General features: G+C 39.9%; 2 protein-coding genes across 4 annotated transcripts; both read left to right on the forward strand.

Annotated features, from left to right (window-relative positions):
- Window positions 1-27,974: 27,974 nt before the first annotated feature.
- LOC138368670 (cytochrome P450 9e2-like) lies at window positions 27,975-121,599 on the forward strand. Of its 3 annotated transcripts, none has more exons than XM_069331403.1 (7): window positions 27,975-28,132; window positions 61,215-61,395; window positions 61,588-62,467; window positions 94,143-94,361; window positions 106,528-106,588; window positions 118,757-118,947; window positions 120,055-121,599. In XM_069331403.1, exons 2-7 carry the CDS (start codon window positions 61,216-61,218, stop codon window positions 120,234-120,236), a joined length of 1,713 nt encoding a protein of 570 aa, XP_069187504.1. In that variant the 5' UTR covers window positions 27,975-28,132; window position 61,215; the 3' UTR covers window positions 120,237-121,599. The 3 variants fall into 3 exon arrangements, with proteins under 3 accessions (XP_069187504.1, XP_069187503.1, XP_069187505.1); XM_069331402.1 differs by lacking the exons at window positions 118,757-118,947; window positions 120,055-121,599 and adding exons at window positions 115,949-116,169; window positions 116,461-117,472; XM_069331404.1 differs by lacking the exons at window positions 118,757-118,947; window positions 120,055-121,599 and adding an exon at window positions 116,461-116,623.
- On the forward strand, window positions 29,917-41,885 carry LOC138368595 (serine-rich adhesin for platelets-like). The gene is made up of 5 exons (XM_069331123.1): window positions 29,917-29,974; window positions 30,243-30,436; window positions 33,026-33,861; window positions 40,020-40,542; window positions 41,514-41,885. Exons 1-5 carry the CDS (start codon window positions 29,917-29,919, stop codon window positions 41,883-41,885), a joined length of 1,983 nt encoding a protein of 660 aa, XP_069187224.1.
- Window positions 121,600-126,955: the final 5,356 nt, after the last annotated feature.

Below are 126,955 nucleotides of genomic sequence, written 5' to 3' on the forward strand. Positions count from 1 at the left end.
GGTTAAATACCCCAGAATTCCTACCTCTCTTATGGCTTTGAAGTATAGCGTAGTGGATACAGCATGCAACTGCCACCTTGTTGGCCAGTGTTCGAGTCCCCTGGTGGGTTGAGTGTCTAAAAAGTTATAAACTTCAGCTACTGGAATAGGGTAGTCTGTGCATTAAGCATTTGGCACTGAGTTTTCCCATATAACAGGAACCGATGAAAGAGCATCCGAGGTCCCACACTATCTCATCGCCTGGGAGAGGATTGGAATTCTGGTTGGTTAAATACCCCAGAATTCCTACCTCTCTTATGGCTTTGAAGTATAGCGTAGTGGATACAGCATGCAACTGCCACCTTGTTGGCCAGTGTTCGAGTCCCCTGGTGGGTTGAGTGTCTAAAAAGTTATAAACTTCAGCTACTGGAATAGGGTAGTCTGTGCATTAAGCATTTGGCACTGAGTTTTCCCATATAACAGGAACCGATGAAAGAGCATCCGAGGTCCCACACTATCTCATCGCCTGGGAGAGGATTGGAATTCTGGTTGGTTAAATACCCCAGAATTCCTACCTCTCTTATGGCTTTGAAGTATAGCGTAGTGGATACAGCATGCAACTGCCACCTTGTTGGCCAGTGTTCGAGTCCCCTGGTGGGTTGAGTGTCTAAAAAGTTATAAACTTCAGCTACTGGAATAGGGTAGTCTGTGCATTAAGCATTTGGCACTGAGTTTTCCCATATAACAGGAACCGATGAAAGAGCATCCGAGGTCCCACACTATCTCATCGCCTGGGAGAGGATTGGAATTCTGGTTGGTTAAATACCCCAGAATTCCTACCTCTCTTATGGCTTTGAAGTATAGCGTAGTGGATACAGCATGCAACTGCCACCTTGTTGGCCAGTGTTCGAGTCCCCTGGTGGGTTGAGTGTCTAAAAAGTTATAAACTTCAGCTACTGGAATAGGGTAGTCTGTGCATTAAGCATTTGGCACTGAGTTTTCCCATATAACAGGAACCGATGAAAGAGCATCCGAGGTCCCACACTATCTCATCGCCTGGGAGAGGATTGGAATTCTGGTTGGTTAAATACCCCAGAATTCCTACCTCTCTTATGGCTTTGAAGTATAGCGTAGTGGATACAGCATGCAACTGCCACCTTGTTGGCCAGTGTTCGAGTCCCCTGGTGGGTTGAGTGTCTAAAAAGTTATAAACTTCAGCTACTGGAATAGGGTAGTCTGTGCATTAAGCATTTGGCACTGAGTTTTCCCATATAACAGGAACCGATGAAAGAGCATCCGAGGTCCCACACTATCTCATCGCCTGGGAGAGGATTGGAATTCTGGTTGGTTAAATACCCCAGAATTCCTACCTCTCTTATGGCTTTGAAGTATAGCGTAGTGGATACAGCATGCAACTGCCACCTTGTTGGCCAGTGTTCGAGTCCCCTGGTGGGTTGAGTGTCTAAAAAGTTATAAACTTCAGCTACTGGAATAGGGTAGTCTGTGCATTAAGCATTTGGCACTGAGTTTTCCCATATAACAGGAACCGATGAAAGAGCATCCGAGGTCCCACACTATCTCATCGCCTGGGAGAGGATTGGAATTCTGGTTGGTTAAATACCCCAGAATTCCTACCTCTCTTATGGCTTTGAAGTATAGCGTAGTGGATACAGCATGCAACTGCCACCTTGTTGGCCAGTGTTCGAGTCCCCTGGTGGGTTGAGTGTCTAAAAAGTTATAAACTTCAGCTACTGGAATAGGGTAGTCTGTGCATTAAGCATTTGGCACTGAGTTTTCCCATATAACAGGAACCGATGAAAGAGCATCCGAGGTCCCACACTATCTCATCGCCTGGGAGAGGATTGGAATTCTGGTTGGTTAAATACCCCAGAATTCCTACCTCTCTTATGGCTTTGAAGTATAGCGTAGTGGATACAGCATGCAACTGCCACCTTGTTGGCCAGTGTTCGAGTCCCCTGGTGGGTTGAGTGTCTAAAAAGTTATAAACTTCAGCTACTGGAATAGGGTAGTCTGTGCATTAAGCATTTGGCACTGAGTTTTCCCATATAACAGGAACCGATGAAAGAGCATCCGAGGTCCCACACTATCTCATCGCCTGGGAGAGGATTGGAATTCTGGTTGGTTAAATACCCCAGAATTCCTACCTCTCTTATGGCTTTGAAGTATAGCGTAGTGGATACAGCATGCAACTGCCACCTTGTTGGCCAGTGTTCGAGTCCCCTGGTGGGTTGAGTGTCTAAAAAGTTATAAACTTCAGCTACTGGAATAGGGTAGTCTGTGCATTAAGCATTTGGCACTGAGTTTTCCCATATAACAGGAACCGATGAAAGAGCATCCGAGGTCCCACACTATCTCATCGCCTGGGAGAGGATTGGAATTCTGGTTGGTTAAATACCCCAGAATTCCTACCTCTCTTATGGCTTTGAAGTATAGCGTAGTGGATACAGCATGCAACTGCCACTTTGTTGGCCAGTGTTCGAGTCCCCTGGTGGGTTGAGTGTCTAAAAAGTTATAAACTTCAGCTACTGGAATAGGGTAGTCTGTGCATTAAGCATTTGGCACTGAGTTTTCCCATATAACAGGAACCGATGAAAGAGCATCCGAGGTCCCACACTATCTCATCGCCTGGGAGAGGATTGGAATTCTGGTTGGTTAAATACCCCAGAATTCCTACCTCTCTTATGGCTTTGAAGTATAGCGTAGTGGATACAGCATGCAACTGCCACCTTGTTGGCCAGTGTTCGAGTCCCCTGGTGGGTTGAGTGTCTAAAAAGTTATAAACTTCAGCTACTGGAATAGGGTAGTCTGTGCATTAAGCATTTGGCACTGAGTTTTCCCATATAACAGGAACCGATGAAAGAGCATCCGAGGTCCCACACTATCTCATCGCCTGGGAGAGGATTGGAATTCTGGTTGGTTAAATACCCCAGAATTCCTACCTCTCTTATGGCTTTGAAGTATAGCGTAGTGGATACAGCATGCAACTGCCACCTTGGTGGCCAGTGTTCGAGTCCCCTGGTGGGTTGAGTGTCTAAAAAGTTATAAACTTCAGCTACTGGAATAGGGTAGTCTGTGCATATATATACATATATATATATATATATATATATATATATATATATATATATATATATATATATATATATATATATATATATATATATATATATATGTCGTACCTAGTAGCCAGAACTCACTTTTTGGCCTACTATTCAAGGCCCGATTTGCCTAATAAGCCAAGTTTTCCTGAATTAATATATTTTTTCTAATTTTTTTCTTATGAAATGATAAAGCTACCCATTTCATTATGTATGAGGTCAATTTTTTTTTTATTGGAGTTAAAATTAACGTAGATATATGACCGAACCTAACCAACCCTACCTAACCTAACCTAACCTATCTTTATAGGTTAGGTTTGGTTAGGTAGCCGAAAAAGTTAGGTTAGGTTAGGTTAGGTAGGTTAGGTAGTCGAAAAACAATTAATTCATGAAAACTTGGCTTATTAGGCAAATCGGGCCTTGCATAGTAGGTCACCCCAGAAGTGACTAATTACTTCTCATTATTACTTAGATTACTATCCTAGTGCCGGCGGTGGGGTGGTTCAAATAACCTCGGCTATCACCTCATTTTGTCCGGTCGTGATGGTCAAGTGGATTAAGGTGTCTTGTACATACCAGTTGCGTTGCTCCTGAGAGTATGGGTTCGAGTCACTTCTGGGGTGTGAGTTTTCAGTTGCATATTGTCCTGGGGACCATTCAGGCTTGTTCGCATTTGTGTTCCTCACGTGTGCCCCAAAGAATGAGGTGATTTGGTAAAATGCTATGCCCAAGATTACTATCCGAGTGCCGGCGGTGGGGTGGTTCAAATAGCCTCGGCTATCACCTCATTTTGTCCGGTCGTGATGGTCAAGTGGATTAAGGCGTCTTGTACATACCAGTTGCGTTGCTCCTGGGAGTATGGGTTCGAGTCACTTCTGGGGTGTGAGTTTTCAGTTGCATATTGTCCTGGGGACCATTCAGGCTTGTTCGCATTTGTGTTCCTCACGTGTGCCCCAAAGAATGAGGTGATTTGGTAAAATGCTATGCCCAAGATTACTATCCGAGTGCTGGCGGTGGGATGGTTCAAATAGCCTCGGCTATCACCTCATTTTGTCCGGTCGTGATGGTCAAGTGGATTAAGGCGTCTTGTACATACCAGTTGCGTTGCTCCTGGGAGTATGGGTTCGAGTCACTTCTGGGGTGTGAGTTTTCAGTTGCATATTGTCCTGGGGACCATTCAGGCTTGTTCGCATTTGTGTTCCTCACGTGTGCCCCAAAGAATGAGGTGATTTGGTAAAATGCTATGCCCAAGATTACTATCCGAGTGCCGGCGGTGGGGTGGTTCAAATAGCCTCGGCTATCACCTCATTTTGTCCGGTCGTGATGGTCAAGTGGATTAAGGCGTCTTGTACATACCAGTTGCGTTGCTCCTAGGAGTATGGGTTCGAGTCACTTCTGGGGTGTGAGTTTTCAGTTGCATATTGTCCTGGGGACCATTCAGGCTTGTTCGCATTTGTGTTCCTCACGTGTGCCCCAAAGAATGAGTTGATTTGGTAAAATGCTATGCCCAAGATTACTATCCGAGTGCCGGCGGTGGGGTGGTTCAAATAGCCTCGGCTATCACCTCATTTTGTCCAGTCGTGATGGTCAAGTGGATTAAGGCGTCTTGTACATACCAGTTGCGTTGCTCCTGGGAGTATGGGTTCGAGTCACTTCTGGGGTGTGAGTTTTCAGTTATATATATATATATATATATATATATATATATATATATATATATATATATATATATATATATATATATATATGTCGTACCTAGTAGCCAGAACGCACTTCTCAGCCTATTATGCAAGGCCCGTATGGCCTAATAAGCCAAGTTTTCCTGAATTAATAAATTTTCTTTAATTTTTTTCTTATGAAATGATAAAGCTACCCATTTCATTATGTTTGAGGTCAATTTCTTTTTATTGGAGTTAAAATTAACGTAGATATATGACCAAACCTAACCAACCCTACCTAACCTAACCTATCTTTATAGGTTAGGTTGGTTTAGGTAGCCGAAAAAGTTAGGTTAGGTTAGGTTAGGTAGGTTAGGTAGTCGAAAAACAATTATTTCATGAAATCTTGGCTTATTAGGCAAATCGGGCCTTGCATAGTAGGCTGAGAAGTGCGCTCTGGCTACTAGGTACGACACACACACACACACATATATATATATATATATATATATATATATATATATTGTTATGATCCCAGGTAGCCGAGAAACGAGTCTCCCCTTTGAGAATTATTCTATCAAGCCTGACCTAACCAGAAGGTCTAAGAAATATAGAGGTGATAACACATATGTAAAATAGCTGGTTGTATATGATGAACAATTTAAGATTATAGGCAGTGAAGAAGAAAACAAATAAATGACTGGCTAGGAGATGTGGACATTTTGTTCGAGGCGTGAGGCTCGCTTCTGGAGGGCTTTGACCTCACTTGAGGCTAGACATCGCAGGGGGAAAGCCGCGCTCCGTTTAGCTCTCGTCAGAAGGGAACCCCAGTAGTGAAATGTACGCCTAGAACCGTCCCAAACCCGAGGAGAACCTCAGGGATTGCAATCGGTCATAGTCAAAAGTGGTGTGGGAGTCCGTAGAATGGGATGGGTTGCGTCGTGGGGGACGTTGTGGGTCACAGGGGTAAAATGTAAGGGATGTTGTGGGTCTTGTAGGTAAGAGGGGAGGATAAGTATGTGGGCATGTGTACATCATCTCAAAGGTTTCCCCGGATGTTATGACGCACGGCGTCCGGCCAGGCATCGCTTGAGAGAGTCATGTTGGGTAGGGGCTGGAAGCTAAGTGGATGGTATGCAGTCATGTAGGGAGGAGGAAGAGGAGGAGTATGTAGGTTATGTTGTGTAGGGAGAGGGGAGCCCCCATACCTGAGAGGATAACATTGACGTCCATTAGCTTCCCCCTACAGGAAGCCATAAGTGTTGAGAGGGGTATGAGAGAGCAGCCTCTTGCGGATGTGGTCCATTGCTTTAATGGCTTTTCGATGTCTTCAGAGTTGTCTGGAGATGTTCACCCCAGCATGGCTCTCCCTCCACTGTGGATTCGTTAAGGAGGGGCGAGGTTCATACTCACACCAGCAGGCACTCACCAGCCAACCATCAATCACTCCTACCCCTCATCCCCCTCCTCTCCCATACCATCAGGGGGCCCCCTCTCCATCCCCTCCATTACCTTCTAGAGTGGGGCACCCCTCTCCCCAGTACCTTCTAGAGTGGTACGGTCCAGGATCACATACTGTCACATCGACCTGAGAAGTGTCACCACATGGCACATCACTTAGTAAACTCAGTCAAAGTCAGTAGGTTAGCGTTTACTAAAAGAGGGAAACATTTCTCATAGTCACGGAGATGCGATCTCTACCTTCAAATTGTTCTTGTTAACTGTGATCATTGAAATGTATGCATGTTTACTCAATCTCCATCACCTCTTCTTCCTACAGCCATTACTGCTGTGCAAATCTTGTAACACACAACGGCGTTATCATAGCAAGACAATGTCACAGAATGTTCATGACTCTTGAATGAATGAAACAGCAATCCGTCTCGTTAAGGTCTAACCTTCGCGGCGGTTTGAGACGTTGTGAGATGGACAAGGTAGTGGGATGGCCTTACCCTCTCCCCATCCACCCCCACCAAACCCCTACCCCCCTCCCACCCCCTTCCAAGCCCAAACCATCAAGCATCACTACACCCTTCCCAGACCGGATGTTCTGAGCAAAGCCTTTAGTATTATTTCTGATCATATGTGTAACCTTGTATCGCAATGTGACCAACATGGTATCATCATTCTTTGCTCAAAAAGCATTTTTTTAAGAATATCCAGTCATAAGCCGGTCTTCAATCTTATTATTATAACAAATCATAATTTGTTGTAAACACAACTGCATGGGATATACATAGCAGTCAGTGGTTTCTCTCTCTCTCTCTCTCTCTCTCCAGATCATTTAATAGTTGGGGAAAGTAACATCAATTCCTTTCTCCTGCCGCCGCTGTTCATGTATCTTTTTTCATTTCACTTAGACTGACAGCGCACCAGAGGTTGGACGACTAATGTCAATTTTTGAGCCCCCATCACTCTCACCCTTATAACCTTGTAAGGTAACACGACCAACATGATGACATTGTTCTTTGCCCAAATATCATTTTAAGAGTAACGAGCAACTTTCTGTCCGATGTCTGAATAATGAAATGTAAACCATGTTTAGCCATTACATCCAAACACAATAAAAGATTACCACAACCTTGTTTAGTTCTTGTATCACATAACGTAACGTAACGTTTATTCAACAACTGGTAGACATAACATAATGTAGCTTCATATTCACTGTGGTAAAACAAACAAACATACACATCACGGTCAGTCCTCGTTATAGCTCAAACGCGTCCTTCATTCTCACTCCCTTAGGTGAGCAATGTTTCACTCATACAAATTCCAAGCAAAGTAAACATATGTAAGACAATGTGGAAAAACATAGTCTTGATACTATTATTAAATTGACTTGTTCATTATCCCCGAGTTCAAGGCTGTCTCTTAAGACCTACATCATCCAAATGTAAACACCAATCGATGAGAATAAGACCGGATGAGTCGATAGTGAAATAGCTCTGGGCTATGTCTATTTTCAGTTCTTGTAATACAGTCAATGTAGCGTAATGGGGAAAACAGACTTTCTACTGCCTACATAAATAGCATTTGAAAATGTATGCAAGTCTAGACAATCTCCTATAGCCCTTACATTCTAAACACAAATAAAATATTAGCACACGCTTGCATCGCCTTATATCATCACTAAGTAACGTGGAAAACTTCTTTCTGTCTGATGATCAAATATCATTTTTTAATAAATAACCTCAGCTTGATCTTATGCCATTAGGACTGTATTACACTGTGCGCAACAGTAGACTTGTAATATCATAGCAAGACAATGTCGCAGAATGTTCAACGTTCAATACTGAAGATGTGAGCGAGACACTTAGTAACGTAACGTGGAGATCAACTTTCTGGCTGTTTTCCGAATATCATTATTGAAATGTGAACCCCATTTACCCAAACACAATATCTCCATTACATCTCATACCATATAAATATTACGGTCTGCAAGTTTTAGCCCTCTGTAACACAATGTAACGTAATGTAACATAACGCAAATCAACTTTTTGCAGTCCAAAATGTCATTTTGAAATGAAAAGTGAGGCTTAGTCCATCTCCATTACATCTCTTACCATATAAATATTGGTGTCTACCAGTTTTAGACCCTGTAACACATTGCAACGTAACGTGGAAATCATCAAATTTCTACAGACCAAATAACATTTGTAAATGAAAGTATGACTTAGTCCATCTCCATTTCATCTCTTACCATATAAATATTGGTGTCTACCAGTTTTAGACCCTGTAACACATTGTAACGTAATGTGGAAATCATCAAATTTCTAAAGACCAAATAACATTTTTAAATGAAAGTATGACTTAGTCCATCTCCATTACATCTCTTACCATATAAATATTGGTGTCTACCAGTTTTAGACCCTGTAACACATTGTAACGTAACGTGGAAATCATCAAATTTCTACAGACCAAATAACATTTTTAAATGAAAGTATGACTTAGTCCATCTCCATTACATCTCTTATTATATAAATATTGGTGTCTACCAGTTTTAGACCCTGTAACACATTGTAACGTAACGTGGAAATCATCAAATTCCTACAGACCAAATAACATTTTTAAATGAAAGTATGACTTAGCCCATCTCCTTTACATCTCATACCATATGAATAGCCCATCTCCATTACATCTCCTACCATATGAATATTACGGTCTACCAGTTTTAGCCTCTGTAACACATTGTAACGTAACGCGGAAATCAATTTTCTATAGACCAAAACAACATTTTTAAATGAAAGTATGACTTACTCCATATCCATTACATCTCCTACCATATGAATATTACGGTCTACCAGTTTTAGCCTCTGTAACACATTGTAACGTAACGCGGAAATCAACTTTCTATCTGATGACCAAATAACATTATTGAAAATGTAAACCATGTTTAGCCATTACATCCAAACACAAATAAAATATTACCGCAAGCCTGTTTAGTTCTTGTAACACATTATATCGTTACGTAACGCAACGTGGAAATCGTCTTTCTATCTGATGACCAAATATCATTTTTTTTTGTAAATGTGAAGCTTTGTAGATTTAATTTTAAACAAAGGTGGGTTACTAGTCTACAAACTAAGAGTGGTGAGTCAGGAAGAATGACTTTGTGAAATATGCACAGAAGAGTTTGGGGAGACGTGATCACTGTCTGCAAATTCTAATATTTTTTGTTAACTGTATGATCACGACATACACCTCTTGGTCTCTTATTCCGCCTCTCACTAGTCAATAAACACAATTTTGTATAATTTCTCGACTAAAATAGCACTCTGAAACATCTTTGCACTTTATTTCTTCATTGACACGTGCACAGTCATATAAGGGAATCTCACTACTGTATGGATGTCTTGTGTGTGTGTGTGTGTGTGTGTGTTAAATATACTAACCTTACCTAGCTTATCATTTTCTTTGAGAAACTTATATGTGGTGATCATATCTTCCGAGTCCACACAAAATAACCCACATCCATATTGAGAAAGAGAGAGAAGGCAAACATAGCTTGGTTATTGCATCTAATTTTAAAAAGGGGTAAGAATAAGAAGAGTCATATTCCATAAAAAATACTTTACAGCATCCATTATTTATGTGCAGTTAGAGGGAAACAGGATCCGCACATACAATTTCCAAGCATTACAACGCTATCGAGGTAAACATAACATAAAGACAATAATGTAGTAGTAGTATGCTATTAATCAGCTAGTCAAAACTTAAAATAACAGATATGATTTCACAGAGTTTTTAACCTTTGCAAGTTTTTCAATGTTTTCTCTTCACTTGTGCTAAGTGAGTCAGACAAAATGTGACATTTCATTATTAGCCACCGCTTTTCTTGAGAAACTTATATGTGGAGATCATATCTCCAGAGTCCACACAAATAACCCACACCAACCCACTTCCATATTGAGAAAGAGAGAGAAGGCAAACATAGCTTGCAGCTAGTCAAAACTTAACATAACAGATATGATTTCACAGAGTTTTTACCTTTGCCAGTTTTTCAATGTTTACTCTTCACTTGTGCTAAGTGAGTCAGACAAAATGTGACATTTCATTATTAGCCAGGCAATACGCTATTAGCTAGATAGTCAAAACATATAACAAGCATTATTTCACAGAAATTTTTTCTAGCAAATATGCTTCCTTTTAGCAGTTCAACACATCAAACACCAGCAGTCCGCGAAATTCCCTTTAGTCAATAATCATCTTTTACAGTATTTCTTGACTAAAATAGCACTCCAAAACATAAGTGGTCATTTTTATTCTCACTGACGCACTATAGTCAATAATTTGTTTCGCTGAGTGACAAGTTATGCCTAGTGACGAGATTTCACGGTGAGCATGGTTTAAGAGAGTTCACACTGTATTAATTATGGTCATGGATATGTTATGTTATGTTTATGAAGATCATTACTTCTTATTTTTAACATTTTTCTTGCCCACAGCTTTTCAGTCTTCTCATATTCTTTTCAAATAAAGTTTGCTTACTGTTTTCCAGTAGATTGGCTTCACATTACATATATTAATCAATTTTCAAATTCAGTTCAGTTTCTTTTCAATATCACAGCTTTGTTGTCCCCCTGCCAGTATCTAGTTCAAGACCTCTTATTATCAATGTCATTAATACTGCTATCATCAACCATGTATTGGATGTCTCAGACATTCAGTTAACAACTTAGTAAGTGTTTAATGAACGTGAGAATCACTTCATGTGCGCTCATTTTAGTTTAGTTTAAAGTTTTCCATCTTGAATTAATACTACTATCACCAACTATGTATTGGATAGCTCAGGCATTCAGTTAACAACTCAGTAAGTGAAAATCACTTCATGTGAGCTCATTTTTAGTTTAGGATAAGGTTTTTCCATCGTGAAATACTATTATCATTAACCAGGTATTGGGTGGCTCTACCATTCAGTTTACAACTCAGTAACTGTTTACTGAACATTGATGTCCCTCCATGCGACCTCATTTTTTAGTTTAAAGTTTCTCCATCGTAAAAAAATAAAATATTACTATCACCAACCATGTATTGGGTGGCTCAACCATTCAGTTTACAACTCAGTAACAGTTTACTGAACATAGATATCCCTCCATGCGACCTCATTTTTTAGTTTAAAGTTTCTCCATCGTAAATAAAAAATAAAATTTTACTATCACAAACCATGTATTGGGTGGCTCAACCATTCAGTTTACAACTCAGTGAGTGTTAACTGAACGTGGAAATTATCACATGTGTGAGCATTTAGTTTAGTTTTAAGTTTCACAATCTTAAATTAAATACTATCATCATCCCCGTGTTGGGCTCTCGGGCATTCAGTTATCCACTCGGTAAGTGTTTACTGAACGTCGAAATCATTTCCTGTGTGCCCATTTTTTACTTGAACCCGTCTCCACTCCAAACCGGACCTTCGGTCCGAGTCGGGACCCTAGGTCCTGACTGGTTTGGAGTGGAGACGGGTTAAAATGTGTATATAATGTGTTACAAGATATAAAGTGTTACAAGAACTAAACAGGCTTACGGTAATATTTTATTTGTGTTTGGATGTAATGGCTAAACATGATTTACATTTTCAATAATGTTATTTGGTCATCAGATAGAAAGTTGATTTCCGCGTTACGTTACAATGTGTTACAGAGGCTAAAACTGGTAGACCGTAATATTCATATGGTAGGAGATGTAATGGAGATGGAGTAAGTCATACTTTCATTTAAAAATGTTGTTTTGGTCTGAAGAAAATTGATTTCCGCGTTACGTTACAATGTGTTACAGAGGCTAAAACTGGTAGACCGTAATATTCATATGGTAGGAGATGTAATGGAGATGGAGTAAGTCATACTTTCATTTAAAAATGTTGTTTTGGTCTGAAGAAAATTGATTTCCGCGTTACGTTACAATGTGTTACAGAGGCTAAAACTGGTAGACCGTAATATTCATATGGTAGGAGATGTAATGGAGATGGAGTAAGTCATACTTTCATTTAAAAATGTTGTTTTGGTCTGAAGAAAATTGATTTCCGCGTTACGTTACAATGTGTTACAGAGGCTAAAACTGGTAGACCGTAATATTCATATGGTAGGAGATGTAATGGAGATGGGCTATTCATATAGTATGAGATGTAAAGGAGATGGGCTAAGTCATACTTTCATTTAAAAATGTTATTTGGTCTGTAGGAATTTGATGATTTCCACGTTACGTTACAATGTGTTACAGGGTCTAAAACTGGTAGACACCAATATTTATATGGTAAGAGATGTAATGGAGATGGACTAAGTCATACTTTCATTTAAAAATGTTATTTGGTCTGTAGAAATTTGATGATTTCCACATTACGTTACAATGTGTTACAGGGTCTAAAACTGGTAGACACCAATATTTATATGGTAAGAGATGTAATGGAGATGGACTAAGTCATACTTTCATTTAAAAATGTTATTTGGTCTGTAGAAATTTGATGATTTCCACGTTACGTTGCAATGTGTTACAGGGTCTAAAACTGGTAGACACCAATATTTATATGGTAAGAGATGTAATGGAGATGGACTAAGCCTCACTTTTCATTTCAAAATGACATTTTGGACTGCAAAAAGTTGATTTGCGTTATGTTACATTACGTTACATTGTGTTACAGAGGGCTAAAACTTGCAGACCGTAATATTTATATGGTTTGAGACGTAATGGAGATATTGTGTTTGGCTAAATGGGGTTCACATTTCAATAATGATATTCGGACAACAGCCAGAAAGTTGATCTCAACGTTACGTTACTAAGTGTCTCGCTCACATCTTCAGTATTGAAAGTTGAACATTCTGCGACATTGTCTTGCTATGATATTACAAGTCTACTGTTGCGCACAGTGTAATACAGTCCTAATGGCATAAGATCAAGCTGAGGTTATTTATTAAAAAATGATATTTGATCATCAGACAGAAAGAAGTTTTCCACATTACTTAATGATGATATAATGCGATGCAAGCATGTGCTAATATTTTATTTGTGTTTAGAATGTAAGGGCTATAGGAGATTGTCTAGACTTGCATACATTTTCAAATGCTATTTATGTAGGCAGTAGAAAGTATGTTTTCCCCATTACGCTACATTGACTGTGTTACAAGAACTGAAAATAGACATAGCCCAGAGCTATTTCACTATCGACTCATCCGGTCTTATTCTCATCGATTGGTGTTTACATTTGGATGATGTAGGTCTTAAGAGACAGCCTTGAACTCGGGGATAATGAACAAGTCAATTTAATAATAGTATCAAGACTATGTTTTTCCACATTGTCTTATATATGTTTACTTTGCTTGGAATTTATATGAGTGGAACATTGCTCACCTAAGGGAGTGAGAATGAAGGACGCGTTTGAGCTATAGCGAGGACTGACCGTGATGTGTATGTTTGTTTGTTTTACCACAGTGAATATGAAGCTACATTATGTTATGTCTACCAGTTGTTGAATAAACGTTACGTTATGTGATACAAGAACTAAACAAGGTTGTGGTAATCTTTTATTGTGTTTGGATGTAATGGCTAAACATGGTTTACATTTCATTATTCAGACATCGGACAGAAAGTTGCTCATTACTCTTAAAATGATATTTGGGCAAAGAACGATGTCATCATGTTGGTCGTGTTACCTTACAAGGTTATAAGGGTGAGAGTGATGGGGGCTCGAAAATTGACATTAGTCATCCATCCTCTGGTGCGCTGTCAGTCTAAGTGAAATGAAAAAAGATACGTGAACAGCGGCGGCAGGAGAAAGGAATTGATGTTACTTTCCCCAACTATTAAATGATCTGGAGAGAGAGAGAGAGAGAGAGAAACCACTGACTGCTATGTATATCCCATGCAGTTGTGTTTACAACAAATTATGATTTGTTATAATAATAAGATTGAAGACCGGCTTATGACTGGATATTCTTAAAAAATGCTATTTGAGCAAAGAATGATGATACCATGTTGGTCACATTGCGATACAAGGTTACACATATGATCAGAAATAATACTAAAGGCTTTGCTCAGAACATCCGGTCTGGGAAGAGTGTAGTGATGCTTGATGGTATGGGCTTGGAAGGGGGTGGGAGGGGGGTAGGGGTTTGGTGGGGGTGGATGGGGAGAGGGTAAGGCCATCCCACTACCTTGTCCATCTCACAACGTCTCAAACCGCCGCGAAGGTTAGACCTTAACGAGACGGATTGCTGTTTCATTCATTCAAGAGTCATGAACATTCTGTGATATTGTCTTGCTATGATAACGCCGTTGTGTGTTACAAGGTTTGCACAGCAGTAATGGCTGTAGGAAGAAGAGGTGATGGAGATTGAGTAAACATGCATACATTTCAATGATCACAGTTAACAAGAACAATTTGTAGGTAGAGATCGCGTCTCCGTGACTATGAGAAATGTTTCCCTCTTTTAGTAAACGCTAACCTACTGACTTTGACTGGGTTTACTAAGTGATGTGCCATGTGGTGACACTTCTCAGGTCGATGTGACGGTATGTGATCCTGGACCGTACCACTCTAGAAGGTACTGGGGAGAGGGGTGCCCCACTCTAGAAGGTAATGGAGGGGATTGAGAGGGGCCCCCTGATGGTATGGGAGAGGAGGGGGATGAGGGGTAGGAGTGATTGATGGTTGGCAGGTGAGGGCCTGCTGGTGTGAGTATGAACCTCGCCCCTCCTTAACGAATCCACAGTGGAGGGAGAGCCATGCTGGGGTGAACATCTCCAGACAACTCTGAAGACATCGAAAAGCCATTAAAGCAATGGACCACATCCGCAAGAGGCTGCTCTCTCATACCCCCCTCAGCACTTATGGCTTCCTGTAGGGGGAAGCTAATGGATGTCAATGTTATCCTCTCAGGTATGGGGGCTCCCCTCTCCCTACACAACATAACCTACATACTCCTCCTCTTCCTCCTCCTCCTCCCTACATGACTGCATACCATCCACTTGGCTTCCAGCCCCTACCCAACATGACTCTCTCAAGCGATGCCTGGCCGGACGCCGTGCATCATAACATCCGGGGAAACCTTTGAGATGATGTACACATGCCCACATACTTATCCTCCCCTCTTACCTACATGACTTACAACATCCCTTACATTTTACCCCTGTGACCCACAACGTCCCCCACGACGCAACCCGTCCCATTCTACGGACTCCCACACCACTTTTGACTATGACCGAGTGCAATCCCTGAGGTTCTCCTCGGGTTTGGGACGGTTCTAGGCGCACATTTCACTACTAACCCCTAGTGATATATCTCCAAGAGAAGAGAAGTGTGTAGACGTGCCAGCTGTGGAACTGAGCTGGGAACGTTGTGGTCTCAAGTCCTGGTCGAAGAGGAGGGTATTAAACCGCCCAGAGGCATTACTGGGGGCCGTGGCAGCGCCCTAACCAAACTTCGTCAGAGGGAGGAGCGCCCTCGAGCAGATAATTTGTGGTAAGCACGATATACGCCAGTTCATAGTGATTGCTTGTAGTTGGTCGTGTGCCCAGCGACAGTAGCAATGTTTATTGATAAGTTAGACATGTTTTGGTGAGGCAGAAAGCCTAAAATAAGAGAGTGGAGAGGGAGGAACACGGAGCGACGTCCGTCCCCTCTGAGCGCTGGCAGGTGACTGAGAGCTCCCGACGGCGAAGGCCCCTCCCGGAGTGAGTGAGGCCCACCGGTCGAGTTGGAGTATGGACCCGCCCAAAATGGGGGAGTCCACTCGCACTGTATGTAGAGGACAGATAGAGGTTTGAGGCAAACATATTGTGTGATTATTTTTGTTTATGTGTTAAAGGGGAAACATTTTTATTGGAGTGTCGATGGGTTGCAGGTTTGTCTTTGGGGAAGAAGTTGCTGAGAACTTCGAAGCCAGCACAGATGAAGTAGTTGATGAGACTCCAAGGTAGTGGAGGCGAGGACCTCGAGCTGTGAGGAGAAACAGTGAAGAGGAGTGTCACGTGCTTCTGTAGAGGTGGTGAAGCACCATAGTTGCTCGAGGAAACTTCATGTTGTAGCAGCCAAGAGAGCTGTGGAGGACCCTAGCAGAAGGGTGAAGCACCGTAGTTGCTCAAGGAAACTTCATGATAGCAGCCTAGAGGAGCTGCAGAGGATCCTGGTAGTTAAGCCCAGAAGAACCTGAAGATATCAGGGTAGCGAACTTCCAGATGTGGAAGGGAGGTTCTAAATGATTACTTGTAGGGAGGTAATCGAGTGTTTGGTTGTCATTAACGTGCACGACGCAGTGAGAGGTGAGTGATTGTTTGCATCCTTATGTCAAGGAGTGTTTTATACTGAAGTTTAGAGTTACAGTCGTAGGCTGGATTACCTACAGATGTATGTGTTCTAGGACTAATAGGGTGATCGATTGATCATTTTTGTGTATCAAGGAACATTTATACTGATATATGTTATTGCATTCACATGCTGATTTGCCTTGTACTCGTTTATATATATATATATATATATATATATATATATATATATATATATATATATATATATGTATATATATATATATATTCTCTTGCTGATAGTGCAACAGTGTATGTAGACTTGATCTACTTGAGGAGGTTGATAGTATCAGGTGGTGAATCAGAAGATAAGATACCACTTGGTAAACTGATAATAGAGTTCTGATGGTGTTAGAGTGCAACCTGATTGTAATAGTATAGAGTATAGGATTCATTATTATTATATGTATATATGTATTGTGTATGTGCTCTGTCCAGTAAATGTATTCAAATTTGCTGGTATTTGACCTTGTCCTAGTGAGGCTTCCCATGAAATAGTACAGAAGGAGAGAGAGAGAGAGGGAAAGAACCAAGAACCACTGCTGTGGACAGGGTAGAAGGTAATACTAATAAGTCAAAGGGGGATTGAGGAGATCATATCACCTAAGGAGAGAGTGGGGGGTCACAGCGGCTCGAGTGGGTGTGTGCACGTGACAACGAGGCTAAGTGTTGGAGCCGCATCCCCTAAATGTGTGACGTTGAGCCCCTCTCCAAGAGCCAGAAGCGCCTAGTGTGATCTCCTAGCGAAGTAAAAGCACTCTACCGAGTTGTGGGTTGGGTTGTCTGCAAAGGAGGAACAACACGACAACACCACCAACACATAATCTATAATATATATATATATATATATATATATATATATATATATATATATATATATATATATATATATATATATATATATATATATATATATATATATATATATATATATATATATAATTCTATATATATATATATATAGATATATATATATATATATATATAGATATATATATATATATATATATATATATATATATATATATATATATATATATATATATATATATATATATGTCGTACCTAGTAGCCAGAACTCACTTCTCAGCCTACTATGCAAGGCCTGATTTGCTTAATAAGCCACGTTTTCATGAATTAATTGTTTTTCGACTACCTAACCTACCTAACCTAACCTAACCTAACTTTTTCGGCTACCTAACCTAACCTAACCTATAAAGATAGGTTAGGTTAGGTTAGGTAGGGTTGGTTAGGTTCGGTCATATATCTATTTTAATTTTATCTTCAATGAAAAACAATTGACCTCATACATAATGAAATGGGTATCTTTATCATTTCATAAGAAAAAAAATAGAAAAAATATATTAATTCAGGAAAACTTGGCTTATTAGGGAAATCGGGCCTTGCATAGTAGGCCAAAAAGTGCGTTCTGGCTACTAGGTACGACATATATATATATATATATATATATATATATATATATATATATATATATATATATATATATATATATATATATATATATATATATATATATATATATATATATGTCGTACCTAGTAGCCAGAACTCACTTCTCAGCCTACTATGCAAGGCCCGATTTGCCTAATAAGCCAAGTTTTCCTGAATTAATATATTTTCTCTATTTTTTTTCTTATGAAATGATAAAGCTACCCATTTCATTGTGTATGAAGTCAATTTTTTTTATTGGAGTTAAAATTAACGTAGATATATGACCGAACCTAACCAACCCTACCTAACCTAAACTAACCTATCTTAATAGGTTAGGTTAGGTTAGGTGGCCGAAAAAGTTAGGTTAGGTTAGGTTAGGTAGGTTAGGTAGTCGAAAAACAATTAACTCATGAAAACTTAGCTTATTAGGCAAATCGGGCCTTGAATAGTAGGCAGAGAAGTGCGTTCTGGCTACTAGGTACGACATATATATATATATATATATATATATATATATATATATATATATATATATATATATATATATATATATATATATATATATATATATATATATATATATATATATATATATATATATATATATATATATATATATATATATATATATGTGTGTGTATATCACGAAAATAAACACGTGATTAAGAATGTGACAATGTCAGACCACGGAGGAAAAATGAAACAGGAAATTTCCTTAAGTACTTTCGTATATTAAATATCATCTTCAGACCTTCTGAAGATGTATTTAATATACGAAAGTACTTAAGGAAATTTCCTGTTTCATTTTTCCTCCGTGGTCTGACATTGTCATATATATATATATATATATATATATATATATATATATATATATATATATATATATATATATATATATATATGTCGTACCTAGTAGCCAGAACTCACTTCTCAGCCTACTATGCAAGGCCCGATTTGCCTAATAAGCCAAGTTTTCATGAATTAATGTTTTTTTGTCTACCTAACCTACCTAACCTAACCTAACCTAGCTTTGTTTGGCTACCTAACCTAACCTTACCTATATATATAGGTTAGGTTAGGTTAGGTAGGGTTGGTTAGGTTCGGTCATATATCTACGTTAATTTTAACTCCAATAAAAAAAAATTGACCTCATACATAGTGAAAAGGGTAGCTTTATCATTTCATAAGAAAAAAATTATAGTAAATATATTAATTCATGAAAACTTGGCTTATTAGGCAACTCGGGCCTTGAATAGTAGGCTGAGAAGTGAGTTCTGGCTACTAGGTACGACCTATATATATATATACATATATATATATATATATATATATATATATATATATATGTGTCGTACCTAGTAGCCAGAACGCTCTTCTCAGCCTACTATGCAAGGCCCGATTTGCCTAATAAGCCAAGTTTTCCTGAATTAATATATTTTCTCTAATTTTTTTCTTATGAAATGATAAAGCTACCCATTTCATTATGTATGAGGTCAAATTTTTTTTATTGGAGTTAAAATTAACGTAGATATATGACCGAACCAAACCAACCCTACCTAACCTAACCTAACCTATCTTTATAGGTTAGGTTAGGTTAGGTAGCCAAAAAACTTAGGTTAGGTTAGGTTAGGTAGGTTAGGTAGTTGAAAAACAATTAATTCATGAAAACTTGGCTTATTAGGCAAATCGGGCCTTGCATAGTAGGCCGAGAAGTGCGTTCTGGCTACTAGGTATATATATATACATATATATATATATATATATATATATATATATATATATATATATATATATATATATATATATAATATATATATATATATATATATATATTATATATATATATATATATATATATAATATATATATATATATTATATATAATATATATAATATATATATATATATATATATATATATATATATATATATATATATATATATATATATATATATATATATATGCAACAATGATCACAAAAACACTGATCCTGATCATACATTTGATATGTACAAGTTGGATCCCTATTTAAGCCTCAATATAGCACGTCAAAACAATATAGCAATCATTTAACACGTATGGCACTTGGAGATATTAATAGAAGCTGCCTCGTATGGACCAATAGGCCTTCTGCAGTTACCTTCTTTCTTATAATTCCTTTCCTCCACTTATTTTTGGTGGTCAGGTGATCTGCCCAGGCGGATATAAAGGTCTGATCAGCAATCTTATCTTCATTCTACTTTGCTCTGATGAAGGCGAATTAGCCGAAAATGCGTTAAGCATTTTCTATTTTTCATATGTGGTTATTCTGCATATATATATATATATATATATATATATATATATATATATATATATATATATATATATATATATATATATATATATATATATATATATATATATATATATATATATATATATATATATATATATATATATATATATATATTTATATTTATATATATATATATATATTTATATATATATATATATATATATATATATATATATATATATTTTTATATATATATATATATATATATATATATATATATATATATATATGTATATATATATATATATATATATATATATATATATATATATATATATATATATATATATATATGTGTGTGTGTGTGTGTGTGTGTGTAAATTGTTGCAAGTCGAGCAACAAATATTTTACATTGAACAACAAATGAGATTGGAAAAGCAGTATTGCCACCTCTGCTATACCGAAAAAAATAGACCCCAAACACCCAGACACACCCTGTGGGTAGTAAAGGACCCCCATACCGACACCATGAGGGGTTGTGGACCCCATAATAACACTATGGGCGGTAGTGGACACTATATAAACACTATGGGCGGTAGTTGACTTCATAGCGACCCTGTGGGCGGTAGTGGACCCCCTGCCGACCCTGTGGGCGGCGCTGGACCCCCTACCGACCCTGTGGGCGGCAGTGGACCCCCTACCTACCCTGTGGGCGGCAGTGGACCTTATATACTAATCCTGTGGGCGATACATATATTTCTCCATTCTACAGCAACACCACCAGACATATATCTTCATCCCACAGCAATATTACCTGCCAAATATATATATATCCTACAGCAACACCCCCTGGCATATCTCTATCCCAAAGCAACACCAACAGCAATATATCTCCATCCGACAGAAACACCACCAGAAATATCTCCATCCCTCAGCAACACCACCAGCCATATATCTTCATCCCACAGCAACATCCCCCCCCAGACATAAATCTCCATCCCACAGTAACACTACCAGCCAAATATCTCCATCCTACGGCAAAATCATCAGCCATATATCTCCATCCGACAGCAACACCACCAGCCATATATCTACATCGGACTGCAACACCATCAGCAATATATCTCATCCACCAACAACACCTCTAGGCATGTCTCCATCCTACAGCTACACCATCAGCCCTATATATCTCCATCCGACAGTAACACCATCAGGCATTTCTCCATCTCACAGCAACACCGCCAGGAAGAAATCTCCATCACTACAGCAACACCACCAGGAAGAAATCTCCATCACTACAGCAACACCACTAGGCATATCTCCATCTAACAGCAACACCACCAGTTAAATATTTCCATCCCACACCAACACCACCAGCTATATATTTCAATCTCACAGCAACACCACCAGGCATGTTTCCGTCCCACAGCAACACCAAAAGTCAAATATCTCCGCCCGACAGCAACACCCCTAGACATATATCTCCATTTCACATCAACACCAAAAGCCATATATATATCTCCATCCCACAGCAACACCACCAGGCATGTTTCCATCCCACAGCAACAACACCATCCATATATCTCTATCCCACACCAACACCCCAGCCATTTTTATTCAACCCACAGAAACACCACCATATACATTTCGTCATCCTACAGCACCACCACAAGCCATATATCTCCATCAGACAGCAACACCAACAGGCATATTTCCATCCCATAGCAACATTAACAAATATATCTCCATCACACAGCAACATCACTTGTGGGAATATCCCAACAAGTACTTCTTTTATATTGCTAATAAATAAAGTGGAATGCATGATTAATTTCTGTACCTGTCGGGTGTTACCACTTACAAAATGTTTAGGGGGTTGATTTATAATGCTAAGTCTACTGTATACTTTAAATATTCATGAGTAAAGATTCATGGATTAATATTCATGAGTTAATAATCATAGTATTAATATGTTATATCAGGTTAGTAGACTAACTACAATTATCATAGAATAAAAAGTTTTCCGTTGTTCATATCACTGGATCAAAGACTTTCTAAGCTAAAGCACAAATACAGAGTACTGTATACGTGACGTGACTTTTATTCCAACCGGGAATCGGCTGGTCATGGATGTGGAGAATTCACCTTGGGATGGAGGTATATTTTATTCAAATTAAATTAAATAAATTTCCAATCTAAATTACAACGCAAATAAAGCAGACTTTAGACTGGGTTTAATTAGATTTCAATAAAGAATTCGTCCCCATGTGAGGTGCGGCAGCAGACGCAACAGCAGCCATGAATAGTAGGAAACTTTTGGCTTTCCCGCACTAGGAATTAATAGTGTTGGTAAATTTCCTTTCATAACACAATACTTTTATCTTGCTGTGCTAGGGGTTAGTATATGGGGTGTCGGAAATTTCCGACACCAACAAGCATATCTCCATCCCACAGCACACCGCCAGCCATACATATATATCTATCCCACAGCAATACCACTAGCCATATATCTCCATCCCCCAGCCATATATTTCCATCATACAGTAACACCACGAGCCTAAATCTCCATCACACACAAAAACACCTGTCATATATCTCAGTTCCACAGCAACACCACCAGTAAAGTATTTGTATCCCACAGTTACACCACCAGCCAAATATTTCAATCCCTCAGCAACACCACCACCCATATTTTCTAATTCCACAGCTAAGACACAGCCATATATCTCCATCCCACAGCAACACGACTAGCAATACATCTCTATCCTACAGCAACATTTTCAGATAAATGTTTTCATCCCTCAGATGATCATCCTTTCACCAGCCATATTTTTAAATCCCACATCAACAACACCAGCCATGTTTATCCATCCCACAGCAAAAGCACCACCTGTATATCTCCATCTCACAGCAAACCGCCAGCCAAATTATTTTGTTCCCACTGCAACACCACCAGCCATATTTCTCCATCTCACAGCAACACTATGAGCCTTCGTCTAATGGAACGGATAATAACAGATCATTACACAGATAAAGATGCAGAACGGGTAAAAATTTGAATAATACAGTAAAAAAAACTCAGAAATTAAATGAAATAAAGTGGACGTGATTGGGGTGAGATGCGTGGGGAGTAGTGGGTGAGTGTGCGTGAGATTAGGGCGAGGGGGCTGGGGGGGGGGGGGGGTTGAGAGAGAGTAGATAAGGGTTTGAGGACTGGGGGTAAGATATGAGATGAGAGAGAGCAGACGGATGAGGGGGATATAAATGAGGGGGGGGGAGGCAGGTGTGGTGGGGGTTAGAGGGAAATGCAGGGAGAGGGAGAGAAATCATTATTAAATTGGCGAGTGATGACAATTATTTCAATGATTAGCTTGTTATGGTCAGTTATCCCCTACCTGTGTTTGTATTTACATAGTTAATAAACACGAGTGTTGAATGAAAGGTTATCAGTCATGTTTACCTAAAATGATATGTATGGACATTTAATCTGGGATGAATGTTTACTTTGATAAATATGAAGGTTGATCTAACTTGTTCCGAAATAACTGTGTTGAACATTGAACTGATATGGGTCCATGAGCTAGAGCTTGGTAACCACTTCATTTGTTTTTAATATGTCCGAAATATCTAAATTTTAATACTTAAGGAAACTTAAACTGCTAATAGCGAAAACACGAGTGAACAAAGGCAGTGTTGAGGTGTTTCAGGAGCTGAAACTTGGTAGCACTGTTTTCTTGTTTTTACTAAGTTTGAAATTCACTTGTTTTAAATTTCACAGAGTTTGAACTATTAACAAAAAGTTAGAGAGCAAACTAAGACGGAGGACAGGAGTCAGAGCTCGTTACCTACCTTGATCTTATTTATGACAGTTGAAATATGACTGTATATGAAATTCGAAATATGATTGATATGAAAATTGGGGGGAATTGGGTAGATAATAACGAAATTACATGAGTAAACTATTGCGGAAGACAGGAGCAGGACCTCGGTAACTAACTTTATCTTACTCTGCGTCCGAAATAACTATGTTTTAAATCTCGAGAAAATTGATCTGTTAAAAGCGAAACTATTAGAGTAAATTAAGTCGAAGGACAGTGCTGGAGTTTGTAACTGAATTGTTTCATTTAACTGCATTGTGGATAAATATATTAAAATCCCGAGGAAATTGAACTATTAATTGCGAAATTACATGAGTGAACTAAGGTGGGGGTCAAAAGTTAAAGCATGGTAACTGTTTGTTCTATTTTACTAAGACATAGGTAACTATGTTTTAAATCTGGAGGAAATTGATTTAGTAAACAAAGGCAGGAGACAAGAGCCGGACCTCGGTAACTATTATTTAATTTCATACTACGTCTGAAATATTACTTTTTTAAAATTTCAGGGATATTGGGCTAATAATAGTATTCGGTGGACAAAAGGTGGAACTCAGTAGCTCTACTTTTTTCTTACTACATCTTAAATAGGATTATTTAAAAATTACCGAAATATGGACTATCATTAGCGAAGATATAAGAAAGAATGTATAGAGCCAGGTCTAAGAACATTTGACACTGTGAATTACTTAACAAACTCCTAATGAATATATTTTCTGAAAGTGGACTTCCTCCAACCTCTACTTTACTCTTGAACAGGTATATAATAGACTGTATATTTTTTATATAACAATTACATAACAAACTTCTAATGAAACTATTATCTTCAAATGGACTTAATTTGATTATAAAAAAGGGAACTTTGCAAAAAATAAACAAAAATAGGTGATAGCGTTGTCGGAAAATCCGACACCATTTAATAATCATACAGATAATAGCTGTATTACCAACAAGTTACCCATAGAAAACGTAACTTGTAGTGGAATTACCGTCTAAAGAAAACGGGATATCATCACCACATACTATTATAATTCACCAGCTATTCTGCTGGGAATTATTCTTAAATACATTAGTCTTTGGACTTTACCATCATAAAACATCTTATATAAATTAACTTAATTATCAATATTAAAGTAGAGTAAATGTGACCCTTCTATCACCTTTGGACATCTGGACAATGTAAGCCAGGCGTCAGGGGGAAGGAGGGCAGCCATGTTTGTACTAGACCAGAGGCTCACACGGGAGCAAATTCGGCTCCTGTTAAATTTACTTGGACGTAGTGTTATGGAAACCAAAGGTGTACCATTTTCAACACGCTGTCTACAAATTCAAGTTAAGTGTCTATCCGAAACCCGTTTATCATTCATTTATGGCCATTAATGTCAGGATATAGGGTGACCCGGTTAGATCACGTGGAAGCCTCAAACTAAAGGTAATTAAGCCAGGTCTTTATTGTTCCATGTACTGTATAGTGTTTTCTCTGATATACTTGTCATATATAGGTATCTGGCTTTACAGCTAGCGCCCTTTTGACAGGTCAAGACGAGGAAGAGTTTGTGCACCAGTTACTGGGTGACGGAAGCTACCTCAAAGAGGATAATTTGGTGTCTACACCCTAGTTATACCTGGTGGACTAACCTGCTGTACTATAAGATAAGGAACCTCTTCAATGTATGTAGTTAATTTTGTAGTTTGATTGGCTGCATATATATATTAATTTAATAACCCCCCCTAATGTGTAGAGGATCGATTTGTGAGATTGAGATTATTGCAGAAATACAGTCCACTTAACATTATACAAATTGCTATCGAAGTATATAAATTAACGTAAATATAAATTCATATAAATTAAATAAATATAAATCTCACAGGTCGGTTCCCACAAGCGTAGAGTCAAATATTTCTAGGATACGCCCTCTACCCATTATAATTAAAGGTGACAGCTTGGTGACAAATTGGGTTCGAAATCAAAATTTGCAGCTAGGCCTTCATTCACACAGCCAAATTTTTCCAGCCCACAGCAACACCGGCAGCCAAATATTCCCATCCCAAAGCAACACCACCAGGCATATCTCCATACCACAGCAACACCACCAGGCATATATCTCTATCCCAAAGAAACACCATCTGCTAAATATTTCCACCCAACATCAGAAACACCAGCCATATATCTCCATCCATCAGCAACACCGCTAGCTATATTTCTCCAACCCACATCAACACCGCCAGCCATATATCTCTATCCCAAAGCAACTTCACCAACCATATATTTCCATCTCATAGCAACACAACCAACCATGTATCTCCATCACACAGCAACACAACCAGCCATATATCTCCATCCTACAGCAACACAACTAGCCATATATCTCCATCCCATAGCAACACAACCAGCCATATATCTCCATCACTCAGCAACACAACCAGCCATATATCTCCATCACTCAGCAACACAACCAGCCATATATCTCCATCACTCAGCAACACAACCAGCCATATATCTCCATCACTCAGCAACACAACCAGCCATATATCTCCATCACTCAGCAACACAACCAGCCATATATCTCCATTCCAGACCAACACCACCAGCCATATCTACATACCATGTAGATATGTATGTAGTGGAGGCTGACTCCATACACAGTTTCAAGTGTAGATATGATAGAGCCCAATAGGCTCAGGAACCTGTACACCTGTTGATTGACGGTTGAGAGGCGGGACCAAAGAGCCAGAGCTCAACCCCTGCAAGCACAACTAGGTGAGTACAACTAGGTGAGTATCAAAGCAACACAACCAACCATGTATCTCCATCCCTCAGCAACACAACCAACCATATATCTCCATCACTCAGCAACACCACCAACCATATATCTCTATTACACAGCAACACCACCGCGCATATCTCCATCCCACAGCAATACCACCAGCCATATGAACATCCCACAGCAAAACCACCAGCTATAAATCCCTTTCCTACAGCAACACTACCAGTTAAATATTTCAATCCCACAACAACACCACTAGGCATATCTCCATCCCACAGCAACACCACCAGCAAATATTTCCATCCCACAGCGACACCACAAGCATATATTTCCATCCCACAGCAACACCACTAGACATATCTCCATCCCACAGAAACACCACCATCCAGATTTCGTCTTCCAACAGCACCACCACCAGTAATATATCTCCATCCGATAGCAACACCAAGAGGCATATATCTCCATCAGACAGTAACACCACCATACATATATCACCATCCCACCTCAACCCCACCTGGCATATATCTTCATCCCACAGCAACACCACCAGCAACATCTCTCTCTCCCTCTACAACCCTACCAACTACACCCCTGTCCAACAACAACACCAGTTGCCACGTCCCACACTTTCACAAATACTCCACCAGGCTGTATCTCCTCTCCAGCAACACCACCGGACACATCCCTCGTCCCAAAACTATACCGCCAGCCACATACCGACAACAGCAAGATCACGAGCCTCGTCACTTACTCTCACAGCAACAACCCTCCCTGCCAAAACACCCCCCACCCATCCCACAGTGGGCCGCACCATAGTATGAGCAATACTGCTGTAACATCGTGACTGGCACTCTAGCCGCCAGTTCTTCCTCAACGTCCTTGATATTTTCTAAGACTGTTAGCTGTCACGTGCCAAGATTTACATTGACACATGAATTATGTCCTTAGCATGCATATTTGTATATCTGTGTGTGTCAGAATGTGTTCCAGACGCCTCTCTTTTATACGACATACAACATACTTGTACATCGACAGACGACATACTTTTTAGAGTATATAGAGACTAATATGCGCCGTGGAGAAGTGCACACGGAGACACGTACAGTAAATGTGGTGCATGAGGAAGGGATGCATTAATTATCAGTTGGTGAAGAGCCCTGGCTGAGAGTGGACGCACGCGCAGCTGTCGAACTTGTGGTTACACTTTACAAGGTAAAATTGACTTAGTAGGGATTACTGGAGTGCGTGAAAGACTTGTGATGCTGTCTACGAGACTAGCTTTAATCTCAAAGGGAAATTGGTGTGACTATTGGCGATCAACAGGCCTTATAAAACGTAGTTTTGAGTTTCAAGAGAACCTTGGTAGTACAGTTGGATTCGCTAGTCTCACAGTCGTGAATTTCGGGTTCATATCTCGTGCGGGAGAGAAACGGTTGGGCGCATATCCTATCACTTAATAATCCTGTTGACATAACAGTAAATTTGTACCTAAGAGTTTGACAGGTTGTTGCGGGGGGTTGCATACTATGATGGGTCAGTCATTTGACCTTGGGTGGGATCTAGAATTGTTTGACATGTTTATATACCCTGGCTACCTTTCCCCGACACAATGAATTATTAGTTTTATGGACTAACGGCTAAAAGTCAAGGAATAATGGTTTATCTGTCCTCTTTCAAATTACGTATGAATTTGGCCGTTTGCCTGTATGACCGAAAATGGACGTAATATGAAAATGAAAAACAATTGAAGATAACTGTTGATTTTTTTTTCCAAAACAGCATATCTTGAGGTTATCTTGAGATGATTTCGGGGCTTTAGTGTCCCCGCGGCCCGGTCCTCGACCAGGCCTCCACCCCCAGGAAGCAGCCCGTGACAGCTGACTAACACCCAGGTACCTATTTTACTGCTAGGTAACAGGGGCATAGGATGAAAGAAACTCTGCCCATTGTTTCTCGCCGGCGCCTGGGATCGAACCCAGGACCACAGGATCACAAGTCCAGCGTGCTGTCCGCTCGGCCGACCGGCTCCCCATATGACCAGCATGTTTAGGGTCCTGTGGTAGGTTAGGAGGGCAGGAAGTTCTCCTAAGGTTTCGAAACGTCATGAAAACCGTTAATTGAATGTTTCCTCTCCTAATTTAACCAAGTAAACCGGAGAACTCAAAACAGAAAACGGGACAGTACACCACTTTCGTGAGCCGATTTCATTTCAAATTACGTCAATTTTTGGCAAAGCGTGCATAGGAGCGAAAGGCGACTTAATTTTAAGAGGACGGGTTGGATAATCAATACTAAATGATGAGACCAATAACTGAGGGAAGGAGTGATTGAGTGAGAGTGGGTGCTTGGTGTGTGGCAGAGAAGGGCTTACTGGGTGAAAGTCAAATATTAAATTGTTGTATATGAACGTAAAGTTCCTGTGTGTGTCAGAGGTGACATTCAGGGACGAAGTAGGTTAAATGAAGGATGAAGGACATCAGTTATAAGTGGGTCCCTATTCTCTTTCCCAGTCCCTTACCCTAGCCTATTCTTCAATTACTTCCCAATCCCTACACCGCCACCCTTCCCCTGCCCCTTCAGCAACCTCTTCCCCAACACCTTACACCACACCTTCCCCCTACCCCTTGAAAATTCCCATTTCTCCTTTCACCAAGCCACTTCACATGGCCCTGTCACCCATCCCCTTCCCATTGCCACTGTCACCCCACCCCCCGCCCATTCCCATAGCTCTTTCCCCCCTTCCCTCCGCCCTTTCCCTCTGCACCTTTCCCCTCCACTCACCATAGCCCTTAACCCCCAACTCTACCACAACGATTCCCTCTGCCCTTCCACAACCCCTTTCTTTAGCCCCTTTCCCCGTCCCTTTACCTTGCCATTCACCCCACGACCTTTCCCCAACCCCTTTCCCCGCAGTTTCAGTAGCCTATTCTCCAGACTCTTCTCAGTGCCCCTTCCACCCATGCTCCTTTCCCGTCACATTCCCCCCTGTGTGCATGATGTTGTTGTTATTGGTGGTGGGTGGAGGAGATGGTAGTGGTGGCGATGGTGAAGATGGTGGGTGGAGGCAGAAATGGAGGTGATTTGGGGCAGAGATGGTACATAGAGTGGGTGGTGGTTTCAGGTAGAGATATGTAGGGAGGGATATGAGGGAGGTCATGATGGGGGAGTATAACACAGCTGTATATGGACCACCTTGACACAGCTGTATATGACCACCATAACACAGCTGTATATGACCACCATAACACAGCTGAATATGACCACCATAACACAGCTGTATATGACCACCATAACACAGCTGTATATGACCTCCATAACACAGCTGAATATGACCACCATAACACAGCTGTATATGACTACTATAACAGAGCTGAATATGACCACCATAACACAGCTGTATATGACTACTATAACAGAGCTGAATATGACCATCATAACACAGTTGTATATGACCATCATAACACAGCTGTATATGACCATCATAACACAGCTGTATATGACCAACATAACACAGCTGTATATGATCACCATAACACAGTTGTATATGACCATCATAACACAGCTGTATATGACCACCTTAACACAGCTGTATATGACCATCATAACACAGCTGTATATGACCACCTTAACACAGCTGTATATGACCACCTTAATACAGCTGTATATGACCACCTTAATACAGCTGTATATGACCACCTTAACACAGCTGTATATGACCACCATAACACAGCTGTATATGACCACCTTAACACAGCTGTATATGACCACCATAACACAGCTGTATATGACCTCCATAACACAGCTGTATATGACCACCATAACACAGCTGTATATGACCACCATAACACAGCTGTATATGACCATCATAACACAGCTGTATATGACCACCATAACACAGCTGTATATGACCACCATAACACAGCTGTATATGACCACCATAACACAGCTGTATATGACCATCATAACACAGCTGTATATGACCACCATAACACAGCTGTATATGACCTCCATAACACAACTGTATATGACCACCATAACACAGCTGTATATGACCACCATAACACAGCTGTATATGACCACCATAACACAGCTGTATATGACCACCATAACGCAGCTGTATATGACCTCCATAACACAACTGTATATGACCATCATAACACAACTGTATATGACCATCATAACACAACTGTATATGACCACCATATATTCCGGGAGCTGGCCGGCCGAGCGGACAGCACGCTGGGCACGTGATCCTGTGGTCCCGGGTTCGATCCCGGTCGCCGGCGAGAAACGATGGTCAGAGTTTCTTTCACCCTATACCCCTGTTACCTAGCAGTATATAGGCACCTGGGAGTTAGTCAGCTGTCAAGGACTGCTTCCTAGGGGTGGAGGCCTGGTCGAGGACTGGGCCGCGGGGACTCTAAAGCCTCGAAATCAACTCAAGATAGATCCTTTTCCCCGTCCTTCCCCTGCCCCTTCCATAATCACTTACCTTACCCATTTCCTTAGTCCCGTATCCCCACACCTTACCTCGCCACTTCCCCCCTGCACCTTCTCCTGCCCCTTTCACCTCCCTTCCCATCCCTTACTTGTACCCATTCCCAGCCCTTTTCCCGAACCATTACTGGTCCTCTTCTCCCTGTCCCTTCCCCCCGCCTCTTCTTCCCCTCTCACCCTCACCCAATCCCAGTCCCCCAACACTTTTCCTCCAACCCCGTCCTTTCCTCCACCCCCTTACCCCATCCCGGAGCCTGTCGGCCGAGCGAACAGCATACTGGACTCCTGTGGTCCTGGATCTTGTCCAGCACACTGGACAAGATCCTGTGGTCCCAGGTTCGATCCCGGGCGCCGGCAAGAAACAATGGGCAGAGTTTCTTTCACCCTATGCTCCTGTTACCTAGCAGTAAAATAGGTACCTGGGTGTTAGTCAGCTGTTACGGGCTGCTTCCTGGGGGCGGAGGCCTGGTCGAGGACTGGGCCGCGGGGTCACTAAAGCCCCGAAATCATCTCAAGATAACCTCAAGATAACCCCTTTTAATCTTTCCACAACCCCTCATCGTGTTACTAATTAAAAAAAATGTAATTTACGGAGCAAAAATTTTCTTGAGCTTTTGGAATTTTCTACAGGAGGTGCCATAAATATTTTAAATCATTCATTATCAATAACTAATTTATTTTTTCATATTTATGAGATAAACTCATACTGATTTTGATTGAATTACATTTGCTTCAAACCGGATTGATCCTGCACCTTCGACCATATCTAGTGCTAAAGTGTTTAGATTAAGGGGGTGACCTCTGGTGTGTTCGTCAACATGACGATAAGAACTTGCTTCTCTATCTACGCTTCGAGGAGCACACCAGCGTATGAGCACACTTCCCACAGTTAATGAATTTTACTCCAGTTGTGACTGTAGCAGTAACACACTTTCGTTTAGCAGTAACAGTAACACACTAGAGTGTGCCAGTAGCAGTAACATACTAGCATGTGACAATATCATTAACACACTACCTGGTAACCTTAGCAGTAACACACTTGCTGGTGACAGTAGCAGTAACACACTAGCATGTGACAGTAGCAGTAACATACTATTAGTTGAGAGTAGCAGTAACACACTAGTGGGTAACAGTAACACACTAGTGGGTAACAGTAACACACTAGTGGGTAACAGTAACACACTAGTGGGTAACAGTAACACACTAGTGGGTAACAGTAACACACTAGTGGGTAACAGTAACACACTAGTGGGTAACAGTAACACACTAGTGGGTAACAGTAACACACTAGTGGGTAACAGTAACACACTAGTGGGTAACAGTAACACACTAGTGGGTAACAGTAACACACTAGTGGGTAACAGTAACACACTAGTGGGTAAAAGTAACACACTAGTGGGTAACAGTAACACACTAGCGGGTGAGGGAAGCAGTAACAACTAGTGAGTGACAGTAGCAGTAACAAACTTGCAAGTGACATTAGCAGTAACTCACTAGCATGTGACAGTAGCAGTAACATACTACTGTGAGGTAGTAAAAATAACACACTAGCTGGAGGCTTTAGCAGAAACACATCATCGAGTGGCAGTAGCTGTAATACACTAGCAGGTGGCACTAGCTGGTGACATTAGCAGTAACACTCTAGTGTGTGATAGAAGCAGTAACACACTAGTGTGTGATAGAAGCAGTAACACACTAGCATGTGACAGTAGCACTAACTCACTACAGGTGACCGTTGTAGTAACACCTGCGGGAGACAGTAGCAATAACACACTGGTTGGTGACAGAAGCAGTAACACACCAGCGGGTGATAGTAACAGTAATACACTAGAGTGTAACAGTAGCAGTAACACACAAGTGGATGACGGTATCAGTAACACACTAGTCGGAGACAATAGCAGTATCACACTAGTGAGTTTCAAAATCAGTAACACCCTAATGGATGACAGTATCAGTAACACACTAGTCAGTGACAGTAGGAGTAACACATTTGTGGGTGACAGAAGCAGTAACACACTAGTATGTGAGAGAAGCGTTAACATATTAGTAGGTGACAGTAGCAGTAACACACTAGATGGTGAGAGTAGCATTAACATACAAGTGAGCGTCAGTTACAGCAACACACTAGCATGTGACAGTAGCAGTTACGTATTAATAGGTGACAGTAGCAGTTACAGATTAATAGGTGACAGTAGCAGTAACACACTTGTGAGTAGCAGAAAAACACTAGCTTGTGAGAGTAGCAGTAACATACATGTGATTGACAGAAGCAATAACACACTATTGGGTGACAAAAGCAGTAACAAATTAGCATGTGACAGTAGCAGTAACATACTAGCAGGAGACAGTAACATATACACACTAGTTGGTGACAGAAGCAGTAACACAATAGTGAGTGACCGTAGTAGTAAAACACTAGGAGGGACAGTCTTACCTGGGACGCGGTCGGGTCAAGATACCTGCTCCGCACCTTCCCCCCCCCCTCCCCCCATGCTGGGTACTGAGATGGAGACTCAGTCACCAGAAGACATGGCTACTTCTCACGGCGTTATTAACATGGACCCTGAAAGCAGCCAGTCAGACGAGGAGGGCGAGTATCTAGAAGTTCTGACAAGGAATAAGAAGAAACGAAGAAGACAGGAGGCAAGGCGTAGTGTGGACAGTAATACACTTAACGGAAACGATAAAAGAATGAAGAACGACGCCGAGACTGATGCAGACAAACGGACGGAACGATGTCAGGAAGGTGAGGATCAGCGGAGATGGAGGCTTCTCTTCCCTGCCTCATGCACGTTGGCCTATCATCAGAAGCTGCTGTGGACCGTCAAACTCGGAAGAGAACATCGCAAGTTCGAGCCCCTGCTGAAGGAAGGTGTAAACAGACCTTACTTAACGGTAGGTTCTAGGGAGGCAGTGACGTTTCTTAGCCAGCAAGGATATGATGGAATTCTTATGGAAATACCGGAGGGGAACGAGAAGCTGACGAAGGTAATTATCTATAAATACCCTCAGATTCTGGACCCCGAGTTTATACTCGACGACCAACGATTTGTGTGGGCCAAGCGTCACCTTATTAAAGGTGAAGCTAGGAGTCAGGTGGTGGCTCTAGTGAGAGGTGACGTACCCGAAAAAGTGTTCATCACCGGGGCTGGCTACAGGCATGTAGCAAAGTACGTGGAAGAGCCCATAATATGCCTGAAATGCTGCAGATGGGGGCATAAATCCTGGAGCTGTCAAAATGATCCACGATGTCGTTTCTGCGGAAAGTCTCACCTCTCTACTGTGTGTAGAAACAGACTGAATCTGGGTGAGAAAATAGTTCCCAGATGCTGCAACTGTGGAGGTGTTCACAATGCGAGCTCGGCTGTGTGTAGCAAGAGGCCGAGTATGGCTGTTCTCCGGCCGGTGAATGTTACAGAGCAAGCAAGAGCTCTTACCCAGACACCGGGAGCACAGCAAAACAGTCTGCCCCAAACAGTGCCAGTGAACCGGACGAATGCGTGGGTAAAGGAGTCACCTTTACTTAGGCAGGCTCCAGCAACAAGCAGCCACGCCACCACTCAGGACTCCGGCAGTGACAGTGTAACGGTGAGTGAAGTGGCTACTGTGGCTCAGAGAGAGGGTCATAATAATATGGTCAAGGAAGTGTGGGCTGAATTTAAAAAAGTTGGTGAGTTCCTCCAAAATCTGGGGCAGAGAATCGAGTCCATCGAGGCTAAATTAAACGTTCAGGAGGTCAAGGAAAATCACAAAACGGTGAAGGATAGTCAGGATATAGTGGTTGAGGACAAAAATGAAATATTGAGTGATGAAATGAAGGAAAGTGAAGTGTGTGTGAATGATGGTAGTCGTAGTGAAAGGAAGAACCCTATAATTACACATGAAATGAAGGAATCATTTGGGCCAATAATGGACATCTCAGGGCTGAAAAAATCTCTTGAGAATCGCAATGTCGCTTTTACTGGTGAACTTGGGAGGAGGTGGGAGATGTTATACAAGGTATGGCTATCATTTAGTGAACTTATTGGGGATGACTTAGGCAATGAATTGATTAATAATGGATCACCCTAGACTGAAAGTGTTGTCATGGAATGTTAATGGTTTGAGAAACAGGGTTACAGATGTTCATTGTTATGTGATGGGAAATGATATTGATGTTGTAGCTCTCCAGGAGACAGGGGATAGGAATGAAGGATTATTGAAATTAAATGGCTATAAAGGGTTTCACCTCTTCGCTGCAAATAACATCAGAGGCACGTCGATTTATGTTAAGAACTCCATACCAGCAGAGTTAGTAGAACCGCCATCAAAAACGCAAGGTATAGAGAGTGTCTGTGTTAAATTATCATTAAGGGAAGGGGAATTTATTGTAGTTAATTTGTATGTATCCAGGAACTGCTTCGACGCTAACTATTTACCTGACTGCATTTATACTAATCCTTCACTGGTCATTGGGGACCTTAATGCTCGGCACACAAGCCTTGGGACAGTGGGTAGTATTAATGCTAATGGGGTCAAGTGGTTACAGTTTCTACAAGATCATCCAGATACCTGTCTATTGGGAAACAATGAACCAACTCACATCAGGGGAGGACGGCTTGACTATGCCTGCGTTTTAAACTCTCAGGGGATTATGGGGGAGGCTCGGGTTGTTCGGGAACTACTTAGTGACCACTTTGCCTTGAACGTTGAATTACCACTGGGGAAAAAACAAGTCCACTTTCAAAGGAAAAGGCTAAATATTAAGAAAGATATGAAAAATTATTTTATTCAAAATATGGGAGATTGGTATCAACATTACACGCCGCTCTGCGTTGATAGTTTTTACGAGGATATGGTCGAGAACATAGAGAAATTAGTACAGAGGGAAAATAACGGGGGCAGGGGAAGCAAGACGCACGGACCTAAGAAATTTAAATATTCCAATGATCAGCAAGTCAAGGGATGGGAGAGAATGCTACGGGGTGCGCATAAAGCATGGTTAAAAAATGGAATGAGGGATGAAGAGAAAAATACAATGTTGGAAGTGGCTAGGGAATGCAGTCAGGTGAGGAAGGAGGCGCGGGACAGATACTGGCAAGACTTTGCTCAGGCCATTGGTAATACTAAGAACCTTAAAGACATATGGAGAGCAGTAAATAAAGTCAGGGGTTGTAAGACCAAATTCATTGCTCACTCAGATCCAGGGAAAGTTGCTAATGAGTTAGTAGATAAATGGGCAAGTGCTGCTGGTATGGAGTCCTTACCTGCAGACACGAGAGTCACCATTGAGTCATGGGAAAATATTAGAAATGGAGTAACTTTATGTGCCCTAAATACAAGATCTATAGCATGCACTGAGATAACCCACGATGAGCTACTGGATGCTATAAAAAGTGGCAGCTCTACTGCTCCGGGAAAAGATGGAGTAACGTATGACATACTTAATTATTTAGCCGGTATGAAACCTAATCCCTTACTTGATTTGTTTAATATGAGTTATAGAGAGGGAAAGTTACCAAGAAAATGGAAAGAGGCTGTCATCATTCCTATCCCTAAGTCAAACGGAGGCTACAGACCTGTCTCCTTAATATCCTGCTTTTGTAAAATGATGGAAAGGATTTTGTTAAATAGGCTACTCTACCTTGTAGGTGATAACATGTCCAATAATCTCTTTGGTTTTATCAAAGGCAAAAGTACTGCGGATTGTCTCTTAAAGTGTTTGTCTAATGTGGATGACAATTGTAGAGTTTTTGTTGATCTACAAGGAGCGTTTGATAAAGCCAATGGGGAAGTAATCTTATACGAATTAGCCAATCTGGGAATAACAGGGAGATTGCTACACTGGATAAGGGATTACCTGCAAGGCAGAAAAGGTCAGGTGTATTACCAGGGATACATGTCTGAGGAACGGAGGTTTCAGTTAGGTACCCCACAAGGGGGAGTATTAAGTCCCACCTTATTCAATGTATTAATGAACAGATTAGCATCAGAGATGTATCCTCCAGGGGTCACGACGATCATATATGCTGATGACATTCTTATACAAGGCACTTCTGGGAACAAAATTCAAGATGCTCTTAACATACTTGGTACAACCTGTCACAAGTTAGGCTTAGTTATAAATGCAGATAAAACCAAATACGAGTATAGGAAACGAAGAAATATAACACTTACTCTAAATGGTGTGGAACTGAGCCGTGTACAGAAGTACAAGTATCTGGGCATGTATGTTGGATACACATGTGAGAGTAAAAATGCTGAAATAAATCATATCAGCACCTTATGTAAAGCCCGTCTGCATCCTCTGAAAGCACTGGCTTTTTCTGGTAAAGGTGTTGGGGTACCTATCTTGCGGATGTTATACATAAGCACTGTTCGATCCCTGATAGACTACGCAGCACCCGTATTGTCTTACACAGGCCAAGGCAGAATTCAAAAAATAGAGCTGATACAGAACGAGGCTATGAGGATTATTCTTGGATGTCAAAGAAATGCAATGATTGAAATAATGAGAATGGAATTAAATTTACAGAGTGTGTGTGATAGAGTCCGTGACATTAACACTAGAGTATCTATTCGTTTCATGCGGAGAAAAGGAGGGGATAAGCTGTTTGAGAGCGTTCAGACCTGCTTGAGTGACGTACACACTTCCAGGAAACTGAGGGAGACACGCTATACGAAAGGATTAGCTCATGACCTCAGGGAATACGACGTACTTGACTGCTGTAAACCCTCTCGAAAGTGTAATATGTCTGCTCCCTGGAAAGTACAGAAAATAGACGTCGAAATTGTACCCCTTAAGGTGAAAAAGATTCATCATGAACCGGGACAATTACGGTGTTTGTATGGAAGCATGATATCTCGGTTACCAAGAGGCAACAGTTTACATGTATATTGCGACGGGTCGGTGGCGGAGGATGGCAGGGCAGGGTGTGGTGTCCTAATAAGGGATTATACGGAGTTTGGGACTGTGGACAGGATAATTGAACTCCGGCTTAGTAATTATATATCATCCACACAAGCTGAACTGCAGGCCATTCTGGCGTGTTTGGAGGAAGTACGTCATGACGACAAAAATGTTTTTGTATTTGTCGATAGCCGAGGAGCACTGGAGTCCTTAAACAGTCGAAACCCAGTCTTCATGTCTATAGTGGAGGACTGTAAGAGAAGAATAACTGAGATACAGCTGAAAGGTTATAGTGTGAAATTCATGTGGATTCCATCTCATGTTGGAATAGTGCTCAACGAGGTGGCGGATGACTTGGCCAAACGTGCCACATCAAAACCACAAGTTGACATTGAATGTGAATTCACAATGAGACAAATAAGAAGCAAAATCAGAAATATTCAGGCACAGGCGGGAGTGGAGAGGAGAGAGATAATGTATGAGAGTAGTCAAACCATGCAACACTACATGTATGTGAGTCAAAACACCCATTTCACTTATGGTAAAAGGAGAAATGCTTGGAGTGACTCTGTGTACATGCGGCTCAGGCTTGGGTACAAATATTACTGGGAATATGGGATAGATGTTCATGGTAATGACACGAAGTGTAAACTATGTGGTATGTTAAGGTCTCACACCCTTGCCCATTATATTCTTGATTGTCCGTTGATTAGTGTATATAGAAACACTGAGATAAGGACTGTTCCTGAACAAATAGCCTGGATGTGTCACAACGGAAAGGTTGATGATATTCTTGAGAGATATAAGAATTTTGCACCAAGATTGTAATATTTTGTTGAATTATCTGCAGGTGTCTTGCAAATTGTCTATACAGTATCCCTAGGTCATAAAAGTATTTGTGTGTACGTCTGATAACATACTACTTGTGAAGGAGGAAATGTATATTTTTACCTCTCAAAATGTTTGGTAATGTGTTTATTTGTGATGTGTGTCTATGTATATATTAACACGTTGTACTGAATGGGGTGAGAATAGCTTGAGCTACCTCATCCCTTTGTGTGTATTTTACCTCAATAAACTTATTTCAATTTCAATTTCAATTTCAACACTAGGAGGGGGGGGGGGGCGATAAGCAGTAACCCTAGTGGGTGACTGTAGCAGTAACACACTAGTATGAGACAGTAGCAGTAACATATTCGTAGTTGACTGTCGCAGTAAAACGCTAGTGACCATAGCAGTAATACAAGTAGTAATATAAGTAGCAGAAACACACTTGCACATGACAGTAGCACTAACACCTTAGCGGGTATCAGTAGCAGTAACACATTAGTGGGAGTGAATAACAATAACACTAGCATGTGACAGTAGCAGTAAGATGCTACCGGGTGACAGTAGCAGCAACACACTTCAGGTAAGAATATCAGTATCACACTTGCGGGTGACAGTAGCAGTAACATACTAGTGGGTTTGAGTATCAATAACACACTAGCGGGTGGCAGATGCAGAAACACACTAGAGGGTGACAGTAGCAGTAACAAACTTCCGAGTGACAGTAACAGTAACACACTAGCGGGTAACTATAGCAGAAACACACTAATGGTGACAGTAGCAGTAACACAGTTGCATGTGATAGTAGCAGGAACTTTCTTGTCGGTGACAGTAACAGTACCTCACTACCATGTGACAGTAGCAGTAACATACTGCGGTTAACAGTTGCAGTAACACACTACTGGGTTTGAGTATCAATAACACACTAGGAAGTGACAGTAGCAGTAACACATTGGCAGTTGACAGTAGCAGTAACACATTGGCAGTTGACAGTAGCAGTAACACATTGGCAGTTGACAGTAGCAGTAACACATTGGCAGTTGACAGTAGCAGTAACACATTGGCAGTTGACAGTAGCAGTAACACATTGGCAGTTGACAGTAGCAGTAACACATTGGCAGTTGACAGTAGCAGTAACACATTGGCAGTTGACAGTAGCAGTAACACATTGGCAGTTGACAGTAGCAGTAACACATTGGCAGTTGACAGTAGCAATAACACATTGGCAGTTGACAGTAGCAATAACACATTGACAGTTGACAGTAGCAGTAACACACTGGCAGTTGACAGTAGCAGTAACACATTGGCAGTTGACAGTACCAGTAACACATTGGCAGTTGACAGTACCAGTAGCACATTGGCAGTTGACAGTAGCTGTAACAAACTAGCGATAGTAGACAAAATGACAGTAACACGTTCTGGACTGAAGCATTAACACAAGAGCGGGTGACATAAGCAGTAACACATTAGTAGGTGATAGTAGCAGTAACATACTACCTGGTGCCAATGACAGTAACACACTGGCAATTTACATTAGCAGTAAAACACTATCGGGTGAGAGTAGCAGTTACACTATTGCATGTAACATTAACAATAACGCACTTGCTGGTTATTTTAACACACATACTAGCGAGTGACAGTTGCAGTATAATACTACAGGGAAACTGTAGCAGTAACACACTAGCTGGTGACAGCAGCAGTAACACAGGGGGCCTCGTAGCCTCTAAGGGGCCTCGTAGCCTGGTGGATAGCACGCAGGATTCGTAATTCTGTGGCGCGGGTTCGATTCCCGCACGAGGTAGAAACAAATGGGCAAAGTTTCTTTCACCCTGAATGCCCCTGTTACCTAGCAGTAAATAGGTACCTGGGAGTTAGTCAGCTGTCACGGGCTGCTTCCTGGGGTGTGTGTGTGTGTGTGTGTGTGTGTGGTGTGGAAAAAAAAAAAAAAAAAAAAAAAAAAGTAGTTAGTAAACAGTTGATTCACAGTTGAGAGGCGGGCCGAAAGAGCAAAGCTCAACCCCCGTAAAAACACAACTAGTAAACACTAGCTGGTGACAGTAGCAGTAACACACTAGCTGGTGACAGTAGTAGTAACACACTAGCTGGATACAGTAGCAGTAACACACTTGCATGTGACTAGCGATAACATTCTAGTAGGTGACAGTAGCAGAAACACACTTGTGGGTATCAGTAGCAGCAGCACACTAGTTGGAATGAGTAATAATATCATACTAGCATGTGACATTAGCAGTAAAATGCTACGGGTGACAGTAGCAGTAACACACTGTCAAGTGAGATTATCAGCAACACACTAGCGGGTGACAGTAGCAGTAACACAGATGTGGGTGAAAGTTACATTATTACAAACGTTGGTGACAGTACAGTAACAAACGAGCATGTGACAGTAGCCATAACGCACTAACGGGTGGCATAAGCAGTAATACACTAGCTGGGGACGGTAGCAGTAATGCACTAATATGTGTCATTACAAGTAACACACTAGCGGTTGACAGTAGCAACAACACACTAGCGGTTGACAGTAGCAACAACACACTAGCGGTTGACAGTAGCAACAACACACTAGCGGTTGACAGTAGCAACAACACACTAGCGGTTGACAGTAGCAACAACACACTAGCGGTTGACAGTAGCAACAACACACTAGCGGTTGACAGTAGCAACAACACAGTAGCGGGTGACAGTAGCAACAACAGATTAGCGGGTGACAGTAGCAGTTACACAATAGTTTGACAAAAGTAATACTCCCGTAGTGGAAGACAGTAGCAGAAACACACTAGCGGATGTGAGTAGCAGTAACACATTAGCGGAGGAAACATCTAACAACATCACTAACATCAGAACAGCTTTCAGGAACCTGTGCAAGGAATCATTCAGAACCCTGTATACCACATATGTAAGACCAATCCTGGAGTATGCGGTCCCAGCATGGAACCCGTACCTTGTTAAGCACAAGACGAAGCTTGAAAAAGTTCAGAGGTATGCCACTAGGCTAGTCACAGAACTAAGAGGCATGAGTTACGAGAAAAAGGCTGCGGGAAATTCATCTCACGACACTGGAAGACAGAAGAGTAAGGGGAGACATGATCACTACCTACAAAATTCTCAGGGGAACTGACAGGGTCGATAAGGATAAACTGTTTAACACGGGTGGTATGCGAACAAGGGGACACAGGTGGAAACTGAGTACCCAAATGAGCCACAGGGACGTTAGAAAGAACTTTTTCAGTGTCAGATTAGTTAATAGGAGGAATGCATTAGGCAGTGATATGGTGGAGGCTGACTCCATACACAGCTTCAAGTGTAGATATAATAAAGCCTAGTAGACTCAGGAACTTGTACATCAGTTGATTGACTGTTGAGAGGCGGGACCAAAGAGCCAGAGCTCAACCCCCGCAAGCACAAATAGGTGAGTACTTGTGGGTGACAGTAGCAGAATCGCACTAGTGAGTTTCAGTATCAGTAGCACCCAAATAGATGACAGTATCAGAAACACACTTGTCAGTGACAGTAGCAGTAACACATTAGTGGGTGGCAGAAGCAGTAACACACTAGTATGTGAGAGAAGCAGTAAACATCAGGAAGAAACAAAGGAGGTGACCAGTGTTAAAAAGACCTCGCCTTAGCAAGTTGTAAAGGGCAGGGGTCTTAAGAAGACCTTGGCAAAACCGACACCTAATAGCCTAAGGGCTTCTAACGCATTTAATGTGTTAGAGGACGAGTGCTGTGGTGAACCTGTAGTTCAACGAGGAGGCAAAGGCAAAGCAACGAGGAACATTGAAGCGCAGGTCCCTCAAAGTGCCCTAAAGGAAAAGCGAATTTTGGTTGTGGGAGATTCCCAGGTGAGGTATTTAGACAGAACGTTTTGTGCCAGAGATAAAAGAAACAGGTTAAGGGTTTGCTATCCGGGAGCTGGTATTGGTGATATTGTTGGAAACATGAAAGATATTATGACGGGAAATGGGAACAAACCCATTATTTGTATTAGTGCAGCGGGTAATGATGTTGGGCGAGTTAGGAGTGAGGAACTAATACAGACATTCAAGAATGCAATAGAATTAGTTAGGAACAAGGGAGGAATCCCGATCATATGTGGCATTCTTCCAAGAAAGGGAGTGGGAAATGAATGGATGTCAAGGGCACTTGGTTTCAATTGCAGGCTGGAGAGATATTGGAAATCTAATGCAATATCTTTCATAGACAACTGGGAATACTTCTATGGAAGAAATGAAATGTATGCTCGGGATGAGGTTCATCTATCGAGGGCTGGGGTTGTTGCTGTTGCGAACTCGTTGGAACCAGTGGTTACAGGTGTTTGTTTGGGTTTAAACTGTTAGCAGATAGTGGAATGGGAATTGATTTGGAGGAAGGAGATAATAAAAGTATGTGTTTGGGGGAGAAAGGAATTGGTAAAATAATCAGGGAAATTAAAGGGCCTCAAAATAACAATTCACTTAAGGTATATTACACTAACAGTAGAAGTCTAAGAAATAAAATAAACGAATTAAATGCTCTTGTCTGCACAGAAAAAATAGATATTATCGCACTTACCGAAACGTGGATGAATGTAGAAAATAGAGAACTATTAGCTGAATATCAAGTAAATAGATTTAAACTATTTCTCACAGATAGATATATTTGTGGGACATTTGGGGCTTGACTCTATATATTTAAATATTAATGTAATAAAATCAATTACGAAGGACCACCTGCTTTTATAGTAAAGAGGGAAACTAAGAAAATATGATCATTAGAAAATTCCTAGATGAACCAGTAACTATGGATAAAATACTAGAGAATATGATCACTGAAATAATTAATGGGCTGTATAATTAAATGAATCAAAGCCTCAAACACCTACATTGGGGGGGTATTACTGGAACTCAGTACGTCCAGGAACTAGTGTGGTTCGTTCACCAGTCCAATGTATAATAATCTAATCCTATGAACATTATAGAATCATTATCGTTATCATCAAAGAGAACATAGATTATGAACATGAATAATAATACTCATAATAAACACATGTTAATCCAATTAATAGAGTTCTGCATGTAAAAGAGTACAGATAATGGAAATCGAGGAATACAAAAAGGAATCTTAGCTTAAAGACGATTTCCAAGAAGTTAGTTACGATTCATCCTCTGATTCTCTTGGACTCGTCATGGAACACTGGGAGTTGATTAACATGGGAAATGACAGCTCGGAGAATTCTTCACACACGCTGTAAATCAAATTGTTTTCAGTAGCAACAGATTATGTTACTAGATATCTATGTTCAAAAAATTTATATTAATAATAAGAGAAAATAATGACCTGTAGTTTTTTATTGTTGCACGGCGTCACGACAAGCTACCCAGCTATAAACCCACCCCCTATATGATGCATCAAATAAGGATAAGGTACTTAGCTAATATGGGCACTGTGTAAGTTAAGGCTTGCCGAAGTTCGCGTCCTAGGTTCCGGTCTAGCCTATCCTAGATAGGCTAGATCATCATGTTTGCTTAAATTGGGTGTAAAGTTATTTGCTCTTAGTTAAGAACTATAATAGGCTTGTAGTTTCCCTTAGTGGAAACATGTATTAAATATTGAAACATTAAATGATTAAGTTATCGGTAATCAGGAACCCTCTAAAGCTCACAATAAACTCAACAACTAGGGTCGCAGTGACATGTAATGGTGTATTACGTAGCTGCTGAATCGTAGGCAAACTCAGAAAAAAGTTCCTAAGAACTGATACCACTATTGTATTGGGCCATTTAAGATCAAGGAGACTATGCCATTACAGTAAGGACACTGTCTAGGGTCGCTGTGACTTGTAACTATTGAGTTACTAGACAATAACATCACGCAGCATCATGATCACCCCAAATTCAAATGAGGAAATTGAATTTAATGTGCACTGCCGTGCAGTAGTCATTCTGACTGATGGTACAACTAATTTGCTAACTAGCTAAAATAATAGAAAAGTAGAGAACTGAAAAGTTTATTCATTAAAATCAAGGAAAATTCTGAGTCGACAGTGAGATTAGTAGCCTAGTCATTCTGACTTATGAGCTAATTGAATGGTAGCTCATAGGCTTGACACTGTAAACTTGTTAATACGAAATCAACCTTTACATGAAATTGAGTTTATTAAATCAGTCTCTATAAGTATAGTCAACTGTAATTAATGGTGAGTACAGATTAGGCTAGTACTCAGTTGACACTAACTAAAGTCCCTAAACCTACCTAAATAAATGGTTTAAATTTCTAACCTACCTAAGTAAGGGACTAAGCTAATTGTGAGCAAAAATGTACTACAAAAAATGTACTATACAAAAATGTATAGCTCCGAATTAACATTGGGAGCTATATTGAGCTCATTAAGCATGTTAATAAGGTGAGTTATAGTAAACCCGTCAACAGTGTTGACAGGGTGAGCTGCAGTGAGCTCGTTAACAGTGTTAACAGGGTGAGTTATATTGAACTCGTCAACAGTGTTGACAGGGTGAGCTGTAGTGAGCTCGTTAACAGTTAACAGGGTGAGTTATATTGAACTCGTCAACAGTGTTGACAGGGTGAGCTACAGTGAGCTCGTTAACAGTGTTAACAGGGTGAGTTATATTGAACTCGTCAACAGTGTTGACAGGGTGAGCTACAGTGAGCTCGTTAACAGTGTTAACAGGGTGAGTTATATTGAACTCGTCAACAGTGTTGACAGGGTGAGCTGTAGTGAGCTCGTTAACAGTTAACAGGGTGAGTTATATTGAACTCGTCAACAGTGTTGACAGGGTGAGCTGCAGTGAGCTCGTTAACAGTTAACAGGGTGAGCTACAGTGAGCTCGAATTAACGAGGTGGAGTATTGCATCATTCAATTATCATGGTGAGCAGTGCTCGTGGCATGGGGAACATTAAAGCGTTCGATTGTCATGGCGAGCAATATTGAGCTCGTATGCGCATGGGGAACAAGAAGCACTCAATTATTACGTTAATTCTAAGGTGAGCTATATTAAGCTCATGAAGCATGTTAATTAACAATGCTGATGTTTAACGATAATGCATTAAACAAAGAGAAAGCTAAGATTGCTGGAAATTAAATTACTGCTACGATTAATCCTATTCAAGATAATTTGTAACATTTTCCCAACCTAAACGTTTCACGGGTTATTAGTTCTCTGTAAATTCACTTACGTATTGGTAAGTTTGCAAGTTTGTTCGGGCTGCGCTCCTACACCTATTAAGCAGAAACGAAAGAAAAACAACTCAAACAAATTGATGCAAGTATTTATCACTAACTCTTAGTGCAGAAAACATGGTATTAAGAAGGTTTTCTTGGCAAACCTTTAAGCGCAAGTATAGTGGACCAGTGGTCCTATGGGTTCCTCGATTTATCATGAACCCTGACAAGTTTAATTTTACCTGTCCTATTGGTTGCAAATTAAGTGCCTCTGCTGCCCTTTGAGTAATGAAAGTTCTCTGGGAACCTTGATCAAATAGTCCACGTGTGGTGATCTTGGCTCCTCTGTTCTTCACTTGAAGTTGGGCAGTAGGCAAGGCAGCATCCACTTGAGATGCTTGTGAGGTTACGCTGTACACATCTCGCACCTTGCAGCACTGTACTGGTGTAGATTCTCTACCTCCTATTCTAGGATTGACATAATTTGTCCTAACTAATTTGCACAGTGCAGCATGATGCTTGCCCCTTCTACACCTATTGCAGGTGTTCAGTGGGGTGTCACAGCTATTAACATTGTGTGATTTGAGACACCTAGTACATTTGTGTAACTGTTTGAGTCGTCTGACTCTTGTGTCTCTATTAGGATAATTAGTACATTTGTACAGAGAATGTTTTTGATTGCAAAACAAGCACATTCCCCATCCTACAGCTCGTTTAGGGGTTACCGGTTTAGGTAAAACAGTACCTGCAGGTTGTGATGGTTTTGCTGCTTGCATTTGCTTGTTATTTATTCTCTTGTGAGTACTTGGTGTACTCTGGGGAACCATTAATAGGTTCTTGGGAGTGCTCTTTGGACTATTAGGTCTCTTAGGAGCACCTGTGGAGTCATTGGGGGTGCTCTTTGGACTATTAGGTCTCTTAGGAGCACCTGTGGGGCTCTTAGGCCTTACTGATGAATCAGTGTTTGACTGATTGTTACTACATTGATTATTAGCACCTTTGTTACCTAGTGACAGTGTCACTTTAGGAGTTTCAGGTAAGGAAACTGATGTAGGTACAGTTTTGGTGCATTCAGATTTAGCATTAAGTGCCTGGTCTGCTGTATGATTGCTCATATTGCGCAAACCTGTAAATATATCCTGCATTGACAGGATATTACCATTCTGGTATACATATAATTTATTAAGTGTGTCACCAGACAATTTTCTCTGGATGATAATTTTAGTCATCCACTCAGTAGTTGGGTGATCCACCTCTTTACTGAAAGAATTCATCAGTGACTCAAGCTGGAAACTAAAGGCTAGTAAAGAGTCAACTGATTGTTCTGGTGAAGATAAATTTAATAATTGGTGCACAAGGTTTATAATAGTCTTCTCATTGTTAGCACTTACTTTAGAAGGCTGTTGGGAGTAATTGTGACCATTACTTGTGTTGCTTAAGGCTTCTTGCTTGGCCTCAGCTTTGATTACAGCTTCGACTGCTGCTGCAGCATTAGCTTTATCATTTTCTGGTTCAGATTCACTGATTATTGCAGCTTCACTTGTTTCATCTGCAGCTTCACTTGTTTCTCTGGGTTCTTGTGATAAGCTAGTTAATTCAGTAGCTTTATGTATTGAACTTATAGAATCCAGGGAACATGGAGAAGAGTGGTCTGAAAATTGGTCAGACTCTGTAAACAAATCATCACAGGAAGCTGTATTAGATGAGAGGTTAGAAAATGAAGGTTGAACTTCAGTTGTGGATCCTCTGTAGTGATCAGTATTGATTAGAGGATTCTCCTCATCTTGAGGTAGCTCAAGTATTTCATCTGAGCTGAGTGCTGGCTCGGGTGTAGGTCTATTAATGATCTGTTCTATCCACTCCGGAATATCTTGTCTCGCAAGCACCTCCTTATATCGGTCTAACCTGGTTTGAACGTTATGTTCATAGTTATCAAGATCAGATTCTGTTAGACTGTAAGTTGTCTGAGACAGTATGACCGACTTGGAGTAAATTCCTGTGGGACTCGATTATAGTCTTTATATGATCATAATTTTGGTTAGCGTTCCTTATGGAACTTGCTAGTCTGTAGACGTCACCTGGGTCAGTTTCTACACAGTGATGACATCTGATAAGCAGTTCTCCTAGGCGAACTTGAAGAGTGCTCAAGAATCTTGCATTCCTTTCTAGAGGATTCATTCTTGCGGTAAATTGAGCCTGATAGGGCTTATGTAGCTATTTGTATAGCTATGGTGTCTGCTCCTTGATGTAGAGCAGGTATAATTATTGACAGCCTGATATTTTCTTGAGGCTGGTTGTAATTTACCTCATTTAGAGGTTAGCTACCTACCTAATAATAAGCAACTAAGATTTGAATGGTACCTTGGTCTCACTACAGGTGTTCCTCAGCTTAGCTCTTCTAAATCAGCCTCGGATGGGTAGTGGACTTACAGTAACACTCAAAGACATACATAGAAATATGCAATAAAATATAATTACACAATAAATGGTTAATCCCACCCTTGATAGGGTCAGCACAAAAATGAATAATATATGTGTCACTAACTAGCTCAAGCCTAGTAGTGAGAATTTCTACTTAAGAAACTACAACTTATTTAGTCTATGCTTGTGCCAAATTCAACACAATCACAGCCTAAATTGCTACCTAATAAAGGTTGGCAAAGATTATATTGTGGTGCAATAATGTGCAAATAATTGTGCTGTGTTTTTGTTTTTTTTGGATTTTATAGTTTATATACACTTGTATAATTATGTATATAAGAAATTAAATGAACACAAGAGAATTAATTGTGTTTGGCAAGTATTCTACTGCCGTAAATATTATCTAACTCCTGAATGTACTCCTAATTGTGGAATAAAATGTTATCAGGGTTAGTAATGATTAACTAGTATGAGATCAGTAATTTATATTAGTATACTGGATCCCTAAATGTTAATGATCCACTGACTTGAGTGAATCAGTAACTATAACATGGATTCAGGCTATAATGGACAGTCTGCTGACAGCCATATATTGAAACACTTGTATAGCCCAAATGGTTAACACATAATTGGTGTTAGTGATTAATATAAGTTATGAGCTGTTGCTCCTGGTGACCTAAAGATTCTAACTTCAGTATGAAGTGTAGGCCTAAGTGTTGTGGGCAATAAACTGTCCCACGAGTGCTACCTTATACATAAGGTATACGTAGCAATGAATTGGTGTGACTTAGGCTAACCTATTTGTTACGTTGTTAGTAGACACAATTAATTAAAAGGGTTAGTCTTGATTACATCACACAAGGATTAGTTATTATTAATTAGTATTTGTAATTATAATTTATGTTCATCCGGTTCGAAGGACCATAATGTGGGACATTTGGGGCTTGACTCTATATATTTAAATATTAATGTAATAAAATCAATTACGAAGGACCACCCGCTTTTATAGTAAAGAGGGAAACTAAGAAAATATGATCATTAGAAAATTCCTAGATGAACCAGTAACTATGGATAAAATACTAGAGAATATGATCACTGAAATAATTAATGGGCTGTATAATTAAATGAATCAAAGCCTCAAACACCTACATTGGGGGGGTATTACTGGAACTCAGTACGTCCAGGAACTAGTGTGGTTTGTTTACCAGTACAATGTATAATAATCTAATCCTATGAACTTTATAGAATCATTATCGTTATCATCAATGAGAACATAGATTATGAACATGAATAATAATAATCATAATAAACACATGTTAATCCAATGAATAGAGTTCTGCATGTAAAAGAGTACAGATAATGGAAATCGAAGAATACAAAAAGGAATCTTAGCTTAAAGACGATTTCCAAGAAGTTAGTTACGACTCATCCTCTGATTCTCCTGGACTCGTCATGGAACACTGGGAGTTGATTAACATGGGAAATGACAGCTCGGAGAATTCTTCACACACGCTGTAAATCAAATTGTTTTCAGTAGCAACAGATTAAGTTACTAGATATCTATGTTAAAAAAATTGATATTAATTAATAAGAGAAAATAATGACCTGTAGTTTTTTATTGTCGCACGGCGTCACGACAAGCTACCCAGCTATAAACCCACCCCCTATATGATGCATCAAATAAGGATAAGGTACTTAGCTAATATGGGCACTGTGTAAGTTAAGGCTTGCCGAAGTTCGCGTTCCTAGGTTCCGGTCAAGCCCATCCTAGATACTGACGCGCTTCACTGGCCGGTCACGTGGTATTACATAGAACCAAATTTAACAGGTTCTGGCCGAATATCAAATTAATCTCTTGACCATTCGACTTGTTATGTAAATGACACTGACACCAGTGAAGTTAAGGTTCTGCAAAGGTTCTTCACACCTCACAGTGGCGACTTTCTTCTAGAGATCTTGATGGCGTCTACCCTGGTGGCTGGGGTAATGGAGTCTCGTCGTGAGCGCGTTGCCTCGTGTACTGGCGTCTCCTCCACCCCGCCCCACGTCCCGCGTTTGTTACCCAAATTATTTATTACGGATATTATCATTTCTCAGCAGTAGTGATTGAAATGCTCGGGTTAGGACGGGTTTATTATTTAGAGGAGTTAAATATTATTATTTGCCTGTTTTATGATAGTAAACGAACAATGGAGATGAATTAAAGTCTCTCCAGGGCATTCACGCGTGATGGTAAATTTACTACTAGATAACAGTTATAACTATAAACGCTCTATTTGGCTTTAGTTGGGGATCAGTTTATCTGTAATTAATTATCACACAGAACACCGTTGTTTATAGAGAATCAAATTCAATTCTCAGACACATTGGACATAAATGTGTTTATTACAATGGAATCTGACGCAATACTGGCGTCGGGTGACGTAAGAATTCTAGCCTTATTGTACAGATGTAATTATTAGTACATGTGAACTCTACGCTTGGTTAATTTTAATCACTACAATGATTAGTAGAATTAGTAATAATTAATGAGAATACAACAGTGTTGTATTTAGTGTTGGAAATTTCCAACAATATTAGATGAGGAGGGGGAGTAGCCATATACGTTAGGGACAATTTGAAATGTAGTCTCAAAGAGGGAATCAAGTCTGAGCCACACACAGAAACTATTTGGATAGAATTAAACGAAAAAGCAAATAATATTATAATAGGAGGTATATATAGGCCACCAAATTTAGACAGAATGGAAGCAAAGCATCTATGGGATGAAATATCTAGAGCATCTAGATCTAACAGTATTTATGTCATGGGTGACTTTAATTTTAGTGGAATAAACTGGTTGAACAAAACAGGGAATAATGAAGCAGAAGATTTTCTAGAATTAATTGACGATTGCTTTCTTACGCAACACATTAAGGAACCAACGCGGGAAAATAATATTTTAGATTTAGTGTTAACTAACAGGGAAACACAAATTAAGGACATCGGAATAGGGAATGAGCTAGGGAACAGTGATCATAAAGAAATCAGATTTAGCATTGAATGGAATAGATCTGTAGGAGAAAATTCTGTTAAAGTACCTGATTTTCGAAAAGCTAATTTCAGTAACCTAAGAAATTTATTGGGTCAAATTGATTGGAAAGTCTTGGGTATGGGGTGTGGGCCGGTCTTAGAGCTAGACGTGAACCCAGCGATAGGTGACGTAAAAGGGGTTTTCGATGTGGACTCAAAATATAACCTATTTAAAAATATTCTAAGCGAAGCCCAGGAATGTAGTATACCATATAAATTGAATAGATCGAATACTAATGATCCAAAGTGGATAACAAAGGATCTGAAGAACCTTATTGGTAAAAAGAAAGCGTGGTACAAAAGGATTAAGAATGGGGAAGTCAGTTTAGAACAGGAATTCGTTCAACTGGTTAGAAATACTAAAAAAGAGATAAGGAAAGCAAAAAGAAACTATGAAGTTCGCATAGCAGAGCAAGCAAAGACAAATCCTAAAGGGTTTTTCCAGTTATACCGAACAAAGATTAGGGAGAGGATAGGTCCATTAAAAACTGAGACAGGTCAAATAACAGATAATGATGAAGAGATGAGTAGTATTTTTAATAAATAATTTATATCTGTATTTACTAAAGAAGAACTTAACAATATGCCTTTAGCCGAACAAGTATATGTTGGTGGGGACGAGGACAGGTTGACTAGTTTAGCAGTTACCAGGGAGGATGTAATTAAACAAATAGTTAAACTCAAACCAAACAAATCCCCAGGGCCGGATGAAGTGTTTGCCAGGGTGCTTAAAGAATGCAAAGAGGAACTTTGCGACCCACTGTCTATCATATTTAATAAATCAATAGAGTTAGGCAGAGTGCCAGACTTATGGAAAGTTGCTAATGTGATACCAATTTTGAAGAAAGGAGATAGATCACTTGCGTCAAACTATCGACCAATTAGCCTAACGTCTATTGTGGGAAAGTTACTTGAATCGATAATTGCAAATAAAATTCGTCTTCATCTTGAAAAACACAAATTAATAAATGAGTCGCAACATGGTTTTACAAATGGCCGTTCATGTTTAACAAATTTGCTATCTTTTTATTCCAGCATAGTTGAGGCAGTTGATAGTGATAAGGATTGTGATGTCGTGTACCTTGACTTTTAGCAAAGCTTTTGATACGGTGCCACATGAAAGACTGATTAAAAAAATAGAGGCTCATGGTATTGGAGGTGCTATATTAAGTTGGATTAGGGCATGGCTATTCCAAAGGAAACAGAGAGTTAGTATAAATGGGGTTAAGTCAGGGTGGGAAAATGTTGTAAGTGGAGTGCCTCAGGGCTCTGTCCTGGGACCTCTGTTGTTTATAATATATATCAATGATTTAGATTCAGGTTTGAGTAGCAACATTTCCAAATTTGCCGATGATACAAAAATCGGTAGGGAAATTAACACGGAAGAAGACTCACTATCACTTCAAGTTGATCTAAATAGAGTTTTGAAATGGTAAAAGGATTGGCAGATGCAGTTTAATGCTGATAAATGTAAAGTTTTGAGGCTAGATAATGATGATATAGTTACAAGATACGAGCTAGATGGTGTTGAGATTGCGAAGTCGAACTGCGAAAGGGATCTGGGAGTTATGATTAGTAAGAATTTAAAACAAAAGGATCAATGCATGAATGTTCGTAATAAGGCAAATAGGACACTGGGGTTTATTAATCAAAGCGTTAGTAACAAGACACCTGGTGTGGTTCTTCAGCTAATTCTTGCTCTGGTTAGGCCCCATTTAGATTATGCAGTTCAGTTTTGTGGTCGCCGTACTATAGAATAGATATAAATTCACTTGAACGTGTCCAGCGTAGGAATGACTAAGTTAATTCCCCAAATTAGAAATCTTTCATATGAAGAAAGATTAACAAAGCTTAAATTGCATTCACTGGAAAGGCGAAGAATTAGGGGTGACATGATAGAGGTTTACAAGTGGATGAATGGACATAACAAAGGAGATATTAATAGGGTATTAAAAGTATCACGACAAGACAGAACACGAAACAATGGGTATAAATTGGATAAGTTTAGATTTAGGAAAGACTTGGGTAAATACTGGTTCGGTAACAGGGTTGTTGATTTGTGGAACCAATTACCGCGTAACGTGGTGGAGGTGGGATCCCTCGATTGTTTCAACCGCGGGTTGGACAAGTATATGAGTGGGATTGGGTGGTTATAGATAGGAGCTGCCTCGTATGGGCCGGTGGGCCTTCTGCGGTTGCCTTTGTTATTGTGTTCTTGTGTTCATACTAGTAGGTGACAGTAGCAGTAACACACTAGTGGGTAACAGTAGCAGTAACACACTAGTGGGTAACAGTAGCAGTAACACACTAGTGGGTAACAGTAGCAGTAACACACTAGTGGGTAACAGTAACACACTAGATGGTGAGAGTAGCATTAACATACAAGTGAGTGCCAGTAGCAGCAACACACTAGCATGTGACAGTAACAGTAACATATTAGTAGGTGAAAGTAGCAGTAACACACTTATGGGTAACATAAAAACACTAGCGGGTGAGAGTAGGAGTAACATATAAGTGAGTGACAAAAGCAATAACACACTAAAAGGTGACATTAGCATTGACTCACTAGCAGGTGACATTAGCATTGACTCACTAGCAGGTGACAGTAGCAGTAACATACTACTGTGTGACAGTAGAAGTAACACACTAGCATGTGACAGTAGCAGTAACACACTAGCATGTGACAGTAGCAGTAACACACTAGCATGTGACAGTAGCAGTAACGCACTAGCATGTGACAGTAGCAGTAACGCACTAGCATGTGACAGTAGCAGTAACGCACTAGCAGTCGACAGTATCCGTAATACACTAGCGGGTGACCGTAGCAACAACATACAATTAGGTGACATTAACAGTAACACACTAGTGGGTGACAATAGCAGTAACAAACTAGCGGGTGACAGTAGCAGTAACACTACTGCTTGTGACAGTTGCAGGAACACTGTCATTTTACAGTATTAGTAACTTACTGTTGGGTCATAGTTGCAGTAAGACACCAGCTGGTATCAGTAACACACTAGCGTGTGACAGTAGCATTAACACGCTAGCGGGTGACAGTTGCAGTGACACACTAGTTGTTGAGAGTAACAGTAATATACTAGCAGGAGGCAGTAACAGTAACACACTAGCATATGATAGGAGCAGTAACACACTAACGGGTAACAGTTGTATTAATACACTTGTGGTTGATAGCAGCAGTTACACAATAGTGGAGGACAGTATCAGTAACAAACCAGTGGGTGAGAGTAGCAGTAACACACTAGTGGGTGAGAGTAGCAGTAATACACTAGTGGGTGACTGTAGCAGTAACACACTAGTGGGTGAAAGTAGCAGTAGCACATTAGTGGGTGACAGTAGCGGTAACTCACTAGTGAGTGACAGTAGCAATAACACACTTCTGGTTGATAGTAGCAGTATCAAAATTGTGGGTGACAGTAGTTATTGGGGACCTGTGTCATTTCACAAATTCAGTTAGAGATAAACAGAATATACTAAAGGGGCACACAAAGTAATATTATGAAGAATCTCATAGATTCGACCAACAAGGTGCTTTGAGTTTCGAAAAGTGTGAGTTCATAACAAAGGAGTTGAAGTCCAGCATGAAAGATCAATGTTTGAAGTTCAATAAAGGTATTAAAATTAAGGAAAGTACTAGGACAATTAATACCGGAGCTAATGTCTTGAGAGTGTTAACCCAGTTCATTCGCCACTAACACTGGATATGTAACAATGAAACTACAATGAAGGACTGCCGCAATATCTGGAAAAAATTACCTATAAACTTATGGTTTTCACATAGGCATGAGAAAGTTGGGTGTCAACAGTCATGGATAAAGATGTAGGACTTCTAACTCTCCCGTTCAGGTTTGTGGATGCCCACATGGACCAACATACTCGCCTTTCATAACAGAATTCGTGGTTTGGGCGTTTCCTGCATTATTGACATCAGTGCGTTTCCAAAGCTGCACGCTTGCATTATAAAGCCCGAGTACAATCCGAATTCCATCACGGAACACACTTCCACATGCCACTGGAGGCATAGGGAGGGACAGACTGGAAGAAAGCGTTGAATAAGTTGTCTTGAAAGAGATGGAAGAAGAAGATCAGATTTGCAGGAAAGAACAGCATGCCCTGTGAAAAGATTTCAGTGCATTTAATCAAACCACCACTGCTGGAAAGAGAAAGGAGGGATACGAAGATTGGGAAATTGTCATTGATATAGAGGTCCTCAATATCTCACCACGTCTGATCAATAAAAATGGAAGTGAAGTAGAGCAGAGAAAACAATCAGTAAGATGGAACCTAAAGAACAATAATAACACTAACAGTATCAATAAAACAAAAATACAAAAGTTAGAACACAGAGCGATCCTTGGGGGATTAAAACAAATAAATAAACAATGTCAGTCATAAATAAAGTACGTCACAATTTAAATTACTCAATTCAGAAAAGGAACAATCCAATTGCACAGTACAAGAGCATAACAGGTAAATTACATATAAATCATAAACAAGCAACAAAATTCAAATGAATATGGAAATGAAGACAACAGAGGACATCTACGCATGAAATGATTCCTACGGCACACTCCTAAAAACAACTCCGATTCCTTAAGAAACCTTCCTCCGAAATGTGGCCTCGAATTCTTCTGAAGCGTTACCTTTAACGACCCAGGGCCGACAGTACTAGTTTCCCCATCCACCAGTGATGCGTGGATATGCATAACATTAGGGAAGACTCTCACCATCATACTCCCGAGCAATTGCAACCGGGGCATCACCAGACTCCTCCCCTACAACCACCTCAGTGGGAGGATGACATGACACAGCTAAGACCACAGCTCCATCTTCGCCACCCCCATCCACAGATGGAGCCGATTCAACACCAGGTTAATTTGTAGCCACCTCGTCGGTTGCGTCCTATATGACATCATCAGAACTCTCAGCGTCATACTTCACCCTCTGACGCTTTTTCACTCCCTGAGGCCTAGTTATCTGGGCGGGTTTGTTCTGGAACCGACACACACCCTCGCGTGCACGACTCTGACCCTAGCTTCCCCACGAAGGCTTGCGAAGGGCAACCACCTACCGTCCCACCCACCAGAGGCCGGAAATCTACATCCACCACCACTTGCTGCATTGTCACACACACAGTCGCCCTCGCATCTTGCACCGAGTACCACACCTACCGCAGCTGTTGCCATTCAGTCAGTCCCTGAATTGAAGCCAGCACCAATGTGAACTGCGACACCTCACCCGCAATGGAGGGAAGTCCGCGTCATGCAAGATATTCAGGCCAGGTCAACAGTCAGCCAGGTCAACGTCCGGCGGCCAAATACCAGGACACCTACATTTATAACACGTTCTGGGCTGCCCTGTTTGGAAGAAATGCACTATATACCCCACAAGCATCACAGAGGGACGTCCTGTTTAATGAGCATTTTGACGTTCTGGGTGCCACTTAGTAGACCCATCGTCCTACCAAACGAATACTGGTTCTGACAAATACTTTACACTTTACTAAACCAATCCAAGACATGAAGGATGAGAACATACGACATTTCTAAAGGAGTATTCTTCACTTCTACATGCGAAACAGTCTTACTCATGTCAACCACACAGACTGTGTCACAGCCATTCTTCAGTTGTGTTACCTTTCCCTCCTAACACACCATGAACTCCCGGAAGATCATAACACATGCAAACTTCATCACAGCACGGTCCTCTTGAAGTACTTGAAAACCAACAAGATTCTCACTATTTACTCCCAAACCTCGAAGACTGTAGCACTCAAGGTAGCAATATCCACCTTGCACAAAAATCTCAAACCAGCCAACTCAGATCATAGCAGCGGGTCTATGTATGTGGGCGAGAACTACCCCATACTGACCGCAAAGCTATACTAGCAGTGGAGACAAACAACAGGCAGGAGGAATCAGGAGTCCACCAATTGTTGCTGTTAGCACATTCACACACCTAAGGAAAAACAATAATATTAATCTGAAAACAATATAAATCAGTCAAATTTTTACTGTAGTATAGTATAAAAAAGACATGATGGAGACCAGTATCATAAGCAAAAGCGAAATTAACAACTTCCATAACATCCCCAACATGCGCCACCAATTTCTCTTCTAGTTTTATTTATTACCATCCATTGAGCACGAATATTAAATTTACAATTTATATACGATCTCTGTCATACAATAATATTAAAAGAAAACGCTTATGTGTTAATTTAATAAAACATTCCCGTGCTCAAAGAAACCCCTAAAAAAGTACAGTGCTAAAATACATAAATAATTTAACTATTCGGGTTAATTACACAAATTTAACACCATCCACCTGTTTTTCATATACAGAGTAAACATAATACAGCATTAGTAGAACAATTGACTAGTACAATAATAAACAATAACAAATTACAAAATTATGTGATATACAATAATCAGAGGAGACACAATATCTCTTGAACAGTAATGAGATTAGCACAAGTGAGGACACAAAGACAATAGTTACAAACATAAAGAACATGTCGTACACTTAACTACACACAAAACTTCTAACAATTACACATTTTATTGAGTGACACAATTTAAAGGTCAATAGTCAACACACGGCAACTACGATGTCTCAGATTAATAACGGAGAGCACTTCACACTCCCAAGCAGTGAACAACATTAAACTGGAAACATTATTAAACACATAATCATTATTATATTATAGTCGTATTGCCATAGCACTTTCTCCTGATATTTACCTAATATAGTACCGAAACTCATCACTAAAACCAGTATTGTAACCAGTGGCAAATAAAACCAACAAAGCAAATAGGAACACACACACTCACCACCACTCGGTAAACTACACCGAATGCCAGTACTCAGTTCCCTTGGAAAAAAAACACTCCTAATCCACCACAAAATATAATAGACTCCCTTCCAAGAACCCTAACAGCCTCCGCAGTGGTATTTCTCTTAAGTCGACCTCTTAAGTCATTATGCAATACAAAAATGTGACAAAATTACAATTAACGTATTCCGTGTTTTACAGTCAAAACCAAGGAAGGAAAACAATAAAATTTCAAATATTCAGTCGAATATCAACACCAGAAACGTCAACTCTACGTCTCCTTAACCAATCGACAAACATCACAGAATGATGAAAAAATCCAATACATGCATCTGTGATTTCACTTCTCCATAATGTTTCCATGCATCCAAATCTTCAGTCCACAAAAATGAAGGCAAGAATTCGTCGGGAGAGACTGAGGTAAATATCGAAACATAAATTTACACAAAGTAGACTGCAAATACCGAATATAAAGGCCTGGCCACACTGTACTCCAATCAAACACAGTGAGCAGCTCATCCACCCTGTGTACCACTCGACCCTTCAACACCCTACAAACAACTCTACTCGACATCGTATCAAAACCAGCAACACTACACGTTTTGCGATGGATAGCAATTAAACTTCACAGAATCAATATCACAGAACCATGTCGCCGGCCAAGAGCGACGTGTAGCCTAACACTAAATTCGATCAAACAGGTCTTCTCTTGACTTCACTATAGTACCAGTTGCATCCTCAATACCTTGCAATATCTCCTTAACACACACACCCATACACGGGTACACCAACTCTTCAAGAAATCGCAGAGAGCTCTATTAATTTGATAAAACAATTTCTGGAAAACATGAACTCATCAAAAGGAGAACACTCTCTTGAACTTTTGCATTGGCAAAACCCGACCTAAAAGCTTTCCTTTACTCTATTTGCCCAAGCGCTACTTCTAGTCTCGGTACAATAAACGAATCCGATTCACAAAAAAACAAATATCCTCCCTATCATAGTCACTGGAGATCCAATATCACACATCTTGTATGTATGTACTTTTACCAGAATAAACGTTTGATTTGAATTCATTTGAATTGATTTTACTTAATTTCCAAGTCCTATGTAATTCTCCTTATTCATATAATCATGGTATTTCCCCCACACACAGAGACAAATATTACTTTTCCAATTACTAAGCAATTTGCACACATGATTGAATAGTAATATTATAACAAAATAATAAAGGAAACTGCAGAAGAAATTTAGGTCCATACAAACCATCTCTTTATTATACTTGACCAAACTCATTCATATATGAACAAATCCACTATTATAATTTCTGTGTGTAATGAAGTAAGGGCGAAGAGGTAGAACGGCCTATTGACATAGCTCGAGTGCATGGGGGAATTGTGTAAAATCCTGGTTTGTGTCTCGGAAAGGCTGCAGGATCCAAGTAAATTCAGTAGAATTTCTGGTTGCAATTCTTATACCATGTCAATGCTCAGTCGATTAAGGCAGCGTCTGGGATGCTCTCGGACGTAGGTTCGAATCCTCGTCACGGCCCTTGAGGATTTGTTCATTTGATACATCACGCTATTGAGATTTCTGTGTGTCATTCATATATGTCCGCCCTTTCCGTGAAGTAATCTGCAGTTCCAGTTTGTGTTTTACCCAGTAATTTATTCAACAAATAAATGCTCTTTTTCCAAAGCAAATTTTTACCCATATCAATTTTTAATTTAAGCTAATATAGTTTGTATCCATTTTTGGTGTTCTAATTTCTTGTTTGTATCTGTAGAATCTTATTAATATTCCCCATTTTATTCCCTTTCACCCATTTGCATACTTCTATCATATTACCCCTTTCACTCTACCTTTCATTATGATATAATGGCTTCCTTAATCTCTCTTTATAGGAGATTCCTAATTCATGTTACTAACTTGGTCATCTTTCTTTGTTGACGTTCAGAAGTACTTACGTTCATTCTATAGTATAGCCATCAAGGCTGATCAGCATAATTTAAACGAAGCCTAACATTGGTTAGATAATTCAGAAGGATAAAATTACGTCTTTTCAAATTCCGATCTCTCAGTTTGAACTTTGTTCAGGTGATATGAGGAAAGTTCTATTTTCAAACGCATGGATATAACCATATTTCAACATAAGTCTACAACTGTCAATCGTTCGTCCAGTTATAATGCCAATCTATATTGCCTTCAAGCAATTTTGTATCTTCTGAAAATATGTTTGGTCTCTCTAATTTTCATAATCGTACATTAAAGTTTTCTGCAGGGTTCGCTCGGATCTCATGTCTAGGTGAAATTTTAAATGCTCACATGATAACAATCATTTAGTCGCCTTTATCAGTTTATCAAGCTTTATTTAGTGTAAGTAAGACCTTATACATAGCATCAGATGCCATGAACTAATTGTAACCTGTAGTGTTGTCTAACACATTTACCAGTGACAAGTGACCCCACAAATTTGAGTGACCAACAAGAAAATTTTTCATGATATTGATATGCACAACACGTTGTTCCTCACATAAAAAAATCTTTTTTTTTCAGGATGATTGTAGAGGTGTGGTTGTTTGTGGCGAGTGTGGTGTTGGCTGGGTGGGCGTACTCCAGGTGGTGCCACAACTACTGGTCGTCCCGAGGAATCCCCACGCCTCCCTATCTTCCCTTCCTCGGCCACATGCACAGGCAGTTATCTTGGTCAGTGCCTCGATGGATATTTTTCGACGAGGTTGGTTCCCAATGTTATCCCTGTTATTAGATATTGTCAATTATTTTATGCTAGATCTAGTTGTGTTTTGTTTACATTTTACTGATATTGAATTGATAATCTACTATGTATATAGCAAGAAGAAAAACTTTGGAGGTGGTCCTAGCAAGGTTAAACAATTCTCACCTTATAACATGAAGTGTATGTTTACAGGTTTACTACAGGTATCGCAGTGCTAGAGTCTGCGGATTATACGAGTTTTTTCGTCCAGTTCTGATGGTTACAGATCCTGACCTTCTCAGAAACATCTTCGTTAAGGACTTTGATCACTTCGTTAACCGAAGGCCTTTTCTGTCGGAAAAAGGAAGTATTGTGAACGATATGCTTGGTAACCAAGCTGGAGATGATTGGAAGTCCCTGCGGTCAGTTATGTCTCCTGCATTCACGTCAGGCAAGATGCGGGGGATGTTCCCCATCATCTGTGACAAGGCTGATGCTCTCGTCTCGGTGTCTCTTAAAGAAGCTGTTAAGAAACCCAATGTTGATATGAAACATAATTTTGGACGCTACACAATGGACGTTATAGCTGCCTGTGCTTTTGGTATTGAATGTAATTCTCTCGTGAATGAGGATGCAGAGTTTGCTAGAGTTGCAGACCAATTCTTTTCATTTTCATTTATAAGGGCTTTGAAATTTACCCTTTTGAACCTTTCTCCAAAGTTCTATAGAACTCTGGGATTAAAGATAGACCCTCCCTCCGTGAAATTCTTCACAGGTGTGGCAGAGGAAACTATTAAAGGCAGGAAGGCTGGCCAGAGACGAGGGGACTTCCTTGATCTCCTTCTAGACGAAAGAGCTGGACAAGATCATTCCACACCTACTACCCACAAATCATCCACCGACATCAACCAGTCAACCACCAGATCCCAAAAATTAACCCCAGCCAGCAATCGGACCACAATCCATGAGTCAGCACCCATCAATGATCACTCGTCAACTACATATTATTTGAATACGACAGATAATGATTCAAGTGTTACCAACGGCTCGACAACAGCCAAGAACCACTCCACCGCAGCTTCATCTAAGAAAGGTCAGTGCAATTGCATTATTGACTCTTACTGCACGAACTCCCACAGGTATCTGATAATGACAAATAATTTGTTTTTAGGAACATCAAAAAAAGTTTTAATTAAAGAAACTGCAGAAGGACTTTTGACCCATAAGAAGCGCTATCTATTCATCTCAACCCATTCTCATTCATATATAAACCTAATCTAGACATTAAATGATTCCACTTCTACTTTGTTATCCGGTATATTGTTCTACAAACCACAAACCCTGTTTCTAAAACAGTGTTTTCCTAGGTTACTCTTTGATAATAACTTATCCAGGAGCCGGTCGGCCGAGCGGACAGCACGCTGGACTTGTGATCCTGTGGTCCCGGGTTCGATCCAGGGCGCCGGCGAGAAACAATGGGCAGAGTTTCTTTCACCCTATGCCCCTGTTACCTAGCAGTAAATAGGTACCTAGGTGTTAGTCAGCTGTCACGGGCTGCTTCCTGGGGGTGGAGGCCTGGTAGAGGAATGGGCCGCGGGGACACTAAAGCCCCGAAATCATCTCAAGATAACCGGATCCAATTTACAACCATTATTTCGTGTTGGTATGCTTTTTACCTTAATAATCTCCCCTTTATTATGCCCTTTCATTAATTTCATGACACAATAACAAAATAATTAAGAAAACTGCAGAAGGCATTTTATCCCTATGTAGCATCTCTTATGTATATCCACCCAAACGCGTTCATACACATGAATGTTTAACCTATGCTTAAAACAATGAAGTGATCCCACATCTGTTATGTTACTTGGTTATTTGTTAAATTAATCAGCTAACCTATTTCCACACCAGTACTTTCCCAGGTCTTTCTTTAATCTAAACTTATTGAATTTATGTTCAATGTTTCGTGTTCAATATTGCGCTGATATATTTACAACCATATAAATATCTCTTTTGTTATACTCATTTATCCGTTTGTATACTTGTATCATGTCACCACTAACTCTACACTTTTGTAGAGAATGAATATAAAAATTACTTCATTAATCTTCAAGTGAAAGATTTCACATTTTTATCTCCTTTGTTTCTGAAGTCGTTCAAGTGAATCAGTATTCGTTCTTTAGTATTCTGACAAATATTTAGCTGCATATTATAGATAGTCTTACAAGAGCATGATATAGCTGAAGAATATCATAATACACAGGGAGTAATCACACTAACGTGACTGTGCCAAATAGAAAATCCGTAGGAGCAGTGATGAGGGTTTGAACTGATGCGGTGGGTATTCCCACGCACACGCATCTAGCGACTAGACCATGAGATGGTTAAGGATTACAACCTGGAGTTCTATTGAACACAAGGATTTCCTGAGGCTTCTACTGAAGCTTGAAAGGATTTTCACACAATCCCCTCCCCCCATACACTCTTGCTCTGTCATCTAGTACTTGTTCTACCTCTGACGCTCCTCTTTCAATACACAGCGAGTATTGAAAGTCACACTAACACGACTATCCGGATTTTCTCACACTAGAAGTGTGTATATGTGGGAATATCCACCGCATAAGTTTGAACCCTCCCCACTGCTCCTACGGATTTTCTCATATCATGAGTGGTGTCGATGCTAACTCTTCTGGAACTAAATCCCTGAATCTTTTCTACCTTTTCTGAATATTTCTGCATTGATTATTGGGTTGTGGCGCTAAACTGTTCATGACTCCTAGATCTTTTTTTGCATCCAGACCTGCCGTTTTAACAATATCAAGTTGATGCTGCTTAACTCATCTTTATCTGATGTTTATAAAAATGTCATGTATGCAAGCGTACATAATAGATACCCTTAAAAAGATTCATAGAAAACACCGACCTTACCTAACCTTGTTAGTATCTTAAGATAAGCATCTTATTTCTTCGTAATTACAATTATTACTTAACCTATACCTATTATAGGTTAGGTAATAATTGTAATTACGAAGCAATAAGATGCTTATCTTAAGATACTAACAAGGTTAGGTAAGGTCGGTGTTTTCTATGAATCTTTTTAAGGGTATCTATTATGTTAAGTATGTCACCTATGCACGTAGTTAATAAGTCAATATTGACATATTAAATTTGCGAGAACGGGTTGCCCTCTTCACAGACTCTAGCACCCCGCTGGGTGACAGATGTGAAATTACTGGTTATTGGTATGTGGATTCGAATGTTTGCCTTTGACAAACAAATGAATACACTCTGGAAGTGTGAGCAAGATGCCTAAGTCTAGGTATTTCAGGTGGAGATGAAGACCAGGGCAGTATTCTATTCCATAAGCAATACCAGACCTTCCACATACAGGTCATTCGATCTGCCACTTGCTTGCAAGCAAATCTAACAGGCAGCAGATGGGGTCTTCACACCGAATTTTGTATTCAGTGCTTCAGGCTCTGGGCTAGATCCCGAGCCAACTCAAATTAATGACAATGACAAATAGAAATTTGAATCAGTAATGGGGGCAGTACTTTAAAATGAGGAAAGACATCAAAGGCACGTGTAACAAAAAAATTAATTTATTCAATAACTCATATACTAATACACAGTGACCCACATTAGTTACGTTACTCAAGAGTGTCACCTCAACAACTGTTAAAACACCTCCTGGCAGCAGGAATCTGTACCTACTACTCTCACAGGTGTAACAGACACAACAGTCTCGATCCACTGGAAAGGTCATGAACAAACGTGAACTAACTGAACACTTCGTGAACACTCTTGGCACTTACTGTACTCGCCACTTACAGTATCAAATCCCTTCTCCAGTACAACAATTTTACACACGTAAAGAAATACAAAATAACACTGTCACCAAGACATTCACAACAACAGGTAATAACTTTACTTTAACAATGTCACCAAAACATTAAATCACGTATTTATATTCCAAGGAATATGAATTGAATATGCTGATAATAATATTGGATTATATATAAGTATTTCTTTTACATTTATGTAGTAAACATTATGTTCCTCAATACGTCATGTTTACTAATAAATACTTACGGAACAAGTGCTTCATTGCCGGATTTTGTTCGAACCACAACGCTGTAAATGCTTCACCCACGTACTACAAATGCAAACAATCGCCAACAGAACCTAAACATCTAACCTAACCTAACCTATGCCTATATATATGCACACTATACCAATATATCATAATATTAATCTATATTTGAGGAAAGTCCCGTTTTTAATGTACAGCATGTAAAAAATTATGAATGCACCTGTGGGGTCGACTGCTGAATGTAATGGACTTGATTCGAGGATGGATTACCACGTCGATAGAGCTTAGGCCTCTCACGTGTGGGGTCTGCTGTTCGAGTCTCAGAGAGCCCAAGTGAATGAAATGTTCATTTCCATGGAAGTGTGGAAGACAATTTAATCTCTATCATTATTATCAGTGTTTTCATAGGGACAGAGCAGAAATCAGGTCATTCACTAATTCATGATACATAATATAATAATAAATAATACATAATAAATCACTTATGTATATTCCATGGAATATGCATAGAATATGCTGAGAATACTATTTGATTATAAATAAGTATTTCTATTACATTTATGTAGTAATCAAACCAAGAATCGATTTTTTAAATTTTAAAATTATCATTTAAAAGTTAAAAATATCACCAATTGTATTATTTGTCCTTATGGTCTGAGACTAGCATATGATCTTCATTTGCTATATTACAGAATTTAGTTTGCGAGTATAGATTGGTGTAAAAAAATTAATGAATCTTGCCTTTCAAACGCACCAAAATTAGAAGCAAATAATTTATAGCTCAATGTTTTTGCGTTTATGGAAAAAACTTAGGATTTGTAAAACAAATTACTATATATATAATATTTAAAAAATAGGGTCATCGATCAGAAACTAAACTTAGAATGATTTCTCAAAGTTGAAAATCATGTTCACCAAGAAAACTGAAGGTGAAGTTTTTGACAATTAATAGGATCGTTCTACTTTATGTATTTTGATGTAGGCTTTAATATATTTTGCTGGGCATTCATACTCTAAAATGTAAAAGTTTTAGGTCAGTATCTTGTGAAATTAAAGAAAAAAAATCACATATTTACTGTATATATATATATATATATATATATATATATATATATATATATATATATATATATATATATATATATATATATATATATATATATATATATATATATATATATATATATATGTCGTACCTAGTAGCCAGAACGCACTTCTCAGCCTACTATGCAAGACCCAATTTGCCTAATAAGCCAAGTTTTCCTAAATTAATATATTTTCTCTAATTTTTTTCTTATGAAATGGTAAAGCTACCCATTTCATTATGTATGAGGTCAATATTGTTTTATTGGAGTTAAAATTAACGTAGATATATGACCTAACCTAACCAACCCTACCTAACCTAACCTAACCTATCTTTATAGGTTAGGGTAGGTTAGGTAGCCGATAAAGTTAGGTTAGGTTAGGTTAGGTAGGTTAGGTAGTCGAAAAACCGTTTATTCATGAAAACTTGGCTTATTAGGCAAATCGGGCATTGCATAGTAGGCTGAGAAGTGCGTTCTGGCTATTAGGTACGACATATATATATATATATATATATATATATATATATATATATATATATATATATATATATATATATATATATATATATATATATATATGTCGTACCTAGTAGCCAGAACTCACTTCTCAGCCTACTATTCAAGGCCCGATTTGCCTAATAAGCCAAGTTTTCCTGAATTAATATATTTACTATAATTTTTTTCTTATGAAATGATAAAGCTAACCCTTTTCATCTATGTATGAGGTCAATTTTTTTTTATTGGAGTTAAAATTAATGTAGATATATGACCGAACCTAACCAACCCTACCTAACCTAACCTAACTTATATTTATAGGTAAGGTTAGGTTAGGTAGCCGAAAAAAGCTAGGTTAGGTTAGGTTAGGTAGGTTAGGTAGACGAAAAAACATTAATTCATGAAAACTTGGCTTATTAGGCAAATCGGGCCTTGAATAGTAGGCTGAGAAGTGCGTTCTGGCTATTAGGTACGACATATATATATATATATATATATATATATATATATATATATATATATATATATATATATATATATATATATATATATATATATATATATATATATATATTCATATAATTATTATTATTTTCCTGGCTCACTGACCGAGCCGTGCGGCCACACTCACCACCTCCCAAACACACAGACTAGTTGCCAATACATGAACTTAATATTATAAATGCCTATTTTTCCTACTTTTCTGACATGAATCCGATTATTATCAAGCAATCATAAACGACCGTTATGACCAGGTGCTCTCACTTCCCACTGTACGGGCGGGTTGGCACATCACCCGGATATATGAGTAAACATATTCGTAGAAAATATATTTATTAACATACTGGCAGTACCCGGCCACGCATTGCTGAGCCACAGTAACCTTCCCCTGTCTCCCAATCCTCCCCAGCATTCCCCCCGTCCCCCGTCTTCTAATCCTCACTGCCCCGTCTCCTTGTCCTCCTAACCATTCCCCACTCCTTCGTCCCCTCGTCCTCCCCACCATCTCCCCCTCTCCCTTACATTTAGGTTGGCAGGAATATTAACTGGAAGTCGGGAAAGGTTTGAGTTCCATAATTAGTACTAAGAAGAGCTTTGCTTCTCTCGGTAGGCTAATGCTTTTGGAGCGAGTATATTATTGGGATAATCTACTCGCTACAGAACTCCTCCCAGGGGATGAAAGGAAAAACACTTGATCAAGGAACCTAGCTGGTCGGTGAATTGTATCCCCTGCTCGCGTTGTATAACCCTCAAAGTTAACTGCGGGCGTAGGGTGAGAGGTCGCACTGGATCGTCCGTCGTCGTAGGATCAGGTGGTGGTGCTCAGGGGCTCAGCCTCCCCGCGGCTCGGTCGTCGACCAGGCCTCCTGGTTGCTGGACTGGTCAACCTGGCTATTGGACACGGCTGCTCGCAGCCTGACCTATGAATCACAGCCTGGTTGATCAGGTATTTTTTGGAGGTTCTTATCCAGTTCTTTCTTGAACACTGCGAGAGGTGGGCCAGTTATGCCCCTTCTGTGTAGTGGAAGCATCCCCTCATCCTCCCAACCATTTCCCCCCTCCCCTATCCCCCTGTCCTTCTCACCATTCTCCTTTCCCCTGTCCCTTCGTCCCCATTATCCCCAACTCCTCCATCCCCTCGTCCTCCCCAGCATTACCCCCATCCCTTTCCCCTCGTCCTTCTCCACCATCCCCTACTCCCATCCCCTCGTCCTACCTACCATTCCACCCTCCCCTTTCTCCCTCTTCCTCCTTACCTTCCCCCACTCCCCTGTCCCATTGTCCTCCTCACCATTCACCGTTCTTCCATCCCCACCATCCCCAACTGTGCGGTCTCCTCGTCCTCCCCCCATTACCCCCCTCCCCTGTTCCCTCGTTCTTCCCATCCATTCCCCACTCCCTCGTCTGATGTATTCCCAAATGATCTGACGTTCCAATCAGAAAATTGGGAACATCAAATGATCTGATATTCCCATCAATTAAAAAATAGGAAAAACAGTTAAAGAACGAAATGAAAAAAATGAAAAATGAACAAATAAACTATACTCACGTAATGAACGGTATGGTAGACAACACAGCTCAATTTCAACGCAATGTCAAACAAAATAATTAAATCAAAATGAAAATAAATCGAAATCTATGAAAATTTCAGTTATTAATGCAATTGAAAACGTGTTTAGCAATTACATGCAACAGATGTCGCTGGTTTTTGTTTAAAACATGATTTTTACCTGTCACAGACGTGACATCTATATAGTAGGTATATAAATACATGCATATATTCGAATGGAACGATGTGTCAAAATTTCAAAGCAATCGATGAAGAACTTTCGGATATTACAACATGTGTTGCTCTTGCGTCCAACAGATGGCGCTGTTTAATATTTGTTTTTTCCGTCACAGGTTAGGCATGTATATAGTAGGTATATAAAAATATGCGCCTATTCGAATGCAATGTTGTGTAAAAATTTAAAAGCAATCGGTAAAGTGGTTTTGAAGATTTCCCTCACGTGAAAAACACATGAAAAACACAGTTTAAAAAAAAAACATGTTTTTTCAGGTCACAGACGTGACATCTATATAGTATGTATATAGAAAACTCGCTCGGATGCGAATGGAACGTTGTGTGAAAATTTCAAAGCAATCGGTGAAGAACTTTCGGAGATTAACGATTTTGAACAAACGAACATTTACATTTTTATTTATATAGATTTGAGTGAATTTTTAACTACTGTAATGCCAAATAGCGTGAGATTTTGTTGGAATATATCAGAACTTTTATATTTTTAACGAATATTGTTCGTTCTCTGGCCTTAAAGTATTTCCATAGCAGAGGCTTAATAATATAAGTTTACGTATGCCATGTTTTGGTCCTGGGATTTAGTATTAGAAAAGTTGTAACCAAGGTAAATTATTAGTACTGAATATGCAAAATCTACATGAATATACCTGATAGAGGTTACGTACCCTGTTCAGTATATATCTATATAAATAAAAATGGAAATTTTTGTTTGTTCAAAATCGTAAATCTCCGAAACTTCTTCCTCGATTGCTATTAAATTTTCACACAACGTTTCATTCGCATCCGATCGGGTTTTTATATACATACTATTTAGATATCACGTCTGTGACGGGAAAAAACATGTTTTTTTTTTTTAAAACTGTGTTTTTCATGTGAGGGAAATCTTCGAAACCTCTTTACCAATTGCTTTGAAACTTTGACACAACGTTGCATTCGAATAGGCGCGTGTTTTTATATACCTACTATATACATGCATCACCTGTGACAAGAAAAACTATGCTTTTTCTGAAAGACAGCATAATCTGTTGGACGTAAGAGCAACAAATGCTTTAATATCCAAAAGTTCTTCACTGATTACTTTGAAAATTTTGACACTACGTTACATTTGAAACGGCGCAGGTTTTTTCTATACCTACTATATATATATATGCCACACCTGTGACAGATAAAAACAATTTTTTTATAATATTTATTTTCTATTTATAGAAATAAATTTTTTTTTTTTTAAAACAGCGCCATCTGTTGCGCGTAATAGCAACACACACTATACTAAATATGTTACGATTCCATTTCAAAGTTTCTGGTGGCATTGCCAAATTAAACTTTCATAGATTTTGATTTTTTTTCATTTTGATTTAATTATTTTGTGTGACATTGCATTGGAATTGACCTGTGTTGTTTACCATGCCGTTCATTTTGTAAGTATAAATATATATGCCACACAGGTAAAAACAATTTTTTTTTTAAGAAACAGCACCATCTGTTGCACATAAGAGCAACACACGCTATACTAAATATGTTACAATTTCATTTCAATGTTTACGATTTTATTGATAAATTGAATTTCCTTAGATTTTTTTTTAATTATTTTGTGTGACAATGCATTAGAATTGAGCTGTGTTGCTTACCATACCTTTCATTTTGTGAGTATAGTTTATTTATTTACTTTTTATCTTTTTTTTCATTTCGATATATAACTGTTTTTCTTATCTTAACTAACTATTTTCTTTTCGTAACTAATTTTCTTAACTGTTTATATATCAGTGATGGGAACATTAGATTATTTATTTTCCCAATTTTCTGATGGGAACATCAGATCATTTGGGAATGCATCGGATAAGGGAGTGGGGAATGGTGGGGAGGACGAGGGGACTGGGAAGGGGGTAATGGTGGGAAGGACAAGGGAACATGGGATGGTGAGGAGGACAAAGAATAGAGAGAGGGGAATGATAAGGAGGACAAGGGGGACAGGGGAATGGGAGATGGTCGGAAGGACGAGGGGATGGTTGAGTAGGAAATGGTTAGGAGGACTAGGGAACGGTGGAGTGAGGGAAGGTGATGAGGAGTAAGGGATGGGGGAGGGGGGGGGGAATGATGCGGAGGACAAGGGGACGGGAAAGTGGCGAATAGTTGGGAGGATGAGGGGGGACAGGGGAGGGATGAATGGTGGGGAGGACTGGGAGATGGGGGACGGCTGCTCCAAAGGAATTCGTTGACTTACGGTGGGGAGCATGAGCCACAGGAATAAGAGCCTCTTTGGATGTAGAGCCGCTGTTTACCAACGAGCCTGTCGATGAAACAATCAGGATGATAATGGACAGAGTGTATCGTGATCCGGCTTGTACTCCTCTTGACATACCAGAAAACATACTAAGAAAGCTACTCCAAGCCTGCACTAAAGAGGCACCCTTCTTGAGTCCAGATGGGTACATGTATAAGCAAATAGATAGGGTCGCCATAGGTTCTCCCCTAGGTGTCCTGTTTATGAATTTCTACATGGGTACCATAGAGCAGAGGGTCTTAGTTGACATGGACTTGAAACTCGCCAAATGCTGCAGGAATGTTTACATTTTTATGTAGGTACCTAATGTCAGACGTTTGGAGCAGCTGAAGGAGTCATTCGAGCAGAATTCTGTGTTAAATTTCACTTACGAGATGGAGAATGAAGAGAAACTGGCCTTTCTAGATGTAACAATCACGGAAAGGAACGAAGGCTTCCACACGGCAGTCTATACTAAAGAAACCATCATAGAAATGTGCCTCAATGCCATTAGTGACTGTCAAGACAGGTACAAGAGGAGTGTTGTCAACGCTTACGTCGACCGGGCTCTCAGGATGGAAGTAAGTCGATGAAGAACTCTGTACGGTAAGGCAGGTCCTAGTCAACAATGGCTTCTCTAACGGATATGTTCAAGACGTCATAAAAAGAAATGCGAAACGCCATGCAACCTCTGAAGGGTCAACTTGCACAACACTTGAACCCCCTATTAGACTGTTTTACAGGAACTTCTTTTCTGCGGCTCATAAAACGGAGGAAAGTGTCCTGAAAGATATTATTAATAGGAACGTTATCCTTACAGACAAAAATCAGAAAATACAATTGACCATTTACTAAAAAAAAAAAATAAGGCAAACCTGATCAAGAATAATCCCCAGTCACCTAACACAACACCTTAAAGGAAACCAACTAACGTCGTTTATGCTTTCACATATCCACTTGGGGACTGTAAGCTCCAAAGAACTCAGTATATAGGCAAGACAACAACCTCACTTTCTAGGCGATTATCAACACACAAACCACAGGGCTCCATCAAGGAACACATAATCTCGTCTCACAACCAGACCAACACCAGAGAAATCTTAACAAGCAACACAGAAATCATCGATAGATACAGCAATAGCAGGAGACTCGACATCAGCAGGGCACTACACATGAAAAAGCCAACACAAGCAATAAACAGCCAATTATTGCGTAAATTATATTCTACCCATGTCAAAACCCCGAACCAACATAGAAGCTGCAAGAGAACGTATGGTCCAATAGACCTTCTGTAGGTACTTTCATTTTTATGTTACCTTACCTTTCATTTCTGTCACCTTACGCAAGATTTTGTGTCATGCAACCTCACCCATAACAAATAAAAGCACGATGTATGTTGTATATATATATATATATATATATATATATATATATATATATATATATATATATATATATATATATATATGTATATATATATATATATATATATATATATATATATATATATATTTATGTATATATATATATTTATGTATATATATATATATATATATATATATATATATATATATATATATATATATATACATATATATATATATATATATATATATATATATATGTATACATATATATATATATATATATATATATATATATATAATATATATATATAAATATATATATATATATATATATATATATATATATATATATATATATATATATATATTTATATATATACCAATGGGTCACAAGCAGGTTGACCAGCGAACTCAACATCTGGTTCCTGGACGATGGCACCCTGGCAGGGGCACAGGAGTCCCTGCTAGAAGATCTACAGCTGGTGAAATCTAAGGGAGAGGAGTTAGGAATCACCCTAAACCCATTAAAGTGTGAAATCATCTCATCTAGCCAACCAACCATAGATGCAGTGCGAACCATATTGCCAGGAGCCCAAGTGATCGCTCCCACCGACAGTGTGCTGCTAGGGGCACCTCTGGGCTCGAGCGCCATTGAGGTAGTCCTCGAAGAAAAGCTGAACGACCTGAGGAGGATGGAGGGAAGAATAGGGGCTTTGGACGCCCACGATGCTCTGTACCTTCTCACAGGGTGCCTGGCTTTGCCCAGACTGACCTATTTCCTAAGGTGTGCTCACTCCTTCGACAGCCCAAAATTAACAGAATATGACACACTCCTAAGGTTAATAACCGTGAAAGTGTTAAACCTCTCCCTGCAAGATGACCAATGGGACCAAGCAACGCTCCCAGTTAGACTCGGGGGGATAGGTTTTCGCAAGGCGACACAGTTAGCATTGCCGGCAATCTTATCCTCGTCCAGTGCAACAGGTGAATTAGTTAAGGAAATACTACCGGAACACCTAAGTGACTTCATTGGGATTCATGATCCCAAATTCGCGGAAGGAGCCAGTCAGTGGGACACTCTTGTCAACTCTCCTCCTCGACCGACTTTTCCAAATGACTGCAAACAGTCCAAATGGGATAGCCCCATAGTGGAGAACATTGCCACATCATTGCTGGAGGCAGCTTCCAGGAAGGACAAAGCGCGTCTTCTAGCTGTGCAAGCTCCCCATGCCGGGGACTTCTTGTTGGCAGTCCCTAATTCCGCCTTGGGCACCCGCCTCGACCATCGGACCCTAAGTATTGGTGTTGCTCTGCGCCTTGCCGCCCCTATCTCCACCGAACACCGGTGTATTTGCGGCCATGCACGGGCAGACCAATACGGCAGCCATGGTCTCATCTGTCGCAAGACACAGGGAAAGATTGCCTGACATGAAGCAGTCAATGACATCATCAGGAGAAGTTTGGCCTCAGCTGGGTGCCCAGCACAAAGGGAACCTCAGTTGTGCAGGCCTGACAACAGCCAAAAACGCCCAGATGGAGTCACCCTGCAGCCGTGGAGGGAAGGTAAACAGGTCGTGTGGGACTACACGTGTGCATCCACATTGGCTGATACCTATCTACCTTACAGCGCAGCTGAGGGAGGCGGGGCGGCCACCTTCAGGGAGACCCAGAAAACGAACAAGTACAGGGACCTAGAACGTTGTTACAGGTTCGTGCCAATAGGCTCTGAGACTCTGGGTCCCTGGGGTAAATGTGCACTTAAGTTCCTGAAGGAGCTGGGCGAGGAACTCATTGGGAAGACTAGAGACCCAAGAGCGGCCAGTTTTATGTTCCAGCGCCTCAGTGTCGCTGTTTAGAGGGGAAATGCGTGCTGTATCTTGGGTACGCACCCGACCCCCGAGGAACTGGACGAGGTCTTCGAACACTGATTGGTATATTGTTATATTGTTATATAAGTGTGTGTTTTCTGTAAACTGTAACATTGCAATAAAATCAAATAAAAGAAAAAAAAATAATAGGGGTGGTAGGAGTGGAAAAGATTAAGGTATTCAGTGAGAATCCACAAGGTCTTCTCTGAACACTATTTATTTTCTTCTTCGAGGATGTGGGTCCCTTTAATTAAACCAGTGGTGGTACCCATATATATATATATATATATATATATATATATATATATATATATATATATATATATATATATATATATATATATATATATATATATATATATATATATATATATATATATATATATATATAAATATATATATATATATATATATATATATATATATATATATATATATATATATATATATATATATATATATATATATATATATGCAACCTTAGAACACGTTCCCACCAGGAGATTCAAACCCTAGCCAGCACAGAAGCCTTACAGCAACTGGCATAATTGGTACGCCTTTAACCCACTGCACCACAGCTCAGACCCTTAAAAGAGATGGCAATTTCAGAGTATTTAATTCCCCGAAAGGTCAACACCTCCCAAGGGCAACTAGAGCATATTGAGGGGCTACTCACGTTCTTTCATCAAATTCCTGTTAATATGGGAGAACTCTGTGTCTATGCTTAATGCACAACTTGCCTAATATATTGCCTTAATTCACAACATATATATGTATATATATATATATATATATATATATATATATATATATATATATATATATATATATATATATATATATATATATATATATATATATATATAATATATATATATATATATATATATGTCGTACCTAGTAGCCAGAACGCACTTCTCAGCCTACTATGCAAGGCCCGATTTGCCTAATAAGCCAAGTTTTCATGAATTAATTGTTTTTCGACTACCTAACCTACCTAACCTAACCTAACCTAACTTTTTCGGCTACCTAACCAAACCTAACCTATAAAGATAGGTTAGGTTAGGTTAGGTAGGGTTGGTTAGGTTTGGTCATATATCTACGTTAATTTTAACTCCAATAAAAAAAGATTGACCTCATACATAATGAAATGGGTAGCTTTATCATTTCATAAGAAAAAAATTAGAAAAAATATATTAATTCAGGAAAACTTGGCTTATTAGGCAAATCGGGCCTTGAATAGTAGGCCAAAAAGTGAGTTCTGGCTACTAGGTACGACATATATATATATATATATATATATATATATATAATATATATATATATATATATATATATATATATATATATATATATAATATATATATATATATATATATATATATATATATATATATATATATATATATATATATATATATATATATATGTCGTACCTAGTAGCCAGAACGCACTTCTCGGCCTACTATGCAAGGCCCGATTTGCCTAATAAGCCAAGTTTTCCTGAATTAATATATTTTCTCTAATTTTTTTCTTATGAAATGATAAAGCCACCCATTTCATTATGTATGAGGTCAATTTTTTTTATTGAAGTTAAAATTAACGTAGATATATGACCGAACCTAACCAACCCTTCCTAACCTAACCTAACTTATCTTTATAGGTTAGGTTAGGTTAGGTAGCCGAAAAAGTTAGGTTAGGTTAGGTTAGGTAGGTTAGGTTGCCGAAAAACAATTAATTCATGAAAACTTGGCTTATTAGGCAAATCGGGCCTTGCATAATAGGCTGAGAAGGGCGTTCTGGCTACTAGGTACGACATATATATATATATATATATATATATATATATATATGTCGTACCTAGTAGCCAGAACGCACTTCTCAGCCTACTATGAAAGGCCCGATTTGCCTAATAAGCCAAGTTTTCCTCAAATAATGTATTTTCTCTAATTTTTTTCTTACGAAATGATAAAGCTACCCATTTCATTATGTATGAGGTAAAAAAAAATTTATTGGAGTTAAAATTAACGTAGATATATGACCGAACCTAACCAACCCTACCTAACCTAACCTAACCTATCTTTATAGGTTAGGTTAGGTTAGGTAGCCGAAAAAGTTAGGTTAGGTTAGGTTAGGTAGGTTAGGTAGACGAAAAACAATTAATTCAGGAAAACTTGGCTTATTTGGCAAATCGGGCCTTGCATAGTAGGCTGAGAAGTGCGTTCTGGCTACTAGGTACGACATATATATATATATATATATATATATATATATATATATATATATATATATGTCGTACCTAGTAGCCAGAACTCACTTCTCAGCCTACTAGTCAAGGCCCGATTTGCCTAATAAGCCAAGTTTTCCTGAATTAATATATTTACTATAATTTTTTTCTTATGAAATGATAAAGCAACTCTTTTCTCTATGTATGAGGTCAAATTTTTTTTATTGGAGATAAAATTAACGTAGATATATGATCGAACCTAACCAACCCTACCTAACCTAACCTAACCTATATTTATAGGTAAGGTTAGGTTAGGTAGCCAAAAAAAGCTAGGTTAGGTTAGGTTAGGTAGGTTAGGTAGACGAAAAAACTTTAATTCATGAAAACTTGGCTTATTAGGCAAATCGGGCCTTGAATAGTAGGCTGAGAAGTGCGTTCTGGCTATTAGGTACGACATATATATATATATATATATATATATATATATATATATATATATATATATATATATATATATATATATATATATATATATATATATATATATATATATTTATGTATATATATATATATACATATATATATATATATATATATATATATATATATATATGTATACATATATATATATATATATATATATATAATATATATATATATAAATATATATATATATATATATATATATATATATATATATATATATATATATATATATATATATATATATATATATATATATATATATATATATATACCAATGGGTCACAAGCAGGTTGACCAGCGGACTCAACATCTGGTTCCTGGACGATGGCACCCTGGCAGGGGCACAGGAGTCCCTGCTAGAAGATCTACAGCTGGTGAAATCTAAGGGAGAGGAGTTAGGAATCACCCTAAACCCATTAAAGTGTGAAATCATCTCATCTAGCCAACCAACCATAGATGCAGTGCGAACCATATTGCCAGGAGCCCAAGTGATCGCTCCCACCGACAGTGTGCTGCTAGGGGCACCTCTGGGCTCGAGCGCCATTGAGGTAGTCCTCGAAGAAAAGCTGAACGACCTGAGGAGGATGGAGGGAAGAATAGGGGCTTTGGACGCCCACGATGCTCTGTACCTTCTCACAGGGTGCCTGGCTTTGCCCAGACTGACCTATTTCCTAAGGTGTGCTCACTCCTTCGACAGCCCAAAATTAACAGAATATGACACACTCCTAAGGTCAATAACCGTGAAAGTGTTAAACCTCTCCCTGCAAGATGACCAATGGGACCAAGCAACGCTCCCAGTTAGACTCGGGGGGATAGGTTTTCGCAAGGCGACACAGTTAGCATTGCCGGCAATCTTATCCTCGACCAGTGCAACAGGTGAATTAGTTAAGGAAATACTACCGGAACACCTAAGAGACTTCATTGGGATTCATGATCCCAAATTCGCGGAAGGAGCCAGTCAGTGGGACACTCTTGTCAACTCTCCTCCTCGACCGACTTTTCCAAATGACTGCAAACAGTCCAAATGGGATAGCCCCATAGTGGAGAACATTGCCACATCATTGCTGGAGGCAGCTTCCAGGAAGGACAAAGCGCGTCTTCTAGCTGTGCAAGCTCCCCATGCCGGGGACTTCTTGTTGGCAGCCCCTAATTCCGCCTTGGGCACCCGCCTCGACCATCGGACCCTAAGTATTGGTGTTGCTCTGCGCCTTGCCGCCCCTATCTCCACCGAACACCGGTGTATTTGCGGCCATGCACGGGCAGACCAATACGGCAGCCATGGTCTCATCTGTCGCAAGACACAGGGAAAGATTGCCAGACATGAAGCAGTCAATGACATCATCAGGAGAAGTTTGGCTTCAGCTGGGTGCCCAGCACAAAGGGAACCTCAGTTGTGCAGGCCTGACAACAGCCAAAAACGCCCAGATGGAGTCACCCTGCAGCCGTGGAGGGAAGGTAAACAGGTCGTGTGGGACTACACGTGTGCATCCACATTGGCTGATACCTATCTACCTTACAGCGCAGCTGAGGGAGGCGGGGCGGCCACCTTCAGGGAGACCCAGAAAACGAACAAGTACAGGGACCTAGAACGTTGTTACAGGTTCGTGCCAATAGGCTCTGAGACTCTGGGTCCCTGGGGTAAATGTGCACTTAAGTTCCTGAAGGAGCTGGGCGAGGAACTCATTGGGAAGACTAGAGACCCAAGAGCGGCCAGTTTTATGTTCCAGCTCCTCAGTGTCGCTGTTTAGAGGGGAAATGCGTGCTGTATCTTGGGTACGCACCCGACCCCCGAGGAACTGGACGAGGTCTTCGAACACTGATTGGTATATTGTTATATTGTTATATAAGTGTGTGTTTTCTGTAAACTGTAACATTGCAATAAAATCAAATAAAAGAAAAACAAAAAATAGGGGTGGTAGGAGTGGAAAAGATTAAGGTATTCAGTGAGAATCCACAAGGTCTTCTCTGAACACTATTTATTTTCTTCTTCGAGGATGTGGGTCCCTTTAATTAAACCAGTGGTGGTACCCATATATATATATATATATATATATATATATATATATATATATATATATATATATATATATATATATATATATATATATATATATATATATATATATATAAATATATAAATATATAAATATATATATATATATATATATATATATATATATATATATATATATATATATATATATATATATATATATATATATATATATATATGCAACCTTAGAACACGTTCCCACCAGGAGATTCAAACCCTAGCCAGCACAGAAGCCTTACAGCAACTGGCATAATTGGTACGCCTTTAACCCACTGCACCACAGCTCAGACCCTTAAAAGAGATGGCAATTTCAGAGTATTTAATTCCCCGAAAGGTCAACACCTCCCAAGGGCAACTAGAGCATATTGAGGGGCTACTCACGTTCTTTCATCAAATTCCTGTTAATATGGGAGAACTCTGTGTCTATGCTTAATGCACAACTTGCCTAATATATTGCCTTAATGCACAACATATATATGTATATATATATATATATATATATATATATATATATATATATATATATATATATATATATATATATATATATATATATATATATATATATAATATATATATATATATATAATATATATATATATATATATATATATATATATATATATATAATATATATATATATATATATATATATTTCTATATATATATATATATATATATATGTCGTACCTAGTAGCCAGAACTCACTTCTCAGCCTACTATGCATGGCCCGATTTGCCTAATAAGCCAAGTTTTACTGAATTAATATATTTTCTCTAATTTTTTTCTTATGAAATGATAAAGCTGCCCATTTCATTATGTATGAGGTCAATTTTTTTTTATTGGAGTTAAAATTAACGTAGATATATGACCGAACCTAACCAACCCTACCTAACCTAACCTAACCTATCTTTATAGGTTAGGTTAGGTTAGGTAGCCGAAAACGTTAGGTTAGGTTAGGTTAGGTAGGTTAGGTTGTCGAAAAAACATTAATTCATGAAAACTAGGCTTATTAGGCAAATCGGGCCATGCATAGTAGGCTGAGAAGTGAGTTCTGGCTACTAGGTACGACATATATATATATATATATATATATATATATATATATATATATATATATATATATATATACATATATATATATATATTTATATATATATATATATATATATATATATATATATATATATATATATATATATATATATGTCGTACCTAGTAGCCAGAACTCACTTCTCAGCCTACTATTCAAGGCCCGATTTGCCTAATAAGCCAAGTTTTCCTGAATTAATATATTTACTCAAATTTTTTTTCTTATGAAATGATAAAGCAACCCTTTTCTCTATGTATGAGGGCAATGTTTTTTTATTGGAGTTAAAATTAACGAAGATATATGACCGAACCTAACCAACCCTACCTAACCTAACCTAACCTATATTTATAGGTAAGGTTAGGTTAGGTAGCCAAAAAAAGCTAGGTTAGGTTAGGTTAGGTAGGTTAGGTAGACGAAAAAACATTAATTCATGAAAACTTGGCTTATTAGGCAAATCGGGCCATGAATAGTAGGCTGAGAAGTGCGTTCTGGCTATTAGGTACGACATATATATATATATATATATATATATATATATATATGTCGTACCTAGTAGCCAGAACGCACTTCTCGGCCTACTATGCAAGGCCCGATTTGCCTAATAAGCCAAGTTTTCCTGAATTAATATATTTTCTCTAATTTTTTTCTTATGAAATGATAAAGCCACCCATTTCATTATGTATGAGGTCAATTTTTTTTATTGAAGTTAAAATTAACGTAGATATATGACCGAACCTAACCAACCCTACCTAACCTAACCTAACTTATCTTTATAGGTTAGGTTAGGTTAGGTAGCCGAAAAAGTTAGGTTAGGTTAGGTTAGGTAGGTTAGGTTGCCGAAAAACAATTAATTCATGAAAACTTGGCTTATTAGGCAAATCGGGCCTTGCATAATAGGCTGAGAAGGGCGTTCTGGCTACTAGGTACGACATATATATATAAATATATATATATATATATATATATGTCGTACCTAGTAGCCAGAACTCACTTCTCAGCCTACTAGTCAAGGCCAGATTTGCCTAATAAGCCAAGTTTTCCTGAATTAATATATTTACTATAATTTTTTTCTTATGAAATGATAAAGCAACTCTTTTCTCTATGTATGAGGTCAATTTTTTTTATTGGAGTTAAAATTAACGTAGATATATGATCGAACCTAACCAACCCTACCTAACCTAACCTAACCTATATTTATAGGTAAGGTTAGGTTAGGTAGCCAAAAAAAGCTAGGTTAGGTTAGGTTAGGTAGGTTAGGTAGACGAAAAAACTTTAATTCATGAAAACTTGGCTTATTAGGCAAATCGGGCCTTGAATAGTAGGCTGAGAAGTGCGTTCTGGCTATTAGGTACGACATATATATATATATATATATATATATATATATATATATATATATATATATATATATATATATATATATATATATATATATATATATATATATATATATATATATTGGGTACCACCACTGGTTTAATTAAAGGGACCCACATCATCGAAGAAGAAAATAAATAGTGTTCAAAGAAGACCTTGTGGATTCTCACTGAATACTTTAATCTTTTCCTCTCCTACCACCCCTATTACTTTTTTTTATTATTATTGCAATGCTACAATTTACAGAAATCACAGACTTATATAACAATATACCAATCAGTGTTCGAAGACCTCGTCCAGCTCTTCGGGGGTCGAGTGCGTACCCAAGATACTGCACGCATTTCCCCTCTAAACAGCGTCACTGAGGCGCTGGAACATGAAACTAGCCGCTCTTGGGTCTCTAGTCTTCCCAATGAGTTCCTCGCCCAGCTCCTTCTAGAACATAAGTGCACATTTACCCCAGGCGCCCAGAGTCTCACAGCCTATCGGCACGAACCTGTAACAACGTTCTATGTCCCTGTACCTGTTAGTTTTCTGGGTCTTCCTGAAGGTGGCCGCCCCGCCTCCCTCAGCTGTGCTGTAAGGTAGATAGGTATCAGCCAATGTTGATGCACACGTGTAGTCCCACACGACCTGTTTACCTTCCCTCTACGGCTGCAGGGTGACTCCATCTGGGCGTTTTTGGCTGTTGTCAGGCCTGCACAACTAAGGTTCCCTTTGTGCTGGGCACCCAGCTGGAGCAAAACTTCTCTTTATGATGTCATTGACTGCTTCATGTCTGGCAATCTTTCTCTGTGTCTTACGACAGATGAGACCATGGCTGCCGTATTGGTCTGCCAGTGCATGGCCGCAAATACACCGTTGCTCGGTGGAGATAGGGACGACAAAGCGCAGGGCAACACCAATACTAAGGGTCCGGTTGTCAAGGCGGGTGCCCAAGGCGGAATTAGGGACTGCCAACAGTGAGTCCCCGGCATGGGGCGCTTGCACAGCTAGAAGACGCGCTTTGCCCTTCCTGGATGCTGCCTCCAGCAATGATGTGGTGATGTTTCCACTATGGGGCGATCCCATTTGGACTGTTTGCAGTCATTTGGAAAAGTCGGTCGAGGATGAGAGTTGACAAGAGTGTCCCACTGACCGGCTCCTTCCGCGAATTTGGGATCATGAATCCCAATGGAGTCTCTTAGGTATTCCGGTAGTATTTCCTTAACTAATTCACCTGTTGCACTGGTCGAGGATAAGAATGCCGGCAATGCTAACTGTGTCGCCTTGCGAATACCTATTCCCCCGAGTCTAACTGGGAGCGTTGCTCCCGGTTAGACTCCATATATATATATATATATATATTTATTTATATATATAATATATATATATATATATATATATATATATATATATATATATATATATATATATTATTAAATATGACCGAAAAAGTAAGATTAATGATTCTAACACGAATTTTCTCGATCTTTCGTACATTTCTTTTCACTGTTGGTGGTAATTCAAAAATCAATTCTCCAAAATTCATTTTTATTTTTAGTCTGACGCGACACTTGAGCGCGTTTCGTAAAACTTATTACATTTTCAAAGACTTTAGTTTACACATGAACAACTGAATAGAACTTACACATCTCTGATTTGTTTATATCTACATTTGAGTGAGGTGAATGGTGTGAGGTGGTATTAATAGGGTATTAATTTCATCAACACAAGACAGAACACGAAACAATGGGTATTGAATGGAAGTGATTGTAGGAAGCCTATTGGTCCTTATTTCTTGATGCTTCTATATTGGAGCGGAGTCTTGAGGTGGGTAGAATATAGTTGCGCATTAATTGGCTGTTGATTGCTGGTGTTGACTTCTTAATGTGTAGTGCCTCGCAAACGTCAAGCCGCCTGCTATCGCTGTATCTATCGATGATTTCTGTGTTGTTTACTAGGATTTCTCTGGCGATGGTTTGGTTGTGGGAAGAGATTATATGTTCCTTAATGGAGCCCTGTTGCTTATGCATCGTTAAACGCCTAGAAAGAGATGTTGTTGTCTTGCCTATATACTGTTTTTTTTGGAGCTTACAGTCCCCAAGAGGGCATTTGAAGGCATAGACGACGTTGGTCTCTTTTAAAGCGTTCTGCTTTGTGTCTGGAGAGTTTCTCATGAGTAGGCTGGCCGTTTTTCTGGTTTTATAGTAAATCGTCAGTTGTATCCTCTGATTTTTGTCTGTAGACATAACGTTTCTATTAACAATATCTTTCAGGACCCTTTCCTCCGTTTTATGAGCTGTGGAAAAGAAGTTCCTGTAAAATAGTCTAATAGGGGATATAGGTGTTGTGTTAGTTGTCTCTTCAGAGGTTGCATAGCGTTTCACTTTCCTTCTTATGATGTCTTCGACGAAACCATCGGAGAAGCCGTTGTTGACTAAGACCTGCCTTACCCTACAGACCTCTGTAGGGTAAGGGATGTTGTTCACCTCACCCAAATGTAGATATAAACAAATAAGAGATGTGTAAGTTCTATTCAGTTGTATATGTGTAAACTAAAGTCTTTGAAAATGTAATAAGTTTTACGAAACGCGCTCAAGTGTCGCGTCAGACTAGAAATAAAAATGAATTTTCGAGAATTGATTTTTGAATTACCACCAACAGTGAAAAGAAATGTACGAAAGATTGAGAAAATTCGTGTTAGAATTATTAATCTTACTTTATCGGTCATATTTAATAATACATGTCTTCAGGAAAGACTGCTACCAAAATATACTAATATATATATATATATATATATATATATATATATATATATATATATATATATATATATATATATATATATATATATATATATGAAGCGGAGGAGCTTCAAGAGATCCATAACCTTTAGGCATTTGTCTTGTATGTTTTGTAACCTTTAAATACACAATAAAGGAAAAAAAAAAAGGGAAGGGGGTGGTAGGAGAAAAGCACACAGAAACTGTATTGGAGGGAATACACATTCCCTCCAATGCGTTATGTGTGGTTTCCTCCGAGGCTATGGGTCCCCCTTCTTCCAGCCAGAGGTGGTACTCCCTTCTCTCTCTCTATATATATATATATATATCGTACCTAGTAGCCAGAACGTACTTCTGAGCCTACTATGCAAGGCCCGATTTGCCTAGTAAGCCAAGTTTTCCTGAATTAATATATTTTCTCTAATTTTTTTCTTATGAAATGATAAACCTACCCATTTCATTATGTATGAGGTCAATTTTTTTTAATTGGATTTAAAATTAACGTAGATATATGACAGAACCTAACCAACCCTACCTAATTTAACCTAACCTATCTTTATAGGTTAGGTTAGGTTAGGTAGCCGAAAAAGTTAGGTTAGGTTAGGTTAGGTAGTCGAGAAACAATTAATTCATGAAAACTTGGCTTATTAGGCAAATCGGGCCTTGCATATTAGGCTGAGAAGTGCGTTCTGGCTACTAGGTACGACATATATATATATATATATATATATATATATATATATATATATATATATATATATATATATATATATATATATATATATATATATATATATATATATATATATATATATATATATATATATATATATATATATATATATATATATATATATATATATATATATATAACTGAAAACTCACACCCCAGAAGTGACTCGAACCCATACTCCCTCACGTGTGCCCCAAAGAATGAGGTGATTTGGTAAAATGCTATGCCCAAGATTACTATCCGAGTGCCGGCGGTGGGGTGGTTCAAATAGCCTCGGCTATCACCTCATTATGTCCGGTCGTGATGGTCAAGTGGATTAAGGCGTCTTGTACATACCAGTTGCGTTGCTTCTGGGAGTATGGGTTCGAGTCACTTCTGGGGTGTGAGTTTTCAGTTGCATATTGTCTTGGGGACCATTCAGGCTTGTTCGCATTTGTGTTCCTCACGTGTGCCCCAAAGAATGAGGTGATTTGGTAAAATGCTATGCCCAAGATTACTATCCGAGTGCCGGCGGTGGGGTGGTTCAAATAGCCTCGGCTATCACCTCATTATGTCCGGTCGTGATGGTCAAGTGGATTAAGGCGTCTTGTACATACCAGTTGCGTTGCTTCTGGGAGTATGGGTTCGAGTCACTTCTGGGGTGTGAGTTTTCAGTTCCATATTGTCCTGGGGACCATTCAGGCTTGTTCGCATATATATATATATATATATATATATATATATATATATATATATATATATATATATATATATATATATATATATATATATATATATAACTGAAAACTCACACCCCAGAAGTGACTCGAACCCATACTCCCAGGAGCAACGCAACTGGTATGTACAAGACGCCTTAATCCACTTGACCATCACGACCGGACAAGTGCCGGCGGTGGGGTGGTTCAAATAGCCTCGGCTATCACCTCATTTTGTCCGGTCGTGATGGTCAAGTGGATTAAGGCGTCTTGTACATACCAGTTGCGTTGCTCCTGGGAGTATGGGTTCGAGTCACTTCTGGGGTGTGAGTTTTCAGTTGCATATTGTCCTGGGGACCATTCAGGCTTGTTCGCATTTGTGTTCCTCACGTGTGCCCCAAAGAATGAGGTGATTTGGTAAAATGCTATGCCCAAGATTACTATCCGAGTGCCGGCGGTGGGGTGGTTCAAATAGCCTCGGCTATCACCTCATTTTGTCCGGTCGTGATGGTCAAGTGGATTAAGGCGTCCTGTACATACCAGTTGCGTTGCTCCTGGGAGTATGGGTTCGAGTCACTTCTGGGGTGTGAGTTTTCAGTTGCATATTGTCCTGGGGACCATTCAGGCTTGTTCGCATTTGTGTTCCTCACGTGTGCCCCAAAGAATGAGGTGATTTGGTAAAATGCTATGCCCAAGATTACTATCCGAGTGCCGGCGGTGGGGTGGTTCAAATAGCCTCGGCTATCACCTCATTTTGTCCGGTCGTGATGGTCAAGTGGATTAAGGCGTCTTGTACATACCAGTTGCGTTGCTCCTGGGAGTATGGGTTCGAGTCACTTCTGGGGTGTGAGTTTTCAGTTGCATATTGTCCTGGGGACCATTCAGGCTTGTTCGCATATATATATATATATATATATATATATATATATATATATATATATATATATATATATATATATATATATATATATATATATATATATATATATATATATATATATATATATATATATATATATATATATATATGTCGTACCTAGTAGCCAGAACTCACTTCTCAGCCTACTATTCAAGGCCCGATTTGCCTAATAAGCGAAGTTTTCCTGAATTAATATTTTTACTATAATTTTTTTCTTATGAAATGATAAAGCAACCCTTTTCTCTATGTATGAGGTCAATTTTTTTTTATTGGAGTTAAAATTAACGTAGATATATGACCGAACCTAACCAACCCTACCTAACCTAACCTAACCTATATTTATAGGTAAGGTTAGGTTAGGTAGCCAAAAAAAGCTAGGTTAGGTTAGGTTAGGTTGGTTAGGTAGACGAAAAAACATTAATTCATGAAAACTTGGCTTATTAGGCAAATCGGGTCTTGAATAGTAGGCTGAGAAGTGCGTTCTGGCTATTAGGTACGACATATATATATATATATATATATATATATATATATATATATATATATATATATATATATATATATATATATATATATATATATATATATATATATATATGTCGTACCTAGTAGCCAGAACTCACTTCTCTGCCTACTATGCAAGGCCCGATTTGCCTAATAAGCCAAGTTTTCATGAATTAATTATTTTTCGACTACCTAATCTACCTAACCTAACCTAACCTAACTTTTTAGGTTACCTAACCTAACCTAACCTATAAAGATAGGTTAGGTTAGGTTAGGTAGGGTTTGTTAGGTTCGGTCATATAGCTATGTTAATTTTAACTTCAATAAAATAAAATTGACCTCATACATAATGAAATGGGTAGCTTTATCATTTCATAAGAAAAAAATTAGAGAAAATATATTAGTTCAGGAAAACTTGGCTTATTAGGCAAATCGGGCCTTGCATAGTAGGCTGAGAAGTGCGTTCTGGCTACTAGGTACGACATATATATATATATATATATATATATATATATATATATATATATATATATATATATATATATATATATATGTCGTACCTAGTAGCCAGAATGCACTTCTCAGCCTACTATGCAAGGCCCGATTTGCCTAATAAGCCAAGTTTTCATGAATTAATTGTTTTTCGACTACCTAACCTACCTAACCTAACCTAACCTAACTTTTTCGGCCACGTAACCTAACCTAACCTATAAAGATAGGTTAGGTTAGGTTAGGTAGGGTTGGTTAGTTTCGGTCATATATCTACGTTAATTTTAACTCCAATAAAAAAAATTGACCTCATACATAATGAAATGGGTAGCTTTATCATTTCATAAGAAAAAAGTTAGAGAAAATATATTAATTCAGGAAAACTTGGCTTATTAGGCAAATCGGGCCTTGTATAGTAGGCTGAGAAGTGCGTTCTTGCTACTAGGTACGACATATATATATATATATATATATATATATATATATATATATATATATATATATATATATATATATATATATATATATGTGTCGTACCTAGTATCCAGAATGCACTTCTCGGCCTACTATGCAAGGCCCGATTTACCTAATAAGCCAAGTTTTCATGAATTAATATATTTTCTCAATTTGTTTTCTTAAGAAATGATAAAGCTACTCATTTCATTATGTATGGGTCAATTTTTTTTTTATTGGAGTTAAAATTAACGTAGATATATGACTGAACCTAACCAACCCTACCTAACCTAACCTATCCTATCTTTTTAGGTTAGGTTAGGTTAGGTAGCCGAAAAAGTTATGTTAGGTTAGGTTAGGTAGGTTAGGTAGTCGAAAAAACATTAATTCATGAAAAATTGGCTTATTAGGCAAATCGGGCCTTGCATAGTAGGCTGAGAAGTGCGTTCTGGCTACAAGGTACGACATATATATATATAAATATATATATATATATGTCGTACCTAGTAGCCAGAATGCACTTCTGGGCCTACTATGCAAGGCCCGATTTGCCTAATAAGCCAAGTTTTCCTGAATTAATATATATTCTCTAATTTTTTCCTATGAAATGATAAAGCTACCCATTTCATTATGTATGAGGTATTTTTTTTTTATTGGAGTTAAAATTAATGTAGATATATGACCGAACCTAACCAACCCTACTTAACTTAACCTAACCTATCTTTATAGGTTAGGTTAGGTTAGCTAGCCGAAAAAGTTAGGTTAGGTTAGGTTAGGTAGGTTAGGTAGTCGATAAACAATTAATTAATGAAAACTTGGCTTATTATGCCAAGTTTTCCAAGTATATATATGCGAAGAAGCCTGAATGGTCCCCAGGACTATATGCAACTGAAAACTCACACCCGAGAAGTGACTCGAACCCATACTGCCTGGAGCAACGCAACTGGAATGTACAGGATGCCTTAATCCACTTGACCATCACGACCGGACAAAAACTGATGGTTATCTTGAGGTTATCTTGAGATGATTTCGGGGCTTTAGTGTCCCCGCGGCCCGGTCCTCGACAAGGACTCCACCCCCAGGAAGCAGCCCGTGACAGCTGACTAACTCCCAGGTACCTATTTACTGCTAGGTAACAGGGGCATTCAAGGTGAAAGAAACATTGCCCATTTGTTTCTGCCTCGTGCGGGAATCGAACCCGCACTTGGCTACGATGGTAGCCAAGGCTATTTAGCCTTTCAGCCCGCGGGCACTCTGATGGTAATCTTGGGCATAGCATATTATCAAATCACCTCATTCCTTGGGGCACATGTGAGGAACACAAATATGAATAAGACTGAATGGTCCCCAGGACTATATGCCACTGAAAACTCACACCCCATAATTGACTCCAACTCATACTGCTAGGAGCAACGCAACTGGTATGTACAGGACGCCTTAATCCACATGACCAACGCTACCAGTTGCGTTGCTCCTGGCAGTATGGGTTCGAGTCACATGTGGGGTGTGAGTTTTCAGTTGCATATAGTCCTGGGGACCATTCAGGCTTGTTCGCATTTGTGTTCCTCACGTGTGCCCCAAAGAATGAGGTGATTTGATAAAATGCTCTGCCCAAGATTACCATCAGAGTGCCGGCGGGCTGATGGGTTAAATAGCCTCGGCTACCATCAGTTTTTGTCCGGTTGTGATGGTCAATGGTTATGCATTGACATAAGGTTTCGGTGCTGTGGTGATGTCGATCTGTGAGAATGTCGAGGTGTTGGTCGATGCGAGTACGCCAAGATTTGATTCGACATCAGATACTTAAGGCAGAAAATGAGATCAAAGACAACAAAACGCAACTACTCCACGCTAGAAACCAATGGAGGAACAGCAACATCGACGAAGACCTCCGTACTCGCATCGACCAACACCTCGACATCCTCACAGATCGGCAATAACACAGCACCGAAACCAGGATCATCAAGAAACTGACAACACTCCACTCCTGCGAGAGACTCGAACCTGTGTTCGCGTACTTCTCTCGCTCTGTCTTTGACTTGACCAATCAGAGGGCAAGGTGGGAAGCAGCCTATGGTACCTGCACCACTTACAGAGCTTCCTCTCGTCACGTGACCCTGGGCTGGCATCATGGCCTCCCAGTCGGAGCCAGACCGTGAGGACCATTGGTCCTCCCCTCTTGACCCTCTAAAGCTTCACCCTGCACCTTACTGTACACACTTTAATGTAAAACATGATAATGTTTTATCATTAACAATGTACCTTTACTCATAGTGTGGCTACGACGGCCATCGTAGCCTCACTGGAAACCTGAGAGCCTACGCCACACATAAACTCTAAACACGAGATGTTTCTTGAAATAATTACGGATTCTAGAACCAATGCAGCCTGGTGCACTCCTGTCCTAATGTGCACTCTAGCACATAGTTTAAAAGTTAGCTAGGAAAACTGTTCTCCCAAATGCATACTTTTGAGTTGGCCACGTGAGCTGTCATCAACCATCTGAATTCTTGTATTATGGGGTTGGGGTGCTGGGCTGCTAGGGAGTCATGGGAGTTATCATGGCTGAAGGTGGTGTGGTCTGTTCACATAATTGGAAGGGAGGGCGGTCTCTCGTTCAGTGGAGGCGGCAGTGGAGATGCTGTCCAAGAGGATCGTGACGATATAAAGCGGGCAATTATAGTGAATTGTCGGGTTCTTTCTAAGGACTTGTATTTAGCTTATTTTATTTCTTTGAGAAGGGAACATCCGCTGAATTTGGGGAGGATTGTGTATCGTTGTGTGGTGAGGTTGCTACCACCCGGTTTGATAGTCCTCCTTGTGTCAGGGTCTGGAGGAGGGTGGGATTGGTCTGGCAAATGCGTGTATGTGAAGTCAATGGATGATATTTTTGGGTGACCTTTCGTAGGAGGCTCGCGTTGGAGGATGATCTCAATTCCTTGTCTATGTATTTCAGTTCAATTCAGGTGCATTATCTTATGGGGGTACAGTCTGTCGGGACGGGATCCTACAGTCTTTCGTCACCACACTGGTGTACTCCTATGTGTTACTCATTTTTCGATCACTGAATGACCGAAGGTCTCAGGTCTCCTGAGTATATGTCAGGAGGTGTATCGGTTATTTTTAGGCCGTGTGGCTCACACGGTGGAAGGGTTGTACCCGTTATTTGACTGGGGGGAGGTGTGGGGTGCTCTGAGGGAGCTGTTTCTCACCCCTAAACAAAGGGAGTTGATGTATCGATTTCTTCATGAGACTAGCTATCAATGCGCGGTTGTTTATGATGGGTATTGTGGGCTCTGATTGTTGTGCCCATTGTGGTGAGAGTGAGTTCGAACATCATGTGTTTTAGTTTTCTCAGCGGGTTTCATGTTTGGTGGACTGGCTTCGGAGTACCTTTTGTGGGTCTGATTTGCAGGGAGATTTGCTGAAGATTTCTTATTGTCGTTTCCGAGGGAAAATTATGGAATTCTAAACACTTGAAGAGTGTTGGTGTCAGATTACATTATTTGATTGGGGGTTAGTAGGTTAGAAGGGTATGGTGTGGTGTGGCTCAGCTATTGGGGTTCTTGAAGGGTAGGCTGTACAACACGATGCGGTGGATGCTGCGGTAGTTTCTGAGGATACTTGCTCGATGGTTCACGGCAGATTATATTGCTGCTGCTCAAGTGTTGTAGGGTTAGCTGGCGGCGACGTTAGTCGTTGTTCTGTATTCTTGGGAGTGAGTTTGGGGCTGCATCTCCACCTTTGATTGATTGTGTGTGTTCTAATCTTCTGTTGATTTGTTTGGATGTTTGAGTGAGTTAGTTGAGTGTGGTTTTTATTATACTGGTCTTTTTTTTGGCCCGTGAGTTGGACGACCAGCCTTCTTTGTCCTGCTGTTAGGCGGTGTCCAACGTTGCCTTCAGTATTGCCATGAATTTTTCTTTGCCAATGTGCTGTCTTGCCCCCTTTGTATATGGGGCCTTTAGTGTGAGTGCGTTTTTGTTGCAAGGTTCGGAGGTGTCTACCCCTCCTTGCTAACTGCGACTGAGCTGGGTATGTTTTGTATGAATTGTGCAGTTCTTACCTTGGAATATGTTCATTCCGGTCGTGTGTATGCGTGTGCCTCTTCCCTCTGACCGTGGTCAGTTGTATTGTTGTTTTCATATGATTAAGTTATACTTCTTTTGAAGTTTCACTTTTCGTGCTTTGTGCACTCGTGAATACTCCTTGAACAGTTGCTTGGAGCCTTCGACCTTGATTTATATTAGCTGGTGTCCACCTCCATGAACTGGACTGCTGCTTCTTGCTGGAGAGACAAGTGATGCGTCCTTCTCCGACGAACACGAGGAGGGCAGTTACGTTTACCGACTCTCACGCTCACGACGCGGGCGGTGGTGTCATATCACGCGATGGAGTGTTCTAATGAGCCGCGCTGCTGGTGGCCACCCAATCGCAACTTCAAGTTTCTTGGAGACTCAGTGCTCCTGCTTCTGGTTTGCTTAAGATGGCTGCCGCACTCCTACCTGAGTGTGTCAGCCATCTTGCCTTCCCGGTTGGGCATTTCATTCACTTTCACCCAACATGTAACCAACATAACATAAAATTTGGGTTCATTCTTTTCTTTATACGTAACGAAATTTGATTATTATTCCCATTTCCCAAATTCCCATATTAAGGGGTTTGTGGATTATTTATAGGGGAGAATGATTTTATGGACAGGAGAAGAGTATATCTTGCTGTAACACATAACAGTATGTAACAACATTTACCCTTTTATTATAGCATGGTTCAGATGTGATAACATTACCAATTACATCACAGTAAGATGCACATGTGACAACATTACAACTTACATCATAGAACGGTGCACATGTGACAACATTACAACTAACATCATAGTAGAGTGCATATGTGACAATAATCGCCACCGTTGCTATTTTAATTTTGATTTTCACACAAAAATTCATTGACCTTCACTATGAGACATCTTTCATTGCGCTTCACTATTATTCATTAACAAGAATTCTCATTTATTTATTTAACGTCTTTTCATTCTGGTTGTTTCAACATTAACTCCATTCCAATCTTCATTATAATTTTAATTTATAACTATCAAGCATTAACCTATTGCATCACTTTTATCTTCCATTATTTTGAACTTTCGCCATTGCAGACTTCTTCTGTTCTTGATTCATCTCACAGTTCACACACCTGTATGACCCTGTCCATTCTTTAATGGGCCAAGGCAGGTATGGACCCCAGATCCACGTCGTCTTTTACCTGAATTTCGAGGAATTTTTGGGAGAAGTGTTCTCCGCCTTTCCTCCCCACGTTCCTCCCATCAATAATAACCCAGGAGAGTCAGAACTAGTTGCATCACTGGAGTTTAATTCATCGATTTAAGCACGTCTGTTGAACCCTGGCCACTAACCGAGTGTCATTCATTGCTTCATGCTTCATTCATGCATTAATCCATAACGAAATTAACCATAATTAGCCATGAGTTATATTATTTATTCCAGTGCTGACGGACAGATTAATTGTGGCCCAGAGTGTGTTGTTCCTGATCGCCGGCTACGACACAACAGCTTCCACTCTGGCCATGACGTCCTTTCTGCTGGCTAAGAACCCCATACACCAGCAACGTCTCCGCCAGGAGATGCAGCAGATAGTTGAGGAACATGGCAACATTACCTACCACAGCATCATGGAAGCCAAGTTTCTCGACGCTTGTCTCATGGGTGAGCTGATGCTTCTTTTGAATGTTGTTGGAGTCAGTCCATCCTCTTGTTTTGATAATATTTATAGTAACCATTTGGATCATCGTACCTACGTTTGCATAACGGAGAATTAGAAAGTAGAACGTGGTATTATTTAATTTGAAAAAACAGGAAAAGATTTTGTATTTATGTTGCTAATAAAACGTAACCTAATCTAACCGTCACAGGCCTAATACACGCTATCAGAGGCCTAATATAGTACATATATAGTATATAATATATTCCTAAGCCTTGGAATATTTACTTTTTTTTAGCTTAATTTTTTCCGGACTCTATAAAAGGAATAGTACCAAATTATACTAACTAATTGTCCATTCTATCAATATATATATATATATATATATATATATATATATATATATATATATATATATATATATGCGAACAAGCCTGAATGGTCCCCAGGACAATATGCAACTGAAAACTCACACCCCAGAAGTGACTCGAACCCATACTCCCAGATGCCACGCAACTGGTATGTACAAGACGCCTTAATCCACTTGACCATCACGACCGGACATAATGAGGTGATAGCCGAGGCTATTTGAACCACCCCACCGCCGGCACTCGGATAGTAATCTTGGGCATAGCATTTTACCAAATCACCTCATTCTTTGGGGCACACGTGAGGAACACAAATGCGAACAAGCCTGAATGGTCCCCAGGACAATATGCAACTGAAAACTCACACCCCAGAAGTGACTCGAACCCATACTCCCAGATGCCACGCAACTGGTATGTACAAGACGCCTTAATCCACTTGACCATCACGACCGGACATAATGAGGTGATAGCCGAGGCTATTTGAACCACCCCACCGCCGGCACTCGGATAGTAATCTTGGGCATAGCATTTTACCAAATCACCTCATTCTTTGGGGCACACGTGAGGAACACAAATGCGAACAAGCCTGAATGGTCCCCAGGACAATATGCAACTGAAAACTCACACCCCAGAAGTGACTCGAACCCATACTCCCAGATGCCACGCAACTGGTATGTACAAGACGCCTTAATCCACTTGACCATCACGACCGGACATAATGAGGTGATAGCCGAGGCTATTTGAACCACCCCACCGCCGGCACTCGGATAGTAATCTTGGGCATAGCATTTTACCAAATCACCTCATTCTTTGGGGCACACGTGAGGAACACAAATGCGAACAAGCCTGAATGGTCCCCAGGACAATATGCAACTGAAAACTCACACCCCAGAAGTGACTCGAACCCATACTCCCAGATGCCACGCAACTGGTATGTACAAGACGCCTTAATCCACTTGACCATCACGACCGGACATAATGAGGTGATAGCCGAGGCTATTTGAACCACCCCACCGCCGGCACTCGGATAGTAATCTTGGGCATAGCATTTTACCAAATCACCTCATTCTTTGGGGCACACGTGAGGAACACAAATGCGAACAAGCCTGAATGGTCCCCAGGACAATATGCAACTGAAAACTCACACCCCAGAAGTGACTCGAACCCATACTCCCAGATGCCACGCAACTGGTATGTACAAGACGCCTTAATCCACTTGACCATCACGACCGGACATAATGAGGTGATAGCCGAGGCTATTTGAACCACCCCACCGCCGGCACTCGGATAGTAATCTTGGGCATAGCATTTTACCAAATCACCTCATTCTTTGGGGCACACGTGAGGAACACAAATGCGAACAAGCCTGAATGGTCCCCAGGACAATATGCAACTGAAAACTCACACCCCAGAAGTGACTCGAACCCATACTCCCAGATGCCACGCAACTGGTATGTACAAGACGCCTTAATCCACTTGACCATCACGACCGGACATAATGAGGTGATAGCCGAGGCTATTTGAACCACCCCACCGCCGGCACTCGGATAGTAATCTTGGGCATAGCATTTTACCAAATCACCTCATTCTTTGGGGCACACGTGAGGAACACAAATGCGAACAAGCCTGAATGGTCCCCAGGACAATATGCAACTGAAAACTCACACCCCAGAAGTGACTCGAACCCATACTCCCAGATGCCACGCAACTGGTATGTACAAGACGCCTTAATCCACTTGACCATCACGACCGGACATAATGAGGTGATAGCCGAGGCTATTTGAACCACCCCACCGCCGGCACTCGGATAGTAATCTTGGGCATAGCATTTTACCAAATCACCTCATTCTTTGGGGCACACGTGAGGAACACAAATGCGAACAAGCCTGAATGGTCCCCAGGACAATATGCAACTGAAAACTCACACCCCAGAAGTGACTCGAACCCATACTCCCAGATGCCACGCAACTGGTATGTACAAGACGCCTTAATCCACTTGACCATCACGACCGGACATAATGAGGTGATAGCCGAGGCTATTTGAACCACCCCACCGCCGGCACTCGGATAGTAATCTTGGGCATAGCATTTTACCAAATCACCTCATTCTTTGGGGCACACGTGAGGAACACAAATGCGAACAAGCCTGAATGGTCCCCAGGACAATATGCAACTGAAAACTCACACCCCAGAAGTGACTCGAACCCATACTCCCAGATGCCACGCAACTGGTATGTACAAGACGCCTTAATCCACTTGACCATCACGACCGGACATAATGAGGTGATAGCCGAGGCTATTTGAACCATCCCACCGCCGGCACTCGGATAGTAATCTTGGGCATAGCATTTTACCAAATCACCTCATTCTTTGGGGCACACGTGAGGAACACAAATGCGAACAAGCCTGAATGGTCCCCAGGACAATATGCAACTGAAAACTCACACCCCAGAAGTGACTCGAACCCATACTCCCAGATGCCACGCAACTGGTATGTACAAGACGCCTTAATCCACTTGACCATCACGACCGGACATAATGAGGTGATAGCCGAGGCTATTTGAACCACCCCACCGCCGGCACTCGGATAGTAATCTTGGGCATAGCATTTTACCAAATCACCTCATTCTTTGGGGCACACGTGAGGAACACAAATGCGAACAAGCCTGAATGGTCCCCAGGACAATATGCAACTGAAAACTCACACCCCAGAAGTGACTCGAACCCATACTCCCAGATGCCACGCAACTGGTATGTACAAGACGCCTTAATCCACTTGACCATCACGACCGGACATAATGAGGTGATAGCCGAGGCTATTTGAACCACCCCACCGCCGGCACTCGGATAGTAATCTTGGGCATAGCATTTTACCAAATCACCTCATTCTTTGGGGCACACGTGAGGAACACAAATGCGAACAAGCCTGAATGGTCCCCAGGACAATATGCAACTGAAAACTCACACCCCAGAAGTGACTCGAACCCATACTCCCAGATGCCACGCAACTGGTATGTACAAGACGCCTTAATCCACTTGACCATCACGACCGGACATAATGAGGTGATAGCCGAGGCTATTTGAACCACCCCACCGCCGGCACTCGGATAGTAATCTTGGGCATAGCATTTTACCAAATCACCTCATTCTTTGGGGCACACGTGAGGAACACAAATGCGAACAAGCCTGAATGGTCCCCAGGACAATATGCAACTGAAAACTCACACCCCAGAAGTGACTCGAACCCATACTCCCAGATGCCACGCAACTGGTATGTACAAGACGCCTTAATCCACTTGACCATCACGACCGGACATAATGAGGTGATAGCCGAGGCTATTTGAACCACCCCACCGCCGGCACTCGGATAGTAATCTTGGGCATAGCATTTTACCAAATCACCTCATTCTTTGGGGCACACGTGAGGAACACAAATGCGAACAACAAATGCGTGAGTTTTCAGTTGCATATTGTCCTGGGGACCATTCAGGCTTGTTCGCATTTGTGTTCCTCACGTGTGCCCCAAAGAATGAGGTGATTTGGTAAAATGCTATGCCCAAGATTACTATCCGAGTGCCGGCGGTGGGGTGGTTCAAATAGCCTCGGCTATCACCTCATTATGTCCGGTCGTGATGGTCAAGTGGATTAAGGCGTCTTGTACATACCAGTTGCGTGGCATCTGGGAGTATGGGTTCGAGTCACTTCTGGGGTGTGAGTTTTCAGTTGCATATTGTCCTGGGGACCATTCAGGCTTGTTCGCATTTGTGTTCCTCACGTGTGCCCCAAAGAATGAGGTGATTTGGTAAAATGCTATGCCCAAGATTACTATCCGAGTGCCGGCGGTGGGGTGGTTCAAATAGCCTCGGCTATCACCTCATTATGTCCGGTCGTGATGGTCAAGTGGATTAAGGCGTCTTGTACATACCAGTTGCGTGGCATCTGGGAGTATGGGTTCGAGTCACTTCTGGGGTGTGAGTTTTCAGTTGCATATTGTCCTGGGGACCATTCAGGCTTGTTCGCATTTGTGTTCCTCACGTGTGCCCCAAAGAATGAGGTGATTTGGTAAAATGCTATGCCCAAGATTACTATCCGAGTGCCGGCGGTGGGGTGGTTCAAATAGCCTCGGCTATCACCTCATTATGTCCGGTCGTGATGGTCAAGTGGATTAAGGCGTCTTGTACATACCAGTTGCGTGGCATCTGGGAGTATGGGTTCGAGTCACTTCTGGGGTGTGAGTTTTCAGTTGCATATTGTCCTGGGGACCATTCAGGCTTGTTCGCATTTGTGTTCCTCACGTGTGCCCCAAAGAATGAGGTGATTTGGTAAAATGCTATGCCCAAGATTACTATCCGAGTGCCGGCGGTGGGGTGGTTCAAATAGCCTCGGCTATCACCTCATTATGTCCGGTCGTGATGGTCAAGTGGATTAAGGCGTCTTGTACATACCAGTTGCGTGGCATCTGGGAGTATGGGTTCGAGTCACTTCTGGGGTGTGAGTTTTCAGTTGCATATTGTCCTGGGGACCATTCAGGCTTGTTCGCATTTGTGTTCCTCACGTGTGCCCCAAAGAATGAGGTGATTTGGTAAAATGCTATGCCCAAGATTACTATCCGAGTGCCGGCGGTGGGGTGGTTCAAATAGCCTCGGCTATCACCTCATTATGTCCGGTCGTGATGGTCAAGTGGATTAAGGCGTCTTGTACATACCAGTTGCGTGGCATCTGGGAGTATGGGTTCGAGTCACTTCTGGGGTGTGAGTTTTCAGTTGCATATTGTCCTGGGGACCATTCAGGCTTGTTCGCATTTGTGTTCCTCACGTGTGCCCCAAAGAATGAGGTGATTTGGTAAAATGCTATGCCCAAGATTACTATCCGAGTGCCGGCGGTGGGGTGGTTCAAATAGCCTCGGCTATCACCTCATTATGTCCGGTCGTGATGGTCAAGTGGATTAAGGCGTCTTGTACATACCAGTTGCGTGGCATCTGGGAGTATGGGTTCGAGTCACTTCTGGGGTGTGAGTTTTCAGTTGCATATTGTCCTGGGGACCATTCAGGCTTGTTCGCATTTGTGTTCCTCACGTGTGCCCCAAAGAATGAGGTGATTTGGTAAAATGCTATGCCCAAGATTACTATCCGAGTGCCGGCGGTGGGGTGGTTCAAATAGCCTCGGCTATCACCTCATTATGTCCGGTCGTGATGGTCAAGTGGATTAAGGCGTCTTGTACATACCAGTTGCGTGGCATCTGGGAGTATGGGTTCGAGTCACTTCTGGGGTGTGAGTTTTCAGTTGCATATTGTCCTGGGGACCATTCAGGCTTGTTCGCATTTGTGTTCCTCACGTGTGCCCCAAAGAATGAGGTGATTTGGTAAAATGCTATGCCCAAGATTACTATCCGAGTGCCGGCGGTGGGGTGGTTCAAATAGCCTCGGCTATCACCTCATTATGTCCGGTCGTGATGGTCAAGTGGATTAAGGCGTCTTGTACATACCAGTTGCGTGGCATCTGGGAGTATGGGTTCGAGTCACTTCTGGGGTGTGAGTTTTCAGTTGCATATTGTCCTGGGGATCATTCAGGCTTGTTCGCATTTGTGTTCCTCACGTGTGCCCCAAAGAATGAGGTGATTTGGTAAAATGCTATGCCCAAGATTACTATCCGAGTGCCGGCGGTGGGGTGGTTCAAATAGCCTCGGCTATCACCTCATTATGTCCGGTCGTGATGGTCAAGTGGATTAAGGCGTCTTGTACATACCAGTTGCGTGGCATCTGGGAGTATGGGTTCGAGTCACTTCTGGGGGTGAGTTTTCAGTTGCATATTGTCCTGGGGACCATTCAGGCTTGTTCGCATTTGTGTTCCTCACGTGTGCCCCAAAGAATGAGGTGATTTGGTAAAATGCTATGCCCAAGATTACTATCCGAGTGCCGGCGGTGGGGTGGTTCAAATAGCCTCGGCTATCACCTCATTATGTCCGGTCGTGATGGTCAAGTGGATTAAGGCGTCTTGTACATACCAGTTGCGTGGCATCTGGGAGTATGGGTTCGAGTCACTTCTGGGGTGTGAGTTTTCAGTTGCATATTGTCCTGGGGACCATTCAGGCTTGTTCGCATTTGTGTTCCTCACGTGTGCCCCAAAGAATGAGGTGATTTGGTAAAATGCTATGCCCAAGATTACTATCCGAGTGCCGGCGGTGGGGTGGTTCAAATAGCCTCGGCTATCACCTCATTATGTCCGGTCGTGATGGTCAAGTGGATTAAGGCGTCTTGTACATACCAGTTGCGTGGCATCTGGGAGTATGGGTTCGAGTCACTTCTGGGGTGTGAGTTTTCAGTTGCATATTGTCCTGGGGACCATTCAGGCTTGTTCGCATTTGTGTTCCTCACGTGTGCCCCAAAGAATGAGGTGATTTGGTAAAATGCTATGCCCAAGATTACTATCCGAGTGCCGGCGGTGGGGTGGTTCAAATAGCCTCGGCTATCACCTCATTATGTCCGGTCGTGATGGTCAAGTGGATTAAGGCGTCTTGTACATACCAGTTGCGTGGCATCTGGGAGTATGGGTTCGAGTCACTTCTGGGGTGTGAGTTTTCAGTTGCATATTGTCCTGGGGACCATTCAGGCTTGTTCGCATTTGTGTTCCTCACGTGTGCCCCAAAGAATGAGGTGATTTGGTAAAATGCTATGCCCAAGATTACTATCCGAGTGCCGGCGGTGGGGTGGTTCAAATAGCCTCGGCTATCACCTCATTATGTCCGGTCGTGATGGTCAAGTGGATTAAGGCGTCTTGTACATACCAGTTGCGTGGCATCTGGGAGTATGGGTTCGAGTCACTTCTGGGGTGTGAGTTTTCAGTTGCATATTGTCCTGGGGACCATTCAGGCTTGTTCGCATTTGTGTTCCTCACGTGTGCCCCAAAGAATGAGGTGATTTGGTAAAATGCTATGCCCAAGATTACTATCCGAGTGCCGGCGGTGGGGTGGTTCAAATAGCCTCGGCTATCACCTCATTATGTCCGGTCGTGATGGTCAAGTGGATTAAGGCGTCTTGTACATACCAGTTGCGTGGCATCTGGGAGTATGGGTTCGAGTCACTTCTGGGGTGTGAGTTTTCAGTTATATATATATATATATATATATATATATATATATATATATATATATATATATATATATATATAAATATGTGTGTATATCACGAAAATAAACACGTGATTAAGAATGTGACAATGTCAGACCACGGAGGAAAAATGAAACAGGAAATTTCCTTAAGTACTTTCGTATATTAAATACATCTTCAGAAGGTCATTTTACAGATCGAGTGATGGGTATAAATAGGCAGGAAGGAGTGGTGAAGTAAGGTGAGGTACAATACTTGGACAACGCAGAAGGCCCATTGGCCCATCAGATGCACCCAATTGGCACATCCGATGTAGCACAATGGCCCATCTGATACAGCAGACATACAAGCATAATATATAGGTAATTATAACATAAAGAAGTAAATATATACAATAAATTAGTGAGACAAATGTTTTTCAATGATTCTACTTAAATCGCCCTTTAGCTGATCTATTAGAAATGGATCTAAGTTATATAGACCACTGCTAATATTCAAATTACTTTCTTTGGTGATCTGTATCAAAGCAGATTCAATTATGTTTCTGTTATAGGTGCTTTTACAATTTGTTATTGAAGAAGCACTCTCCCAATCAATTTGGTGAGCTTTTTCTGACAAATGCACAAACAAAGCATTAGACAATTGGCCATGTTTTACAGAGTATTTATGTTGCGATATTCTACATTTTAAATCTTTAGATGTTTGCCCGACATAGAACTTATTACATTCCTTACAAGGTATTTTATAAATGACGCAATTATCACTACGAGGGCTGTTCCTTACTAATAGCTTACCAACAGTGTTTTCGTAGCTAAACATTACATCTATATTAAAAAGTTTCAAGGCCTTGACAATATTCTCAAACCCAGAGAAATATGGTAAACATAACACATTCTTTGGGCGAATCCTTTCACTGCATACATTATTATAATATGTACGACGAGCTTTGTTACGACAAACTTCCAAAAAATTCAGTGGGTAACAAAGCTTAAGACCAATCGAATCAATATTCTTAAATTCTTCATCTAAGAATTCTGGACTCACAACTCGAAGAGCTCTTAGATACATTGAAGAAAAAATTGACTTTTTTACATTGTATTTATGCCCTGAAAAATAATGAACATAAGATAAATTGTTCGTAGGTTTTCTGTAAACACTAAACTTTAATGAAGAGTTTTCCCTATGAATAAGCACATCTAAGAATGGCAAACATTTATCAATTTCAGTCTCCATAGTAAATTTTATGGAGGTGACTTGGTCATTAAGTTTGGCTACAAATTCGTCTGTGTTTACATCTGAAGGCCAAATACACAAGATATCATCAACATATCTAAACCAAGGAATGATTCCAGGAGTTATAACTCCTGGAATCATTGTTAATCTTACTTTTTCGGCCATATTTAATATATATATATATATATATATATATATATATATATATATATATATATATATATTTAAATTTGTGAGGGTACCACCTCTGGTGCCAATGTGGGGACCCATAGCCTCGGAGAAGAAAATAACAAGTATTCAGAGGAGACCTTGTGGTTTCTCACTGAACACTAATATTATCTTCTCCTACCACCCCCATTCTTTTGTATGTACACATATATATTTGCTTTATTTGAACTTTGTTACAAAAAAGGAGTTACGTATAGGTTACAAAGATGGTTATCATAGGTTGTCGAGTTCCTCCAGCTCCTCAGATGGCGGGCAGGAACCCTGAATGCAGTGCGCATTTCCCCTCTGTATCGCCACGCTGAGGCGCTGGAAAAGAATGCTGGCAGCTCTAGGGTCCCTTGTGGTTTCAATGAACCTAGAACCCAGTTCCTTCAAAAAACTGGTAGCACTTTTACCCCAGGCGCTGAGGGTCTCAGAAGCAATGGGGACAAAATTGTAGTGGTGATCCAGTTCTCTATACTTATGGGATTTGGCTGCTTCCCTGTGGGTGGCAGCGCCACCTGGTTGTGCAACACTGAGGTTAATGTAGGTGTTAGCCAGGGTTGATACGCATGTGTAGTCCCATACCAACTGCTTGCCATTCTTCCAGGGGTTCACTGTGATACCATCCGGGCGACCAATAAGAGCATCAGAGTTACGGGGCGTTAGGTAACGGGGCTCTCTTTCAGCTGGGCATCCAGCTGTGGTGAGGCTCCTCTTGATGATATCGTTAACTTCAATGTGCCTCGAGTGCCATCCCCCTGTGCTTTGGCAGAGTAGGCCATGGTGGCCGTACCTGTCAGCCACCACCTCGCCGCAAATACACCTATATCTGGTGTGGATTGGGGCAGCAAGGCGAAGGGCCACAACAATTCGGAGGGCGTGTGGTGTGAGACGCGTGCCAGTTGCAGACATTGGGGTTCCTAACAGGAAATCCCCTGCATGTGGGGCTGCTACTGCTGTGAGGCGAGCAATGTCGTGTTGTGTTGTTGCAGCACCCAGGTACTCTGCAGCAACTTGGTCTACAATAGGGCCATCCCAGCTGGATTGCTTGTGGGCTTTTGGGGATAGTGGTTGAAGTGATGGGCCTGCACGAGAGGCCCACTCTGTGGCACAGCGTGTAAAATTGGGATCATGTACACCTGCCAGCTGATGTAAGTTGGCAGGTAGAATTTCCTTCACAAGGTCGTCGGATGCTGATAAGGAGGACAGGAAAGCTGGAACAGCGATTTGCGTTGCTGTTCGAACTCCGAGGCCCCCAAGTCTTACGGGAAGAGAGGCTTGTTTCCACTGTAGGTCATCAAGAGAGAGGTTAAGGGCTTTTTCTAGCATTGATTTCAGTAACCGGTCATACTCACTTAGTTTTTGGCTACTGTAAGATGGTGAACACCTCAGAAAATAGGTTAACCTGGGGAGGGACAGACATCTGGAGATGAGGTAGAGTGCATCATGAGCATCAATATCCTCAATTCTCCCATCCATCCTCTTAAGGTCGGCGATTTTCTTATCAAGGACCTCATCAATGGCTTTCAACCCCAGGGGAGCTCCTAGGAGTGTCCTATCTTTATAGGTTATGTTAAGTTTGGTAGCCGAAAAAGTTAGGTTAGGTTAGGTAGGTTAGTTAGTCGAAAAATAATTAATTCATGAAAACTTGGCTTATTAGGCAAATTGGGCCTTGCATAGTAGGCAGAGAAGTGCGTTCTGGCTACTAGGTGCGACATATATATATATATATATATATATATATATATATATATATATATATATATATATATATATATATATATATATATATATATATATATATATACATATATATATATATATATATATATATATATATATATATATATATACATATATATATATATATATATATATATATATATATATATATATATATATATATATATATATATATATAATGGTTTCCATAGTTACAAAAAGTACTTTCTAAACAGGAGGGTGTGTTGCTGGAGTTCGGATGCTAAGTTACACTTGTTTGAGCGAGGATGGATGCTTGTTTTGTTAGTTTATAGTTCTTTTAGAGTTATTTTTATTTCCATGTCTTTTACCATCCAAATTTATTGAGTTGCGTAATTTCATATTTCTCTTTTATGTTTATCAGCTTTAGTTAGTTCCTCGGTTATATTTTTAACTGTTGATTTGAATGAAGTAGTTTCCCATATGGAACTTTTTTAATTAAGTAATACTAAATGTTTGCTTAGGAACAACAGCTATCGAGTTGTGTATCGACTGTTCATGGATATATTGACTTCAAATATTGGGCCACATCTTTATCGGACACCTTAGCAGAATCAGCCAAGGAGCTCAATGAATTCGATCTATATGTCCATTAATTTATACAATAATACGAGATGTTTAATAGTGGAATCATTAACTGACACAACATCCTTAACATCATGATTTTGTTTAAATGATATAATTGCAATATTCACTATATTTAAAGCCAAGTATGCAGGTTTAGAAAGAACTGTGAGACTTCCCTTGGTGATTTGTTATAAAGTGAGCCAGCTGTTTTGCTTCATCTGGTCATGGTGCCTTTTGCAGGATTTAGTTTTTTATTTAAATATAGAATATCGGGATTTTGAGTTCAAGATAGTAAAGGAACTCAAACATGGAACTTTTAGTAGGATAAAATGTAACAACCACAACCTAATATACTGCCACATTGTTAAAATATCAATACTAAATATTTTTTATCTGTTATCGCAATATCAGAGTCTAAACGAAATAGAGCAGTTCATGAATTACCAAATGGACGCCGTTCACTAATACATACTCATAATCTACGGATGCTGAAAAGGTCTATTATCCAAGAATGGTTAAAAATCCTTACTAAGAATTACCGGAACCTATTAAAAGATTAAAAAAAAACTTCTCTGTGTTATGAATTGAGAAGTAAGAAAAATTAAATTCTGGTTGCTGGAGTGGGAATAAATCTGAACACTGTGTATGCAGAAAGCCATAATTTCATTCTAGTGAAGAATTTTCATCCATCCTGTGGTGATTGTCTTTTGATCTTTTTTGTTTTAATTAACTGATCGAGAAAATATTATTGAGAATTTCTCATAAATGACTGTAAAACACGACTCATCTGCCTTAAAAAGGAGATTGTACTAAGTTTACATGGATTTTTTTCTTAATATGTAAGTTATTAAGGTGATGAGAGAGGTTGTTATTGATATGAAAGAATACGAATCATATTCATCAAATATTAATTACATTTATTTCAGAATCGTTGAGAATGTACCCTCCTGCATCTTTTATAGAACGGCAGTGCACCAAAACCTACAAGTATGTGTTACTTTAGTTATAATATAATATATATACACAAAAAAATTAATATGAAATTAAATTCATTCTTTCATTACTTTTAGACCCAGAAAAGTATTATGTCAGAGCCCATAAACCTCTGAAGAGACAACTAACCCAACACCTATACCCCCTATTAGACTATTTTACAGGAACTTCTTTTCCACAGCTCATAAAACGGAGGAAAGGGTCCTGAAAGATATTGTTATTAGAAACGTTATCCCTACAGACAAAAATCAGAGGATACAACTGACGATTTACTATAAAACCAGAAAAACGGCCAGCCTACTCATGAGAAACTCTCCAGACACAAAACAGAACGCTTTAAAAGAGACCAACGTCGTCTATGCCTTCAAATGCCCTCCTGGGGACTGTAAGCTCCAAAAAACCCAGTATATAGGCAAGACAACAACATCTCTTTCTAGGCGTTTAACGATGCATAAGCAACAGGGCTCCATTAAGGAACATATAATCTCTTCCCACAACCAAACCATCGCCAGAGAAATCCTAGTAAACAACACAGAAACCATCGATAGATACAGCGATAGCAGGCGGCTTGACGTTTGCGAGGCACTACACATCAAGAAATCAACACCAGCAATCAACAGCCAATTAATGCACAACTATATTCTACCCACCTCAAGACTCCGCTCCAATATAGAAGCATCAAGAAATATGGACCAATAGGCTTTCTACAATCACTTCTATTCAATACCCATTGTTTCGTGTTCTGTCTTGTGTTGATGAAATTAATACCATATTAAATACCACCTCACCCCATCCACCTCACTCAAATGTAGATATAAACAAATCGGAGATGTGTAAGTTCTATTCAGCTGTGTATGTTTAAACTAAAGTCTTTGAAAATATAATAAGTTTTACAAAACGCGCTCAAGTGTCGCGTCAGACTAGAAATAAAAATGAATTTTGGAGAATTGATTTATGAATTACCACCAACAGTGAAAAGAAATGTACGAAAGATTGAGAAAATTCGTGTTAGAATTATTAATCTTACTTTTCCGGTCATATTTAATAATATATGTCTACAGGAAAGATTGCTACCAAAATATACTAATATATATATATATATATATATATATATATATATATATATATATATATATATATATATATATATATATATATATATATATATATATATATATATATAAGCCTATACTTGCATAAACCACAAGTGAAGATTAACAATGTTTGGACAACACCCACCAGTGGGCCTCGAACCCAGAAAACACAACTACCTTCCGGTAGCTGCTATAACTAGTACGCCTTAACCCACTACACCATCAGACCCTACAAAAGAAGTAGAGACTTCGAGATATATATACACCTCAAATATCTCCACTTCCCGAGGGCACTAGACAAGTGAGAGGTTACTACGCGTTTTTCATCAAGCCACTATTAATGTGAGAGAACTCGTGTCCATGCTATAAGCCTATACTCTCACTTGTCTAGTGCCATCGGGAAGTGGAGATATTTGAGGTGTATATATATCTCGAAGTCTCTACTTCTTTTGTAGGGTCTGATGGTGTAGTGGGTTAAGGCGTACTAGTTATGGCAGCTACTGGAAGGTAGTTGTGCTTTCTGGGTTCGAGGCCCACTGGTGGGTGTTGTCCAAAGATTATATATATATATATATATATATATATATATATATATATATATATATATATATATATATATATATATATATATATATATATATATATATATATATATATATATATATATATATATATATATATATATATATATATATATATATATATATATATATATATATATATATATATATATATGTATATGTCGTACCTAGTAGCCAGAACGCACTTCTATGCCTACTATGCAAGGCCCAATTTGCCTAATAAGCCAAGTTTTCATGAATTAGTTGTTTTTCGACTACCTAACCTACCTAACCTAACCTAACCTAACTTTTTCGGCTACCTAACCTAACCTAACCTATAAAGATAGGTTAGGTTAGGTTAGGTAGGGTTGGTTAGGTTCGGTCATATATCTACGTTAATTTTAACTCCAATAAAAAAAATTGACCTCATACGTAATGAAATGGGTAGCTTTATCATTTGATAAGAAAAAAATTAGAGAAAATATATTAATTCAGGAAAACTTGGCTTATTAGGCAAATCGGGCCTTGAATAGTAGGCTGAGAAGTGCGTTCTGGCTACTAGGTACGACATATATATATATATATATATATATATATATATATATATATATATATATATATATATATATATATATATGTCGTACCTAGTAGCCAGAATGCACGTTTCAGCCTACTATGCAAGGCCTGATTTGCCTAATAAGCCAAGTTTTCTTGAAATAATATATTTTCTCTAGTTTTTTCTTATGAAATGATAAAGCTACCCAATTCATTATGTATGAGGTCAATTTTTTTTTATTTTAGTTAAAATTAACGTAGATATATTACCAAACCTAACCAACCCTACCTAACCTAACCTAACCTATCTTTATAGGTTAGGTTCGGTTAGGTAGCAGAAAAAGTTAGGTTAGGTTAGGTAGGTTAGGTAGTCGAAAAAACATTAATTCATGAAAACTTGGCTTATTAGGCAAATCAGGCCTTGCATAGTAGGCTGAGAAGTGCGTTCTGGCTATTAGGTACGACATATATATATATATATATATATATATATATATATATATATATATATATATATATATATATATATATATATATATATATATATATATATATATATATATATATATATATGTAGTACCTAGTAGCCAGAAAGCACTTCTCAGCCTACTATGCAAAGCCCGATTTCCCTAATAAGCCAAGTTTTCATGAATTAATATATTTTCTCTAATTTTTTTCTTATGAAATGATAAAGCTACCCATTTCATTATGTATGAGGTCAATTTTTTTTTATTGGAGTTAAAATTAGTGTAGATATATGACTGAACCTAACCAAGTCTACCTAACCTAACCTAACCTATCTTTATTGGTTAGGTTAGGTTAGGTGGCCGAAAAAGTTAGGTTAGGTTAGGTTAGGTAGGTTAGGTAGTCAAAAAACAATTAATTCATGAAAACTTGGCTTATTAGGCAAATCGGGCCTTGTATAGTAGGCTGAGAAGTGCGTTCTGGCTACTAGGTACGACATATATATATATATATATATATATATATATATATATATATATATATATATATATATATATATATATATATATATATATATATATATATATATATATATATATATATGTCGTACCTAGTAGCCAGAACTCACTTCTCAGCCTACTATTCAAGGCCCGATTTGCCTAATAAGCCAAGTTTTCCTGAATTATTATATTTACTATAATTTTTTTCTTATGAAATGATAAAGCAACCCTTTTCTCTATGTATGAGGTCAATTTGTTTTATTGGAGTTAAAATTAACGTAGATATATGACCGAACCTAACCAACCCTACCTAACCTAACCTAACCTATATTTATAGGTAAGATTAGGTTAGGTAGCCAAAAAAAGCTAGGTTAGGTTAGGTTAGGTAGACGAAAGAACATTAATTCATAAAAACTTGGCTTATTAGGCAAATCGGGCCTTGAATAGTAGGCTGAGAAGTGCGTTCTGGCTATTAGGTACGACATATATATATATATAAATATATATATATATATATATATATATATATATATATATATATATATATATATATATATATATATATATATATATATATATATGTGTGTATATATATATATATATATATATATATATATATGTGTGTATATCACGAAAATAAACACGTGATTAAGAATGTGACAATGTCAGACCACGGAGGAAAAATGAAACAGGAAATTTCCTTAAGTACTTTCGTATATTAAATACATCTTCAGAAGGTGTATAACCTAACCTAACCTTCTGAAGATGTATTTAATATACGAAAGTACTTAAGGAAATTTCCTGTTTCATTTTTCCTCCGTGGTCTGACATTGTCATATATATATATATATATATATATATATTGTGACGATAATCTCCTTCAAGAGATTGAGCCTGCTCTTCCCTCCAAAATTACGTCTTCACAACTATATAAAAGACTATGGAAGAAATGTCCAACAACGACAACAAACACCAGCAAGGCTTGCCAGGGTGAGCAGAAACGTATGCAACCAGCCACCTGTTCGAACTCCAACCACCAAACTACCCGTTGATCGCTACGGCTCCGCTGATTGGTCGCCGGTCTGGCTGCACCTGCACTCGCCCCCAATACTACCTGATGTCTGGGGTCACCCCAACATCAGTCCTCAGAATGTTCCGTGCTTTCGTAGCCAGCACTCCTCCCAGCTAGACGTTAGCGTGTACTGAGAGAGGTGGTGGCTTTAAGCCAATATTCCAGCACCTCCCACTTACCTTTTGTGTTGCACTTCTTGTTATTTTGACTTAACGTAACTTTTCATTGTGTCATTTAAGTATTCTTATTATTTTGATTCATTGATTTTATTATAAGAATTTGTTTGTGCATTATTTTCATGTTTTGATTTATTTAACGTAATTAAAATTTCATTGTTAAAGTTTACTTGTGTTTTGTGTGTCTTCTCCTTACCTTACCACAGACGAAGTTCCAGTTTTTTCTATTTTTTTTTATAACTATGTGACGAGGCCATACCCCTAGCCTTAAACAGCCGAACACCAACGCGTTACCGTCACAAGTTATATGGGGGCCCTGTCCTAGGAGCTTGACTCAGGTACTGGTGCTAAGTGGTAATTTATGGTAAGCGTATTTAACTTTGTTAACGTAGCTTTACTATTTTTTCATTCAATTTCATTTTTTATAAGGTGCGGTGTATTGTGCATTACGAGAGTAACATATAGTGAAGGTGAGACAACTTTGGATTACGTGGTGACTGTAGGCCTCAGTCATACTCTTAATTGGTCATCTCTCCCTCCTTGTTATTACTCGTATTTACCATCTATGTCCCTTGAATATTTCTCATTCTGACAGATCATCATATTGGTACCCTGGTACTGTGGTCTGCCCCGGGTCAAGAGTACCCAATCTTCTGCAATCTGACTGTAGGAGGACAAAGAGGGCCATAGTTCCTCTAGCTCGAACTTTAGTTGCTGAATTGGGACCTCAGCAGCAGTTCTCGTCACCAGTTGACACCTCGCACCCCTACACGTCAGTCAGAGATGATGATACATACAACGGTAGGGAATTAGCTTATTTTTTCAGAGCACAAAAGTTCGCTAATTCTGTAAGTATCATATTAAATTCAGTAGGAAAAACTTGCTTTATGTCCTATAGAGACTTGGCAAGGTATGCCTACATCCTTGGACTACCAATTTTACTTTTGAAGCATTTAACTGTTTCATTTGTTTTCGAAACTTTGTTTCATTTGTTAGTAGGATTTTCTTGCCCTTATTCTCTTACATGAGTACCGGGTACAAGATTTCCTGCGCCCTTGATTTAATTTAATCATTTAATATCTTTCACTTAACGTTAATTGTTAAAGATCACACAGGATAGGTACCAGTTGCCACGTTGTCCTGTTTCTGACATTTCATTATTGAACATTCGTGTACCTTTATTTGCTAATTTCACCATGTTTCGTCTCCAAACTTTCCGTGCAAATCCAGCAGGTGAAATGGAACTTTAAGTCGTGCCAAGAGGACTGAACTACAAACTCTTGCACATGAGTATCAACTAGAAGTTCCCTATCAAGCCAACAAAAATGACCTACACAACCTGTTGCTGGATTACTATTTAGAGCAAGGTAAGATAGACTCTGAAACTCATGAAACTTACTATATTGCAGATAAAACTGACTTGGCAACGATGAAACTTAAACTAGAGCTGGCTAAGATTGAACGTGAGCAGCAAAAGGAAGCCCGCGAACAGCAAAGGGAAGCCCTCGAACAACAAGAACGAGCTGCTGCCATACGAAGAGAAGAACGAGAACGTGAAGCTGCTTTGAGGAGAGAAGAACACGAACGAGGACTCGCCCTCCAAGAACGTGAGGTTGCACTACTCCAGGAGCGGGAACGAGTACAGCTTGAAACCAAACGACGCGAGTTGGAGATGCAACGCGAACATGACAAGCAACAAGCGACTCTGGCTCTAGAGTGTCGTCAACGTGAAATCGCCTTGGAAACTTCCCACTTCACTCAACGCCAACAAGCTACTGCCAATCTTCCCGTCAGTTTTAATATATCACATGCAAGTAAGTTAATGCCATCCTTTGTAGAAGCAGAAGTTGATGTTTTTTTCACCACCTTTGAAACCCTTGCTAATCAACTCAGTTGGCCTGTCGACCAATGGGCCACACTTCTCAGAGTCCATCTTACAGGTAGAGCTGCAGTCACACTCAGTACTTTGGCGTCTGAGAATGACTACTACACTCTGAAACAAGCAGTGTTGGACGCCTACCTACTTTCCACAGAAAGTTATAGAAGGAAATTCCGTGACCACCTGAAGGCAAGTACCACTACCTTCCTTGAGTTTGCTAACACGAAACGGAGGTATTTCATGAAATGGCTGGAAGCAGCACATGTCTCTACTTTTACAGAACTCGTCAACCTGATGCTTGTTGAAGAATTCTTGAGACGTGTGCCGCCTCCTGTCCGCCTCTACTTAGCAGATAAAGAAGAAACCGACTACCTGAAGTGTGCTAAGTCGGCTGACACTTACAGCCTCATCCACCGGCTGACACCTGAACCATCCTCCAGTAAGAAGTCGTGGTACAGTTACGAGAAGGTGAGCCCCGATCAAGCTGGTTCACAACTGTACTGCAAGTATTGTAGACTCTATGGACATACCATAGACAAGTGTGGTAAGTCTCAATACAAGGGAACCACTGACCAACAACGACCCAAACCAACTCCTCCTAAGTCCGGTAAGCCTGTGATGAATGTTGGTGTTGATGTTAATGATCTTTCTCTTTTCAGTAACCACCTGTATACTGGAACTGTCTCTGCCAACGGTTCAAATCCGGAGGGACGTTTCAAATTGAAGATCTTGAGGGACACAGCGGCTCTACAATCGATCATCTTGAAGTCGGCTGTGCCCAACATAGTCTACACCGGGGAAACGGTCTTCATCACTGACCTCACTGCTACTACTCCATACCCTCTCGCCAGAGTCCACCTGGATTGTCCCTACGTGAACGGGGAAGTCCAAGTCGCCGTCAGGGAAAAGCCTTTTCCCATGCCTGGAGTGCAACTTCTCCTAGGCAACGACTTGGCAGAAGACCTGCAACCGACCAACCTGATCGTCATGGACAAACCCCAGGTGTGTAACTCTGTGCCAATAAATCCTATTCTAGAGTATGTTCCAGCAGAGGTTCAAGAGAGTGATGAAGTTTCTCTTCCGGTTCTCGTGACCACCCGTGCACAAGCCGCACGTCCACAGCCAGCTGACTCTACTGCCACCGCTGTCCCTCAAGACCCTCAGAAACTACCCCCGCATCTGACCAAGTTGGAGTTCCGTAAGTTGCAGAGGGAAGATCTTACTTTAACACCATTGTTTTTCCAGGCTGAGACTCAACCCGACAGTATTCCTGGGTTCTTCCTAGAGAACGACTTGCTCTACCGCAGATATAGACCCAGTAAACTGAAGGAGGAGGACGATTGGGCCAACACCGAACAACTTGTGATTCCCACCAGCCTGCGGCCCACTATTCTACACCTGGCCCATGGAGCATTCTCCCACTACGGCTTCAACAAGACTTACCATGGGATTCGCCAAGACTACTACTGGCCAGGTATGGTAAATAACGTCAAACAGTACGTAAAACAGTGTCATACATGTCAGATGGCAGGCAAACCGAACGTCTCCATTCCCAGAGCACCACTGATTCCCATACAGGTGCCTGCGGAACCTTTCCACAGACTCATAATAGACTGTGTTGGTCCTTTACCTCGGACCAGTTCAGGTAACGCCTACATCCTAACCATCCTGTGTCCTACCACCAGATTTCCCATAGCAGTTCCAGTGAAGAACATCACGGCTGCTACGGTTATCAAACATCTACTGAAGATCTTCACTCAATACGGATTTCCCAGGGAGATTCAAAGTGACTGTGGCACCAACTTCACCAGTGATCTCTTCAAAAGAACACTGGAGGAGTTCAACATCAAACAGGTATTGTCCAGCCCCTATCATCCTGCTTCACAGGGTTCTCTTGAACGTAGTCATCAGACCATCAAAGCACTCTTGAAAAAGTTTTGTAGTGAAACCTCAAAGGATTGGGATAAGCAGATTGACCTAATAATGTGTATTTTCAGAAGTCTCCCCAATGAGTCCCTAGGAGTATCTCCTTATGAGATGCTCTACGGCCGTAAGTGCCGTACTCCCCTTAAGGCTTTCAAAGACTCTCTCAGAGATGCCACCTTCAGTGAGCATCAGAATGTGCCCCAGTTTCTTCAAAACCTTCAACACATTCTAGAGAGAGTCCACCGCTTTGCTCATGATAATCTATTGAAAGCCCAGGTGAGAATGAAGACTCATTACGACCAGACCAGCAAAGTAAGAAAATTCAAGCCGGGAGACTTCGTCCTTGCTTATTTCCCTATCCCAGGTTCACCTTTACAAAACAGATTTTCAGGACCCTACTGCGTCAAAGAGTGCAGGAATAATAATAATTATGTGATAGAGACTCCAGATAGGCGGCGGAAGACCCAGCTGTGCCACGTCAACCTCCTGAAGCAATATAATGGTACTCCTCCCACTGTCTTGACTAATTATTCCACATTCACAGAACCCTACATCCACAGTGAGACCTTCCCAGCTTCTCCTCCCGAAAGCACTGACAAGGAGTCAGCGCTTTCTAATTCCGAAATCCTTAATGATCTTCCCAAATACTTTCAGGATAATCATAGTGCACCTCTCGTCAAGATCTTCAGAGAACATAAAGAGTTGTTCAGAGATGATCCCCAAGAGTGTAATGTTACCCAGCACGACATCCAACTGCTCCCCGACACCCGGCCGATTCGTCAACCCTTCTACCGAATCAGCCCGAGCAAGAAGGAAGTCATGCGTGCTGAGGTGCAATACCTCTTGGATCATGGACTGGCTACACCTTGTGAGTCCCCCTGGGCCTCACCTTGTATCTTGGTGCCCAAACCCCAAGGTAAGGTGCGGTTGTGCACTGACTATCGAAAACTGAACTCTGTCACTGTCAAGGATGCTTACCCCTTGCCAAGGATAGATGACATCCTTGATGCCATTGGTAGTGCCCAGTACTTGTCCCAAGTGGACTTGCTTAAGGGGTACTATCAAGTGTGTCTAACGGAGCGCGCTAAAGAGATATCTGCCTTCAACACTCCTTTTGGACTTTTCAGATATGAACGCCTTCCTTTCGGACTATGTAATGCCCCGGCCACCTTTCAAAGAGCTGTCAACCGTGTCATCCAGGGCTTGGATAACACATACGCCTACCTGGACGATATCGTCGTAGCCTCCAACTCCTGGAGTGAACATCTGCTCCAGCTGCGACGTCTGTTCTCCAAGCTCCTGACAGCCGGCCTCACCATCAACCTGGGCAAGTCCACTTTCGCGAAAGGTAAAGTGCGTTATCTGGGTCATGTTATTGGGAGTGGCAGCATAGCTCCGTTAGACTCACACACTCAAGCCATCCTACAGTATCCACAGCCTACCACCAGGAAGCAGCTCCTGCGCTTCCTTGGTCTTGCCTCTTACTACCGTAGGTTTGTGAGGAATTTCAGTACAGTCGCCACACCTCTAATTCTATTAACCAGTCCCAAGCAACGGTATAATTGGACCATACGGCAAACCGTTGCTTTTGAACAACTCAAATTCCTCCTCTGTTCTAACCCCATTCTCGCCTCTCCAGATATCACCAAGCCTTTCGTCCTTCATGTCGACGCCAGTGGTACCGGCGTTGGTGGTGTCCTGATGCAACAACGAGGCGAGGAGGTTCTACCTGTCAGCTACTACAGCTACAAACTGAAACCACACCAGAGGAACTACAGCACTATTGAAAAGGAGCTACTATCCATCGTCCTGAACCTCCAACACTTCGCTCCGTACCTACAAGGCGCCAGGTCTACCACCATCTTCTCAGACCACAACCCTCTCCGCTTCCTACATCAAGCCCAATTCACCAACCAGCGTCTTCTACGATGGGCTCTGTATTTACAAGACTTCAACCTGGAGATCCGCTATATCAAGGGTTCTGACAACACCATAGCCGATGCCCTCTCCAGAGTTTATGAAGTAGAAGCGACTCCATCCATTACTCCACCACATAACGACGTACTTCTTCCAGAACCGCAGGCTTCGGGGGAGAGTTGTGACGATAATCTCCTTCAAGAGATTGAGCCTGCTCTTCCCTCCAAAATTACGTCTTCACAACTATATAAAAGACTATGGAAGAAATGTCCAACAACGACAACAAACACCAGCAAGGCTTGCCAGGGTGAGCAGAAACGTATGCAACCAGCCACCTGTTCGAACTCCAACCACCAAACTACCCGTTGATCGCTACGGCTCCGCTGATTGGTCGCCGGTCTGGCTGCACCTGCACTCGCCCCCAATACTACCTGATGTCTGGGGTCACCCCAACATCAGTCCTCAGAATGTTCCGTGCTTTCGTAGCCAGCACTCCTCCCAGCTAGACGTTAGCGTGTACTGAGAGAGGTGGTGGCTTTAAGCCAATATTCCAGCACCTCCCACTTACCTTTTGTGTTGCACTTCTTGTTATTTTGACTTAACGTAACTTTTCATTGTGTCATTTAAGTATTCTTATTATTTTGATTCATTGATTTTATTATAAGAATTTGTTTGTGCATTATTTTCATGTTTTGATTTATTTAACGTAATTAAAATTTCATTGTTAAAGTTTACTTGTGTTTTGTGTGTCTTCTCCTTACCTTACCACAGATGAAGTTCCAGTTTTTTCTATTTTTTTTTATAACTATGTGACGAGGCCATACCCCTAGCCTTAAACAGCCGAACACCAACGCGTTACCGTCACAATATATATATATATATATATAAATATATATATATATATATATATATATATATATATATATATATATATATATATATATATATGTCGTACCTAGTAGCCAGAACTCACTTCTGAGCCTACTATGCAAGGCCCGATTTGCCTAATAAGCCAAGTTTTCATGAATTAATTGCTTTTCGACTACCTAACCTACCTAACCTAACCTAACCTAACTTTTTCGGCTACCTAACCTAACCTAACCTATAGAGATAGGTTAGGTTAGGTTAGGTAGGGTTGGTTAGGTTCGGTCATATATCTACGTTAATTTTAACTCCAATAAAAAAAAATTGACCTCTTACATAATGAAATGGGTTGCTTTATCATTTCATAAGAAAAAAATTAGAGAAAATATATTAATTCATGAAAACTTGGCTTATTAGGCAAATCGGGCCTTGCATAGTAGGCTCAGAAGTGAGTTCTGGCTACTAGGTACGACATATATATATATATATATATATATATATATATATATATATATATATATATCGTTTTCAAGTTTTCAAGGAGTACAGTAGCTACTCTGCTTCTCGAAGATGTGTTGAGTCGCGTGAGCTGACTTAACACATTAAGTCATGTTAGGTGTTATTTCTTCTACCTGGATAAACACACACACACTCCTATAGCCCTCCGTTCCTTTTTTCTGTAAGTAGGATTTTATTGTAGAATTTTTCCGTAAGACCACCTTTATTAACACAATACATCCAATATGAATTCTCTCCAGCCAAGTGTTATATCTTTCTGAATGTTCGGTAATCACTTTTTTCAACGTCTCGAAAACCAATTGCAACCACTCCTTCTAGTTTCTCTTCTTGGGAGCCTTACTCCTGGTGTTATCATTGTTATTCTGTGCAGTAGGAGAAAAGTAAAGGATATACTTCAAAACATATCCAGTTATACTAAAAACTGGATTGGTGGTTTAGCATCAATAATCTTCTGTTTTACAGATGAAAGTGCACCTCTACAAAAACTTTGCCAAAATGTGATCTACAAGAACAAATTTAGCTTAAACTCCAACAAGTTACTACTCACCTTCGAGTTTCAGGAAAAGCCTTTTCAGATGTTTTCTATGCATTTTATCAAACTATTGTATAAATAGTACAAATATATTTCATTGCAGGTTGCCTGGGACTAAAATAACTTTACATCCTGGTGACCTGGTGACCTTCCCATTCTGGAGTCTGCATCGGGACCCACGCTACTGGCCCGAACCAGAAATCTTCCGGCCTGACCGCTTCCTGCCAGAAAACAAGGCCAACATTGTCAACTTCACTCACATGCCCTTTGGAATGGGGCCCAGAAACTGCATAGGTAAGACGTAAAACATTTATTTGTTTCTTATGAAATTATACGATTTTTTCATCTGATAGTTATCCTATACCTCTGAAAATACCTAAGGAATCCCATCAGACAAATCAGTTGAAAAATGTGAAATTACTAAAGATCTGCATTTAAATTCAAATATTCTAATTTAATTTTGTATCAACTGGAAATGACAGAAAATTTCATTAAAAAACTGAAACGAGCATAAAGAGCAAAAAATACAATTAATAATTTGATTTAATGTCTTTCTACAGCGAAAATTTAACAAAATTATTAGTTCATAAAAAAATTCCGAATTCTTTCGAAATTATGCATTGCATTTATGGACTTTAAGAAAAACTGAACTTTCACCTCAATTATCATAATACTATTTAGAAAATGCAGTGTGATAATTTTTATTGAAATTTGGAGGAAACTTGCCTAGGTAACCGGGGAGGTAGGTAACCTTCTAGGTAACCTAGGTAACCTCCTCGGCCGACCGGCTCCCCGGTCGGCCGAGCGGGCAGCACGCTGGACATGTGAACCTGTTTTCCCGGGTTCGATCCCGGGCGCCGGCGAGAAACAATGGGCAGAGTTTCTTTCACCCTATGCCCCTGTTACCTAGCAGTAAAATAGGTACCTGGGTGTTAGCCAGCTGTCACGGGCTGCTTCCTGGGGGTGGAGGCCTGGTCGAGGACCGGGCCGTGGGGACACTAAAAGTCCCGAAATCATCTCAAGATAACCTCAAGATTGGTAATACATATTAAATGTCTAAGAATAGCATTAAGTTATTTGAATTTTCTAGCCAAAGAGTTAGCAGCAATGATCAACAAAATAACTTAGTAAATAATGTTCCTATTACTTTTACTTGACATTTTTTTATTACTTTTACTTTACTTTTTTATTTAATTTTAAGTTTTCTTAGAAAAAATGGCTTGCAACTTTACAATATGGCCTAAAGTTGTTTCACTTGCAGTAATTTAAGCAAAAATGTCAATAACACACTTATGATTAATTTGATCTCTTTTTTTTTACATCACAAAAATGCCAAGTTGACAATATTTTGGAAGCCCCTTTTAAGTTGCTAGTGGTTAAAGCCCTTTTATTGATATTCAGCCATGCGGTTCGCCCTGATGGAGGCCAAGGTGGCCCTTGCGAAGCTAATATTGGCAGCAGAATTAAGTCTTCAGAATGAACAAGAGGAATTGAAGCTAGAAGTGTCTCCTATCATTTTAAGACCAGCAAAAGGAAGCGTCAATCTTGTCATCAGGCCCGTAGCTGCCAGCCCAAAGAATTAAAGAAACTACAATCTGCCACATGAATCCCACAATTTGAACATATTACAGCGTATGCTAAGTGTCTCTCCTTAAGAAACATAACATTTATGTAAACCACGGGGAGAAGTCGTCCCGTGGCTGAAGATAACATGATTCAGATAATCATCTGTTGAGAGAGAGCTCGGCAAACATGCTTTCTCCTCACAACGGCTGAATTGTTTCATTTATAAATGACAAAATTTTCTTTGTCTTTTGTATTCATAAATTATCTAAGATTTGTCTTTTAGTTTTCTTATTTTTTTTTGAACATCTCTGGCTACTTTGATGAATTTTCATTTTGGGAACTCTTCCTAATTTCTAATAAGCATGTTAACATCTTGATTTTTCTCTTAAGGTTTTTTAGTGCTATTGTAATTTATTGTATGGAAAAAAAATTCCCATTTAATTAAATAGTATGGGATACTTATTCTATTGGTCTCGAATTTGTAATTGAGATATAATACTATATCATAATCTAATGACAGGTCACGATATAATGGAGTCATGTCACATGTCTTGGACAGTCCACTTCTTAGGGTCCAGTCTGCCTTATCAATACTTTCCATGTATTTCAATAACCAATTGTAATCTCCTTTTGAAAACTTGGTGTAATAATATAATTTTATGTTTAACTTTTCCAAGCTATGTTAAACAAAACTTTCGTTATGAACAGTTTTCTAACTTATTCCTATTCCAATATTATTTATTTGTGTCTACCTGTTGATCAGCACCTTGCATTACAGATTGATTTACTTGGGCAAACTACCTTTACCTGTTCTTGGCACAGTGAAATCTGCTGTAATTAAAGTCATCTTTAACATAAACATTTTAGGACCAAGATGCAGCTCATCTTTTTCCTAATATGATGTCCAATCCTTGTGTGGAGATTATTATTATTTTCAATTAGATCAACCCAATTTGTTCTGTGTGTTTATTTCATTTTATTCTTGATTCCCTGTGTGGCCCCGAGTAATATTTTTTGTACAAATACTGCTACTTTCCCTCGTCATCAAATTTGTTTATGTGAGGAACAGTTTCCTTTATTTAAAATCCTTAATTAAAACAGAGTCCTTTAATTAAATATTATTATTTTTTTCAATAAAATCTATTGTTTTTGTTCTGAGAGCTGCCAAAAAAATCTGTATTTTGAAAAAAACAAAACAAGAAACAGTAGAAGGGCAATGAACTTTGTGTTGTATTTCCATTTTTTATATCCAAAACAACCACTCATGCGATTGCTGAGTCTTTCATAAACCAACCCACTAAGCCGGAGTCTCTTATGTTGACCTACATGACCTACAATACTCTTCACCCTTTTTAAAAAATATAATTATGCTTTATGAAATCTTTCTTTTATTAGAAGGTTAAATACACCCGCAACTGACCTTGAAACCATTTTCTATACAGTTTCAAAGAAAACTGAACATTCTTTACTGTGGTGCCCATGACTGACCTACACACATTAAACTCAGCCTGCGAGGAGCAAGATTAAGCTGAAGAATTACATCATTTGTCAATAAATAATACTTCTTGCCAGTAAGCTTTATAACATATTATTACATGTATGCACTGAAATTTTTATCTAATTTTCCTTCTAATCATGATACCCAAGGCTCAGTTTCAGAAAGTAGTTACGGAAGAACGTAGGAAAGTTTTCGTTATTACCATTGTCGTTACAGCTACGTCGGGATTCAGAAAGGCATTTAAGAACACTGATCCTGTTAAGAACACCGCCTCAAGCTACGACACCTCCAGACCAGTCATAGCTTTACTTAAACTGTATATAATTAGTTTGACTCTACTACACAAACCCGAGGATCAAAATTTAGTAATAAACAAAATATTTCTGCTGGTGCGTCCCATCAAGAAGAAGTCCTTCATATTAGCTATGTATATGCGTTCTTTGCTTATACTTGTAATAAATATGTCTTTTTATTAAATTATAATTATATATATCATATCAAGATATTATTCCTGTAGTTATTCAGTAAATAAACACTGGTGAACTTGATATATGAGAGAAGGTGATGATTCCGGTTGGAACAGGATTACTTGAAAGCATTTACTATCACCTAATGATTCAGTTCACATAGCAGTAAGTATAGCAACCCAGGAGTTAATCAGCTTATTGTGAGGCTGCATCCTGTTTGGGCGGGGAGGAACCTCAATACAGCTCAAACATGTATATAATTATTAATAATAATTCATTATTTTAGGAACAAGCATCCAGAGTGTATACATAAACATTTTAGGCTTATATCAAGGCTCAGCAAAACATGTGTGTTGCTGAGCCAACCTTCCCCTGTCTCCCAGACCTCCCCACTTCCCCCCCCCCCCTCCCTGTTCCCTTGTCCTCTCAACCATTCCTCACTCCCCCGTCCACTCGCCCTCCCAACCATTCCCGACTCCCTTTCCTGATGCTTCCCAAATGATCTGATGTTCCCATAAAAAATTGGGAAGATCAAATGATCTGATGTTCCCACCACTGAAATGTAAGAAAAACTGTTAAAAAACGAAATGATGAAAATGAGAAAATAAAAAAAATAACTATACTCGTGAAATGAACGGTATTATAAACTACACAGTTAAATTCCAACGCAATGTCACACAAAATATTTAAATGAAAATAAAAACAAATCGAAATCTATGAAAATTAAATTTATCAATGAAATCGGAAAGATTGAAATGCAATCGTAACATCACACACAGAAATCACAATAGCGTTATGCATCAAATGAACAAATCCGCAAGGGCCCTGACGAGGATTTGAACCTACATCCGAGATTAAGGCAGTGTCTGGGATGCTCTCAGATTTAGGTTCGAATCCTCGTCACGGCCCTTGTTGATTTGTTCATTGAATCGTAAGATACTTAGTATAACATGTGTTGCTCTTACATGCAACAGATGGCGCTGATTTAAAAAAAAAATGTTTTTACCTGTCAAGGGTGTGGCATCTATATAGCAGATATACAAAAACACCCGCGTATTCGAAAGGTACGTTGTGACAGAATTTCAAAGCATTGGGTGAAGAACTTTCAGAAATTACAACGAATGTTGCTCTTACATCCAACACATGGCGCTGTTTTAAAAAAACAAAAACGTTTTTTCCTGTCACACGTGAAGCATGTATATAGTAGGTACATAAAATAAGTCTGTACGTACAGACTGGCGAAACGACTCAACGGCATGCTGACTCCATATGTCCCTTGTGCCTTCAGCCTGAAGTCTCCAAAGGAATTTGTTGACTTACTGCAGGGAACATGGACCACAGGGATAGGAGCCTCGTTGGACGTAGAATCACTGTTTACCAACGTACCTGTGGATGAGACAATCGGGATGATAGCGGACAGAGTGTATCGTGATCCGGCCTGTACTCCTCTTGACGTACCAGAAAACATTCTAAGGAAACTACTCCAAGCTTGTACCAAAGAGGCACCCTTCTTGAGCCCGGATGGGCACATGTATAAGCAAGTAGATGGGGTCGCCATGGGTTCTCCCCTAGGTGTCCTGTTTGCGAACTTCTACATGGGTACCATCGAGCAAAAAGTCTTAGTCGATATGAACTTGAAACCGGCCATATACTGCAGGTATGTTGACAACATTTTTACACAGGTGTCTGATGTCAGACATCTGCAGGAACTGAAGGAGGCATTTGAGCAGAATTCTGTGTTGCGTTTCACTTACGAGATGGAGAAGGATGGAAAGCTGCCCTTTCTAGATGTAACAGTCATGGAAAGGAGCGGAGGTTTCCACACTGCAGTCTACACTAAGGAAACAAACATAGGAATGTGCCTCAATGCCAACAGTGACTGCCCAGACAGGTACAAGAGGAGTGCTGTTAACGCTTATGTCGACCGTGCTCTCAGCCACAGCTCAGGATGGAAGCAAGTCGATGAAGAACTCTGTAGGGTAAGGCAGGTCCTAGTCAACAACGCCTTCTTCAATGGTTTTGTTGAAGACATCATAAGAAGGAAAGTGAAACGCCATGCAACCTCTGAAGAGACAACTAACACAACACCTATACCCTCTATTAGACTATTTTACAGGAACTTCTTTTCCACGGCTCATAAAACGGAGGAAAGGGTCCTGAAAGATATTGTTAATAGAAACGTTATCCCTACAGACAAAAATCAGAAGATACAACTGACGATTTACTATAAAACCAAAAAAACGGCCAGCCTACTCATGAGAAACTCTCCAGACACAAAGCAGAACGCTTTTAAAGAGACCAACGTCGTCTATGCCTTCAAATGCCCTCTTCGGGACTGTAAGCCTCAAAAAACTCAGTATATAGGCTAGACAACAACATCTCTTTCCAGGCGTTTAACGATGCATAAGCAACAGGGCTCCATTAAGGAACATATAATCTCTTCCCACAACCAAGCCATCACCAGAGAAATCTTAGCAAACAACGCAGAAATCATCGATAAATGCAGCGATAGCAGGCGGCTTGACATCTGTGAGGAACTACACATCAAGAAGTCAACACCAGCAATCATCAGCCAATTAATGCACAACTATATTCTACCCACTTCAAGACTCCGCTCCAATATAGAAGCATCAAGAAATATGGGCCAATAGGCCCTCTGCAATTACTTCCATTCTTACCTTCAATACCCATTATTTCGTTTTATGTCTTGTGTTAAAAGTTTGTTTTCACCTCATCCACAACTGTTGCAACACATCACCTCACCCAAAATACGGGTATAAAACGGAAAATGAAAGCTATTTAAACTATTGCATAAGTAAGAACTCTGTTTAGTGTTTGCAGGTAATAGTTGTGTGTGTGTAAACTAAAAGTCTTTGAAAATGTAATAAGTTTTTACGAAACGCGTTCAAGTGTCGCGTCAGACTAGAAATAAAAATGAATTTTGGAGAATTGATTTTTCAATTACCATCAACAGTGAAAAGAAACATAAGAAACATCGAGATATATATATATATATGTCGTACCTAGTAGCCAGAACGCACTTCTCAGCCTACTATGCAAGGCCTGATTTGCCTAATAAGCCAAGTTTTCATGAATTATTTGTTTTTCGACTACCTAACCTGCCTAACCTAACCTAACCTAACTTTTTCGGCTACCTAACCAAACCTAACCTATGAAGATAGGTTAGGTTAGGTTAGGTAGGGTTGGTTAGGTTCGGTCATATATCTACGTTATTTTTAACTCCAATAAAAAAAAATTGACCTCATACATAATGAAATTGGTAGCTTTATCATTTCATAAGAAAAAAATTAGAAAAAATATATTAATTCAGGAAAACTTGGCTTATTAGGCAAATTGGGCCTTGAATAGTAGGCCAAAAAGTGAGTTCTGGCTACTAGGTACGACATATATATATATATATATATATATATATATATATATATATATATATATATATATATATATATATATATATATATATATATATAAATTTGTTAGGGTACCACCTCTGGTGCCAATGTGGGGACCCATAGCCTCGGAGAAGAAAATAAAAAGTATTCAGAGGAAACCTTGTGGTTTCTCACTGAACACTAATATTACCTTCTCCTACCACCCCCATTCTTTTGTATGTACACATATATATTTGCTTTATTTGAACTTTGTTACAAAAAAGTAGTTACATATAGGTTACAAAGATGGTTATCATAGGTTGTCGAGTTCCTCCAGCTCCTCAGATGGCGGGCAGGAACCCTGGATGCAGTGCGCATTTTCCCTCTGTATCGCCACGCTGAGGCGCTGGAAAAGAAAGCTGGCAGCTCTAGGGTCCCTTGTTGTTTCAATAAGCCTAGAACCCAGTTCCTTCAAAAAACTGGTAGCACTTTTACCCCAGGCGCCGAGTGTCTCAGAAGCAATGGGGACAAAATTGTAGTGGTGATCCAGTTCTCTATACTTACGGGATTTGGCTGCTTCCCTGTGGGTGGCAGCGCCACCTGGTTGTGCAACACTGAGGTCAATGTAGGTGTTAGCCAGGGTTGATACGCACGTGTAGTCCCATACCAACTGCTTGCCATTCTTCCAGGGGTTCACTGTGATACCATCCGGGCAACCAATAAGAGCATCAGAGTTACGGGGCGTTAGATAACGGGGCTCTCTTTCAGCTGGGCATCCAGCTGTGGTGAGGCTATTCTTGATGGTGTCATTAACTTCACTGTGCCTCGAGTGCCATCCCCCTGGGCTTTGGCAGAGTAGGCCATGGTGGCAGTACCTGTCAGCCACCACCTCGCCGCAAATACACCTATATCTGGTGTGGATTGGGGCAGCAAGGCGAAGGGCCACAGCAATTCGGAGGGCGTGTGGTGTGAGACGCGTGCGAGATGCCGACATTGGGGTTGCTAACAGGAAATCCCCTGCATGTGGTGCTTCTACTGCTGTGAGGCGAGCAATGTCGTGTTGTGTTGTTGCAGCACCCAGGCACTTTGCAGCAACTTGATCTACAATGGGGCCATCCCAGCTGGATTGCTTGTGGGCTTTTGGGGATGGTGGTTGAGGTGATGGGCCTGCACGAGAGGCCCACTCTGTGGCACAGCGTGTAAAATTGGGATCATGTACACCTGCCAGCTGATGTATGTGGGCAGGTAGAATTTCCTTCACAAGGTCGTCAGATGCTGATAAGGAGGACAGCAAGGCTGGAACAGCTATTTGCGTTGCTGTTCGAACTCCGAGGCCCCCAAGTCTTACGGGAAGAGAGGCTTGTTTCCACTGTAGGTCATCA

The sequence above is a fragment of the Procambarus clarkii genome, chromosome 25, assembly GCF_040958095.1.
Source record: "Procambarus clarkii isolate CNS0578487 chromosome 25, FALCON_Pclarkii_2.0, whole genome shotgun sequence".
Classification (NCBI taxonomy): Eukaryota; Metazoa; Arthropoda; class Malacostraca; order Decapoda; family Cambaridae; genus Procambarus; species Procambarus clarkii.

Excerpts from the sequence above, each read along its gene's own strand:
- LOC138368595 (XM_069331123.1), top strand. The coding sequence starts at position 29,917 with ATGTTGTTGTTATTGGTGGTGGGTGGAGGAGATGGTAGTGGTGGCGAT. Across the intron at positions 30,437-33,025 it reads ATGACCAACATAACACAGCT|GTGGCACTAGCTGGTGACAT; the intron begins GTATATGATCAC and ends ATACACTAGCAG. Across the intron at positions 33,862-40,019 it reads ACAGTCTTACCTGGGACGCG|TTGCAGTAACACACTACTGG; the intron begins GTCGGGTCAAGA and ends TGCGGTTAACAG.
- LOC138368670 (XM_069331402.1), top strand. The coding sequence starts at position 61,216 with ATGATTGTAGAGGTGTGGTTGTTTGTGGCGAGTGTGGTGTTGGCTGGG. Across the intron at positions 62,468-94,142 it reads CGCAGCTTCATCTAAGAAAG|TGCTGACGGACAGATTAATT; the intron begins GTCAGTGCAATT and ends TATTTATTCCAG. Across the intron at positions 94,362-106,527 it reads TCTCGACGCTTGTCTCATGG|AATCGTTGAGAATGTACCCT; the intron begins GTGAGCTGATGC and ends CATTTATTTCAG.